Here is a 142,729-nt window from a genome sequence, read left to right as displayed (position 1 = left end):
TTGAGCTCATGTGGTCACGACCTCCACAGCTGGCATTGTGTGGAAAACTTCTTCCTCTGGTTTGTCTCAAACCTGCTCTCAGCTTCCCCTGACTGAGGCTGCCTTCTCCTGATGGTGCTGTACAGAAACCCCCTGGCTCACACATGTGTGGAGAGTGCTGCTTCAGACACCTCCTGCTCGTGATTTCATTGCAGTGCAGTCACAGCTGGCTTTGGCACAGCACAAGGAGGTGTCAGCTCACGAGCTTGCCTCATCATCACCATCATCGTGTTTTATGGTGGCAGAATTGCTGTGATGTAAGGATTTAAATCAAGAATGAGATGGATTTACAGGCGTTTATTAGAAGCAGCTTCCCACGAGGTGTAGTATGGTTTGGGAACCCATGGAAAAAGGAGTATGAAGCTTCTCAATTAAAATAAATAGCAGAGTTGCTGGCACTAGCAAAATAGAGACAGGAATTAACATGTGGAGAACATATTGATTATTTTACACAAGTATGGTACTTGCCTTAGGAACAGATGTCAGAACACACACGCTTGCCTCAGCTTCACCCAGGAAATTCAGTATCCTCATGCTCATTTGCCAGTGGGGAAGGTGGTGTGACCAAGGGATAAATACTCCAAATGAAATCACTGAAAGAGTCAGTGGCAGAGCTGGGGTTACAGTCCAGGAGCAATGCCTTTCAGTTATGTATTTAGTCTCGTGCCTGCATTTCTGGAAAAGTATTTCTGGTGGTCACAATATTTAATAGAGGTGTTAACTCAAATGAAGTTTGACAGTTTTGCTTGTATTTCTGCTTTCATCTTGAAAGTTTCAGGGCTCTCTTGTCTGTTCAACAAGTCCTGTCAAAGCTGCTTCAGAGAAAACTACAGAGCCTGGGATTATTGGTAGTTTTTTCTTGTTCATAGCTTTAGCTGCTGGCAGAGCTCTTTGATGATGGTCACGTGCAGGAACAGAAACATGCTGATAAAGTGCAACTTCAGTGTCTGTGGGTTTTACTAACCATACAGGAGTAGAATATGAATGATAAAGAGCATTGCCATGTGATGGACTGCATTTCATGTGCAGGTCTCAGCACCCCCTTCTCTCCCCTAGGAGAGCTCCCAGTCTGCCAGGATCCTGGAAGCTGGTTGCTGGTAAGGTAACTTGTCAAAGGGATGAGGTTGTTTCCCCTCTCTTTTTCTCTCTTTCTCTCTCTCTATTTTCCTTCCAAAGGCTTAGCATGTTTCAGATCAATGCTGGGCCAATGAAAACTTCTGCATTTAAATGTGGCATATGGTAAATGCAGTCTGATATCACAACACTGCAGATTTCTCCTGTTAGGAAGGAGTGATTCTGCTGAAAGCTCTCTGGTCTAACACAGAGATGTGCAGAGATGTCACGACATAGACTCAGAAAGCACCAAGCAAGAGCTTGACACCTTGACCTGATTTTGATTTTTTGAAGTGCACAAGTTCTTGTGGCATCCAGGAACTCTGTATCTCAGCATCTGTAAAGGCAATGGAAATTACTGAAAGATTCTGCAGACACCACCATGGAGGAGGGACTCTAATGATGGGCCACAGAGTGGAAACTAATGGGGGCAAGACTAACAGAGACCCTTGGAAAAGGGTGTGAAATTCTATCCATTTTGCTAACACATCCATTTCTACTTTTCTATTCCAATCAAGATGGGGATAAACAGAAGCATTAGCAAATTATGCTTATATATCCTGAAAATAGCAGCTGTACCTCTATATTGACAGCTCTGCATTTGTAGGAATGGGTAGCTCAGACAGACACAACTGAAACCTGAGTCAAATTTATTTATCTGAGGATCAAATTTCAAAGCTGCTTTGTCCCTTGAGAAAGCTGGTGGGGACACAATTCTTAAACTCATCCTCATTTTCCAGCTGCATTCACAGCTGAAGATCTTGGTATAGGGAGACTTGGCTAACCTTCATGCCCTGTTTATGGTTAGCTTAGGTTTGTGTGGGGGTTTAGTTTAATCTCAAGGAATCCACGCTTGGATTGTGAGATTTTTGATAATAAACATCATGGAATGGAAAATTTTTGTAGTTTGTCCTCTTAGTGAAAGTAGAAACTGGTTAGAGATGGACTTAGAAAAAAGAGAGTTTCCTAAAAGACTGTTTTAGCACCCCAGTTTGGTCTGGCTCCACTGATTGTGGAGGAGTTGTATTCATGTCAAAATACAGTGACAAGAGGATGAATTATGTTCTGGAATTTTTAATGCCGAAAATAAAATCGCAATTTAAGTTGGAGTAATTTATAGGTATGAACCTATTCCATCAGTGAAATTTGAAGAAATAAGGGTGTCCTCTTTCTAACAGCTTATGGGCCAAAACCAGAGAGCAGGGTGTCCAAGCAGTTTTTGAGAAACCTGGCTCAATACCCTATTTTTGGTGCTGCTTGACAACTAGACTTTGCTGATTGGTCATATTAATGTATAGTAAAACAGGAAAATGGCTGGGTTTTGCTTGGTAATTAATCCAAAAGTACCAGTGTCTCTAAAACCTTTACAAGATGTTATTCAGTACAGGTATTGCAGCAGGACATAACAAAGAATATTAGCATAACACCTCAAATGCACTCAAACTTTTCCCAAATACATCCATAGGTGGCTACCATGGGCTTGGGCGAGTGGAGGAAAAGCACCAGACTTGGCAAACCCCAGAATGCAAGTTTGGCCTCCAGCATCTGCAAAGCAGCTTTGGTCAGTGCCCAATTTGCAAGCCAGGCAATGTGCCTAGGCCCCAATATTTTGTTCTGCCCTCGTTCTGGGAACATGGCACGTCCCAGAAGCCAAGGCAAACATGGTGTTTGCTTTTGCAGGGTTATGTTTGGCTGACATTTCCTGAAGGAAAGAGTTCAGGAAAATAAATCCTAATTTTTATTGAGCATCATAATAAGAATAATAGCAGCTCATTAAAGAGAGCTGTTGCATTTACCTTACATCTGAGAGGCCAGTGGGAGAAACAGGCAGTGTGCATTATAGTGGAGAGCAGAGATTAAATCTTCATGGATCAGGCAGAAAGTAACAGTTTACACAAAACTGTTTTGGGAATTAAATTTACTTTTGTATCTAAAAGCTGGGCTAGGTACCCCAGACCTTGTATGTCTTTTACAGGAAAAAAACAACTTTCTGTTACTTATTCTGCTCTTAAGCCATTTGAAATGGCCACATCTTAGCATCTGTCTTACACAGGGAGCAAGTGCAAGCAGGGTCCTTTCCAGTACCCAGGGAAGTCGATAGAAGGACATAATTTGTTTTTGATTTGAACCTCAGAAAAATCAAATGAGGGACTACATTATGTGGCACTGTGGCATCTAGATTTCATGGTGATTTGTTTATTGTAAATACTGCAGAATAAAAATTAAAAAAAAAATGCCCGCGGGCAAATTTTGTAATAGCTGTAAATTCATCTCTTTCAACCACACAGATGCAATAGAACATCTGGAAAGAACAATGTGTTCCACAAACAAGAACTGCCTACCTAAATCAGAGGTGCAGTGTGAGTCAGCCTCCACGTTATCAGCTGAACTCTCAAGATCAGTTCAGTGGCTGGAATTATCTGCCTCTGCTCCTGGATGTAATCTCTGAGTTTGCTTTTGCAGTGCCACCTCTGCCATTTAGATGCCAGATTTTACTCAGAGCTGTTACCTCTCTGAGATTTTTTTTTTGTTCACTATATTGGGGACCCTGGATGCAAAACAAAACAAAAAAAACCCTGTTTTTTTGATAATTAAGGACTATTTGGGGATAATTATTGCTATTGTGGCTCTAGAAGGTTTGCCCAAAAAAGGGATCAGAAACCAAATCCAGTAAAATGTTCAAACACCTTTGCCTTGTGTAATTGTCTTTGTAGCTATTTAAATCCAGTAGCAACAGCTCCCTAAGGGACAAAAGTTAAGTATTTATTATTTCCTATGGGCTAACATAGGCAATTCTGCACTGCATGTTGGCTCATGAATTTCACTGTTGTACATGAACCCATCTAACTTCTAGCCAACAGTAAGCACTGCAGAGCTGGCCTCTGTTTTTGGGAAACAAAAGGTAAAATCTTCATGTTTAGCAAATGTACAAACAGGCAGGATAAGAGAATTGCATTGTGGCACTGTGTGCTATGAAAGGAATCACAAATTGATTAGGAAATCTGGATTTTTAAATTATTATTCAGTGAATCTGCCTTTAACAGTGTTATGCATTTATTCTTGAAAGGTTTGCCCTCTTAGGAGGTTCCAGGATGGACACACTGAAATTAAGCCCCACTCCCCTCAGCCATATATTGTGATTTTCAAATGAAATCTTGATGTATTTATAACTGGGAGAGGGGGAGCCCAAACCCAGCTGCAACAAATTGTTCATTCATGATACAAGGAAAGATAAACTTTTATTGGTTTAGGGGTTTGCTTCCCCCTTGTCACTTGGCTGCTTCTCAGGGTCATAATCAGTACCTTTTAACACCAGAATGAAGCAGATTTGGTCCATATGTTTAATTCTGAATATTGCTCCACTATCTGCTCGAGCTGTGCCCATAGCCCAGTGACTCCCACGTCAGTGCTGCAAGAGCCAGTAAACTGCAAGCTCTTGGCAACAGCAGCAACTATTCCCCCTGAAAATATTGCATTATATTCCCTGGCAGAGGAGAACATCTAATGGAGTACAGATGATGTGAATTAATTTTTGAATAAGCGTTTAATTTGTTGGCCAATATCTGATTGCCCTTTTTTTTTTTTTTGTAGTGTCCTCATAATGAACATAAAAAGATTACAAGATTTGTGAATGTAGTCAGTCCTCTGGAAGCTCTGGCAGCTGGCTAAGTTTTGACTTCTTTTTTTTCTTCTTTTAGTAATTAAAAACACTTCTACAAACTCAGAGCCTAACCATCATTAAGGGCACTTCCAGAGCAAGTTATAAGATTCATAACTAAATCACCTCAGATCCTGCTTGCCAGAGATGCTAAAGAAAAGTATCCTACTGAGAATTTGTTTGAAAAATGTATTTCTTGCACAGGTCATTAGAATTGAACAGGTTGGCTTGTCTACAAACATATGAATTAAAAGTATTGCTATAGCTGAGACACAGGACACTTAAATTAATCCTTCCTCTTGGGTAAACCCTGCTTTCATTAGGCTCAGCACAGAGCACGCTGCCATGGCCTAGAATCAGCCTCTCTCCCCAACCATCTCCAGAATGACGTGCAGGATAGTGAGAATAGATGCTAGTAATTACACAAAGGTTTGGTTAAAAATACTTGGGATAATATTTAAGTATTCACAAACTCATCCTCAGGGCAGAAGAGGAGGACCCTGTGGCTTTCTGTACAACAGAAAGCTCTTGCACCAGCAGTGCATTTCTGTCATGATGGGGAGCCTTAGGGAATAGAGGGAACAATGAGAGAGAGAAGCAGAAAATCCAAAAGGATTCTTTTGAACTGGATCCCAGAACCAATGGGATGTAGGCAATGCATTACAGGCAAGACTTGTCTTGTCTCAAAGGCTTACTGGTGAAATCAGAGGGCTGTGGGTGCTCCCTGTAGCAGTGGACCAGCCTCCATCCTGTTCCATGTGGGATCTCATATCCCTGGTGCAGTCTCCAAGGCTCTGATGGGGTGGGTCTGGCTCTCATCTCACCTTTCCATGTAGGGCAAGGGGGTGGAAAATGACACACTGCACCTGGTAGGGTCAGTGCCATGGGCAGCTGGGGAGGCTCCCTGGGAGAAGCAGAGTTTGCTCTTCCCCATGGCCAGGAGTGACCAAGGTCTGAAGGAACGGGGATGCAATCCAGATCTTGGCATTTAAAAAAGGAGGTGGTGACAGGAAGATTTGCAGGCAACAGATGTGGAAGGAGAAGGAGAGTTCAGGGACAAGGAAGATGGTGCAGTTGGTTCAGGTGCAAAAAGAAGGTGGCTGGAGACAGCGTGGTGGGATCTGGGGCACTTTTGAGAATGTCTTCTCAAAAGGCTGTAGATTCTTATATTTTTTTTCATTGTTAGTGCACGTGGCTAGTTGGCAGAGTTCAGAGCTTTGATTACAGCCCGAGGGCTCTTGTTTGCAGAGGAAGTTTCTCTTGAGCACATGTCTGCAGGACTTGTTTTAAGAGGTGAAAAAATATGGCCTTGGGCTAAAGCCAAGGACTGGAGCAAAGATAGCTGGGGTTTATATCTGATTCCAACACAAGTGTAAAGTTTGCAGGAGTAATTTAATCTTCTGTTTCCCTTAATGTAAAAGAGAATATCTAAAAGGACATTTTAATGCTAAATTCTTTAGTAAAGCACTGAGAGGTGGAAAGCTTTGAAAGCAGTGTTAACACACCCAGGAGTCCTGTCTTTGACTTTTAACTGTACCCCAAAGGACATCCACGTTTTGACATCCGTCCTCCTGTTTTACAATGTTTGTGCAAGTGTGTTTTCTGTTTTTGTTGGTGTCAAGGTCAGATAACTTCTTGTCTGATCCAGAAATGTCAGAGTGACTTTGACAGCAAACTGCAGCAGGGCCCAGCCATGGACATCAGGTGCCTTCTACAGATCTCCCCACTCTGCAGAGTGGTAGGTATGACACGGCTAGGTCTGGTTTTGAACAGTTTAGCTGACAATTGACGGAAAACACTGAGGCAGAGGAAAACTGAGCAACTCTTTCACAGCAGGTACCAGTGACAATTTACCTATTTCCCCTGTGAATCTCTTAGACCACAAAAATTCCCAGACCAGGCATGATTTTCAGGGATGCTGAGCACTCCTGTTTCCTTTTCCTTCCAACAGAGAATCAATACACAAATTTTTTTACTGATAGAATGATTTCTAGCAAGAGATCTCATCTGCAAAGATGAGAAATGCAATGGCACCATGACTTTCACATATTGACATGATGCAGGAAAATATTAAACCTTTTGAAGTCCTCTTGTTCTGTCAAAATTAGCAATTTTTGTGTTCACCAGAGTACAACCCAGTTTGCTTTATGCACTTTGCTTTGTGTACCTTGCATCCTTCAGATGTCTGTCCTCTACCAAACATGAAAATGGTTTCAGGTACTGACTGGACAGGGTTGTGTGTCAGGAGTGGTCAGTGTCCTGCTGGGCTGAAAACCTCAACAGACCAGAGAAGCAACCCGAGCCAGAACAGAGCACTTTTGTTCCTGGTGTATAAATGGGAGAATAAGGCCCCAAAATTATGCGACTGTCTTGGGATTGTGCTGGATGTGTGTGGCAGAGCTGCACTATAACCTTGACCACTGGGACACAGCATTTTAACTCAGCCACTGAACCACTCTTGGTCTCCCCTGAGGCCTCAGCAGCAGCTGGTACTTTAAATCTTTACTCAAACAGGTTGATTAAATTCTAGCTATCAGGATCTATTTGGCTATTAGTAGAGCTGCTAAGTGTTTCTGTGGGATTTCTCTCCTCTCTCCACTCCCCCTCCCTGAATTTGCTGTGTGCAGTTATGTATCCCTTAAGTTTTCCTTGAAAACTCTGATTCATTCAGTTCCATGAATGCACGATTCACAGAGGAGCTGACACATTTCATTAAGCTCAGCACATTGCGTAGAAGTTTGGCAAAGGGTCCCTGGGCTTTATTCAACCCAGACACACTGTGTGACCAGCTGTCACAGACTGGTTGTAAAATTAGAATAAAACCATAAAGCACAGTTGATGGAAAGGAAAAAATTGCCCCTCTCTGGGGACAGCACTTTGAGCTGTGACAAAAGATTCACAGAGCACATCAGACACAGACACACACAAAAGCTTTGTGCAGAACTCAGCTGGTTTCATTTTTCATGCTTGCACATTATACCATGAGTAGGTGCCATGGTGTAAAGGATTCACCTTGTTCCAGCTTCAGCACGAAGTTCTGCTTTTAGCTCAGCTGCCCAGAGCACATTCCATCTTTGGAGGAACACTGTTTCCTTTTAACCAGGCTGCAGGGCTCAAAACAAGTGGTAAAAACTTGCTGTGCTACATGAGAACGGCACAAGAATGGAGAGCTGTGCAGCACTTCTTCCATAAATGAGCTAAAATGTGTTTGCTCAGATCTGTGTGAGGCTGACACTCAACTGTCCCTGCTCTGCTGAGCTCTGTGCCCCATCCCAGGAGGCAGCACTGTGGGTGCCTCACCCCACAGATGCACCTGGGGATGTTCTTGCAGCTCCTCAGTGGCCCAACCCAAGCAAAGAGATGAGCCCTTGTTTTGTCTGCATGTGAGAAATGAGGCTGGGTGGCTGCAGCAGTGCATTTAATGCATGGGATGCTGCACCAGGAGAGAGGGAACTGCACTGCAGCTGTTCCAGGCATCTTTTGGGGAACATCAGGTAGGAATCAGCTGGTGCATGAGGCTTGTTGTAGCTGATTAAACAGCTAAGGAACCATTGCAGAATTGAATTGTAGGACTCTACTGCATTTGGGAGCTCACCTGGAGACAGTGAGAGATTGATTTGTAGAGTATCTATATTTTCTCGTGATAGAGGTCTTGATTGTCTGAAACAGGAATTCCCAGATTAGTGGAAATGAAGAAACTGTGGCCTGAGCTGGCCACAAACAGCAAGTGAGTAACAGAGCTGGGGAGAAATTTCCATTTCCTGACTTTCACTCTTGCAGTTTTACTACAAGGTGTGATTTTTATTGTCACTCTTAGGTAATTGGATGATGTATAAGTAGGTCATAACTTTGGCAAAGAAGTAATTGGAGACCTCAAGGCCCTGATAGGTGACTACTCTAGATGCTAACAAAATTAGTTAATCAACAGTGATAAAATTATATCATGATAGAGTAAGTGAAGCATGCAAACAGCATTCTGGAGCCTGTTCAACACCTGCTGTTTACCTTGATTCATGCCAATTTATAAAATGGGTTAAGCTATTTCCATTCCAGCATCCTGTTCTCCACATGGGAGAAATTTTGTCTAATAAAATCTGTTCAACAGAAAATTATTTTTGAGACTCTTTAATCTCTTTCCTCTATGATTAGGAGGTGCAGTTCTATGTCCACACTGAATTCTGACCCCTCTGGAGCAGAGAAGGTGGCAAAGCATACAATGTGGAAATTATTTTCTTATGTTTCTTTTTGGTTCATGGTAGGCCTAGTTCTGCTTTGGGATGGATGGATGGATGGATGGATGGATGGATGGATGGATGGATGGATGGATGGATGGATGGATGGATTTGAGCCTGGGAAAGGCCAGGCAGATCTATTTCAGCAGCTACCCTGCATTTTGCTCTTCCTAGGTATAGTAAGATGCTATGAATCTCATTTACAGCAGAATTTGTTAGGCTAATCCTGCATGGTTCACTCTGTGGGAACAGATGTGGCTTTTTGCAATATATAGACAGAGGTTTCACTTACAGCATTATTCTATTCATAAATGTATTTTAAAATCCCCACAAAAACAAACAAACAAACAAACAAACAAACTATTCATAAATGTATTTAAAAATCCCCACAAAAAAAACCAAACAAACAAAACAAAAAAAACAAAAACAAAACAAAACAAAACAAAACAAAAAAAACCAACAAAAAAAAACAAACCAAAACAACAACTACTTCTGATAATGGGAAGCAGTAGGCTGGTACCTGATTCCAAAGAGTTCATCTTGATTGTGAACATGGGGCTGATAATATGAGGAAACCTAAATTGTGATCCAGGGGTTTAAATTGCCTTATTCAGAAGGAGGTGATAATGTTCAGCATCTCACAGGATTTATTCCCGTGAGGGATATCTGGCATTTCTCAACATTTCTACTGTGCTTCTATAAATCCTCAACATAAGATTTTTTTAAATAAGACTTTTTCTTAGTTGTTTTTATAAGAACAAATGCCAGGTATAGACACACTGATGCACACAGAGACAATTTTCCCTGAGGAGATCTGGGATTCCATGGCCTCTTTTTTTTTTTCCTTTCCTTTTTCTTTTTTTTCCTTTTTTTTTTTTTTTTTTTTCTTTCCTTAGTCCAGCCAGGGATCTGAGGAACAAGGCTGTTTGTCAGGCAGGGTTTTTGTCTGAAGTGGAATGTGCCTGGCCTTCCCAATGAAAGGCTTTGAAATGGGCTGCCTGAGGGATCTCACAGCCAGCTCACCCTCTCTGCAAGAGCGAGTGGCTCTGCTGTGGCTGGCGTGGCAGGATGGATACACAGGAGTGCAGGCTTCTGGGGGAGTGCAGCCAGCTGGAGTGTCCTCTTGACTGAGCAAACCCTGAAGGGAGTCCTTATTCTGCTGGGAAGAAATGGTGGGACTGGCTTTACTCCCAGCCTCTGGCAGAGGGACCTGTTGGTGGCAGGGAGGGTTTTGTCCCCAGGCACTTGTGATGTGGCTTTGCTGTGTCTGGGGCAGAGCTGTGCTGCCCAGAAAGGGGCCAGGGGACACACTCCTGAAGTGAGAGTGGTCCTAAAATTCCTTCAGTGACAACATCAGTTCAACAGACCCCAAATCTGAGGAGTATGGATGTAACTTCATGATACTTGGGCTTCTCTCCTTTGCTTGTTCTCTGCTCCCTCAGCATTTCCAGAAATGTTTTCAGGCTTTATGTTTTACTGTCCATTTGCTGCTTTTTGTACTTGACAGCTGTTTGTACGGGTTCTGATATGATCAAATGTTTAGTGTCATTCCCAGTCCTGTTATAAGGCATTTTTAAGTGCATAAAACTGCCTGGCTGGCACATGCAGTATTGCATTGCCTGTAGATTCAGATGGGGTTTTTGCATCCTCTGAAGCATCTTCCCCAAGAAGGTAATAGATGCCTTTTTCCCTTTAAACAAATAATACCCCCAAGAAATAAAGGAAAATGCTAATGCTGTTCCTTTAGGGTTTTACATCCTGAAGGGCCCCTCACCAAAAAAACCACTGCCAGGCTGGGCAGGAGGGTTGGACTTCAGAAATGTGATGGCTTCGGGCTTTTAAATGCAAATCCATGTTTCTGGGATCCCATTTAACAGAAAGAGCTTGTGTGAAAGTACCACCTTTAAGTACGTGCAGTTTTTAAAATCTCTTCACTTGAAGAATAATTTAGCTTTGGCAATTTCCTGTTCATATGAAAATAAAATTTTCATGGTAATGGCTATATTCTTTAAGTTATAAAAAATCATATTTCTGTTAATCAGGGATACCACAGACTCAGTCTAGTGTATGTAAACTTGTTGATTTTTCAGAGACTTTAGCAAAGGACTGCTTTCTGAAGTGAGAATTAAAGAATACTTGAGATTAAATTCTGCTCTCAGCAAATTCAGGTCTTGAATGTAGAGAATGACAGACAGCATTTGACTTACTAATTGCTGTCTAAATAATAATCCAACTGGGCAAAATTCACAGGCACAAAATAATTTGTACAGGTCTGCAGTGAGGTATCCCCAGGTGTGCAAATTTCCCTAAGGCAAGAGCACAGATCAAGGCAGGGCAAACGCAGGGGAAGCCAGGAGCTACACCTTCATTCAGCTTTCAGTTTGTGACCTGGGAACAAGGAACTCTTAAAGCTCTTGTGAAACTGCATGGATGAGAATTTCTGGAGCGATTTGAGGTCCTCTCCAGTGGGGTGGTATATTATTAGGATCGGAAATGTGCCAGATATTGAGTTCATGCATGGGCCCTGGGGTCCATTGCTTGACTCAGATGCTGTAGGTAAATTTAAATCTGTGCCACAGTTGCTAGGTCTGCAGAGAATGGCTGTTTTCCTTTTAATCTGCTGCTCTTCAATGGGTTTCCAGCCCTTGCTAGCCTGTCTTTGTGAAATGAATTTTCACCATTCAAAAGCAGCAGTGTTTTATTTTTGTTTTAGCTGTGCTTGGGAATGCAGAGCAATTCAATCAAGAGGAAAATACACCATGAAAAGCTCTGAAAGCCCTGAGGTCAAGGATCTGAAGTTACCCACAATATTAATGACAAACCAGTGGCTGCACCATGGCAACGGACAGAAGAATACGTGGCGTGGAAACCATAAGTAGTTTGGGGCTTTGAAAGAGCACAAATGGGAGAAAAATGGAAATTACATCATGTTCTCTCTGTTCTGTGCTAGGACAGCCATGTACAGTCTAATTCCCAGTGCTGGTGAGTCCAAGATTTTCACGAGGGCCCCATAAGAGAAAGGCTTTGGAGCTAGAATTGGACCAGTGAAAAGTTTTGTTGAAAGGGGGAAAGGTTTGGATGGAAGCAAGTTAGATGAAGTTACTTGAAAAAGAAGGATGCTGATGCTATGGGATCTCCATTCTTGGGTTCTCCTCTGGGATTCCCTGCTGGGTCCAAGTGAGTCACTGAAAAATCAAACATTGGTGGTGAAGTTGATTACAAATATGAACCTCAGCTCCTTTGCCTGAGCTGGGAATTAGTGGCAATAGGTTGTGCTGTTGACTTCAGAGGGTGTTGTTTCCTGATTAAGAAGTGAAGGGATTGTTCCCAAAACCTCCTCTAGATAGGATAGCTTGTTTTTCTTTATTTTTAATAAAAGATTATGTTTCTGTGACCATCCCTGCTGCCTGATAGTACATGAGATAATACAGAGCAGAAGATATGGAGGCCTCAACTGTCCTGCTCTGGCATCTCATGGCAGTGCTATTGAGCAGGGATGGGGGAGAGAACTGGAAGGGTAAAAGTGAGAAAACTCCTGACCTGAGATAAAGATGATTTAGTAAGTAACCCAAAAGCTGTGCACACAAACAAGGCAGAACAAGGCACTCATCCATCCCTTCCTGTGGAAAGGCAGACGTTCAGCCAGCCCCAGGAAAGCAAGGCTCCATCGTGTGTGCGATGGTCACCGGGGAAGAGAAGCACCATCGCTCCCAGTGCCCCTGTTCCTCCTTCTTCCTGGAGCTCTGTGAGTAGAGCACGATGCCATGTGGTGTGGGACATCCCCTGGGTCACCTGGGGCCAGCTGTGCCCTCCCACATTCCTGTGTGCCCCCAGATGACTCTGCTGGGGTGGGGTGAGGCACGGAAAGGACTTGACTGGTGTGCAAACTCTGCTCAGCATTAATAAAACACCCCTGTATTATCCACACAGTTTCCAGCACAAATCCAAAACACAGCCCCATACCAGCTACTGTGAGGAAAATTAACCCTGTCACAGCCAAAACCAGCACACAGCGCTAGAACTGAGCTCTACAAACCAGCCATGATCCCCATTGCCTTCCTTGGCTACCCCAGTCTTGAGTTAAGTGTGGATTATTTTTGCTGTAGTGCAGCATGTGCTGAAGCTCTGCCCAACCCTCACGTGGCAAACATCAACATGATGGCTTGGACAATGCCGGCAGCTGCAGCTCTGCAAATTATTTTGCACAAATGCTTTTTTTTTCTCTCTTCCCTTCAGCTGTACGAGCACTTCAGCCATAGAACAATCCAGAGAGCTTTCTGTGTAATGAATGTGAATTTTTCTTTTTTAAAGTCAAGCTCCTACATTTTAGGATACCAGTGGTATAGACTCAAAACTGGGTTGTGGTAAACTGCATCACTGAAGAGCCCAGAGTTCCATAACATCTGTTGCTGCAGCATTTGTTGTGTGCACTTGCAACCAATGACCTAATTCTCTTTGTGTGAGCAGGGAGTGCACTTGGGCAGGGAGAGGGTGAGAACATCTTGAGGAGAGCCCTGTGCAGGAATCTGTCCATTCAGTCTGGCTGGGTAGATTGCAACAGCTCAGTTGCAACGACTGAGTGAGAAGAAAGGCATACAAGGCAGCGTGACTTTGTGGAAGAACATGAAACATCATGGAGGGAGTGGGCTAAAAAGCCATTGAACATCAGAACAGGAAGATTTTAAAATAAAAACCAAACCTCCCCTGATAAAGGCAAGAAAGGAACCAGTGAGCTTGTTGCAGTAAATGCTGCAAATGATCACTTAGTGCCCAAAATATACCCATAAGGCTCTTTTAATGGTATGAAAGAGCCAAATGGTATCAAATGTAACCCCTCTTGGCTACTGCTCAAGAGGGGTTAAATTTGAGACAGGAGGGCTGTGCAGGGCACTCTGGTGAAGAGTTTCCTTTGAAGCACTCTGATGACTTGGGAAAAGCTGGGATTAAATGACAGAAGGGGACAGAAAGTTCAGCTGCTGGGACATGAGGCTGAGAAATGTGACTGTGTTTCTCCTTTCTCTTGGTTGGCATTTCTTGAATACCTTTTAATTTCTTGCTCAGTGCATTGTTCAGTGTCTATCCAGATGACCTTGAGTGTTTTATTTGAGAACATGAGTTGCTTTTTTCCATATTTCTAATGCTTGTGGTGACATAGCCCCACAACAAAGAGAAATGAGATGAAACTGCATAGTCATGAGTACTCATTTCCTGAGACCATTCTGCTTTCCAAAATAATCCTAATTATACCAGTTTACCTCTTTTTTAACTGCCTTCTTTCCTGCTCACACTCGTTGAAATGCCTGACATGGTTGTGAGTAGATAGGAATGGAGATGAAGAGCAAGTGGAGGAGTGATGGTGAAACGTACATGTGAACAATCGGGGTGATCCAAACTTCAGTTTCTGTGGGATTGTTTTCCTGACTAGTGTCTCCAGGGCAGGGCCATGCTCTGGATTCCTGCTCCTTTTCTATGACTGGCCAGAACTGGCTGGCAGCAGAGTTTGGTCCCAGATCTACAGGAATTTGGCCTCTGCCTTAGAGGGAATGAGCTGGACAAGACTGATGGCCAGGTCTGGGGCAGAAAATAAATGTCTGTGCTGTCTGATGGTGAAGGAACCTGGGTGGGTTTTGGGCTTCTATTGTTTCCAAAATTTTTTAACAGAAGCATCTTCTCAGAGGGAGAAAGGTAAAAATAGTGGGTGCCCCATCTTAAATGACTCATTAGAAAGTTATAATAGGGAAATCTGGGAGGAGTTTTTGTAACATCCTTGCTCTCTTTTGCTTTCTCTGAGGTCTGTTTTGCTGGTCAAGCCAGATGTACTCCAAGCTACTCTCCCCTCAAAAATAGCCCAGATATTCCACTTGGACTAAGAACTTCAAATTTGCCTCTCTCTGGCTGTTCACTTGACTCCCCTCATTAAAGCCTTGATCTTTCTCAGGATGGTTGTGTGGCTCTGGAGCCACAGCTGCCAGAAGTACAACTCCTCACGCACTAACTGTGTCACATAACCACCAGTGGGGGTTTGCAGGGCTCTGGGGACTTCTCTGTGACTTCAGATCTCTCTGCAAGTCAGCCAGGAGGGGATAGCTATAGCTGAGCCTGCTATTGACAGCATGTCCAGCCTGGTGCCAGCACACATGAGAGCAGTGAGACCCCAGTGGAGCTGCTGTCCTTGCCTTCTGAGATATTCCCAGCCTTGCAGAATGTGTCTTGTGGGTGCTGGCTGTGCAAGACTCTCAGTATGGAAAGGAGGGCTGGCCACTGCTCCTCCAGCTGTTCCTAAAGTGTTCCATGTCAGTGGCAACCCTTCATATAATATCAGAAACAGCAGCTAGAGATGGAAAATCACCAAAGTGCAAGTCGTGCTGACATGCCCAACGCCTGACATCAGATTCCTCGGAAAGGATCCTGAGGAATCTGGGAACTGTGGCACATGATGGATTATTTCTGGTTTGGCCTGTCTCCCCTATGCAGCTTATTTCTGTCAGTCTCTGCTGCTCTTGACAGCTGGAGGGTTGTGGAAATGCAACTTGTCTCTCGCTGCCTTTACTATTCCAGCCCTGCTAACAGGCTGGCGTAAGTCTGAGTGTGACACACACGAATGGTGATCATATGTCCTGAGGTGACAAAGTCCTGGAGTACAGTCTGCTCTGTTCTTTCCAGCAAGGATGCAAAAATAATCGTGCCTGTTTGCTGGAAGCAAAAGACATGATAAAACTCCAGCCCCTGTGTCCCTTCACAGCTTGTAAGCAATTAAGCACCAGGGAAAAGAGCTTACATGGGTTATAGAGAAAAGGCAGATTTAAAGTGCACTGCTGTCTTCTGATCCCTGCCAGTAAAACCTTCAAGCTGCTCCCAGGCCTTTCTAGCTCATCGGGGGGCATGTTCCAAGCTCTCCCACCCCAGCTCTTTCCCTGACCTTGTTGCAGCAGTCAGATGTTAGCAGTCTGCCTGGGCAGCATTGGGCACAGCGTGCAAATTGTGGAGCACGATGTCCCCTGCCTGCCAAGCCCTCTGCAAGGCCCTGAGCTCTGTGCAAGCATGGGCAGAGACACAGGGAAAGATGTTCTATGTAAGCACAAGCTTAGGGCCTGTGAAAGGCTGAAAGCTCCCAGCTCCTCAGTGGTGCCACTGGGGTTCAGGATATTCAGTGCCTGGTGCATAGAATGGCTTGCTCAGATATAACAAGAATGGTTTTTATTTCAGGCTTGAGTGATCCTACTTTATCGTGGGAGATATGGCTTAGGCAGCTTCTTTTGTTCCAGCCTGTTTTGAAAAGACTCAAAGAACAGTACTACAAGTCTGTGAAGTTCTTGATAGTTCAGGTCTCACCCTCTAAGAGTGTCTAACAGCAGGAAAGAATCTGTCCAAATCTTACCCTGGAGCATGCAGATTAAAAAAAATTAGAGAACAAGCAATGCTGCCGATGATCCCACATCTGCAGTGGGTCTAAACCCAGGGCTGAAATCAAGTTTGCAATGGCATTTTCACTCCGGATGCAAGTTTTCTTTTAGAGTCATATGTTGATGTACTGTGAGTGTGGCTGGACTCACAAAATGTTACCAAGCAGCTATTTTGTGTAGTTAATGCTGGGGTCAATATTAAATGGTCAGTCCCTTTCAATAACATTGAATTTTCATTTCACTCTGCACAGGAATTTATCCCACAGCCTTGGGCTTAGTGAAGGGGTCAGCCTATCTTTGAGCTCATTCTCTACAGGGTGGAGCAGAGAATCTCTTCTAGCAGAGATCACAGGAAAATAATGGCACTTGTGGGAAGGGTGATCTCACCCCAAGGACTGTTTGAATGCCTCTCACACAGGTAGAAGGAGGGAGACTGCAGACACCAGTCTTTTCTGGGCACTGGGGCCAAATTTGATCTGTCAGCAAATACACTCTCGTAGCACATGACACCTTCTAGGCATGCAAAGGGGGCAAGATGAGCCAGAAGCTCCTGCAAGAGTTCCAAAAACAGAGTGAAGCTCCTCCAAGAGTTCCAAAAAAAGAGTGAAACTCCTGCACTGCTTGTCCATGGCCTCCCTGGAGTCAGCACAGAAGAAATTCAGAGCCATTCCTGCCATCTTGCTTCCCAGAGTACCTGGCAAAGAATGCCTGATGCAAAAAATAAACCATGGCAAATGCTCTGTTTCCATTACTGTATGGAATGACTGGCTTATGTAATGTGCAGTGTGAAGCCACTGCAGGGATCAAATATAAATATTGTCCTATTGTGGAATGTACTGGCGGCATAGCTGATTTTTTTGTGCCTGATGAAAAATCAAAGCTCATTATCACTCCTGAGGTTTGTGTGTGTTAGTGTGTGAGTCTGTCTGTTTCTGTGTATTAAAGGCTCTGGGTCAAATCCTGATAATTCTATTTTTACTTTGTCACTACTCAGGCAAAACTTTCATTGACACTAATTGGAAAGCTACCTAAGGAAGGGTGTTGAGGGAGTGGAGAAGCTGGCTGTAACTTGACTTGATTTTGCTTTCTGAAAATCCCTTTCTTGAGATTTACTTTATATAACATACATTTCTTAATAAAAGTTTAAAGTTGGTGCAAGTTTACACTGCACCACTGGAGCCATACATTTATTTATTTCAGCTGGGGTCTATTTTGCTCTGCATCTAGGACAGAGGTGTCCTGTGTGCCTGTGGATCTGCACTTTGTGGGACTTTCCCCAGGGAAGGGCTGAGGGAGGCTCTGTGTTTGAAGTCACCCACATGGCAGTGGAGCAATGCTGACTTTCACTGGCTGTAATTCTGGCATGCAGAGTATTTATCTTTTTTTGGATTTTTTCCCTGCTTTGTCACTGAAGGCATTTGGAGTTTGATGGAGGGATTCAAATAAATCCCCTTCAATCTCAAAGCTTTTCCTGCTCTTTTCCTTCCAACCTGCTGCTTCCAAGCTTGTTCTCTCTGAACTGCTGCCACTCCCTGACACAAAGGTGGCAATTTGTCACTTGGCATGGAAGACCCCACGTGAAACACCTGGGGAAGAACTGGCTTGTGGAGTGAAAGGCTCATCCAGCAGAAGAAACATGAGGTGCATACCCAGCAGATGAAACAATCCTCTGGCAATGAGCTGAAAATGTTTGCCAGGTGGGAACTCTGAGTGAGGGCAGTCAGAAAGATGTGTCTTCTCTTATCACTAGCCTGGTTTTTGATTTTGGACTCGCTCAAATTGTGTACTTGCTCCTCAGGAAGAACTTGGTTTGAGGAAAAACAGACAAATCCATTCTGGACAGATGGTGCTGCAAAAAAGGGTGGCAGAGAGGTGGCAGGAAAGCAAAGGGAGGAGTGGGTGTGGAAGGAGGATGGAGAGAGGGAGTGTGTCTGATACAGGCTCAAGCAAGTCTGTGGGAATGATGAGAGCCAGCCTTGGAGTGAGCCAGGGAGCTCGTGGTGTGTGAAAATCGTGTCAACAAGAAGAAACTTGTGTGAGTGCACAGGGGCTCTCTTTTCCCTTCAGTGGCACTAATGAGAGCTGTCAAGCTGCAGCTACGTACTGGACACAGTCACAGGCTTTGTTCTTGTCTTTCTCTCCACATCCTGAGCTTCTTTTTTTTGGTGCTACCACTCAAACTAGTTCCCAAACTCCCCTGGGAACTTGGGAACAACCATCCAATTCCTTTCTTACCACTCTTTCTTACCACCAGCCTATTGGGTTATTTTCTAACTATTCCTAGAGAGTGTGAACGAGACCATGCTTTGGGTCACAGTGGTGTCATGGAAAATAAGCATGGCAAGTATTCTGATTAATGTTATGTTGGTGGAAGAGCTGCCAAGAGCTCGTTGGTGTTCCTGCAGAGAAGAGGTTTCCAAGTGGACATTTAGTGGTACCCAAAGTCCTCTTTGCTGTTATCAGGCCCCTGAATCTCTCCAGAAAAGGAGTATATCCAGCCTGTGCTCCCACATCTACAGAAAGGTGCCATCCTGCCAGAGCAAACTCTGAGAAGAGATGGTGAATAGATCAGGAAATCCACAGGTTGGGTATTCTCAGTGGCACATGAAACTCTCTGGAGACAGCAGAAGGAGCATCTCTCCAAAAGAGAGATGCTTTTATGGATTTCTTGATCCACAGAACAAGAAATTTCTTCTTTGTCAATCAACTTTACCATCAGACTTCAGGTTTATTACTGTTGGTATGACAGCTATTGGCCCCGACTGCTGATTCAGCTGCAAGAAGGTAAATTAGGCTTCAGATGCAGCCCTGGACTTCTGGGGAAACCATGCTGCTTTTCCTGGGATATCTGTAGAAACAATAAAATATAGAAATCTCTTTTATTACAAGCCTTTTTCATGAGGTTGCTGACTGACTATTTGGAAAACAGAAAGGACTGTGTAATTTGGATAATTTTGCATATGAAGGCTCTCATGTTTCTCATCTTCATTCATTACTATACTTAATGTGTAATTACAGTCAGCTATTAGCCATTAGCAGTTAATTCCCTGTTACTGATGAAGATGGAATTGAGTTGCCACTTCCAAGTGTCTTATTTCATGCTTCTTAGTGTCTGAGCCTCCAGAGAAACATCTCTAAAATATCTCTGTAGAGCAGGCAAAGTATGACATTCCTAGAGCTGGGCTGGAGTTGTGTTGCAACCTAAACAATAAGTATTCAGGATTTTCATTCAGTTTTTAATTTCACAACATTTGAAAATATTTTGGAGACCTCCAGGAAGCTTCCAGGGTTAAATGAGCTCCCCAGGCAGGTGGTTTTCCTGGTGTGGGGATGGTCAGCATGACTTTCTCTGTTTAGAAACGTCTGTGTATGATTTCAGCTTCAAATCTAGATTTTCATCCCTCCTTCCCACTGACAGTGCAGGAAGACAGGGGGTGGGAGTTCTGGTCAGTTCACCACCCAAAGTTTTCTTCCAGTGCACAGGGAGAGGAGTTTTCCCCCTGTGACACTGTGGGGTCCCTCCCATAGAGACAATTCTCATTGAACTTCTCCAGCATGGTTCCAATCTCACCAGCAGCAGTGCTCCCACACCTGCTGCAATGTGAATTCCCCTCACGGTTAGACATTCCTCCCAAAACTGCTGCAGCATGGGGTTCTCTTCCCACGGGGTGCAGTCCTCCAAGGACAGGCTGCTCCAGCCTGGAAGGGCCCTCTCTCTCCACTGGGTCTCCCACTGGATCCCAGCCTCCTCCAGGCATCCACCTGCTCTGCCATGGACACCTCCCCCATGGGCTGTGGGTGGATCTCTGCATCCCCCAGGGATCCCCATGGGCTGTGGGTGGATCTCTGCATCCCCTGGATCCCCACAGGCTGCAGGTTTTTCCAGCCCACAGTGTGTATGTGATCCACAGGAGTGCACTGAAGAGTAAACACACAGCACAGCTCTCTGCACTGACTAAAATCCTAAGGGTGCTGTGCCCTGGAGTGACTCTGATCATTTTTAAACAGATATGTGACATGTTTAAGAGCAAAGAAAGGACTGCACATCAAACACTTTAGAGCCTGATCCTGCCATGGAATATATTCCTGCAAAATACTGGGAGACCTCCAGTCACTGATGAGGGTGAAAGCCAAAGCTTTTTAGCACATAGCAAGATCAGCTCCTTAATAAAAGTAGTGTGATATGGGTCAAGCAAAATTCCCCTTCCTGAGCCAAGAAGGAAAGGAAACATCTTCTCCAGGCATCTCTTGCACTCTGAGACACTCATTCTGTGTTTCTTTATGCACCTGCTTTGATCCTCTGGACAAGAAGTTTCCGTCTTAAAAATCCTGAGCCTCTGTTCCCAGTCTGGTTGCTTCCAAAATGCTCCTTCCTCTCAGGCTGCTCAGTGGAGTGGCTTTTCTGATCACTCACTCACTGGGATCGTGCCAGCCCTTTAAAGAGTTCACGTTCAATTACTCCTCTGTGCCACTTTCTGGCACCAAGGAAATGCCTCCAACCATCAAGGAGGCAGGGCAGCTGATGAGGAGGTTTCCAGCCAAATCCCTCAGCAGGAGGGTGAAAAGACACACAGGAGCTGCTCAGAAAGCCATGCTCAAAGTAAGAAGTGATCACTTTAGGAGTATCCATTCACAGCCCCCCTCCAGCTTGCCTCTAGATCATAACACACTTTAAAAAAATTATTGCTGCTACTGCGGTTTGGGGAATCTAGAAATAGGGGAAACTCTAGAGAAAAAATAAATCTAAATATACCTGTCAACCCCACAGGATATTTTCATATGTAACTTGTTGGCTGCAATAATTGATGGCATGGTTGATATTATGCCATTGATTATCTAGGCACTGACTGGACCATCCATCCCCCACTCTTTGAGGATGAAGTGTTGAATATTTTTGTTGTCATTATCATAATTCTGGCTTTCAGTTCCATGGACGAGGGCCAGAACTGGAACTCCAGCTCCAGCCACCCCAAACATGGGTGGTGTTAGGAAGCTGACCCACAACTGAGTTCCAAATTTAGCAAATCTTTATCATGGCAGAAAACCTCAGGTGTGACCAGCCTGGGGTCAGTTTCTGGTCTCACTTGAACTGGTGGGGTTTTGGCAGTGGAGACAGGAGATTTGGAGACAGGAGTGCTGGCTAGAGAATTTCAAGCCAGCATTGTATTTACAACTTGATCGTACCTTAAACTGGATACTTCAGTGTTCCTCAGTTTGTACCCTCTCCTAAGGACTTAGGTAGAAGCCAGCTAATTAAAAATGTTGTCATAAGTGTCTTGTTCTCAGTCATTGGGGAAAATGTTATAATCTTGTGCCCTATCTTCCACCCCTGTGGGATACACAACTCCATTATTAGATGTTCTCACTGAAAACGTTTTAGCAGGTTTGCCCATCATTTCTAGAAGCATGTAGTGAATTTTGTGCTCTGTAGGACATTTATCCCTTTAGCCATCAATGTCCCTCTGACAGCAGGCTTTCACTCATTGGGACATGAGTGAGGGAGGGTGGAAATCATTAATGGGAATGTGTTATGAGGACCTCTGCCAGAACCAGTGTTGTCTATAGCTGATTGTAGTCAATCTAATCTGACAACCTTGTCCTCCCCAGAGACAGCTCAGGTTTCTCTGTCTGAAGAAGACCCTCGTATTAAGTGATGACTTTATTCTATGTTTCAATACACAGAGGTTGGAGGTAGAAAGAAAAAGGAGCTGCTTCTTGCAACTACCTCTGTTCCTTTTGCACTGGCACTGTGGCCAAACTGGAGTGGCTGTCAGCCACCCACATGCCAAAACACAGAGTGGCTGTGCTTGGGAGTGTAGGGAGCCAGAGCCAGCCCTGCGCCAGCTGTGCAGCAGCTGCTGCCCTGGGGTGGGCTGTGTGACACTGCTCAGGGTGTGCCAGTGTGTGACACTGCTCAGTGTGTCCCTGCTGTGTGACACTGCTTGGGGTGTGACACTGCTCAGGGTGTGACAATGCTCACTGTGTGCCTGCTGTGTGACACTGCTTACTGTGTGCCCATGTGTGACACTGCTCAGTGTGTCCCTGCTGTGTGACACTGCTCAGTGTGTCCCTGCTGTGTGACACTGCTCAGTGTGTGACACTGCTCAGTGTGTCCCTGCTGTGTGACACTGCTCAGTGTGTGACACTGGCGCCAGCGTGTGTGCCGCTGCTGCGCTGGTGCGGGCTGTGTGACACTGCTCGGGGTGTGCCAGTGTGTGACACTGCTCAGTGTGTGACAATGCTCAGTGTGTGCCAGTGTGTGACACTGCTCCCTGTGTGCCAGTGTGTGACACTGCTCAGTATGTCCCTGCTGTGTGACACTGCTCAGTGTGTGCCTGCTGTGTGACACTGCTCAGGGTGTCCCTGCTGTGTGACACTGCTCAGTGTGTGCCTGCTGTGTGACACTGCTCAGTGTGTGACACTGTTCAGTGTGTGACACTGCTCAGTGTGTGACACTGCTCCCTGTGTGCCTGCTGTGTGACACTGCTCACTGTGTGCCTGTGTGTGACACTGCTCAGGATGTTCCTGCTGTGTGACACTGCTCACTGTGTGACACTGCTCAGGGTGTCCCTGCCATGTGGCACCGCTGGCTGTCACCACAGAGCAGGGCTCTGACACCCAGCCTGCTCTCTGCAACACTGAGCCACATTCCTCCGCCCCTTTCCAACTTTGCTCTCCATTTCCAAAGGTTTTAATCTTCTGATGAGTTTTGAGCTTGAGGATTAATTTCTTTGGGCGTAGGTGGAGGAGAAGAAACACACTGAAAACTGAGCATCTTATGAAAGTGTCTGTACTACTCGTGCAGAGGATGGATTGTCAGTAGGCAGAGGCAGACAGTGAACTTTCTACTACCTGGCACAGGGCAGGATATTGGGCAGATACTGGCAAGCAAAACAGCTGTGTGAAAAAGAAGAGTAAGTGATCTATATTTTACTCTGGGAAACTCTACCAGGCCATATCAGTATATCTCATCATGGGCTTTGCTTTTTCCTTGCTCTAAAAGGATCACATTGTCAGCATCAGGAAAGGAGTGCTAGACACTTATTCCAGTGTCTCCTTGCACAGAATCCATTGCCATGTGCAAAAGATGCAGCGAGCTGAGGCACTTAGTATGAACCTTGAGGATTAAGGCTGTAATGTGGAAAAATGTTGGGCAGGTTTCCCTTGAGAGGCTCTCACAGTGTTCTTGCAATGCAAACCTCCCTGCTTAGCTGCAGGGCTGAGATAAGCAGTTCTGCCAAGAGAGTAGTTAACTAGATGTGAAGAAATCCACCTCAGTCTACAGGCATGGAGCCTGAAGCCACTTGGATCTTGTGTTCACTGTAGTCTGAGCAAAAAGCCTTCCTCCTTGTGCTTGTTTAACCAAAACCAGCACATCCATGTACAAGCAGAGAGGTGGGCAGTGTTACTAGGCTTTGTTTACTGCTGAAGATTTCTTCCAAGACTCATGTTGTCTGTTTACTTTAAAATTCAGTGTTTAAGGCAGATTCCTTCTGTAGCCAGCAGAGAACAATGAACACTTTTACTGGGTCCCATCTGAAGAGATGTGTTTCAGATGGATTTGATGATTTGCCCCCTGGCTCTCCAGCCTTCCTAATGTTTAATGGGTATGATCCAGCCTCTTTCAATTTTGACATATTCAGTCAGGGGGTTTACGCTTTACTCGTCTGGGTTAACAGTGCTCACAACTTACATTTCCCCCCTTATCTGTGAAAAGCAAAGATTTATGCAGCTCAGCTGATGTGCAGTAGCTGAGCAAACCAGAGCAACTCAGTTGAGTGTCTGAGAATGAGACACACTTAGCTGCAATTTATAAAATACCAAAGGATGTACCTCTAGCTGCTTATACTTCATTACCTTCAGAAAGTGGGTAGTTGATGTTCATCATGGATAATTAACAAACTGTGGAGTGGGAAGGCAGCTCTAAAAGCCTTCTCATCCATCCTCCACTGCAGCTACCTGTGCATAGATGTTTATGCCTGTAAAGATGTCAATTACTGGAGGCTGCTGGCCCAATGCTTCATTATCTCAGTGGTCTGAAAGCTCTTCCTAAGCTGAAGCCCAGTTTACCATGTCTTAATTACCTATTTCAATATAGGTAATTAAGCTAATGTATTAATGAACAACCAAATAAAGCAAAAAATCCCAAAGGATGTTCAAGTGGACAAGGGAGGAGAAGGGAGGTTGCAGTGCATCTGCAGGCATAACTAGATTCTGACAGTGAGAAGATAGTCACTGTCTAATGTGCTAAAGAGAAAGTGCTCTTTTTATGGAAGGTTGGAACATTTACCTTTTTCAAAGTCACTTTCCTTGGGAAAACTGCAAGTGACTTTGAGGACTCTTCAAGTTATAGATTAGATATTTATTTATAGAGCAATTTGAAAAGTAAGGCAAGCTTCAGCAAGATCCTTTTTGCACCTGTACACAAGACTCTCCCTGGTACTTGTGACGTGGTATTTGTTGAGTTGGAGTGATAGTCCCTTGGTGTTATAAATGGGAAGGAAGTTGTTTTAAAGCTCGTTCCCAGGCAGAGTTTGCTGGAAGGGTGCAAATTCTTCAAAAGCTCATTAAATTATTACCTTCACCCTGGAGTACACACTGCAAAACTTTTATCCCTGGTTCTTAATGTCACCATCCATTCAGACTCATTATTACAGGGCAGGTCACGGGATGTAATGTACTACTGACAGCACTGCCACAGGCTCCACACACCCCACAAATATGGGAAGCTCAGGGCTCACATACTTATGGCTCCCATTACTCCAAACCACTTTGCTGCCAGGTCAGAGCTTCCAGGCAGGGCAAGGCAGTGTCCATTCACCAGAGTTTGTCTCTTGAGGCACAGCAGAACATTCAACACGTGGTGCTCAGCAGATTGGTTCTGCTTAGCAGCTTGGCTCTCCACACAGAGAAACCTGTTTGGCTGTCATTTCAAGGACTCTGGTTTTTTGCTTAGCACACAGATACATAAATAGATCTCATCTTAAGATATCAAAGCTGGTTTGGGTCCTATTTGTGGCAGAAGCTAACTGCTAATGGAATGAAAATCCATAAATGTTGTCGGCAGCTTTTATCACCCAAATCTTTAAGGAGGCTTTACCACAGACTGTGCTCAGTTGTTCACTGTAATTATCCTGGTAGCAGACATGAGAAGACTGAGAACACCAGAGTAAAATGCTGCTCAAACTAGCAGCACATGCAGATGTAAGTTTTGCTTTGCCTCCTCCAAAGCTGCTTTTTCAACAGCTGGGCTGTGCTGCCTCTGAAGTGCCCAGCACTGCCAGGATCCTTCAGAACCGTATCAAAGCTTTTGGTAAACAGATTGAAGAGCTACTTAGCATATATCATGTGCTATGGCTGCTCATTGTTTCTGACCCAGAAGGGCTCTGCATTTAATAGAAACCTCTCACTGCTGATACAGGCAAGCAATGGTTCTCCCTATGGCCAGGAGTGTGTAGGGGATTGAGTAATATTGTAGGTACAGGTTCTTGAGAAGCCAAGGCATGTGATGGCTGCTCTCAGCATGCTGCTGTGGGACCTGGAGGCAGCATGTGGGCTGTGCACCCTCTCTGACCATGCACTTCTTGCATTCAGGAACTGAGAATTTCCCTGCACCAAATAAGTGCACACAATAAGGCACACAAGTGAGAACATGAGGCCTTTTCCCTTTGTCTAGGCTGCAAATGAAAGGAAAAAAAAACCCCAAGATTTCTTAAAATTATGTTTTTCTCTGGTGATTACATACACACTTGCATGTAATCAGAATTCTAAGCTATTTTTACAGAGCATCTGGGCTTGCCATATCAGGATGAGATCTCTTTGCATGGTGGGGTATATGAACACTCCAGATTAGAGTCTGACTCTGGAAAGATGTTCCTCATTATTAGGGAGAAGAGGTTAGAGAATAATGAAATGTGATACAATCTAGAGGTTACAAAGTCTTTTTCTACTTGTTCTCCTACAGATACATCTGTAGCTTTGTGTGAGTTAATTAGAGCTCCTTGTGCCTCAGTTTCCTTAATGCACCACAAGAGAAATGCAGCCTAAGCTGGAAAGGGAGATCTGTGTGTGTGTTTTAGCCAAGTATCTCCAAAGTCTCTCACAAATAGACAGTCAGTTTCAAAACAAGCTCAGCTGGACAGGGTAGAATGAAAGGCACAGAAATAGTGTCTCCTGCTCCTGGAATGTGCCCGTGTCTGGGACTGAATGTTACAGCAGTGCTTTTTTCACAGCCTGGCACAGCAGTTCACAGCAGGGTAGAGGGATCATGCACTGCATACCTTTGAAGAAGAAGTGGTGATGCAAATTGGAAGAATGTAATCTGCCCATGCTGGAACTCAGAGATTATCTGCATAAGGAGCTTCTTTCCTTCAGTTTGCACCCATGTTTGACAGCCTTTCTCAAGTGTCTTTTGCCTTGGTGCTATGGTGGCAGGAGACTGACTGCAGAGAGCTGTGAGGTGGTGGCAGAGCAGCTCCAGAAGCATCTGTGGGTGAGTGTCTGCCTGCATCCAGCTGTTTTCTGCACGTGGGCACTGCAGCTACCTCACCACCCCACTGCACGGAGCTACTGAGAAATGCATGCTCACACTCCCTTTGAAGTGGGCATGCCCCCAGGAGTTCTTATGTAGTGCTTCTAAGCTTGCTGTTTAGGTGGGAGCATTCCCTTGAATTTGGCATCAAAAGACAGAAGTGATCTTACTACAAGACCACAGGACTGGGGCTCGTGTGGTACTGATGGCTGCAGCACAAAGCATCAAGTGTATTCAACAATTCTCTTTTTCAAGTACAAAATAAGAACTCAGAAAAACCTGGAAAATTACTGTCTTCCTTTCCTCTTGACTGTACAATTCTAAGTCTGGATCTTCTGACAGGTTGAGAATAAACTATCCCCTCTCTAAGCAGGAAACAATTATGCTATGGGACTCCACTCTGTGGAGGACTGGACCTGGAAATATAAGTATAGTAGCTAATGCTCAAATAGAACCAAACAAGTCCCCAGACCTAATACTACCAGGGTTAATCAGCTGGGAACACTTTCTATTTAATATAGAAACCACTTTTCCATCTCACAGTTATAAATAAATAACTTTTCCCTTTTTTCTTTTTTTCAGGAGAGCCTAGCACAGCCCCAGTGAGCCTGATCAGCCTCTGCTGTGGAGCTGAGTAAGAGGCAGCTGCAAACCTCCTAAAAACGTGAGCAGGCTGACATGCTGCAGCCCAGCTGCAGAGCAGGGACACAAGTTTTCCCCCTCATTTCTCTCTGCCTGTGGGTGACATGCTCTGAACAGGGCTGCAGTGGCTAAGGATGAGCAACATCCCTTTCTCCTGCCTGTGGAGAGCACATGGATGGGGAAAAGAAACTGGGACCTTTGCTTGGTGTTTGGGAGAAAAAGGAGAAAACTCATGATTGAAACAGAGCTGAAAGTGCTGAAAAAGTTGTTGCTGTTGGTTTTCAGTGAGGAGAGTTGTTAGATTAGGACTGGCACAAAAAAATGATACCGTGAGCAAGAATTGCAGGTGTGCAGGGCTACAGCCAGAGAAGCACCTGTGAGTGCATGGTAACTGATGGGGAGATACCCCAGTATTTGCACTTTGAAGGGGCCTGACTCTGGGTTCCATAATCTGCCCTTTTGTGTCTAATAACAGCAGCATCAGGACATTTATGTAACATTTATCAACTTTTCAGAATACTGCTTAACAAATAAATCTTCCTGAGGAAGCTCGTAAATTGCTCAAGGATCCTTGGAGGAAATATGAGTCTGTTATTTCCATGCTGCTAAAATGTCTTCCCTGCCACCCAGCCCACAGGCAGATCCTGCTCTTAGAAGGTGATCTGTGACATTTGTGTGTGTCTGTTCATGACAGTGGAAGGACACTGGGCCCCCAGGTGACCAAGGGCTGGCTGAGTGAAGAGCAGTCTGAGGGTTTGTCAGAGGTGTGAGCCCAGACCTTGGTGCCTCCCATGGTTTCCAAAAGTTTAAATGCTGGGAGTTTTGCATTGAGATGTTTGGGGATTAAAATACATTTGCATAATAATTTTGTGCAGTTTATATATTCATTTGGCAAGTCCTGTGACAGAGTACACAAAATGCACCTGCCTTGTTAGACAATTCCTTTGAAAAGGTGTCCCTGAAATCCTATAACTATGCTTTTTAAAGCCTATTTTTGGTAGTGAATATGTCCACGCTCAGACATCACAGTCCTCTTTAAGCCCTGAGTTTTCTGCTAAGACTGCCAAACTTGAGGCTGTTTCTTGTGGTGATCCTTGGGACACTTCAAGTGCATATTTTGTTTTGCTAAACAATATTGTTGGGACTTCCCAGATGCTTTCTCAAGAAAACTTCAGCTTTTCTGGAAAGAGTTCAGAAGGGAAAGTTTGTTGCTATTTGCAGCAGCAAACAGCTAAGAAATCAAAGGCAGCAATTCATAACACAAGACAGATCAGCAAAAGGTAAGAATGAAACTGTTTCCTGAGGAAATATTCTAACAAACCAGAATGACACTTCAAAATGATAATTTTTAAGTCACTTAATAATATTCATTTCAGTACAGCCATGCCCTAAGGAATAAGCGTCTATATTTAATTCCTCTTAAGCAAGAGGCATTTGTCTGTAGGGAAAGGTTGCTTTGTTCATCTTCCTTGGGGGCAGTGACACAGCTCCAAATATGTTCAATAGTATCCAAGTTTCTGCAAAACTGAGTGGTTTTGAAAGATGGTTTATTTTAAGAGCTATAAAAAAAAAATGAGTAGAAGGATCACTGGCTTACTTTGAGGTATTAGTTCCAGGCAGAAGTGAATGGAAGAAATTATGCTCTTGTTACCTACATTGGAGCTGCTGCATCCCAGCAGAAAGATTTCCTGCTGCCACCTCCATCATGCTCAAGCACCTATAAAACCTATTTTGAGGCTGTGTCCTGTACCAGGGCACTGCAAGTGTAAGTATTCTTGAGTGGTTCTGCAAGGTATCTTGAAGTGATCACTGCAAACTGGGAAACTGAGAAATACTGAGTACAGCTTTTACCTCATACTCTGGTGTGAGCTACTGGGAACTAATTGCAGGGCTTAGCATAAATACAGCCATCTTGTGTCTTAGCAAAGGTGCAGTTATGCTAAATTAAACATGCCGAGATGACTAAGAATAATTATTCATCATGATATCTTAGTGAATTTTCAGGGGTCAGGAAGATGACTCCCTTTTTAATATTAAAAATAGCATTAGCTGAACAGAGCATATTTGATCTAGTCATGAGTAAACTGGGGAGATGAAGCATACTGAGTAACTGCCTGTTGGTAACTAGAAAAAACTCTGCCCATGGCAAGGGGGTTGGAAATAGATGATCTTAATAATTCCTTCCAGCTCAAACCATTCTGTGATTCTGTGAAAACACTGATTTTTTTTTTTTCTCTCCCTCTTACTCAGTAGCCTGAGCTGTTGTTGGTGGTGAGAAATGTACCCTGCAGAGGCAGCAAAGCACAGGTATGTTCCAGGAGAATGGAAAAAGGCTGTGCTGTGTGTCACTGCTTGTGACAGAGTTATTAGTCAAAATAATGGAAGAGCTCAGAGGTGACTCATGAATGAAAATAACTGGGTAATTAACACCAGTGAACATTTATTTAGGGAAAAAATGGGTCCCTTCAAATTAATCCAGTTAGGCTGACAGGTTACAGGCAGAGATCTATTATTGATGGGCTGAAGAGACACTGTAGCACACTGAGAGTCTCCTGCTGCACAGGCAAACAACTTCAGGTATGAAAATCCATGGGCCAACGTGCCACTCTTTAAAAGTCTAGCAGGGCTGAAATGGTCACTGGTTTGACAAAAAAGTCTGCTGCCATAGGGCAGATAGTTTGGTTCTCTCTGGATTCAGCACTGCTGGCCAGTACTGGGCTCTGTTATTTTGCACACTATTTGGAAAGTTTGTTCAGTGGGAAATTCTGGGGAGACCCACACAAGGGAGTGAAAGCTAATCTGCCTGTCCTAATGTGAGGGACTCGAGGAGAATGACAAGAAGGGAAAGGGCAGCTTGGAGATGAGCTTATATAGTCATAAAGATGTAACTACTTTGAGGGGCTGGAAGCTAAAATGGGTAAAATTAAACCTCATAAAGACATAAGAACAGAATTTCTAACAGAAATGCTCCAGTTCAACCAGGAGTTAATCTGGAGACATATTGTCACACAGGACAGTGGTCCTCTCTTGCCTTGCAGGATATCAACCATAGATATGCTGAAACCACAGAGCTCCATTCAGGGATCTCAGCCTTGTAATCAGATTGGTGAGGTTTGGGTTAAATAAAATACAAAATGAATACAATATAATCTGTTTCCTCCCATTTTGCTTCAGGGGACTAACTGTGGGAAAATCACAAAGTGCTTGAATTCTTCCCAAGCTTGGGCAGTAGCCCACATCTCAGAGCAAGATGGCACATGAAACCATTCCTGTTCCCAAGCATTTCCTGTGAGGCCAAGGTGCCTCTTTCCTGTAAACTGTGCTGCTAATTCAGCACGGAGCTCAGTGAGGAAGGGCAGATTCCCTAATGCATTTCTGTGTTTTCCCTACTGTACTGCTCATGATACTTGAGAGAGCCCAGGGATGTAAACACGCCCAGATGTGTGAAACATGCCCTTGGCCTCTCTGCCCTGCTGCTCTGGGAGTGCTGTGGAGCATTTCCATTCTGGGTTACCAGTTTCCGTGGGAAGGGGGCTGTTTGGACAATAATACCCACGTGTGCAGCGGGCCTGCCTGCGTGTCCTTAAAAATAAAACAGCTGGATCCCATCCCTGGCTCACACTGGCATTTCTGTTGTGTGGTGGCACTGGCACCATGAAATGTCAGCTCTCAAAATGGAAATGGCTGGCATTGTTTAGGACTGGTTCCAGCAAATGCCTTTTGGATAGAAGCACTCTATTGCTGCCCCTTCTCTGTTACCCCGTGAGGAGAAGTATCTCAAATAGGTCATTGTTATGCACGGAGAGAACCCTGTTCCCTAAGCTCCCTTGGTTTCCAAGTAAACGAGCTTTGGAGGTAAGTTAGCAAAAGAGGCTGATTCATTAGCAGCAAGGGAAATCTGTGTGTTGGAGGGGAGCCCAGCTGCCCAGAGGGATTTAAGTAGTGACATGCTTCTCAAATCTTCATAGAACAAGCTGAGTGATACACACACAGGCTTGAACTGTACCACAATCACATGCTTGCTAGGCTCAGTTCTTATCTCATGGGTTTCTCTGGAGAGTATCAGTTGCTCCAGTCCTTCACAGGGCTTTAAAACTGTAAGGGAAGAAGTCACAGTGAGGTGTCCTTTAATGTGAGAAAATTCTGTATCTGTTTTCCTTTCCAAATTAGGTCACCTTGTAAGGCAGTTCTGGATGGAGTTGGTCCCTGCAGTTATAGAGGCTGTAAATAACATAGGTATTACAACATGTTTGACAGGATTTCATTGCGCCATCACTACTCTGTCCGAATATCATATCTCAAATTAATAACAAATTAATTTTATCTGCTGAAAGACCCCAACTGTCACCCTCCTGCCCGGGATGAGATAATTCTGGGCAGTTACTCTCTTGGAGGAGGAATGGGGCCAGCACATTCTTCTGGCATCATTACCGAGGGCAGCACAGGGATGAACGCTCCCCTTTGTCCAATCACACAGAACTCAGGGAGGAGAATTCATCTCTTTGGAGCATCTTCTGCCTCTTTGTTGGTGGGTCGAGGACTGGTGCCAATTAGTGCCAGCGATGAGAAGGGCACTCCTCCGCAAGATCAGAAGCAGAAATGCACAAACTGCTCTCACAGCTGCCGGATTATAAAGATCTCTGGCCCCTCCTGACCCGGGCCAGATTTGAACCATTGACCTAGAAGCGAAAAGCTTGAAATCCCTGCACAAGCCTCAGGTTAAGCAGGATTTACAGAGCCTCATTCGCATTCAGTTGCTGCCATCTAATGGCAGATGGAGAACGGAAAGGCTTCAAGCAATAGAAAACAACACAAATACCACCCTTGGGACTCTGGTAGGTGGTAAAACCTGCACAGATGGTTCTCATCAGAGTGCTGGGGAAGCGAGGGGATTTAGGCCAGTTTTATTCCTCTGAAGAATAGTTTGACAAAGGACTGCTGTGCTGCAACTCAACACAGAAGAGTCTCTCTACAAACACCAGGTCTTCACACTGCTTTTCCTCTTCTCTGCTGGGTTGTTTCCATACAGGAAACCTGAGGGAGAGTCTGTTATTGTAGCCTGGCTTAACAACTGCCCAAGGGCAAAGGCAACTGAGTGTTGAGTGCCTATAACAAGGGGAGGTGATGAGAAAAAGAGGGCAGGAGATGGCACTTTTAATTTTTCTTAGTAACACTGGTGCACACAAAACATCTGGGCTTTCCAGAACTTTGTATCAGAAAGAGAAGGAGGTAGAGATTAGAACAAAATTACACAACTATCTAAAATATATTTGGCCTGGCCTAGCAAACAATAAAGCTCTCTTTCCCTCAAAGATTACATAAAGGAAAACCAAAGAGAGGAGATGTCTCCTCCTCCCCCTTTAGCAGCTCCAGGAAGTTCCTGCTGTTTCCTGCCTCTAAACCCTCAGATTTATAATGTAAAAAGTATTGATCATGTATCAGTTTTGCACTGCCTGTGTCTGTCTATGCACATATCTCCAAATAATTCTTTAAGCCATGCCAGCTAATACTGTCTCACAGAGGAGAAAGGCTAGAGAATGCATATTTCTTTATGCATCCAGAGCTGCAGCAGGTGGGTATCCAGAGGCATGTCCCATGATGGGAATGCAGCCTGATGAGCCATGCAGCAGTCTCCAGCAGCCTTAACACAGCCCCAGTGGTGACATGGGAGCTTGCAAGGCCCAGGAGTCCAACTAAGTCCATGACCAGGGCTAACTGAAGCCATAAATGAAGATTTATATTTGACAAATATCTCCAGTAGTCCCTAGTCACCCAAGAAATGCCATTTTATAGGACAAAACTTGGAAGGAAATAAAAAAAATCACAACTTCAGACAGAATACTGAAGAAAGCTGTAAAATTCCACTCTTCTTGGCTGAGGGAATAATTGCTGGAGAGAAAGTCCAGTTGTGAAGCAACATGGAGGTGGCAAAGGGAATACCAATCTTAGTAAATTTTTTCCCTGCTGAAGGAAATAGTCTTCAAAAGCACTGCAGGGAGAAACAGAAATGAGGTATTGAGCCCTCACCTTGTGACTGTTGGTGCTGCCTGCACCTCTGTGAGAGAGCAGAGGAAAGCAGCACGTGTCAGGTGTAACTCAGGGGGGAGATAAAACATTTTAGCATGAGGCTGCTCAGCTTTGTGCCAGCAGGCACTTCCCAGGCTGCAAGGGGCAGCTGAGCTATCCTACCTAAAGGGTCACTGCAGCTCTGTTTGCAATCAAGGTCCAGCCACTGTTCCCTTGCGTCAAAGCCAGGGTCTATCCAAACAGTGCTGCTGCCCTTCCCAGAAAGTGCAGCTTTGTGCCCCTGGGGATGCTCCAGGGGCTGCAGCCTGGCTCAGCAGCTCAGGGCACATGGGCACACAGCTCTGCCAGGGCTGGGGGCTCCTGTGGCTGCGGCTCAGCCCCAGGTGTGAGATCCCTGTAGAACAGCTGCATTCCTGAGCTGGAAATGTTACTGAAATGCCCTTGTCAATCAAGTTCCCCGGGAGACTTTGTGCTTGCTCTGTAGATATTTTACTTTGAAGCTCATTGGTAAAATGATAGGAGAATACACTTAACAGGTCTAAAACTGTCTTGGCAACGTTGTTACTTTTTGAAACCGCGCTCCTTCCCCTCTCGTTTCTCACACCAAGACGCCGGCTTCTGACCACTCTCAGGGAAGCATCAGTTGCAAAGTAAAGACGTAAAATTACACCAAGTGAGTTGAAATTTAAAGCCTTGCCCTTATAGAGTGACGTTCAACAGCCACCGTGCACCCTGGACACGCAGCAGCTGCAGGGTTTCGTTACTGCCACTTACCAAAACCTTCAAGTCCTTTTGGTGTGCCCTGCTCTGAGCCAGGGGCACCGCTTTATCTGTAAGAGCCCTTTAGCATAGCATGACATCTGAGAGACTTCAGCAGGATATAAGTTTGCTCTGGTACTGAGGTATGATTTAATATCCTCAATTGTTCTGGAAATTTGAGCTGCATGATTCAGGAGACTTGCATGAGTATGGGTTACCCCAGTGCTTAGCGAGATTTATGTGCTTAAAAGTGATGGGCGCTGTAATCACATTTCTAACGCGCTGATGCAGGACGGGAGGGGAAGAAAAGCCGTATGAACGGGAGCTGTGCTCTGCCGGTGGCGGAGGCAGGCTCCTGCGCAGGAAGCTCGCAACACGAGCTCCCGAAAATGCCGAAACGAGGAGGGAAAAAAAAAAAAAAAAAAAAAGAAAAAAAAAGAAAATCCACCCCGACGAACCCAAACAGAGGAAACGTCTTTCCGCAGCTCTTAATTGCAGCCTCCTGTTTCCCGAGCGACACCGGTCCCTGCTGGGAGCGTCCCGCTGCTGCCGGGGGTACCGGGAGGGGCCCGGGGGTGCTGCCGGCGGGGCGGCGCGGGCACGGCGCCGGGGCAGGACCGGCGGCTGCCACTCACGGCGCCGCCTCCGCAATTAAGGCCTTCTTAACATTTTTGCCGCCGCGCCCAGATGTGGCGGGAGCCGCCCGCGCTCGCATCGCCCCGGCCCCGCGGGGACAGCCCCGGCCCGGGCAGCGCACGGAGCCGGTAAGCGCCGCGCACGCACGGACGGGGCCGCGCGTCCTCCGCCCGCAGAGCGGGAGTTTCCTCCCCACATTTTCCTCCTCTTTCTGCCCATCTTTCCTTCCTCCCTCCGCTCCCCCCCTCCCCAAGCCGGCATTGGGGCCTCCCAGCTGTTTCCGCCGCTCTCCAGATGTTGGGGGAAGAAGAGGGATGGTCCTGCCTAGGGTAGCGCGGGGCCTCGGGGTGTTCCGTCCTGGAAGTGAGAGCATCAGGGAACATCTGGCAGAGGTTGATCCCGATGGGGGCTGGCAGGAGGTGATGGGTTAAGGACTTGGGGCACTGCCTGGGCCAGCAGTATGAGTGGCAGTTCCATCAAGAAATGAGATTTGAAGGCAGAAAAAGGGCTGGTTACAATGTTGCATGTTTATTTTTTCTTGTAAGATGCTGTGGGGTCATGGCAATTTCTCTGTAGACAGATGAGTCATATAGTGCATGTGTGTCAACTAAGGCACGAAAGGAAGGAAAAGTATCCAGATTAGCACGAAGATCAAAGTAATGTCCTGTTATAGAGGAGTGGTGGGCAGCTATGCTAGGTAGTAAGCACAGTACACACCTGGATGCTGGTCCATTGCTGAGCTGTGGGATGCCAGGATATAAGGAAGTCAGCTGCTCCCATTTCTTGGCTAGGAGTCAGGTCCTGAAGAGGTTTGGATTCTGCTGCTCATAAGTTCTTTGTGACTCCCAGTGTAAGAGCTGGTGGGTCAAGAGTTCAGGCCATGTGCAGCACTATTCTTCTGGGGTTCTCAGGGGAACAGCCAGGATGCACAGCAAGCACTGCAGCGTGAGCACAGGCCTAGGAAGAGATGCAACTACAGAAAGAGAGATTGGTTCCACTCTACACAAAGTTGAAGGTAAATTAATTACTAATATTGGGGCCAGCAGAGTATCTTGGGCTTGGGGAGTAAGCGGTAGTTTGCCTTCAGGTTAATGGAGTGCCTGTCTCTCACCTACCTGATACTTCCTGTCTCTCTTCTTTTTGTTATCTCATTGTTTCTGACTTTGTTTTTCAGAAAAACTGTGATTCAAGAAAGGCACCATGAAAGGTGAGGAAGTTCGGCAGAGGAGAAAAGAGGGCAGGTCTAGGAATGGAGAGCGAGCCCGGCACAAAGGAAAGAGCAAGGGTAAACACAGAGAGAGCCGACTTGGCAGCCAGGAGGCAGAGGATGTCTCTCTGCATGCACAGCAGAAGCTGCTGGCTGAGGAGAAAGCAGCCATGGCAAAGTCACAGGAAGAGTCAGCAATCTCAATTTGCCTGCAAGTGCTCCTGCCATACCTCCTAGCTGGGCTTGGCATGGTCTTGGCAGGCATGGTTTTGGATTATGTTCAGGTAAGGGGAAGAAACTCATCTGACACACCTGCTGTGGGATAAGTGGGGGACTTTTCTTCACAGGCAGGGGATTTGCTCTGGGAATGGCACAGTAAGGGAGGATTTGCAGCAGTTTCCTATGCCAGCATGTCCCTCAAAATCAGCTATTATGTACTGTGCAGCTCTCAAGAGACACGTGGTGCTTTTCTGGTTGCCTTTCCTCTGGATAAAAAAGAGAACACGGTACTAAGGAGTACATGAAGGCTGATTGGGGATGTGGACTCCTAATTGATTAGTGATTAGGAATATGCAGAGATCTCCTCTTGGTCCTGGGAAGAGGGTGGGTGAGTGCAGCCTGGGGTGGCACGGTGCTTTCCTGCAGCAGACAAAGGGGTGACATCACTCATGGATGTAGCTCTGGACAGTCCTGCACCCTCTTCTTCCTTGCACAAGGCATCAGCCAGCCCAGCACTGTTCACATTTCATACAACAGCTCAGCCCTGCCTGTGCACCACGTCCTTTCCTAAGGCCTCACAGCAGAGGACTTGAATTCCTCAAGTCCCATTTCTGACTCTGTAGGGATCAGGGTAAGACCTTTCCTCCTATGGTACAGCAATACAGACCTCTAAGGCAATGATCAGCACCTAATTTTAGACAGTTTAAAGCTGATTATAAATTACCATGCCTCTGCACTCTGGGTTCCTCTCACAGCATGCCTTTTTGTTAACCTTTTTATTTGACTAACTAGCTGTGAGGTCAAGCTACCCTGACCTATCTGATACAGGGACACAGAAGCTGCAGTGCTTACATTGACAACTTTCACAAATGTGGGGCTGTGCTCCTCTGTCATTAACCCAGGGCTGATGTCCCTGAACTAGAAGAGCTATAAAGGCTTAGGAGTGACACAGTATCCTTAACTGACCTTAGCATGTACTTGATACCCAGCAGAATGCCTAGTCAGATCACAGAACACCAGGCAAATGCAGAACCCAGTGTCAAACTACTTTTTGTCTCCTTAGACATTATTCCCAAGAGCCTTGAACACTGAGCAGCTACTTCAGTTTTTATTTTTTAGACTTTCTAGAGCTGCCTGTTCCTATGGATCTCTGACATTAAATATATGTTTCTTCCTACTGTGGGTTATTAAAGTGCGAAATGCATTGCAGATGGGTTTGTGATGTTGGAGGAGGACTTTTCCTTCAATGTTTCTTCCCTGAGAGTTTTTTTTTTCTTTTTCTAGAGGGAACTAAGCCACTAATATGAACAGAATGTGAGGCAGACCTCATTCTCCTCTGAAACTGCAAAAATCTGTTTTCTGTTTTTGCAAATACAGAGCTCACTAACAGCCATCATAGTAGTGCTTAAAGTATGGGAAGTCAACTCATGCAACATCTCATAGGAAATGTGGCTCTTGGCAATGAGCACAGTGGCTGTTTGTGCATGACCATGGACTGCTTGAGCACATCTCAGCAAGGACTTGCTGCTGCCCTGCCCTCCTGAGCCAGTCCTGGCCTTTGCCTGGCTGCTGCTGCTGTTTCTGTGGGACAGCAGTGGCTCCCTGAGAGTCCCTGGGCCCCAGGCACTCTCCATCTGCCCGCTTCCATCTCTCCCCTAAAGCTCTCTTCTCTGCCCTTTCCTAAAGTGAGGAGGGGAAGAGCAAGGTTAGAAACAAAAATTCCCTGCTTGGTGTAACAGAAAGCTGCCAGAGTCAGGAGTGCAGAGCTCCAGCAGCTGGGATGTGCAGTCCCTGGAGAGCATCACTCTCCTGGGAGCCCGCGGTGCTGGGGTCCTGCTGCCTGCTGCCAGCACTGCCACCTTCTGAGAGCTCCTGCCATTTCTGTGTCTTTGCAGGGATGACAAGGTAGGCGTGAAACTGTGCTCTCAGCCACTTGCTGTCTTTCTGTTCTGTTTTTTGTACTGTGCCAGTGGAGGGGGGATGTAGATCAGGGTCAGGGCTCACCCAAGAGGCTGTTTGTGCTTTGACTCCTCCAGGACAGTGCTACTTGTTGACTAGCTGGCAACATGAGGATGTACCTGTGTGCAGAGAAGGGCAGCAGTGCACCTCTCCAGGTTTCACCATCTTGAGTGGCGCAGCCGTGAGTTGTTGTGGGTTTTTTTTTTAGTTTTTTCCATAGCTAGTTACAATCCTTTTCCCACTGTTGAGCAATGCTTTCTTTCTTCTCAAACCTAATATACGTTTTCTGGACAAATAAGGTATATTTCTTTGCCAGGAAAATGTGGTGCATCTCTCTACTGATAAATATGGTGTGGCTCTTTATCAGAGGCTCCTTAAATGCATAGTAAAATGGCCCAGTGTACACACACGGGTCACCTGCACCAATTACCTCCCTGCATACTGATTTATCGGTTGAGGGCTTTTTATGGTGCTTGCTTAGAAGGAGAGAGATGGAGCGTGATAAACTCATAAACCCCGTCAGGCTGGTGCTTTAGTACAGGATGTGTTGCTGCTGTGTTTCTTAATGTCATTTGAGTCATTCAGTCTCATTGATATTTCCTTTACATTAATGCTTCTGCCTGTCATCAATTCAGTTAGCTGATACAGTGGCATATGGGACTAGGTAGGCACATTATTAGAGCTGGAAAACCTATGTTTTTGTCCAGAAATTTTGTCCAGAAATAGTCTTTTATTTCCTTGAAGCCTCTGTAAATGACTAACTAGAACTGGGCCTTCATACTGACATTTCTCTCTTCCCAGCTGGTATAAAGAGGTTGGGTCATGTGTAGTTATTACAGAATTTTTATTAACCTGCCTCTTCCAGATTTTGTGGGACTTTTTTTCCAGTTAGATTAGCTGAAATGTGCTCTCCTGTTAGCTTTCAGCTAACTGGACCATTGTTAGGTGGTGGAGTCACTGTACACACCAAGGCAGCTGGGAGGGGAGAAGGTTTTAGGGGCTGTACCAAAATACCAGCCTAGAAAGCAGCGAAGGACAGAGCCTCTGCAGCTTGCATTTGTTTCCACTCTGTCTTGCTTGCAGGGAGATCTGCTCTGTCACCTCGGTTGTGTGAACTCAGACCAAAGGAACACTGTCTAAACGGCCGAGAGCTTCCTCAGTTCCCAATTTAGCTGCAAGCATGTCATGTTGTCTCCAACTCCCCCACAGTGCTGGGGACCCTGTCACAAGGACAGAGTCCACAAGCCATTAGCCTTTTCCTCTCTGCAGGGAATGTGAGAGAAAGAGTAGATCCATCCTAAAAGGTGGTTTTTAAAGCTGTTTGACCCTCTGATTCAATTAGTTTGCCCAAAATAATTATTAGAAAGGAGCCCAGGCATAATACCGTGACTCTTTTCCCTACATGCCTGACTTTGAGCTGAAGCCTTTACAGAGCAGGATACAAATTTTTTTGGCTGTATGTAGCCAGGGTGCAGCTCTGATTTTTGACCTTGTGTAAACTCCTTAACCATGAAGCCTCTGGGGTGAGACCCTCCTCTCAAAGACAGTACTTCCCAGGAGCGTGCAGGAGCAGCATGTTTCACTTTAGAACAGGAAGAGTGACCAGCTCACAGCGTGCCCTTTCCCTCTGTGCAGAGAGGTTATGGAGCTACCTTAAATGAGCTCCAGCTAGGACTCTTATCTTGGCCTTTGCAAACTAGCAGAAAGTTGAAGTGATGACAGCAGATAAGGCTGCTCGCTTTTGAAGCTTATTGGCCGGTTCTCTGAACTTTTTTTCCTCCCGAGAGCCAGTCATTCAGAGGTGCAGCTGGCACAGCCTGATTGTTCTGCCCCACCATGGAGCGGACACGAGGGGCCGGGGTCTAAAAGGGCAGATCTTGTGTCACCAGCCGGCTCAGCCATGTCACCTGCCTGGGGACAGACCTGCGTAACGCCGTCAGCTGAGAGAAGCGTGGGCTCCTGCTTGCCTTGACCTTTCTTCACCTTGGAGAAGTGCAGAATGGATCCTGGTTGGTAGCTCCCCACCTCCTCGGCCTCGGGACAGTGAGGAAAGTTCGGCAGTGCTTGTGGTGGGAGCGAGGGAGCTGGGCTGGTTGGCAGCAGGCTCACACATTAAACCGTCGTATCAAACGCGCGCCGCGCTCTGACGAGAAATGTAACCCGAGGAGAAAGGACACCAGTGTGTTTGAGCACGCTGAGGGATTCTTGTATGACTTGTTACTCTTTCAGTGCTGTAGCCTGAGCAGGTCTTACTGGTTTTTACTGAAGTGGTGGGAGCTGAATGGGGTGTGGGCTCGCTTCTATTCGTCCACAAGCATCTCTACAATCTTCTCTTCTCTTTTTTAATTCCCCCCTGGATATAAATCAGAGAAATTGTGTCCACCGAGTTTGCTGCCACCTGGGCTCAACCCAGCTGAACCAATTTTGGAGAAAACCCTTGCTGCAATCGTCTGGACGTGCTCCTAGGAGGAGAAGAAACTAAAGGAATTTGGCATCGTTGCTGTAGTTTGAGGAAAAACATTCCTTCTGGCTTTGGAGAGAGCTACAGAGAGGATCTGTGTCATGCCCTGATCTCCCTCCATTTTCCTGCTGAGCATGGGGTAACAGTGTGTGACCATGGTGGTCACCCAGTTGCAGCTGGAACTGTGCTTCCACGGCAAGAAGCTGAGAGGTTTCACCTGCAAGTTGACCAGGTCAGCCAGTGGATTTCTCCCAGAGACTTCATTCTCCATTGCCTCCCAGATTTTTTTGCCATTCCTTCTGGCTGGCTTGGGAATGGTAGCTGCTGGCCTCTTGATGGATGTTGTTCAAGTAGGTACCTGTGATTAGGCAACTTGTAGTGAGAGGGTGGGCTAAGGCTCTGACCTTGAGTATTTGAGCTTGTTTGTTTTTAATGAGCATGGTCCTAGCAGCCAGTCAGCAGTATGGCTGTAGGCTTTTCCTGTGCTGGAGGCACACCATACATCTCCTTTAGATCAGTAGCTGGGTTCCTTGTGATGTGGGATACTGATTTTCAGATGGCTGCCTAGCACTGTCTGAGTGTGTTAGACTGGGTGCTCCCTTTTCTCTGTAGAGCTGAACACTTTGGTAAAGACTCCTGTGAAGCAACTGGATCAGGCTGCAGCATATTCCCCTGTTGCATGATATCATTTCTTTCCTTCAAAAATTGCTGATAAGGAGATCTAGGTCAGGGCTGTTATTATCTACCTGTTTTACTTGGAGGCAAGTTCATGCTTTCATTTCTTTGCAAACAACCTAATATAATCTTTGGTCTAGAAAGCATTTAGATACCTTGATGAGAGGCATGCCACCATAAAATGATTAGCCTTGCCTACAAACTATGTGCTTCTTGGGCAGCTCCTGAGGTGGGTATAAATTCAGAATAACTTCCCCTGGCTGCCAGGGAGTGCTGCAGCATTTACACCATTGTGCCCCCAAGCAGGATCTATCCCATCCGTGTTTCCTTTGTACTGGTGGCACAAATAGAAATGCAAAATTTGATCTTGTTTGGGCATCTAATGCTGGTGGATTTACAAATCAAAAGGCTGGCAGAGTTTCTCAAGGATATATCCTACACTCTGAGCTCACTGGAGTACATTGGACTCTCTGGCATTAATACCACAGGAGGAGCTAAATATGGATACTTGAATGTTTGGAAAGACAATACCTTGCTTGTTTTTTTCTTGCACTGGAAGAAACAAAGAAGGCAGAGAAGTTGAACTAAAGGAAGCACAAGGAATATCAAAGAAGGGTTAACTGGAGTGGCACAGGCAGTTGCTGGGCTGTGTTTGTCATCCCCACCTTGTGCTGTGCTTAGGCACAGACCTGTCTTGCAGCATTACAGAAGTTCTCAAACTACCCAAGATGTTATGTTGATAGTTAGCATTTGTCTCAAAGAAGGAGAAAGACATAGCACATACCCACTCTGTACCTTGGAGTGAATAGCTGTTTGTCTAGAAGAAATCAATTCACTTGCTAAGAACTGAGCTGTGTTCAAAAACGTAACTGTATCCAAACTGAGGGGAAACACAGGCCACATATGTGTTACATTGCACCTGTCCTTTAAATAACAATGAGCAATCTAGTTTGGGTATTTTCTCACTTGACTCATAGAAATGGGGTCAGGTGTAAACCACAACCACAGGAAGTGTATATTTTGGTGAAGTATGTTGAAATGGAAATGGTCAGTCCATGAGTTCAGCTCCCAGAGGAGGGAGCCCAGTGCACTTAGAGCCACAAATGGCACAGGAGAGATGTCAGTGAGGTGAGCTGCCATGGTATCCACAACCCCACAGCTAAAAACAAAACTAGTAGCTGGGAAAATGCAGAGATCTTAGCCTTTAAAGGTTTGGGATATTGTTCTGTGCTTCTTTATCTTTGAGCTGTTTATTTTGCTGCAAGTGTGAGAGACACAAACTCACAATCCTGTCCAACTAAAACCTGACACTAAGTTTGTTTGCTGGAGGCCAGGTACCATAAGACTCATATTGCCAGGCATGAGGGCTCACATACTCAAACTACAGGTTTTTCAAGTCCAGGAGTCTGTTCTCTGGTTTGCCCATTTTCTAGTGGTTCTTCTGTCCAAGGAATGTTTTGCCCTATTTGTAGTTGCTGCAAAACATTCTTAGGAAACTCTGTGTCTGCCTTGGACAGGGAGATATATGGGCAAGCTTAAGGATGGTATCTACAGCATAGATAATACTGAGTTTAATCCTGCTGCCCTTCTTTTATTACATACAAAATATCTTGAAATAGCTTGGTTCTGTGTTGAGTCTAGCTGATGCTGTCTTTTGCAGGGCTCATATGGCTGTAAAGAGAGCAGAGTGTAAATTGCTCATTTGTATCCCATCAAACCTCTCAGGACTTTAGCAGTTTCTGATCTGCTCTGGGATGAAATCAAAAACTGTTTGTATTACTGTTTAAGAGAAAAATCAACAGAAGAGATTTATCTAGCCCAGTTGGCTCTAAGGCACAGAGCTGGGTCTCCCATGCTGTAGGAAAAGGATGCCCAAAGAAGATGTTTGCCATTTTCTCTTCCTGTGTGTGCAGGGGATGCAGTCTCTCTGCCGGGCTGATAGCACAGCACAGGTTTTTTCCTTCTGGACATTTCTGCCTCTGTCCAGTGGTCCTTGGCTGCTGGTCCGTCTGGATTCTGGGCTGGCTGGCATTGCTGGAGACCTTGCAGGGCCCTGCCAGTGTTTGGCCCAGTTTTTGACAGTAAGGTGAAGAATCATATTGAAGTTGGCTGATCAGATTTCAAACCAGAGAATTCAGGAGGAAAGCTTCCCTTTCATTTTCCCTCTCCATGCCACTGGAGTGGGACACAGTCCAAATAAAAGTCACAGATATAAGATAACTCTGTCCTTTGTTGACAAAAGCCATGAGATGATTAGCTTTGAAAAGGATTTTTAATTGGCTTGCATTTTGTAGTCTGGGATATTTTGATCTTTCTGTTGACTTGTTCAGAGCAATGAAAAACCTCTGAGGCTTCTGAGCTGCTGCCATGGGAGATGGATGGGGAAGGAACAGGACAGGTTGAGTCTGTGAGGACAGTGTGAGGAGTTCCAGCAGGGCTGCACTGGGGCTGGGGGCTGCACTGGGGCTGGGGGCTGCACTGGGGCTGGGGGCTGCACTGGGGCTGGGGCCTGGCTCAATGCATCCATGATCACCTCTCTTCCTCTAAGGGACCCCACCAGCAGATCCAGCTGCTGTGGGTAGAACATAGAATTACTAACCAAGCTTCTTCAGAGCTGAGTTTTAGGGCTGATTTTCCATTATGAAGATGTGAGGTGGGAAAGAGTCTCTTTCTGGCTCTGTATCTGCCTGTGTGGGTTTGCAATGCTGCATGGAACGTTTTTGTTCTTTCTAGACCAGTTTTCGTCTCGAGGGACAGAGACATTTCCTAGGCTTTGTCCAGGTGTCTTCATTCAGGTAATTCCTTACCTGCATGGCTCCAAAGTGCCCCACAGCCACTCCTCCAGCTGATAGTCCTGCAAGCTGATGGCACAGGCATCATCTGTTTATTCTGTATTTTTACAGTACTAACACAATGAAGTCCTGGCTGTTGTGGTATAAATCATTAAGAATCTTTCCTTAGGCTCTCAGTGAGTCACTAATGAGACTCAAATAGAGGCAATTAAGTCAGCTTTTATTTTTTTTTATTAGTACAGTTGTGTGATTATTAATTGTTCAGAGCTTTCAGGTGTAATTATATGTAAGGCAGAGTCCCAAAAAATCATACCTCATATGCTGAAACTTCTGTTCTGATGGCCTGAGACCTGCAAAATCTATTATGTCACAAGGATTGGAGCTTACTTAGATATACCAAAGTCATCTTTCCCAAAGATGGTATGCATGGAAAATACAAACAGTTGAGTTTTTCTGTTGCTTTCTATTTATGTCTTTTTATGTGCAAAATATGCAAGGTCTTAAGTATGAATTTCTGCATGCCTCTGTGCTTTAAATGGTTGGGAGTTTTACATTGTGACTGTGAAGTCTGTGTTTTCTCCTCTTTCTTTTGAAGGCGTCAAAGATGTGTTTGGGTCTTTATTCTTAATTACAGAGAGAGGAGAGAGGGGGACATGAATCTTTAAAAGAGATGTCCACCCCTGGCTTTTCTCAGGTATTTAAGTTCCATGTGAACATATTTAAACAAAACTGTAGTGTGTCAAATAATTTTTGTGTTGTTGGCTGTTTATGCAGCAGGAACGTACCTTGCACATTTTGAATCGTGCCTTTCCACCACTGCCAGGAAAAGTGCCTTTTTTATATTGATAATAACGTTTTGCCTGTTATCTGCACTTCTGAGGTGCCTCGCACCACATGCTCAGGACTGGCTCAGCCCCAGTTTCATTCATCCTGACTGAGAGGAAGCTGTGAGGTCTTCCCAGCAGACAGACAGCACCACCTTCCCACAGCCTCCCATGGCCCAGCCAGAGAAAACACCGAGCTGTTCCACCCTGTGTGTATTTCCTAACAGGCTGGCAGCTGAATGTCTCACCATTTGTTGAGTCTGTCCAGCCACCTGGATATTCAGGTTTATAGACTCCCAGTGGATGTGGAATCCCAGGGTGGGTAGGGATGTGCTGGTTTGTTTTGTCCTCTAGTGACAGAATTCGGGACCACCATGGGTACTAGCCAGTGACAAGTTGGAAGGAGTGAACAAATTGATCCTTCATGTGATGTGCAGCTAAACTATGGAAATCTGTGCCACAGGATGGCACATTGCTTGGAGGGGGGAGTTTGGATGAGGACCTGAAAGAGAAAGCCTTTCAACACTGGGAAGTGTGCAGAAACCCCCACCAGCTCAGTACCCTGTGGCAGGTAGTCAGAGTCTGGAAAATGCACAGGAGAGGTATCCCATTCACTTGTTTTTGTAGATTCTTGTTTTATACACCCATATTGGATTGTTGGCAGAGCTAAGGATGGGTTAGATGGACCTCTGATCATTGCAGCCACCCTTTTTTGATCTTAGATGTTGGGCTCATTACTTTTCCTTCATGCTGAGTGGCCCCATTCTGTGATTTCATCCTGATTTAAACCTCTCTGCCTACAGCAGGACTTTGCCAACACCCTTGAATGCACAGAGGAGGGATGAATTCTATTCCAAGGCACTCTATGGTACAAAAATTAGAGAACCTGTTGACCTGTCAGTCAACAGTTTCTTACGTTTTCAGATTGTCTCTGGTGTTGCAGCTGGTTCAAGAGCTTTGTACAGTTCAGCTTCAGAGGAACAACAACAGCCAAGATATTGGCCCAGTAGTTTGGCTTATGAGATATCTTAATTCAAAACCTTTTCCAGCTATACCAAGAATGTGCTTGGCAACAGGAAGACTTAGGAACTGCCTGTAGAGAAGAGATGCAAAAATCTCATTCCCTCCCCCCACCAGTCTTAGATGCTTGACTAGAAGTTTGGTAAGAAAAGACACACACAACTTCTTGTGCAAGATCATTTTCCAGATCTTTGGTTTTGTTCCTTTGACTAGAAGTTTGGTAAGAAAAGACAGACACAACTTCTTGTTGTGAGATCATTTTCCAGATCTTTGGTTTTGTTCCTGTGAGTTTGGTTAGCAGCAGAGGTACCTAGGTTCTCATCACAGAGGTTCTAGTGTTAGTACAAAGGATGGAGAACATATTTAATTTGGCTTGTGAACCTTAATTCCTTTTAATGTTGGTCTTGGCCGATGCTAAAGGCAGGTTTTAATTTGTGGGTTTCCAAAATCTTCAGTGCAAGGGATGGAGAACATTCTCTATTTAATTTGGCTTGTGAACCTTAATGACATTTAATGTTGGTCTTGGCTGATGCTAAAGGCAGGTTTTAATTTGTGGGTTTCCAAAATCTTCTGTTGCCCCTAGAAGGAAAGATCCTTCCCCATTAGTGCAGTGCTTTGTTGTGCATGAGATGAGGGAGAATACTGCAAGCTGAAAATTCCTTCCTTCCCTCCCAAAATGCAAAACATAAAATGCATCAGGGCAGCATCTGCCCCTGTGTGCACAGCACACCTGGAGGTGCTGAGAGGACGTGGCAGCAGCACAAGCTGAGGTCACTTTGTTTTCTTCCAGCACTGGGACGTGTTCCGGACAATCACAGAAGTGTTTATCCTGGTTCCTGCCTTGGTTGGCCTGAAGGGAAATCTGGAGATGACCCTGGCATCCAGGCTCTCCACTGCTGTGAGTGTTAACAAGCTGGTGGGGAGTGTTGGGAGGGGGGTGATTAGCAGGAGACATCAGGAGATTCTTCATTTATATAATCACACCGTGTATGAGAGATGCCCTTTTCTGCTAACTAGAAACTAGTGGGGTGTGAGCATTAAAATAATGTGTTTGCCCTCATTTTGTAACTGGAACAGAGAATTTCCATCTGCACTTTGAAGGTGAATTAATCCCTGGGTGGCCACTTGCTGGTATTTGGGGCCCTGTGACACATGAAGGAGACAAAGGCAGGGCTCCACAGCTGTCAGCTTCAGTGCTGGATTGCTTTTCTGTGGGTATTGATCCTTGAGGGCTTCCCAGAAATCCTACCTTGGGGGGAGCAGACTGAGGCTTCTTGGAACCTGCAGCAGCTTTTGCTGCTCTGTATTTGATCTCTTCTGTCTCCCTAAGCAATTTTTTTTTTACTTTGGTCTTTTTTTATTATGCCTCAGGAGAAATTATAGCTTACCAGAGCAATTTAGGGGGAACAAAGGGCAAAAAATGGTTTAATTTGTTCAGTTTTTTGTCTGTGTGAGATGTGATGGATATGCCCACTTCACTTTTAGCTGGGTGCCCTGCAACACCTCTGCACCTGCAGTGTGAGTCTCTGATGCCCCTGGGACACTGGGATGGTGGGAAAGTGTCAAGAAGGAAATGCAGGGAAGGTTGGGAGATGGTGACCTGCATTTGCCTCTTTCTGAGAGCCCCTTTCCCCCAGGGACCAGGTGAAACTGCCTTCAGCAGCCACCTGTACCACAGAAACAGCTTTTCAGAGTGTCTCTCTTGACTCCTAGGCTAACACTGGACAGATGGATGATGCCCAGAAGCAATGGAAAATGGCCACCTGCAATTTAGCCCTTATCCAGGTGAGTCACTTCAGCTGGGAGATGCAAAAGTCCCTTTTCTCTTGCTGTGTTGCAGACCAGCAGCAGCTGTTCCAGCAGTGCTGAATGCACAGCTGGTGATTTGGGGCAGGTATCCTCAACACAGCCAAGCAGAGCCAGGACTTGACCTCCAGTAAAGCTCTGTGTGGCCCCAGAGCTTGTAGTTTAGCTGTAAAACACATCTAGACATTCACTGCCTTTGTGGACAGACTGAACTAATAAAACTCCTTTTGCAGCAGGAGCTGTGGCACAATCCCTGTTTCACAGCAGCCCCTGGATAAAGCCTGTCATTTACTGGCACTGTTTGGGAATCAGCCTTGGGCAGGAGGGGAGAGATGGGAGAAATTGCCTCTTGTAAAGGCAATTCTTCTGCTTGTTAAAATCCAGGAGCCAGCCTAGAGTCTGCACATGGCAAGACCTCAGGGCTGGCAGCATGTGCCTGTGTGCTTTCCCTTATCTCCCTGCTCCAAGCCTCTGGAGTGCAGAGCTGATGGGGAGCCCATTTTTGTCTTGACCAGGGCTATTCCTTTGCTGGTGGACTCAGTGTCCTTTGCTGAAGTGTTATCTGCCCTTTGCAGGCCCCCAGAGATTTTCTGCAAACTTTGTCAGGATTTCTTTTTTGATCTAGTGGAGCCTTGCAGGGATGCTGTTTAAATACTCAAACAATCAGCATCTGTGCCAGGCTTTGCCCTCCAGGCTGTGGCAGTGCTGCAGTCGTGTGGAGCCAGGGCTGCCAGCAGCAGATGTGGGTGAGTGCTCACCAGCTGTGCTTTGGTCCCCAGGTCCAGGCCACTGTGGTGGGACTGCTGGCTGCTGTCGCTGCTGTGATCCTGGGAGCCATCTCCAAGGGCTCTGTGGAGCTGAGCCAGGCTGCTGTGCTGTGTGCCAGCAGCGTGACCACGGCCTTCATAGCTGCACTTTCCCTTGGTGAGTGGCTCTGCTTCCTCAGATCAAACATGCAGCACTCAGGTGGGGAATGAACTGTCCCTGTTCCTGCAGGGAGGCCCAGCTGGCATCCCTCTGCTCTGGCAGAGGGAGGAGGGATGCAGGGAGCTGTGTCTGCTGCTTTCATCCTCTCTGCATCCTGCCTTTGCTTCTCTTCCCCCGTGGTCTCTTGCTCACAGCATCCACAGGCAGAATCAAAATGTGCTTCACCTGACACATGAAAAGTGCCCCAAGCTGTGCATGGCTGTACAAACACCCCCACTCCGTGTCTCTTGGGTGTCACATGAGCCATCTACACTGTCCCTTTCCCAGGGGAGGGTGAAATAATGTCACCCAGGGAATGGAGGGTCTGTTAGCTGACAAATCCAGACCACGCTCGAGATGGATTTGGGTGTCCCCACGCCCTGCAGTTTGCCTGCTGTGAGCTGGGAGCCAGGCAGTTCTCTCCCCTGGGCTTTCCTCTTCCAGGGGAATGTGATGGGCTGGACAGCAGGAGCTGTTCTGAGAGGACTGAAGATCTCCAGTTCGTGGGTCTGCCATACGAGGGCAGCATGATACCCTGAATAGAGCAGCTGGCACAAAGGATGCTGCAAGCTTTCTAAATGAAAGGGACGAGTTAGAACAACTGCATATCCCGAAGCTGGAGTCAAAGGCTGACTGTGGATGCCTTTGATGAAAAACGTTGGATGAGGCAGTTGTTAAAAACCAGCAGCTCAGCTTTCATTGCTCTTCCTACAATCTCCCTGCTTGGTGTGCTCAGAGAGGCTTTGCTGCTGTGCTGTCTCGGGTTTGACATCAGTTTTTTCCCTGGACATGCCACAGGCAGCCTGTGTGTGGGTGTGCACGATGGGAAGCTGCTGTTTTTATGGCCAGGGAGGGGAGCAGCATGAACTGTGCTGAGGGGAGGGGAGTGTGGGTGTCTGGGAGGGCTGCTGTGGAAATGTCACGCTGTGTGAGGATGTGTTTTTGTGTAAGGGATGCTGTATAAGGGAGGATGCATATGTAGCATTTCTTGGGGTAGAACTGAAGCTCCTGTGCATGCTCAGCTTTGGAGGGGCTGGCAGAGAGGTTGTGAGCTGGGGGGAATCACCATTTCTTGGGCTTCCTTTGGTGCAGCCTGTCAGCCACAGAAGGACTTTGAAGGGGTGTCATGTCTTGTCTCAGGGCTGCCTTTGCTAGTTAGCAATGCAGCCTGGCCAGGGCTTATTCCAGGTGCTTCTTCCACAGGCCTGTGAGAGATCTGATGGCTGAGGGATTCCCACATGTTCACCAGAGTCTGGAGTTTGTGCTCCTAAACTTACTTGGGCAGGCAAAACCTCTCTTCTCCCCAGCAATGCTGAAAAGCAGCTCAGTATTCCAGGTGCCCCTCAGAGGCCACCACCATAAGCCCTTGACTCTGGAGCTGCTCACAGCATCAATATCCACCCAGAGCAAATTAAAGCAGCCCCAAAGGCTCTGGGACATGAGGGCTCAGTCTGATGGCTGGGCTGAAAGGCTAATGCAGGCCACTGTAAGGCTCCTTGGTGATTCAAACTTTGAGAAATTGCTCCTTGGTGATTCAAACTTTGAGAAATTGCTCCTTGGTGATTCAAACTTTGAGAAATTTCAGTCTAATATGGAAAATAACTTTGTGCTGTGGAATCCAGAGGAGGGGATGGCACCAAGAGGCTGCTGCATGCCTGCTGTGTGCTTATCTATGAGTGTGCTTCGTGCCTGGTCCTGCTTCAAGGCAACAAAGATTAGGCTGCTCAGGAGGGGAGCTTCTACATTTGGGCTGCCTGCTGGTATCTGCTTTGATCCCTGGAATTTGCTTGTGTGCCTCTGGGCCCTTGGTGCAGTTTATAAGGACAGAGTCATGCACTTCAGGTTGGTGAAAACAAAAGGACAAATTCCTGGGGGGGTCCAATCTCCAGCTGCATGGTGCTGTTGTGGGTAACGTGCTTCTTGCTTCTCCTAGACCCCCACATCCCTGCAGCTCTGGGGTAAAACACAGCCAAATGCTCTCTCTGATGCCTGCTCTGTGTCTTCTCTAGGTCTGGTGATGATTGGTGTGATCATTGGAGCAAGGAAAGTTGGGATCAATCCAGACAATGTCGCCACACCCATAGCAGCGAGCCTGGGAGATTTGATAACCCTTTCCCTCCTGGCAGGAATCAGCAGCACACTCTTCAAATACATAGGTACAGTGTTCAGCAGGGAGCTGCAGCTCAGCAAGGGAGCTCACAAATCCTTGTGAAATTACTGCAGGCTGCCTCAGCATTTCTGGCATGATTCAGAATGGAGGCTGCCGTGCCACTGGGGTAGATAAATGACCAAAGAGGCTTTTTCCAGGCTGTCTTTTAGTAACAAACTGGAAGGCAGAGCCTGGTAAACACAAAGGGATTTGTCAAAGAAATGACCAACATGTATTGTGCAGCTTTGGAACAGGAGGCTGACATATGTGACACTGACTCTGTTCCTCGATCTGTCACTAGCCAAGCAAAACTACCTCATGTGCATGGGTAATAGCAGGTCCTTCTTCACAAGGCAGTTTCAGGGGTTTGGCACTAGTAAAATATTCTTTTATGCTCTCACATGGAGAGTCATGGATGAACAGGATTTTCAGTTGGAGGGAAGTAGTCTGCAGTGTTTTTTGCCTGCAGGATTCTTGAGTAGATGCTGTGGTCTGGGGTTAGCTGTGCTGCTGGTTGCCAAAGGCTTGGGCACCTGATGACCCTCAGAAGTTCAAAACATTGGTGATATATGTCTGCTGCTTTTAAAGTGTTAGGCTATTTACTGTGAGCCTAAGCTAGAACAGAAATGGGAAAATAAAAGGATCCAGGAAACTCAATTGCATTTGAAACCCAAACTGTTGCTTCAGACTGAGCAGAAGCAGTGAGGCAGCTGTTCTCAGTTTGCATAACTCATTCCATGTGCAAGCACAAGTGAGGGAGTGAAGGAGCACACACTGCAGGGAGAGGCCTATGAATCGCTTCCATCCTGTCCTCCTTGAGCTTCAGAGGTGCTTTTTTTAAATAGGATTTTTCCATGATGCCATTGCACCTGCTTCTGTAAAGCTAATCTCTCTTTCACTTGCTGTGCCTCAGATAATATCTCCCAGGGAGCACAGGGCAGAACAACACGATAACCTCTATGGCTGTGACCAGAGAGCATTTCTGGGGTTGCCAGAGTAGTTTAAAGAGCCTCTTGAGATGGAAAATAGTCAGCACAAAGACACCAAATCATTGGGAGCATGAAATGAAGCAGGTAGAAGGATGGCACTGCTGATGGTGCTTGAACAAATCCATTTCCCTGCCCAGTGTGTAAGAAGGTGCAGGTCACACTCTAAAAACTTCTGGGTCTTACCAAAATGTGTATGTATCCTGAAAAATACTGATGAGCCTGTAAAGTCTGAAGTATTCTGTACCACCTGATACAGTACCTTCTCCTTCTGCAGAATATCCCCTTGCCAGAGATATTTTTTTCTCAATTTTTTTTTAATTGCCTCTGGTCCTTCTCAGTCCTGCATAAAGGAGATACAAACTGTGCCAGAGGGTTTCAGCTTCCTTATGGGCTGCTGTGAGAGAATGTAGCAGAACTGGAATGTGGAGCCTGAAGACCATTCATCCTACCAGGAGTCTTTCTGTGGGCTCTGATAAGGTTTGATCAACTCCAGTGCTGTGCCTGCGTTATTTAAGAAGGAATTAATTGCTCAAAACAACATGTGGTGTGGGTAAGAGACCCAGTACAGCAGCTAGATCTGTCATACAACCCACCTGTCCTAGATGACTCCAGAGGGCAAAGAGCATTGACAAAACTCTTAACTCCCAGCAGGAGCTGCATTTCAGTGCCCACTGAAGCCTCTCAGGAAGAGTTGCACCTCTTTGTGTAAGAGCCTTTCTCTCACAGCAGATGCCATCACGTCAGTGCTGTCGCATCCAGGTAGCCCAAGGCCCTGGCAATGGTGTTTTTAAAAATGCACACTTTGAGCTGCTTCATCTCCCAGATTACCTGCAAAGCCAGCATTACATCCCACTGCCTTTGGCCCCAGCTCAGAGACCAGATGGAGAGCTTTGTTGAAGAAGCATTTTTGTATCAAAAGGGTTGGCATCAGCCCCATTGCTCGAAGGTGTTTCTCATGCTTCTGAGTCATGTTTATTTTCTTTTAGTGCTGCACATCTTATTTTTTAATTTCTTTGCTTCTAAATATCACTGCAAGTCTATGCCTCTGCTGAATGGAAAAAGCACCTAATGGAAACACATGCAAGCTAGCACAAAAGAAACCCCAGATCTGAACTGGCTTATAGGTGCCAGAGAACATTTGTTCCTATAGAGCAGACCAGCTGCTCAGCAATTCTGCTAGCTTGCCTCCTAAAGTATTTCTTACCTCTTGTTTTAGGTGAAGGTATGAGGTGTCTGCCCTAAGTGGGATACAGCTTCCACCCAGGATCTTCCCCATTGCCCTGCTGTTTGATTTGTACCCTGAAGCCAGAAATTTTGTAACTTTTCTTCTTTCTTAGTTGGAGATGGAATTGGAGAGTTGTTCGTCTTCAAATATAACTTTCTTTGAATCCTGCTGATTTTCAAACAGCATCCTCCAGCAGTGAATTTCAGGGATTAATTATGGATTTCTGTGGTGGAATGAGGTGGTTTTGTGGGGACTATCATGTTTCATGTGATTTTTCCTGTAACATAACTCGGCTGGAGCAAGAGTCCTGCTGCATTTCTTCCCATCTTTGTGCATTATGATTTTGGCAACCAGTGAAGCTAAAGGGAATTTAATTCGAGATTTCTTTCCCTTGCCAGATGTGAAGTACCTTTCTCCTCTGATCTGTGCTGTGTTCATTGTCATGATCCCTCTCTGGGTTGCTATTGCCAAGCAAAGTCCTTCCCTGGCTGAAGTCCTGAAGTCTGGGTGGCAGCCAGTTATTGTTGCCATGAGCATCAGCAGGTAAACTGAGGCACGGCTCCCAGCCCTGTGTGCACACTGCAGAGACACCCTGGGCTCACTTAGAGGGCCACCAAAGGTGACACTGGCAGGGACAGCAGCAGGGTATTTGCCCAGAGCTTCTCAGCCATTGGTGGCTCTCCAGCAGACTCTCTTACAGTCTGTAAAGTTTGAAGTACTGTGTGCCACCTGATGCAGCACCTTCTCCTGCTGCAGAATATCCTCTTGCCAGACAAGATTCTCAGTTTTGTTTTTTTTTAATTGCCTCTGGTTCTTCTCAGTCCTGCATAAAGGAGATACAAACTGTGCCAAAGGGTTTCAGTCTGTCTTATTTGTGAGACAGCTGATAAGGAGCCCCCAAAGGACTGGAAAAAGCAAATCATTCTGTCTCACTCGCACATCCAGGCACCACATGGGTGAAAGCCAGGAAACTGAAAGCACAGATGATGATCATCACAAATTGTCAGGCTTTGATCATCACAGATTGTCAGGCTTCAACCTCATTCTTATCCAGCTGTAAAGAGAAAATGCTGGTAAATGGAGAGCCAGGTAGTTCCTTCTTCCTGTGCTACATCTTTCAGCTGAGATCTGGAAGAGAATTTTTAAAAACTGCTAAGTGTGATATAGAAGTGTAACAAAACTTTGTGGGAGGATGATAATGCTTTCCTAACCACTACTAGTTTTGCTTGGGGGTGTGCAAGGAGGTTCTTCTGAACTCATTATGCCATTAAAAAATCTGTAATGCATTCTGTAGGTGGAAGCTGAGCTGTAAAAGCAGTATATGGTGAACAGTCCAGCCCTGGCACTGGGGAGGATGCAGTAACCCATGGCACTGTGCTGTTTTCAGTGTAGGAATTGCCCTGGGAAAAGATTGGTCCAACTTCATTTGCTGTCCTTTTCTTAACAGCATTGGTGGGCTCATCCTGGACAAAACTGTAACTGACCCAAACTTTGAAGGCATGGCAGTTTTCACACCTGTGATTAATGGTAGGTTGGGTATGGGGGTTCTATGCATCCTTTATTTATGCCTCCGTTCCTCCCAAGGCTTCTGGCATCCACCATTGCCCCTACATTGAGATCAGTGTTCAATTCCCTGCTCCCATCATGGGTGGAAGTGAAGCTACTGGTCATCATCATGTTCCTGCTTATGTTTGGAAGTGTCTCTGGAGCAAAATAGCAGTGAGGACAGAGCTGTGCAAAAAGGTTAACAGCATCTCTGAGAGCTGCATTGACACTTTTCAGAAAATCAGACCTACGGGGATGTCACAATAAATCAATTTTCCCTTGTTTCCTTCCCTCCACTCAGTGATTTGTGCAGTGCAATCATCCCCTATAAGAATGTTGATAACTATTAATATAATTAGATTATACATGTGTATGTATCTGAGAGATTATATGCATGGATTTGATATAATTTGATTTATATATATATATAAACACATTTTGTATATATTTATATCTATATCTATATTTATATAATTATATATTATATTTACATTTTATAATCTATATTTATTTATATTTATATTTATGCATGAGATAAATATCTATATTTTTATATATATAAAGATTATATGCATGGATTGGATATAATTTGATTTTTATATATATATCTCAACATATTTTGTGCATATATTGATATTATATTTATATTTATATTTATATTTATATTTATATTTATATTTATATTTATATTTATATTTATATTTATATTTATATTTATATTTATATTTATATTTATATTTATATTTATATTTATATTTATATTTATATTTATATTTATATTTATATTTATATTCATTCACAGTACTTTTATGCACTCACCTATCAGTACAAACTGCTGGGGATCCTGGTATCACTGAAGATCCACTAGCTTATTTTTCTGCTATTACAACATTCTCGTAGGACAGGCCCATTCCAGGGAAACCCAGGTTCCCAGGGCCTTGTGCCACCCTCAGAGCGTGGTGTCCTGTTGCAGTGACAGAGGGAGTCACCCAGCTGCCACCTTCCTGCACCTGCATGAGGACTCCGACCTTGCTGACCAACCCTTTCCAGCACAGCTAGTGAAGGAGCCAGCCTGGGAAAGTCAGCAGGAATTTGGCTGAGCAGTGCCAGCCCCAGAGCTGGCTCTGTGGGGACAGGTGACCCGTGTGGCAGAGCTGCTGGCAGAGGTGTGCAGTGCTCTGTGTCTCTGCACAGGCAGCTCTTCACTCTGCCCGTGCAAAGCGTGGCAGGGCACGGCTCAGGTCCCACCTTCAGCTGCAATCAGACAGCCTGAGTATTTTCACTTTGATTCCCATCTGGAAAATATCACATTTAATGATGATTTCTTCTCCAAGGAAGGAAAAACATGAGAAGCCTGTAGCATCTGGCTCACCGTTATCTTTTCTGTGGCATTTCCACCCTGAAAATACTTAGGGTGGTGGAAGTTTGCTCCACAGATCATTATCCCTCTATAGCTGCTTTTTCATGTTTACCGCAATTAATCAGTCTGGAATGAATTAATTTACTTTAATTAGCTAACATTTTTGGGTTCTAATTCGTTCTCATGATTCCTTCTCATTTAACAAGTGTGTTAGGTACCTTCAGACAGACATATAATCATTCTCTGTGACTTTTTGTTTTCTTTCAAACATAATGTTTCTCTGAGTGAGTAAATCCAAGAAGTGGCCATGAGCAGCATCTGCATTGCTTTCCCCAGGTATTGCTCACTGTGTCCAACCAGGTGCAATTAAATAATCTTCAGAGGCCACGTGGCATTTACATCCAGTGCTGGGGAGAAAGGGAAAATGTTTTCAGCCAGCAGTCAGAAGAACACAATTACTGGAGCCTTCCTGATTTTTAGGAGCTGTTCCTGCAAAGTGAAGAGTGCAGCACCCCTAGGGATGCAGGGATCAGGTTTTCTCTTTCTCTCACTGCTGCTCTCAGTGAATGCAGATTGCCTCTCATTAGGCTGGGTTTTGGACTGCTATTTCCTGCTGTTTTCTGCTGTGGTGAAGGTGGTTTACAGGTTTTCTGTGTTTTGCCCTCACAGGTGTTGGAGGGAATCTGGTTGCCATCCAAGCCAGCCGAATTTCTACATTCCTGCACTTCTGGAGCATGCCTGGTGTTTTGCCATACAAGATGAGGCAGAATTGGCCCAACCCATGCACCACATTCTTCTCATCAGGTAGACCCTGAACCCTTGGTGTCCATGTCTCTCTGTCATCACAGATAGCTCCTTTCCCAAGCCTGGCTGGTGGAGGATCAGCTGGGTTTCAATGACAGAACTTTCCCCTTCCTCAGTATTCACTCAAAGAGGAAGCATCCTTGCAGTGGGCAGCATGAAAAAAAGGCTTAACGCATATTTGCTCACTGGCATGCAAAGAAAGTGGCCTTCAGGGAGCACTAAAGAAAGTAATTGAAAAAGAATCTTAGATTTGATCTAACAGAAAGTCATTTTAATGGGCGGCCTACAGCCATCACCTGTGGACAGAGCAGTGAATAGACCACAATCTTGCTGAAAATCAGCAATTCCTCCATCTTCAGCACTGGAAATACTTAAGAATCAGCAAAAGTCAGTTTGGGGTCTGTTGTCTTTATAGAGTTCCTCTTGAATTTCTCTGTTAAGTTGAGAGTTGGTGCTAGATCCAACTATAAACTGGGAAAATCTGTTGCAGTAAGGCACAGCAGAAGTTGTGGGAGGCAGAAAGAAGCTGAGAGGAGTTTCTGCAAAAATCAGAGTGGATCAGCACGAAGCACAAAGCCTTTGGCATGCAGTTTCAGTGCTAGACAAAGCTGCTGGGCTGATCCTGCAGATGCTTGCTGTGTTTGTGTGATCTAGAGAAGGCATTAGCAATGAGGTTGGTGGGAGGGGGCAGCCCCAGGTTTATGCACTAAAATATGAACTGTGTCCTGTCCTCCCCTCACCCTTCCCAACTCCTCTTACCCCGTTTCTGTCTCTGCTCTGCAGGGGTGAATTCCAAGTCAGCCCGGGTCCTGTTCCTCCTGGTTATCCCAGGGCACCTCGTGTTCCTCTACACCATCCATCTGCTGCAGGGGGGCCACACGTCCCTGTCCTTCACCTTTGTGATGTTCTATCTGGCTGCTGCTTTGCTGCAGGTAAACCCCAGACTCTCATCCAAAAGGCATCTATCAGATAACATAAAACCAGCATTCTCCAGGTTAAAAAGGAGTCACAGTAAAACGTTCAGCAGCAGCCTCTGTTTCCTGTCATTTCAGGTGTGCTTCTGCCAGGAATCATGTACATTTTGTAGCTCCAGTAATACCTCACCCAAATTGCCAGGCTCTAGTTTCCCACATGAGCACAACTGTGCTTTGGGGCAAGTGAGGGATCGGGTGTGAGAGGAGGAAAAACTTCTCGGCATCCACTGAGCTGCAGTAAGTGTGCAGAGACACACTTAGCAAGAAGCACCTTGTTTGAAAATGTTCCCTCCTTGGGTCTCTAAGCTCCAAGTATTTCCAGGCTGCCAATAGTTACCCCAGCAAGGTGAGAAGCAGTGAACTGCAGCCAGCAGGTTTCCCCACCCATTTTGTAAACCACTGTCACATTTTATAGTGAAGACCTAAGGAATCCCTCTGGGCAGGGCCTTGTGGGCAAAAAACAGAGAGAAAGCCCTGAGCAGTTCATCTTCAAAAGTAAAAGCTCCTGGTAGGCAATGAGCAGATCATCTGGTTTGTTCTGCTTGTTCCCTTTTGCTGCTTTTCCTGCCCTGTAAACTTTATTTTTCTCACTCAGAAATGCATGTGGCTGTTGCCTGAACTCACAGAGCTCTGACTTCACTTGCCCTTTAAAATGAGTGATTCATTGATTTGCATGATGAGGTGGCTGACTCTCACTTTGCCTTACAAGCAGCCTTGTGTCTGAGGGTGAATTCCTTGTGTGTGTAAACAATCAGTTTTTCTCGACCTTTGCACAGCCCTAAGCCCAGAAGCACAGCCACAGTTTAAAGGAAAATATTTATTCTTCTCTTTATGCATCGAGGTAACTCCTCAACCAAAGCCAAGCATGCAAATTCAAGAATAAATGACAGCAGAAAGAGCAGCATCCCAGCAACACCACTGACCCCAAAAGATTCCTGTGGACGCCAGTGGAGGAGGGTACACTCAGCCTGGCCCTTTTTTCCCCTCTGTTATACTTTATAAAGAAAGACAGAAAGAAAAAGGGGGAAGTTTGGGTCAGTTGGAGGAAGCCCAAGATCAGAGCCCAGAAAATGTGACCTCAGAGGAGTGATTGAATGGACTGGGGTTAACTATTCCAAAGTAGAGAGACTTGGGAAAAGTCTGGTTAACAGCCTTTAAATTGCCATATTTCTGTAGGAAGGGACAGAATAACATTTGCTATGTGGTCATTAGGGGAGGAAACATGAAGTCATGGGTTTCAAATAGAAAAAGGCAGATTTATGTTGGGAAAAACAAAAATGGGGGAAAAAAAGCTCAGGGGCTGATTGCTTAGAGTGTGGCATCTCCAACTATGAGGGTTGTTTAGCACAAGTTAAACAAATTTTCCATCAGGAAAGACGTGGTTGTATTTGATCCTGAATTGAGGAAGACAAATGATCTATGTAAAACTCGCAAGTTTCCAGCCAGCTTTAGTTTCTGTGATTCTGTTATTTAATTTACTTCCCCATCTCTCTTCCTCCCTTTCTCCCAACCCAGCTTGCAGTTTTCACCTTTAGAAATGCTGCCTCAGGCTTTGGTTCCTGATGTGCTGTGGTCTCCCATGGAGGGACCACAGATGTGGGGTGCAAATTCTCTCTTCCTTCTTAATTCAATTAACTAGACAGTCTTTAATCTTTAACCGAAGTATTTTTTTCTGCCATCTGTTTATCAGAATTGGGAATGAAATAAGAATTAAAAGAAATCACAACAAAGATTTTTAAACTGTTGAGATAAAAAAAAAAGATTTATTTTTTTTTAACATGTCAGTTCTGCTTGGGATAGCTTTGATGTAAAAACTGCCTCAAACTCCAGTTGTCCACTGAGACTTTTAGGAAAAACAAAGTAGACGTGATCTGAATTTCTAATGGAAAAAGGAGGATGAAGAGAAAAAAGTCTGTCTACGAACTTGTCCTTTGGGGTTGCCTGCATATTCACAGAAACCCTTCAGCTGGTGGAGTGAGTGGAGCACTCCCATTCAAGGCACAGGGGTAGGAACTGCACCTTTGGGAGATGCTTTTGGTGTGGCCAGGCAGGGCTGGTGAGCAGTTCAAGCAGGGTTCCACACTTGTGGCTGGCAGCAGAGGGCTGTGGCACTGTGGGTTATGTGATGCCAAAAGGTAGGAGCCAGCTACAGCCATCCCATCCCATCCCATCCCATCCCATCCCATCCCATCCCATCCCATCCCATCCCATCCCAGTGAGGAACCTCAGCTCTCTGGGGCAGGTGTGAGTGCTCAGGGACCCCTGTTAGCTCTGGCTCCCTGGCCATGGCCACCTCACCTTGGCTTTGAGCCCAGGGTTTGTCTGTGACCTTGTCTCTGCCCTCCTGTCTCTCTCTCCCAGGTGGGGATCCTGCTCTACGTGGCTGACCTGATTGTGCGCCTGATGTGGAGGAAGGCTCTGGACCCAGATAATTTCTCCATCCCCTACCTCACTGCCCTGGGGGACCTCCTGGGCACTGGATTCCTGGCCATCTGTTTCCGCCTGGTTTGGCTCATCCACGGCACAGACATGAACCTGGGCAACTGAGAGTCCCTGTGCTGCTCTCGTCCCCGGTGTGACACGGTGCTTCCCTCCGGGCCACCGGGGTACCTGGCACTCAGAGCTGGCTCACCTGGCTGGGCTGGGCTCCCCTGGCACCCCAACACCCACCTGCCCTGCCCTCTGTGCCTTACAGCCCGCCCACCCCAAGGGATCAGCACCCACAAACTCCTGTCCTTGCAAGGGAGCAAAGCGGATTTAAGGAGCTCCCCCTGCTCACACCTGGCAAACAAGGCAACAAGGAGCATTTGGGCCACTGGGGAGGAAGGAATGAAGGAAGGAAGGAGCATCTGGGCCGTGGTCTCCATCCCCAGCACTGTCACAGCCCTGAGGCTGCTCCACAGCCTGCCAAGGTCACTGCGTCTGATCCTGCAAGTGGATGTTGCAGCCCCTCCATCAGACTCTGACTTTCCACCAAGGGAAATTCTTTATTCACCCCACTTTTCTCCTGCTCCTGGAGTGGCAGAGCAACCAGGTCTTTAAACTTGTCCTGTCTCTATCGCTCAGAGGCTCAGGATCTGAGGCTTGAGGCTGCTGGCTCATTCCCAGTGGAGGTTATCTAGGGATACCACCTACCTGCCCTGGCAGCATTGCTGGTGTCTGACCAAAAAGCTGGTTAGATTGCATTTTGGGGGCAGGAAGGTTTGTTTTTACGGTTTATGAAATGTCCAGTAGTTAAAATGTTTATAGAAACATAAATAAAGTGGGTAAAAAAAAAAAAAGAGTAATGCTGTGGATTTGCAGGTTGCTTTTTTCTTGCCATGACTCTGCCTGGTATTAGTTCTAATTTGTCAGGTAGAATTTCTTGCTTTTTTCTCATCCATTGAGGATTGGACAACACAATTTTAATAGGGCTTCAGGAAAATCAGTGTTTCCTAACGAAGAATGTTTTGACACCCACGTGTTTCAGGTCAGAATTAAAGCCTTTCCCACAGTCACCATCCACTCATTAACAATTGCTCTGCAATGAGTCCAGGAGCTGCCTGTGTTGGTCTGGTGGTGATCAGGCACAAGGCTGTGGCCAGTGACTCCTCAGGTCCTTGCTCCAGGGTGACAATCTGGTGCTACCAAGGACATGTCAGGGATGCTTTTGGGGCTAGAAGCAGCCAATTCTCACTGAAATTGAAGAAGCAATAGAGTCCTCCAGATGATAAGATGCTGAAGAGTCAGGAGCTGAGGACATGGATCAAACCTTTGAAAAATGTCACTAGGCCTCACCTTTATTAATTATCTGCCTTCTTCTTGGAGAAGGGAGAAGGGGAGGTCAAGTCCCCCATGATGCCTTTTTCAAGGACCTGGCCAGCTCTAAAACACTTGAACCTCAGCTGTGTTGAGTGCCTGCTGGCCTTGGGTGTTTCATTGCTCCCAGTTCTGCTCTGGTGTCCCAGTGCCATTGCAAAGGTCCCTGACAGTGAGAGCTGAGCAGCTCTGGGCTGCCAGGCATGGGGAAAAGCACTCCCTGAAAAAAAAAAAAAGAAAAAAAAAAAAAAAAAAAAAAAAAAAAAAAAAAAAAAAAAGAAGAAAAAAAAGAGCTGTAGCCTCCCCTTTCCCCAAGTTTCCTCTTCCTTTTTTGTCATGAAGGACAAATTGCCTGGTGAGCTGGAGGGGCTGTGCACAGCAGCTCCCTGGCTGGGAGGTTTCAGCACATCCTGCCCTGCCTTGGGTCACTGCCTCATCCCCTGCTGCAGCCTGTGGGGAAAGCAAAGCATCTGACTGCCAGTCCCAGTTTGAGGGGCACCTTAGAGGATGTTTATGTATATATTTTAATAACTTCAGCTTGGTGCTTTGCTTTGTGAAGCTTTAATAGCTCAAATTTGGCACGGGCTTGAGCAGGTCTGGCAAGTAACTCCTCCTGCCTCAACACCATGTTCCCCCTCCTTGCTGCATCGTCCCCACCACCTCAGAGAGGTCCTCTCTGGAGCTTGGTGCTTGTGAATCAGGTAAGGTTAGTGCTAAAGCCAAGCTGCTGGGGACACCCCAGCCCTCTACAGGCTCCTGAACATGTGAAACTCATTCTGCTTTTCTCTTAATAACGCAGATTTGCCCCTGCTTCCTCCAACCCTGCCAAAGACCTAGACTGGAGCCAGTGACTGGTGCAAGGGACCCCAGTCACACTCCTCCAGCATCAAATCCCAGTGCCCAATGCACAGCTGCTTCTCTGCTGTGTGCCTCCAGCAAAGCCCTGGCACTGGCATGCCCCTTCACTGGGGGACTTCTGGGCAGAACTCAGCTTAATCTGGTTGTCACTGTTGACAGAGGACAGGGATGGGAACACGTAATGGATGCCATCTGTGTCCTACTTGTGGGACTCAGCTGTGCCAAGGTGACCCATGCTGCACCTTGGTCGTGCTGGGCTTGGGGGTTCCCCCCTTGCAGGAGGCACTGGGGCTCAGGGCTGGCGTGGGGACAGGACAGAGGGCACTGCAAGAGGTGCTGCTCACCTTGGTGGGCAGCCAAGCACCAGCCTTGTGCCTGTGGACTTAGTACAGGGAATGCACTTAAGACTTAAAATTGCTTCCAGCCTCAAGAGAAATGATATAACCAAAGGAAATGGTTTCAATAAAAGGGGATCTTTTTCCTTTTTTTTTTTTTTAAGGGCAGTGAGAGGCTAGTTATTTGGCTGCTCAGCCTGTTTACTCTTTCCTCTTTTTTTCTTGTCTGTGCAAATGAGAAAGGGTCTTTGCTAACAAGGCTGATATGTAACCCCAGAGCACAGCTTGGATCAGCATTCCTGTAACTCTGTCTGAACTTGCTCCTCTAAGAAAGCAGCCCCAGTCCTCCCAGTGAGCGGGCAGCACTGCTCTGTCCCCTGGCCCCAGTTTCCCAGCCATCCCAGCAGAGCCAGAAGCCCCTGATCTGTCCAGGCCTCCTTCCCCTTCCCTTCCCTTCCCTTAAAATCAGAAATTTGATGCTTAAATACCTGCAGGCTCCTCAGCTTCTAAGAATTTTCAGTACCTCACAGCAGGCCCTACCTGGTTTTATGCTCCCTGTGGTGCTGTGTTGGAGCAATTTGGCCAGGGAGGAGATTTGGAGATGGGGTTGTTTGACTCCCTTTTCCTCCACAAATTTCAGTTTCAGAGCAGACTTGTGTGGGCAGCAGAGCCCAGACAGGGTGGGGACATTTCACAGGGATTTCTGTCTAACCCAGGAGGGAAATCACTGCCAGCCTGGCTTCTCTGCTGCTGTGTCTGTGTCATTACTGTGCCCAGCTTGTCATTGGGCTGCACCCACCCTGCCAGAGACACCAGCACCTCAGCTTCAGCCAACAGTGACTTTTATTTGTGTTTAGTCCTCACAGCTCCCAAATAAGCAATAGCCTTAAAAAAGGAGGAGGTGGAAGAAGAGAGCTTCTTTCTTGCTGCTCTTTAGTCCTTGGCTGCTGACCTGCCCCTTTGGGCTCAGTGTGGGCCCTGGACTGAGAAACCCATCCAGTGCTGTGAGAGGCTTGTGGAAGGCTTACCTTGCTGTAATCTTTAGAGGGAATAAAGGAAAATGTGGAGTGTTGGCAGAGAATGAGATTGGCTGGTTTTGAACCCTGTGCAGCCATCAGGCAGCCAAGCTAGACTCTAGTAGTGGGCAGTGAAACAATACATATTTTTTTAGTGTCCCATGGTTTTAATTCCCACTGGATTAGCAGTGCAGGTAGGCTCAGTCCTGATATCAGCCACTAGCTGTGCCCAATACACTAAATCTCAGGTTGATGTCAGTGTTGTGGGCTGGGGCTGAGGAAGAGTGCTGGAGTTTGGGAGGGGGTGGGTGCCCTGGAGCACCACGTTTGTTGGAGTGCTGGGACCTTGGGGAGATCCCAGATGAACCAGGGAGGAAGGGCAGTCAGGGGTTCCCCCATTCCTGGGTGCATAAGGATTTTTCTTTGCAGGCAAAGGGTCTGTCACCATCTGTAGATGCAGATGGGAACAGGGGTTTGTTTTCAGGGATAGCCAAATAATTTGTTTTTCTCCCCCCACTGCTTCCACTCACTGCCTCCATCCTAACACAGTAATTTTCCAGAAACTCTCTGTGAGATGGAGCTTCCTTACCAGGGACAAGCGGAGTGCCAGCCAGCAAACACAGTAAGTCTGAAAAGCCTCCTTCAAGGGAGACACTGCTTCCAAGACATACTCGAACACACTTTTATTTTCTGCTCTTCAATGACAGTCTATTTAATCCTCCAGCTGGTAAACAACCCAATCTGTGGTGCACAGGAAAGTCTGGAAGGAAACCTCCTGATGATCACTGAAGCTCCATTTTGTTCCGCTGGAAGGAGAAACTCAACAGCTCCACATGGGCCATGAGGGATGGGGCCAGGAGCTCCATAGCACAGCAAACCCACAGCACTGGCAGAGTGCTCAGAAGGCTGGAGCTGCTGGAGGCACTGGGAGGAAGGGGCTGGCTGTTCATTAACTCCTGAGCCACGCTGGGCTGTGGCAAAGCTCAACAGTGCAGCAAGAGAAGGTACTCTCTTTTATGCTGGGGAGTATATGAGTATTTATATAACAAATGGCATGGTGTACAGACCACATATGTAGACAAACATAAGCCAAATGTCTATTAAGTATTATAACCATATACAAATGTAATCTCTCAATTTATAATACATAGATTGAGCCAGCAATAAGTCTATTATACATTATAATATAATCTTTATTTTCATTGTATATTTGTGAACGTATCAAAGTAAGGCTGTTCTTGTTTCTTGTGTCCCTGGTGCTCCCCAGTAACTCCCAAGTCTAGTGCAAGACTCCAGGACCAACCTGACTCATTTAGAGTCTCTTGTCCCCAAGCTCTGCAGCCTGAGGCCAGCACGGGAACCTTTCAGGGGGCTGGGGGGACATTACCACCATGGTCCCCTGTTCAGCGAGGCCAGGAGCGGCACCTTCTGCTGCTCACACTCCCTGCTCAGAGAGGGCCGGGGGGTGATGCCCTGCCTTGCTCCTGGGGGCAGACCCCGGGCATCCCCTTGCAGGTCACGCCCTGGCTGCACATCAGCCGCTGCCACGTCCCCTCTTCCAAGGGGAGGAGAAAACCAAAGCCAGTTACACTTTAGAGAAGGACTCCTTGATGCTTTCTCCTATAAAAAGAAAAAGGGACGCAGTGAAACAGATTGAAAAGCCCAGCCAACCAGGAGCCCCGAGAGAAATTTTTCCCAGCGCCCACACAGGGAATTCACCGCCTGTAGTTGGGATCGCTGGACACACGGGGTCCTCCTAGCTCCGTCCTGCTCCGTCCTCCGTCCTGCTCTCGTCGTCCAGCGCTTTCCTTCGGACCGGGAAGGGTCGGACCGTGCCTGCGGCGAGGGCGGCGGCTGCCGGCCCCACAGCGTCCTGACCCCACAGCGTCCTGATCCCAAAGCATCCCGGCCCCATAGCATCCTGATCCCGCAGCGTCCTGACCCCACAGCATCCTGACCTCACTGCATTGACCCCACAGCATCCCGATCCCACAGCATCCCGGCCCCACAGCATCCTGATCCCACAGCGTCCTGACCCCATGGCGTTGACCCTACAGCATTCTGACCCCACAGCATCCCGACTGCACAGCATCCTGACCCCACGGCATTAACCCCACAGCATCCCGACTGCACAGCATCCTGACCCTACGGCATTGACCCCACAGCATCCCGACTGCACAGCATCCTGACCCCACGGCATTAACCCCACAGCATTCTGACCCCACAGCATCCCGGCCCAGCAGAATCCCGGCCCCGCAGCATCCCGGTACCACAGCATCTTGACCCCACGGCATTGACCCCACGGCATTGACCCCACAGCATCCTGACCCTACAGCATCCCGACCCCGCAGCATCCCGACCCCACAGCATAGCATCCTGACCCTACAGCATCCCGACCCTACAGCATCCCGACCCCACAGCATCCTGACCCCGCAGCATCCCGACCCCGCAGCATCCCGACCCCATCCCACAGCATCCCAATCTCAGAGCTGGCCCTGCAACATCCCGGTCCCAGCAATCTGGCTTTGGCATGGGCTGAGCGATTCCCGTCCCAAAAAGCTCCGGCCAAGGCTGAAAGTGTTTGCTTCAGAAATACAAAGTGCCCCTTTTCTGTTTGCATGGTTAGGTTTTCCTTTGGAGAGCTTTGGGTTTAGGCAGAGAGGAAGCCAAGGGTATGACCTAAATAGTTTGGATTCTGGATGCTGTCTGTTGGGATTTAAGGGAAACAGCCCAAAGGTGGGTGTTTCTAAAGGTCCAATTTCTAAATGGCCCAAACCACTCCTTTACAGGTCCTGCTTTCAGAAGCTCACTGCCAAGGCTGCAGGGCTGCATTTGGTCCATTGGTGTGTGGCTGGGCCATTGGGTCCATGGTCAGGTCTGATGGGATCCATCAGCCAGGACAGGCTGCCAGTCAAGCAGACATTCACAGCTGGGACCACCTCCCCACTGCTGCAGCAAAGATTAGAAACCACCTGGCTGAAGAACAAAGCCCAGAGGGTTCTGTTCCCTCACTTTCACACCAAAGAAAGCCCAAAGCAGCTCCCAGCCAGCCACATATTGTCTAAACACCCACAGACAGCACAGCTGGGAGTGAGTGGTTCTGTCCTTGCCACTCATTGTGCCATCAGCTCTTTAGAGGTACTGACAGGGAATAGTATTTAGGAAAAATAAAAACAAAAAAACATCCAAAAATCCATCCATTTATGACCCTGCATCTGACCCCAAATTCTGACTCATGACCAAAAGCGATGAAAAGCTCTTGCAGTGATTTGAACAATGATTTTTCCAAGCAGAGGCAGCTCTAAGCAGGGAGCACAAGACTCCTGAGAAAGCAGGAGGATTGCAATCCAAGCCTGAAAGCTGCAGATGAAATTTGTTGCATCATATAATCTGTTTTTGTGCTTTGTGTTTCAGCTAGACAGGGGGATACCAAGATAGCATGAGGAAGGCCATTTCTTCAAGATCTCCAGTGCAGATTGGGAGAAATCAGTCACACTGCCAGGATCACCAGCAGCTTCATTTACTTTTCTTTTTCATTGCTTTGCTAAAGCCCATCTCCAATGGAGCAAGCAAGGAGGGAGTGTCAGCATAGAGATGCCAGTCAGAGGCAGAGAGGAAAAAGGTTAAGCTACAACAGCTGAAAATTGTTAGATGGAAACACCATTTTTTTTACAGATACTGAGAGCACTGTGGTTTTATAAAACCTCCCATTGTATTGCACTAATAAGTCAAGTGTTTGCAGCCAAGCCAGCAGACAAACTCTACAGCATCTATTACCAGTGTGTTTATTTACAAAGGCAGCCAGCAAGCCAAAGCCAAACAGAAAAGAGGAAAGACTAAAATATGGACTGGCTTTAATTTAAAATCCTAGGGCTCGGTTTGTCATTTTATTTTTTATGTTTCACTCCCTCCTCCCTGTTTTTTCTTCAAGGAATGATTATCCAAAGGCAACCAGGAAAAGGACTGTTTCCCTCTAGGTGTCTCTCTCCCCGTTTTTATCCTCAATTTTTCTTCTCTCTCTCACACACACACAAACATACACACACAGACTTTTCTGGTCTCCCAGTCCAACATTACCTCTCCATTACCACAGCAATCTCCCACATCCCAGCCCAGTGTTCCCCCAAACACTTTATAACTTTTATAAAGGGGCTGCACACAGGAGCAGCCCATGCTGTCATGGGAAGAGATGCCAGCACTGCCAGCAGGGATTTAATGGATTTGACCAGAAATCCAGAGACGTGCACACATAGGCACTCAGCACTCTGCTGTGGAGTTCAGGGGAAAGCACTGAGGACCTGCTGCAAGCTTTTCCTCTCTATCTTTGGAGAATTTTGCACCCCGACTGAGAACATGTGGAAGGAGAGGAACAAAAAAAAACCTGCAGGGATAAAAATGTGGTCAGAGTAACACACCTCTGTGTGTTATATCCCCCTCGGTAGGGGATGGCACAAAGGACAGAGGGGAACAAGACGAAAAGGTGGGAGCAATTTTAAATAAAAGGAAAAAGTTATATTAAATTATTGCTTTATTTCTGGTTCTATGCAAGTCTCTGATACACTCCACTCTGACCCCTGAGACTCCATGTCTGCCCCCAAACAGCTCAGTAAGAAGGAGAAAGACCTGAAGGGATCCTGCCCGAAAAAGGAGCCTTCCCAAGATTTGGATCTACAGAGGAGTCTCTTAGTTACAAGAAAGTCCCCAACCAAGGCAAGAAGTGTCCAGTCCCACCACCATTCCCTGTAGATATTGAAGGGTGGGAGGGAAAGGGAAGGAAAAGCTCCAGCCCCAGTGTATTGAGAAGTGTTCTTCCTCCAGAGCATGCATGAACAAGGCATCAGGAGATGGAGCAGACCCTCACAAAAGGGCACAGGGAAGAAGTCAACCAAGAGATGAGCTCAAGGCAGCAGGAGAGGAATTGTGGCGAGGTGAGAGTTATCCAGCTCTCCCTCACCTCTTCCCCCGCATCCCCTGCCTCACCGGATGCGGAGGTACGAGGGGATGGAGTAATTGAATAGCAAGTAGTCCATTTTGTATAAATTAAAGAGTCTCCTTTGGTAGAAGGGGCTAATGTCCTGGAAGAACTGGGCTGTCATGTCATCTGTCGTCCTGGTGGTCTTGGATGAAGCCGGGAACTTGACGCTCGTGTCGGCCCCCACCAGCTGCAGGATGTAGTTGGCATCTTCGGCCAAGGTCTCGTACTTGCCCACCACGTCGTAGTGGATGATGCAGGGGTGGCAGAGCGAGTGCACCCGCTCCCAGTGCTCGTTGAAAGGCTCCTCCTGCTGCGTGCGCGGATCCAGCAGGTAGTACACGAACTCCTCAAAACGCACGTCGTCGCCACGCTCCAGGGCGCGCTCGCTGGGCTCCTGCCGGTGCCGCCGGATGATCTTGGTGCCGTAGCGCTTGTGGAAGGCCGTGTTGTAGCTGAGAGTGAACTTGTTGCGATAGGCCGAGACCAGGCGCTCGAAGGGCTCCCGCACGAAGACGAACTTGAGGTAGCTGCGCAGGCGGGAGTTGATCTCGGGGACGCTGTACTCGGACAGGGTGCGCAGGTTGGAGGCCACGTGGGCCTCGTGGGCGGGGATCTCCAGGGGGTCCTGGTACTTGCCTTGCCCCGTCAGGACCATCATCACCCGCTTCCAGTTAGTGCAGGCCACCTTGGGCACGTAGCAGTAGAGCAGGCCGTGCGCGTCGTCCACCACCAAGTGCCGCAAGTCGTCCGGCCGCAGGAGCCGCCGCTTGCGGGTGTAACGGCTGCAGATGTTGCTCAACATCTCCCGTCTCTGCTGGTGAACTGCCTGCAGGGACGACTGCTCAAACTGGGGAGAAAAAACCCAACACAGGTCATCACCAGCTTGCTCAAGCTAATTGTGGCCTACACGCAACACTTGGCCCACAACTGTCCCCACTGCCTCCCTTTTAGTGGGTGGGTCAGTCACACGTGGAATTTTGGAGACAGCACTCACTTTGAACACATCTTGATTTGGGGCACTTAATCCTTGGACATCAAAAGAAAGGATAAAACATGATGAGGAGCTGGATGAGGAGAAAATCAAAGGGGGTGAGGGAAGAAGGGGTGGTGCAGAGAGGGTCAATATCAGAGCATTTTTTTAAAAGCAGACTCACACACTGGGTTAACTGCTCTCCCTCACAGCAGTCAGGGGAACGCATGGCCCCAGGAATAGAAAGCACAGCCTGTTTGCTGGCACAGGGCCCTGCACACCTCCTGCTGCTGTGGGGCATTGCTGCCTCACACTGACACCCACACACATGTGCTTGCTGTGAACACCCAGCCAGGGGCAGAAATGTGGCAGAAAATTTGGGCACGCTGGATGGAAATGGCCTGGGTGTTCTGCCAAGGAAAGGCAAATGGAAATGGTCTCTAATGCTGATGATCAAACCCTGGTGAGCAGGAGGGGAGCTGGAGATGAGGTGGGGTGGCAGGTATGATGGAGAGGACCAAGGGGCTGAGTTGGTAGTGCTGGGGCCCTTCCTGAAGCTTTGCGCTCCTTCTCCTGAGGGACTTCTTCCACACAGGCCAGTCCACTGCCTCAGCGCTGGTCACAGTTTCCTTTGACAGCAGGGATGAGGAAGCAACACATGGTCCTTTAACCCTTCTGACCCTCACATCAAGAGCTGGCAGCTGCTGCACTGGCTTACCAGAAGCCCAGAGTCCCTTTACCCCTGACCCAGCTAAAACCCCCTTACAGATCTGGGGACATGACCTCTCCTGTCACGGTTTTTTTCAGAAATCCCAAAATGTCATTAGAACATCTGGGGTAGGAAACCATTTCCAGGAAGTTAGAAGGGGAAGATCCCCTCCTCCTCCTGCCCACTCTGTCCCCGTTTTACTCACAAGGGTTGGGAAATTCTGTGTTCCTCATTGCTGGGAACATCCAACAGCCTTGTCTGGGAACAGCAGTACCAAGCACCCGCTAACCTGGGGCAGCTCTGACCCCACAGGGCTGCGGCTCTCATGCCACCTCCCAACATCAGAGTGGCTCCCACTTTGGGCTTGTAAAGCTCCTGCCAGGAGCTGGGACAGTAAGACAAACTGTCCGTCCTGTGGGTGATCCAGACATCTCCAGAGAGACACTAACATCTGGGCAAACAGCTCCTTCTGCAAGGGAGGAACCACACTCAGACTCTTTTGGAGCTTATTTCCACAAAGGAAAGAACCTTGTCCAGGCCACCTTAGTGACCACTTTCTCCAGGAACCTGTATGGGCAGTAATCTGAGACAGGGACAGGAGAAAGCATCCCATCCTTAATCCTTCCAGCAGGGACATGATAAGGGAAAATGCCAAAATGAAGGCAATTCAGGTGAACAGATGCCAACTGCCAGCAAGGTATGACTCTGACATTGTTGGCTACTAGCCTACAAAGAAAATACAGCACCTAGGGAGGTGAGAACCACAGCTAAAGAAGCATTCTCATGCTGCCTTGCAACACAGCCAAACCTTTCAGTAGAAACTTCTTTTTGTTTGGAGCTTCCCTGTCAGCTTTTACAATTGGAAAACTTTTTTGCAAGGGCTAAGAAAAAGAGGTATTTTAATAATGTCATTTTTTTTTCAGGTGTTTTTCCCTGCACTTGCATAATTCAAAACTATTGGACCAGAGAGACAGACAGACAGACACTGTCTGCAGGCATGGCAACAAATAAATGTGACTACTTTTCAGCAGCCGCCCACTGGAATAAATGCATGTCTTGCAGTTATTTCAGAGCAAAATTGCTCCCTTCATTTCCTTCTCTTTAAAACCCAGGGAAATTAAGCATCACTTTTAAGGAAATAGCACCACGACATTCCAGCAGCGCCAGGGCTTGCTGGCATCATGGCCAAGGGAGTCCATATTTGTAATTTTTCAGAGAGCAAACGTGCTTTGGCTGCTTACAGATGTAAGAGCATCAACCTAGACAGTGACACAAAGCAACAGCTATGGGAAAAGCTGGCTCTGGCTGCTGCCCACGGGCACTGGGGAGGCAGCAGGGGTGGCAGCCCACTGAGGGGCCACCAGCACTGCCCTCTGCTCTTGGGGGCTGCAGCAGGTGACAGCCCCATGGACATGGGGAGATGCAGGGGACATTTCATGGGGGCACGTGGCATGGCACCCGTTGGAGGGTGGTTTCCCACAGGGCTTCCTGCAGGGAAGTTGTGGGTGAAGATCCTTCTGCAAAGGGAAGTGTGGCTGAATTAGGGGAAAACTGCCTGCCCAGGGGGAAATGCAGCAGAAAGAAACAAACACTTTTTATAGCTCTGACTACAGGCCCCACTGTGAGGGGCAAGCAGGACACCTTCCCTGATTCCTGCACAGGGAGGGACCCACTAAGCCCACCTGGAGGGGAGTGATCCTTTGCCCAGGCTGTGCCTGGCTGCTCGTTTCTCAGCAGATATAGCTGGGCACAGCTCAGAGTGATGGAGAGGCCTGAGAGGTTCCAGGATTATAAATCCCCCATGACTGAGTCCAGCTATATCTATGTAAACATATATAAGTGCAGATTCCTATGTCTATGCATGTATATATAGCAGCTAACACAGAAACATCTGTCAATTATTAGCTCAGGAAGGACAGCAGTGAAGCTCTTGCCCAGCTATGATGGCACAGAGTTGGCTTTGAAATGTTCAGATGGCAAAGTCTCCCAGGTTTGCCCAGCTATGGCTCATCCCACTGGTAATTAAAACATTTACCCAAGTACCAGCAAGGGCCAGAAGCAGTGTTTATCAAGTTACTCCCTCAAGCAGTGTGGTCTGGTCTTTTAGACACAGCCAGAGGTCCAGCTGCAAGGACCCTGGGGGTGGCTGGACCTGGCACAGTGCCCCACACACCAGAGGAGTAGAAAAAAGGGTCAGCACTTAGTGCTCCACTTGATCTTCAGCCCACCACTTCTGTGTCCCTGTCCCCTTACCTGGTCACTCTCGTACAGGGCCTGGAGAGGGCTGCGACCAGCCTTGCCTTGCCAGGTGGATCTCATCTCTTCAGAGGCTGAAAAAGGAGACAGGAAAATCAGAGGGGTTGGAAGGGTCTGCTTCCCTTGCCTCTCTTGAGATGCCCAAGCTGGGATAAGGCAACCTCTCCCAAGCAGAGACAAACTCATTTTGCTCTGGAAGGGATGCTCAAGCAATGCTCTTCCATCCCCCTTACTTTGTAACAAAATCTGCAGTTAGGATTCAAAAGGTCCAGACGTATTTTTCATCAAATAAAACACCATAAATAAAGGTAACAATTACAATTTTAAGAACAATTAGGAAAAGTTTGATCCATATGTTTTTGGGAAATGCCACTTTGTCCAGGCTTGTATGTTTGAGGGATGACCCAGAGGAGACAGGACCCTGCCAGCATTGCCACAGCCCTGTGAGGGGTGGGATTGCCTCTGTCCTTGGCAGAGATGGAGGGCAGATCCAACACTGGCAGCTCTGTGCTGGGCCCCCACAGGCTCAGAGTTTGCACTTCCAGGCTCAGAGACGCAAACAAGAGCATACAAATTGGTCAGGTGCTTTGTCTGACCAGTAAATCTACTGAAGTTCTTATTTGCTATTTATATTTTTTCCATCCCTTCTAAACCAGCAGCATCTCCTCTGGTGTTTGAAGCTGAAGACAGTCACCCAGGCTGCCCCTGCCCCATCCCTGCCCTGCAGATCAGTTGTTTCATTTTGGAGGTCCATTTGCAGCAGCTCCAAACCCAAGGCTGGATGTGGCCAGCCCTAAGTGCAGCACCAAAACCCAGTCAGTGACAGCTGCTCAAGTTCTCCTGCTCATAAATTATTTAGGGATGCAACCACCTTCCAGGCTAGGAAGCATCTGCTTTAGCTCAGCCTCTGAGATCCCCTCAGGGACCTGTTTCCAGCAGAGTGGGGGCAGAACCATGTGGCCTGGATATCCCAAACCCAGCACATGGAGCCAGCCATGGCAGGGGCACAGGCTCTCACTTGCAGCAACACTTTCAAGCAGCTCTCCCCCCACTCACCCACCCTCTGCTGCTTGGCTCTGACTCTCTCCACTGGCAGAGGATGCCACCACAATTTCCACATGACAAGGTTTGTAACCATGGGGGCTGTGCAGTCCTGGAGTTGGCTTCCACAGAAGGAATCACACCATGAGTTTTAAAATGGAGAATTCTGTTTTTTCTGAAGGGGAAGATAGGACACATTGTTCAGGAGACTGTGGCCTGGGAGGCTCTTCCAGTCCTCCAAGTTCCTGGAAAAAGCATCTGCCACAAGACATTTCTGGCAACATGAAGGTTTCTAACAGAAGCTTTTTGCATGACAGTTTGGGGCCCTGGATCTTTTCATTCACTGACCATCACCAAACAACCCCACATTTGTTACACAAGTCCCAGATGGCATCTGTACAACCAAAATAACCAGAAGGAAAAATCCAGATCCTGTGTTCATTTTGACATGCTTGTATTTTGCTTAAACGAAAACTGCACCAAAGCACAAAGTCACCAGGGTCTCAGCTAAACATTATTCATTCCTGGAGCTGTAATTAGGAGGAAATGACTGCCTGACCTCACAAAATTTCATCAGCAGTGCCTGTACGCTTGCGCGTCCGTGGGAAATGACACTTCCTGCAGCGCTGGATTGATCAAGATGTGACTCAACGAGAAGGTACAGTTTCTTCCTCAATCCTCTGTATCAGTTACCCCACAGGAGGCTGAAATAGCATCTGTGCCAGTGGGAGATAAGCACTGAATCCAACGTACAGTGCTCGGCTGAGATGCTCATCCCAGAGGAGCCCCAGTTCACATTTCCAGGCTCAGCCCTCTGCAAATGACAGGGAAGAGATCGACCTTGAAAACTCCTCTCACTGCAGCTCACATCTGCAGAGAGCACTGAACTTGAGCCCCTTTCCCCTCTGGCTGATAAACTCCTGTTGGATGTGGGACTGTGACCCTGCTGAGGGCTGCCAGCAGTGCCTTGCAGCAGACACTGCTCCTATATTTAGTAAAAACAATGTGGAGGCGTTTGTTTTTGAGATTAACACGTGCATCAGTCAGAGCCTTTCTCACGGGGACAGAAGCAGACCCCGGGTGGTTCAGGCTGACTTAAGGCTGTTAGAAATGCAAATAGCTCATGCTGGTGCTGCACAGGGCAGCATGGAAACATCCCAGGGAAAGGCTTCAGTGCCTGCTGCAGCATCAGGTCACAGCCCCAGAGGAGCACTGGCTTGGCAGGAGGCTCTTTGGGCTCAACAAAAGGCAAATCTGCAGCAAAGAGAGGAGGGAGCAGAGGTCAGACAGGTCGCAGCCATGCTCTGACCTCTTCAGTCCTCTTTTTATCAGAGGGACCAGCCTGGCCAGTGGCTGTGCACTTTGCAGGGCTCTTGCCAACAATCCCAGCAGAAATGTTGCAGAATGGATTTCTTCCAGCCCTTCCCCAGAGCAAGATCTGGCAGAGAACAAGGCATCTTCTCTGGATAGCAGCAAACCCCCTGGGATCCCTGCTATGCTTTTGCTGTACAGGGTTCCAGAAAAAAAAAAAAAGAGGAAGACATAAAAAAAAAAAAAAAAAGAGGAAGAGATTAAAAAAAAAAAGGAAAAAAAAATCCCTGCCAGGCTGCTCCCGTGCAGCTGGAGGAGGCTGGGAGTGCTGAGCTGGCAGGGGAAGACACCGGCACTCAGCACTGGCTGCATCCTGAGGCTGTGAGCTCCAAAGTGGTGACACCATCCCTGCCCAGCACTGCCAAACCCTCCAGAGCAAGGCCTGGCCTGGCAGCAGGTTGTGGGTTTTTACAGGGCTCCACTGCAGGAAGTCTCCTCGCTCAGAAACTGTCTGCTCACACTACACACAGCATCCTGAGGAGAAAAGCAGCTGGGATCCTGGCTGGGCCATGATGGTGGCTTTGGAGCAGGGTTAAGCCCCAGGGCAGATGCAGCATGAGGGGGACAGCATCTGCAGTGTCCCATGGGATGGAGTGTCCATTCTCCACAAGGCTGGGTCAGAGCAGCTAAAGGTGTGTGAACAGAGACAAGCCCAGGCTGTCTGAGCCCAAAGCATCCCCAAAACATCTGGGATCACACTGGTAGGCATGCCAGGGCTGTTGCAACCCTCTTGTGCCAGCAGCAGGCTGGACACAGTGATTTAATGGAGTCCACCCCACTAAGATCAGCCTTTGACACCCAACACAGCCTTGCCCCATGACCCCAAGTTGTGGCCACCCCCTGCCCACCAGCCCCAGCACCTGCAGCATCCCTGCTCACACACCCCTGTCCCAGCCCTCCCTGCTGCCAGATGCTGGCTGGAATTTGCACATCCCTCCTATTCCACTCATTCATGCTGAGAGCAAGTCAGGCATCTTGTACCACTGGTTTATCAATCTCTGGAATGCCCCTGGGACTCCCAAAAAGTTTGGGAAGGCCAAGGAATACTGAAATAAATTACACTGTTGAGGAGGGAGTAGCATGTGAGTGAGTTAATGGTTTCTGTTGCATTTTGGCACCATGACCCTGAGTACAGCAGGATATTCCATCGTGGAGGAGCTGCCAAGATCTTCGCATCTTGGATCTTCTCCTGACTTTATAGCTTGTTACTGAGGTTCCCAGATTCCACCACATGCAGTGGTAACCCTTGGAAATTTAGCATTGCCACAATTGCATCTGAGAGCAGGGACATCACTTAGCCAAGGGATATCAACTTTCTTAAGGGGAAAAATCATCAACCCTTGGCAACTGCAGGATCACTATTTGGGTGAGAAGTATCAACACATCGCATGTCTGTGATCCAAATCTGAAGTGGTTTTCACTGACACAGTCAGAAGGAAGTATCACATTTGTCCTTTGAATCTTCAAATGATGAGGCAAGGGAATATGAGTGATGTGGAGCAGGAGACCAAAACCTCCATGCTAAGGCAGAGACAGCGACCAGAAATCTATGAGGAAGATGAGTCTGAAAGGAAACTCAGGCACATTTTTGAGTCTCCTGTGCTACAAGGGCTTTCAGACTTTCTTTTGGAGTTTAAAAATATATCACAGTTCCTCCTTCCTTTCCTCCTGTACCCCATATTTCAGTGCTGTCCCACCACAGCTGAAGCTACTCTCCCGCAATGTGACATCAACACCACAGCAGGATCGGGGGCTTCAATGTCTTGCCAGCTGTCCTTGGAAAAGGGAATAGATTTTAAAGCTGTGAATATTTAGGTGTACTAGCTGATTGCAAAGACAGCCAGACATGTGTGAGGTGAGGGAAAGACTGGATCATGCCTATTCCAGACTTCTGGATGCAGCAGTGAAAGAATATGCTGTTTTGGCTGCACAGACCCTTAAAAAGGGAGGGAGGTTCTCTTCAACCACAACAGCAAATCCAGTGTGTGAACTGAAGAGTTTGGCTTGGAGACAAGACTCAGGCAGCAACAAGCCTGCTAGGCTGACATCAGCATTACCCAGGCTTTAGAAAACAGTCTGAAGAAAAGAAAGCAATTAAAACATGTGGGTGCAACTGGATAATAAATAACTTAGAAGGAGAATCAACATGGCACTAACCAGACACAGCTCATACCCATGCAAACTTCTCTGTAAATAAAATAAGCTGTTTGTGTAGATCAAGCCTATGTGGTTGATTCTCACCCAGATACACACAGTGCATGAGAGACAACACTCCACAGGAAACAAGGATTTCATCCTCTTCAGTCAGAGAGGATGAAGTTTAGAAGGTAAACTGGAAAGATCACAAGCAACAAGAAAGCAGGTGGCACTTAAATGAGAAATACTGGGCAGGCGGCAGATTTCTAGAAAAATACCCCCCAGATTAGGTTTGGGATTAATACTTTGAGAAGGAGTTGACATAAAAACAGAAAGATACTGATGATGGACAAAGACTTGAGAAAGGCTGCTGTGGCAGGGAAAGACAAACACCAACAGGGAAACTGAAGTTCATCCTGGATGAGGGGAGTGGAAACTTAATCGATTTAATTTCACAACGTTGGAATTCAGCAGTTTCTGCTGCTTTGTTGCTGGAAGTGGCAGGAGGTCCCAGATGCATTAGTTCTGGGCCATCAGCTGCCAGTGTGACAGTCACAAAAAAAGGCAACTGAAGCCCTGAAACAAATCAGGTGAGATATTTGCCACCACAGCAAAAAAAGCATTATCCATATGCTATTATCTATAGCATTGGTGACCCTCAGCTGCAGCACTGACAGCTCTGCTCTCCTGGGCCCAGGCAGGTCCAGAGGTGCTGAGAAGGGCTGCCAGGGGACCCCAGGACTCGCTGTGCTGTGGGAGCTGCACGGGCTGGATGTGTGTACGAGCAGAGTTGGGATGCCATCACCCCCTGGGAACAGGCCAGCAGAGAGGATGGCACGGGTTCCACATGCAGGACATCAGCACTCCCACTTGCTCAGGTGCCAGACTGGAAGAGGTTTGGGAACTCCAGATCAGTGGGAGTGGGTGGCTGGGATGCAACAGGAGGAATCCCAACTCACTTTGGGCTTGAGCATGAAGCTTTCAGTTAATTTCCAGGCTGGACCCTGAGGCCACAAGAAGCCAAAAACTCCACATGTGGTCTCCAGCATGAAACACTGGAGAGGGCTAACACCTGGAGAAGATCAGTGGTCTCCAGACAAGGGAAGTGAAGAGTCAGCACATGCACTTGCACATGAGCAGACACCCCAGAGGCCCTGAGGAGCTAATCCTGACCCCACCACTGCCTCCCCGCTGCTGTCTCACAGCCCCAGCCTTGCTTCCTGTTGTGTCTGTGAAAAACCTAAAAAAAGAGAAAAAAATAATTGCGGTGCCTGAAATGATCAGTGTAAATTACAGCCTGCAAATGCCAGCAGGGCAGTGGGAGAGGTGCTTCTTTGTTCTGTAGGAAGAGTCAGTTCTCAGGGGAGAACTGAATTCCCTCTTGGAAGGGAATGCTCTCTCCCACACCAAAGAAAAAGTTCTGAAATTGAAGATGATATTTTCAATGTATTCTGAATTGAGCAAAGGAAAAAGGACTGATGACAGGAGCTGTCTGCTTGGCACATACGGCATGTGAGCAGCTGAACTGCATTCAGGGGAGAAGGAAGAGTGTACAGAGGGAAACAAATAACTGTATTACCAGAAGGGTTAACAATGCCCAGAGCTCTACAGTGTACAGAGATCAGCACTTGGTTTAAGTCATCGCTGGAAGAGCCAGAAATTAGGACCTGGATCTCTTTGTGGGGACAGCAGTGAGCTTCTCCAGACCTTGCTGACTCCTCTCCAGGACCTGCCAGGAGCAATGAGTGAGTGCTTCAGCCTCAGCAGTGACAGCTCACTCACCCCTGACCACAAAGACAGGCTCCTCACTGCTGAAATAATGCACCCAGAAGGATCCTGCCACAGAACTTCTGAGAGGATACTGTGACTGCACTAGTCAAAGCCAAACCCTAGCTGCAGCCACTGACTGCTAAATCTGTACATTTTCAATTTTAACATCCAAGCAGTACAAAAAAAAAAAAAAAGAAAAAAAAAAAAAAAAAAAAGAAAATAGAAAAAGAAAATAGCGCTTGGCAGCAACAGTGATGGATCCAGACAGTTATTGCAGTCAGAGCTCAGTTTTCCCTCCTGGTTTGATAACAAAGACTGAGACATGCAGCTAGACACACAGACTGTATGAGGATGGTCCAGGACATGGAGGCCAAGAAATCCCACTGGAAGCACCAGCTGAACCCCTGGGCAGTGTTCAGTGGTCCACGTGAGAGCCCTGCCTGGAAGGATCAGAGCTATAGGGTCAAACAGTGTTGTCTCCAGAAAGCAGTTTAATTCTAGGAAGCTCTAGCTTTTATGTTTGAGCTCCTATTGGTGGAGAAGGCATTTCCTTAATTTCTGCCCAAACACAAAGGCTGATTGTTGTTTGTTGTTTTGGATTTTTTTAAAAGACAGTATTTTTCAAAACTATGAAGATGTGAGAAACCAACACCAGAATCCCACAGAGAACTCCAGACTCATTTCCTTAATGTTGTGGAAGGCAGTGACCTCTCTTTGATGGACAAGATGACCAAATAAGTGACTGTTTGCTTTCTCACATCACACTTCTGGCTGTGAAGTGTGTGGCAATTCTAGTGTTCACAGAGCTAAGGGGGGACATTTGGGAATTATTCCTATTTTAATTCTTACTGAAAGGTTTAGACTGGGAATAGGAATTTTTTGGTTCCAAAAGCAAATCAAATTTTTGGCTTCAAAGAGGCAATCAAATCTCCTTAGATTCTTGTGACTGCTCATTTTTACTGCATCTAGAAAGTCAAGGATATAGACAACAGAGGCTTAATTTAAAAGCTTAGGAAAATAAATCGAATAGACCCACAAAACTGATTTGCTTAAATGCATCCTTCATATTTGTGAATTCAGACACAACAACCTCTGCTGGGGAGCTGCAAGAGTAAGGAGGTGTAAGTGGCTGGGCTCATCCAGGTGTCTGCACCCAGAACACCCAGAGAGAGTGGGCAGCATCCATGCCCCACTCTGGGAGGTTACTGGCAGCAGAGCACATGCACAAGAAACAATTTTGGGGAGAGAGAACATGTCACAGCAATATTCAGACAAGCACAAGCAATGGCAAAAAGCAGCCAGACCTTTGGAGAACAACCAGAAGAGATGATTTCTGGTCTTTTCCCTGGGTTTCTCCCAGGCACAGCACAAGTCCCCAAGCAGAGGAGAGCTCAGATATCAACCCACGAGAGCCTGTACCTTGCACAGCTTCCAGGTGGCAGTGAACAGATCCCTGTGGAGCAAACACTGTACTTGACCTCTTTTGTTCCTCCTGGGGCTGTGCCAGCAAGTGGTGAGCAGGAGTGACGGAGGGGAGCTGGCATCAACTCGCAACCTCTGCAACTCTGATATTTACAATACAAACATCCATTTCTTGTTCCAGACCAACATCCTCTGTAGCTCAGGAAATGCCTGTGTGGCCCTTCCCACCACTGCTTCTCTTTCCAAGGTGCTTTTCATCCCAGTTATGCCTTGTTCAGCCTGTTCTGCCCCAAGACAGTGTCCTCTTGCAGAAGCTCAATGCTGACACAGGTAACAGGCTGCCACCTAACACAGCCCACGCAGAGTGGGCACAGGCAGACCCACCACTGGCCTCCCCCAGTGTTTTCTTTGCTGATGAAAAAGCCAGCAGTGTATAACCCAAGCTATTCCTGACAGCCTGCCCTTGGCTGTGTGGGCCAAGCCTAGGGAAGGGCTGGCTGCTCTGCATGTCTCTCTGCTGAGGTGCAGGAGGGGACTCTGTTGGAGATGTCTGTCTCAGCTCACTCGCTAGGGAACAGGAATGATTCTCCATCAGACCTTCCCCTGCCAGCTCCCCTCCTGCTCCCTACAGACAGCTGACAATCTGGAGCACCCTGGGGAGCAGCAGAGCCTTCCCCATGCTTGCTCCAGAGCATTTTCAGACACGAGAGCAGAGCCAAGGGCCTGGATGGCTGCACCCCTGCAGGGGTCCTGGAGCAGGTCCTTCCCAGATAACCCAGCCAGGCTAATGTAGCGTATCAGAAGGGCAGGACCTTTGTGATTCTGCCTCCCTGAGCACATCAGCAGGCAGGCACATCCCTGTGCCCTGCAAAGCCATCTCATGATTCATTCCTCCATGTCACCAGTTGAGCCACAAGCCACTGGCATGGCACCAGGAAGCTCAAGTGTCCCTCTGAAACCACTGCACCCTAACTCAGGCTCAGAAATTGCCTCAAGTAGCTTGGTTTTGGGCCATATAATTCTATTTTGAAGCATAGCCAGTGCCTGGGTGTTGTCAGCCTGGTTATCCCCAGGGCAAAGGGGCTCCATTTGGTGGCTCCTGACTTAAAAGATATTTAATTTAGCAGAAATTAAACCGAGTGACTTCAACTTGGCTGGATCAGACAGAACTGAGTCCCAGCAACACAGGGGTGCTTGAAAGCTTAGCTCAGGCTTTTTTTTCCCAGAGCTGCACATTTTCTCCCATCCCCCCTAGTTCTCTTGAAACAGCCAAACCAAGTAATTAAACCCCCCCACCTCCCCTCACACCCAGCACTTGGAAACAGAGATACAATGGGAGGAGGTTACCCACAACACTAAGGGAAAAACCACAAGGAAAGCAGCTCAGGGCCAACCTGAGCAGGGCAAGACAGGACGTGCACATGAGTAGGTTTGCACAGAGAACAGCCCACGAGCAGTGAGCTGCAGCAGGGGATGACAAAGCTGCTCTCCCATCAGCCTGGATGGGTGAACCCACTCCTGTTTGCTTATGGGGCAGGGGGGTTTTGCATCTCCACAGGCACTGGGCTCACACAGAAGTGATGTTTTAGCCACAGTGAAAAAGTACCATTTCAGGGCAAGACGAGGGGTAGGGTGCAGCAGAGGGATGAAGGCTGCACAATGGTCCATCATCTTCCTCTTCTCCAGTACCTGGCTACATCACTTTCCTGTGGAGCCAACGGGGGGATCCTACCAGTCTCTATCACACAGACCTTCCTCCCCAGAAATCTCCCCTTTTTGCACAAATCACTCTCTTGTTTTCCTGGGAAGCTACTTAAGGCCAACTCCAAGCAGTCACAGATGGCTCCTGAAGGGTGATGGGGCACCCCATCCCCAGAACTCATTTTCATCCCATATCTCTGCTGCTGAAGCACCCCAGTAACCCTTTCCCAGCCACAGCCCTCAGAGGAGGCTCCACAGGCACTGAACTGAGGTGACACAGCTCACTTCTGAGGAGGCACAGAGGTACAAACCTCTTAGACAAGAGAGAGAGGAGCATTTTCCAAACTCCTTCCACCAACTGCATATGCTCCACAGCTACCATCCCCTGGGACAAACCCTTCTGCAGCATTTTCCACCCCAAACCACACAGTTCCTACACACACATAGATGTGAAGGCATTGGGGATCCCTGGACCTCACCATAACCAGGTGTACATAGACAAGATGTCCAAGATTGCTTCCTTTGGGAAGGAGATGAAAGGAGGTGTCACCCCCTAGAAAGAATACCCTTGTTTTCAGCAATCCCCCCTTGCAGCTTCTGCAGAGTGCCAGGGCTGTGTGGCACAACTGGGTGGTAATGGCAGCCAGGCTCTCTGGCACTGACAACATCCTTCCTCCAGCCAAGAAACTCTCTCCAAAGAGGGGACAATAAATCACTGTTTTACATGGGATCACTCAATGGACTGCACTGCCTTTAGGAGGAAAAGTCATTCACTCCTCCAGGGATGTGGCTGCCGGCTGCAAGGCAGCAGCCCACGGGCAAGAGAGGGACAAGGGGTGTGCTGCCTTCAGCAAGTGTTAATGAGGGCGTGGAAGAAGGTTCTGAGCTATTTTCTCTGGGAAGTGATGGATGGGAAGAGCCATGCAGAGGGGTGAGTACATGTCCTGCTCTCATTCCAGCCAGACAGAACAGCCAGGCCTGCCAGAAGCAGCAGTGGTTGTGCTGAATGTCTGAGGGTGGAAACACACAGCCTCAGGGAACTGAAGTGGGACCAAAAATCCAAGCACACCTGCCTCCACTTGTGCCCAAGATCCCTGATATCTGTGCACAGTCATCTGCAGGCAGCATCCCTGCAAATGGGACTCACGGGACTGGAATGCCTCTGGTATGCTGCACTGGGGGATGGAGAGGCAGCAGAGCTGCATCACCTCTCTGTCTGATATTGGGGCACTGGTCCCAGCCACACAGTGCAGATCACTCACAGCACAGACTCACACACAGAAATCTGAGGGCTGACAGGGATAGGGACAGCACAGAAGCCCCAGGCACATTAAATTAAACAAAAAACTCACATGCTTTCTGCAGGAGGCAGATGGATTCTCCCTGCTTTCTCAGTCTGGGGTTGCAGTGACCCATGCTCATGACTGTCACCTACCCACAACCACTTCCACACTCAGTGACTCATGCCAGATGCAATAAATCCACAGACAGCAAACACGGGGCAGGGGCAAGAGACATAAGGTGCCCTTGGCACCAAGCGCCACCAGACTTCAGGTTTCTCCATCTGGATCCAGTTCAAGACAGACACGTTGGCTTTCATCAGAAAATGCCTCAGCCCAGCCTCTCAAGTGCTGTGGCAACCTTTGTGGGGCAGGCAGTGCCCCCGAGCCAAGAATGACGCAGACGCCTCCTGAGCAGGCGCTGCAGGACCTGACCCCTCCCAGCCACGGGCTCCTCACCGCTGTCCCCCTGGCCACCAAAGTGCAGGATCTTCTCTTTTAGCTTAGGCATGTCCCAGCCATGTGAGTCACACCTGCACAGAGCCTTCTGACAGGTCACACATGGGGCTGGCACTGCCATCACTGCAGAAACGTGATAACTAAACCTTATTTCACATCACCACTCCTTCCTCCACTGAGAGGATCCAGGAACTGCCTCTCCAAGGGGCAATTTCTCCATTCCCACTCCCCAGGATCTGCTGTGCCTTTGGCATAGTTCATGGCTGGAAACAGGATGCCGGGTGAGATCAGCCCCTGCCACACCACAGCCTGCGTGTCCCACTCAGCACCACGTGGGATGTGGGATGGGAGGCAGGGAGGGAGGCAGCAGTCCAACGTTCAGAGCTATTTGGGTTTTGCTCCAAACCACTAAAAAAGAGAGATCTCTGCTGAAAGTGCTCCAAAGAAACACCAACTCCAAAGCAAGCACTGCTGACAGTATAATCTCCACTGTCCATTTCTATTAATGCTCTTACAGGTTCAGCAGAAGCGGGAAAGCTTGGAGCTGACTTTTCACTGCTCAAGGCATGCAAGAGCTCCCAATGAGCAAAGCCAGTGTGACCCTGCGTGCAGCCCCCATCAGTGCCCTTTGGAGGGGCATTTCCCTGGCAAAAGAGACAATGGACTTGTGTGTGTTTTTCTCCTCGTGCCTGGCTGACAAACCCAGCCCAGAGAGCTTCACATTTGCCGTGCACACTCAGCACTCTGCGGCTAAGCCAGGCTGAGGGACGATCCAGCACGGAGGGGTTTGCAGCCAGCTCTGTCCCTCTGCCTCCCATCTGCTGTACAAAAGCTCAGGCAGCAGCCACAGAGGTGGCTCTGGGGGTTGAAGGGGTGTCATCTGATGGATGTTTTTTTAAGCTGCTACAAAAAGAACATTAAACTCCTGACGTGAGATGGGGTCAGAACATCCTGCACTAGTTTAGATTTCTACTGCATGTCACACACATTGGGCAGGAAAATAATCATCTTTCTAACTTTACTTTTTTTCCTTTCCCTTTTTATTTTTTTCTTCCCTAAGAGGAGGCTGCTCAGCTTTTAGCTGCCTGGAAGAGACCTCTGAAATCTGAAATCCCTGGTCTGTCCAGGCTTCAGCCAGATGCCTACTGTTAAGGGAGTGCTGGCTGTACCCAAGCCAGTGCAGGGACTGGCTGCCACTCATTCCAGAAGTGACTGTGATTCAGAAATCTGGCTTCTGGACATGCTTTAAAACCACTTGTGCATTACTCTTGATGTTCAAGATCCTGGAAAGTTTACTTAGGAAGAAGTTATTGCCATTGCCATTAGGAAGATATTAAAATTACGTGAAGAGCCTCGTTGTTTTCTATAAAGCTTCATGAAAGCTCTTTCCTCTTTTGGCTCCCAATTTCTTGCACAGCTTACTTTGCCTTTATGTTTCTTAACATAATTTTTCCTCATTTCTGACTGATGACACCTCTTGGACTACCACAGTGCCACCAGCCATACCCAGGGTCAGGGTCTGGCACAGCTGGACCCTGGCTGTGTGGCTCCCTCCTCCCCAGAGGTGGGGATGGCTCAGGCTCTGTTTTTCAAAAAAGGCCCTCTTATTCCCATTTAGCCAAGCTGAGTCAAGGATCAGCCAGGGAAACTCTAATCAAGTGATGGAAAATGGTGACAGTTATAGGGTTAGCTCACAATAAATCATGCAGAAAGGGAAAGAAGGAATCCAGCTGCTTCAAGGAGCTTGCCAAATGCCCCAGCATCGTCTGTGGGGATCATATTAGGAACAGAGCCAATGGCAGCTGGTCTGGACACTCTGCCCTGTTCAGTGAAGGGGTTCTTCCCAAACCTTCATGTCTCCTGAGCAGCAGGAGGCTCTGGTCACCTGGTACCAGCCCGAGGCAGATGCCAGGAAGGTTTTATAGAAAGATCACAGGCGCTGTAGCTGGAGGGATGTATTTTGCTGGGGCAGGGTCCCTAGGTCTCTACTGTCACAAGGACTGCAATTAAGATCTTTATAGGAAACAGAAAATTAACAATATCCAGCAGGAACACGGCCTCTGTGAGCAAATAAAGTATTTGTGTGTAAGTACCATGCAATCTTCTGTTTCCAAATGGTTAACTGCTCCTATAAGCCAAACTAGAAGCCTTCCAAGAGCAATTTCTCTTCCCCATTACGCCTGTCATTCTCCTGGCCCCAGTTGGCTGCTTGCATTTATAATTCAAGCCCGAACTGCCAGCATTTCCATTCCTTGTCAATAAACTCCTCCTTTGCAGCCTGCTGCCTGAAGGAACTGCAGAAGAAGGGCTTGCACCGGCAAACAAGCCTTTGTCAGGATGGGCAGGGGCTGATTTTCCCTGGGCAAGGCTGCACCAGAGATCCACCTCTCCCTAACGCCCCGCTGGTGTGGTGTCCATACCCCTGCAGGGCCCTTCTCTGGGCAGGCTCGGGCAGCCCGCAGCTGCTCACACAGCCCCACGGGGCTGCCAAGCCAAGAGACCATCTGCCTCCTGCTCAGCTGCTGAGGCCAGCCAGGCCAGCGTGCAGGGCACCAGGCTGGGCTTGCTCAGAACCTGCCCAGGCACAGCAAACAGGAGTCTCTCTAACGTCAGATGGCTCAACGTGCCTGCTGAACATGTCTCAAGCCATCTTCTCTGCTCTGTGCATCTGGGATTGATGAAAGCCTCAAAAGCTGATCTGAGAAAAAATGCCCACTCAGCAAACTCTTCCCAGTGCAGCACCATCTCCCTCCTGGCTCTCTTCATCTTCTCTTCTCTCATCCCTTCACGGCTCTCATCCCTCTGCTCCCATCCTGCCTTTCTAAATGGTACAGGTCATCAGCTGGTGAGACTCTCTGCCTCAAGATACACAACCAGAGGCTTTACAAAGAGTTAAAGAGATGCACGAGCTCACAGAGAAGGAGAGGAGTGAATTACAGCCTGCTGGAGACTTGGGAGGTCCATCTCTGAGAACCATCTCCAGCACATACGGTCCCACCACATGCCCCCTCCTGCCTGCTTCTGCTGCATTTAGTAATGACCACTGCTGAGGCCACCAAAGAGCCCTGAATCCCCAGCCAGCATGCTCAGCAGAGGACACAAACACCTCCAGTGCCATCACAGCTCTGGGGCACAACAGATCACTGCTAGCTGCTTGTCTGAGTGGCTGTTGGATTTAACCCTTCCTGAGAGTGGCTGCTGGCTCTGGGGACATCCCTTTCCTTTTCACAGGGAGTGAGCAAGCTGTGATGGGGACCTCAGGAAGAAGGGCACTGGGAGGTTTGTGTCTACACCACGCAGCAGCAGCAGCTGTGGGCTACTGAAGCAAAACTCCACAAGCATCAATTCAGCCTCGTTTGGGTCTCACAGTGCCTGTGTCTGCTGATCTTATTAAGCTAAAGGGAAATCAATCTCCCTGATACTGCCAGGAGTAAACTTGGAAGGGACCCAGCTGTGAATATGCTACCCCTGCACCCTTGCCAAAAGGAAGGGCCTGGCTCTGTAGATATGTGCAGGACTGAACTCGCTGCCTTCCCCTGCCATGGGGAAATCTGCCCGTGCACAGACGCTCCCGTGGCAGGCAGAGCAGCACAGAACACACGGGGTGGGGAGCTGCTGAGAAGCTTCTGACCTCCAACTAGTTTGTGCTGATTTCTCTGGTCCCTGCTTTGAAGAAAGCCCTCCAGAACAGGCAAGGCAGCCCCAGGGACACCCACACCCGGCAGCTCCGAACAAACATCACCTTTGAACCCCATGTCGATATTACCCATCCTCCTGCGAGGTCAGTGAAGCAACATCTGGCCAGAGAGCAGGCTTGGGTTGGGTTCCATATTAGCAGTGAGGCTGCAAACTCACAAGGAGAGAGAGCACTCACTGCAAGGGGTGGCTCCAGCCTGCTGCTGCTCCCTCCCTGGAAGAGCTGGGAAAGCAGCCAGGAGATGGAGGGCCATAAATCAAGTGGCATTTACATGGAAAAGGAGAAGCTGTGAGCACGTTGTGACTGGAGGCCAGGACTCATGGCCTCAGCATCCCCCTGTACCACAGGTGACAAGCTGAGGGGAAGGGACCTACCTGTGCACTACTGTGAAGATCTGAAACTTTGATGGCACATCTCCTTGTACCATGTAGAAGTACCATGGGTAGAGATGCCATGGCCAGGCTAGAGGTTTCCTCATCTGTCACTGCAGAGGCAGCAACACCTTCAGAGACATTCTCTGGGGAGGAAACAGCTTCAAGTCCAGTTGGATGCTGCTCTGAGGGAGTCTATGAAAATTAAGTCCAGTTGTGAAAAAGCTGGGTCTCACCAGCATCAGGTGCTTCCTCAGCACAGCAGGTCTCACTGCTGTGCTCAGCACGGTTTGTGTACACGGCCCTGTAACAGACTCACACCACCACACACAGCCCGGGGCACTGTGGTTTGCAGCAGCTCACAGCTGCCAAAACAGCTTCACAGTGTGACAGCAGCCCGAGGGTTCAGTGGCCAGGGCAGCAGCCCTGCTGGGAGCACTGAACAGCTTTGCCATTCCTGGCTCCAGCGTACCAGGATCACTGGTCAGGTGAAGGGGAGGGGGGACATGCAATATACAGGGAAGCAAGCAGGACCCCAAAGAGCCAGGCCAGGGCTGTTGGCAGGGCTGGGGATGGCTGGGGCTAGGGGAGCCCTGCTGTAGGTGACAAAGCTCTCATCACAGCACAGGGAAGGACCTCAGGTGGCACGGGACAGCATGTTCAACCGGGACAGAAAAATCAGAGAAAAATGTGCTGAATCCATACACACTCACACCCTCAAAACCAGGTTCTCAACCATTTTCAACACCCAACGGTGATTCTCCTCTCAGCAGAGCTGCCAGAGGATGTGGCTTATGTGGCCAGGCTTTCCTGCTCTGGTAGACAGTGACGAGCCACCTCAGCTGAGGATGTAGCTGCAGAACCCAGGGGTGATGGAACTGCTGCAGTCCTTACCAGAGAGGAGAAACCCTGCTTCCTTCTCCCAGGAAAGGCCAGCTCCAAGCCATTCCCAGCCAAATTCCCATCAGTCTGCCAGCCCAAATTTACAACTATTTATTTAGTCAAAGCTCATCCAAATATTAAGAGCTCAGGGGCACTGTGGGAAAACAGGAGCAGGCAGAGCAGGCAGCCTGCTCCTCCAGCAGGCTGCAGGAATTCCCCACTGGCTGGTTCAAGGCTGGACACCTCCATGCCCTGAAGCTAAATGTGTACAGTGCCAGCAAGCTAAAGGGAATGGACTTGTGCAAGGATCTCTGAGGCAAGGATCACCAAGTCTAGGAACAAACCAGAGGGAGATCTTTGCCTCTGACACTTCCAAAGGTGGAAGGTGGAAAAGGTTACAAGGCAGGGACCTTCAAAAAGCCTACAGACTCCAGACACCCCAGTAAGGGCTGCTGCAAAGGGTCTGGGAAAAAATGAAACTTGCTCAATAGGATTAAAAAGAAATGCTGGAAGAGAGCTCAGCTTCTCTCCCACTTTCCCTCTCCCTGTCCAGCAGAAGCCAGCTTAAACATGTCCCCACATCAACAACTGGCAGGTCAGAAGGACAGCACCAGGTCCAAGGTGGAGCTGCAGAGGCATGGCTGTGGCCCTGATCCCACGAGGTGCCCTCACACAGCCTTTCATCAGCTTTTCAGACTGGAAACCCACACCTGAGGCAGCTGCCCAGGGCGAGTCACAGCAATGTGTGGGGCAGATGCAGAGCCCAGTCTGCCAGCGGTGGGGCAGCGTGTGTGCACCGCGCACTGTGTGTGTGTGTGTGTGTTTGCTTTTTGCAATCACTGTCCCAAGGGGCTCAGGATGAAAACTCACTCAGGGCACTGCTGAGCTCTGACAGATTCAGCCCACCAAGAGGGGAGCAGAGATTTGTGGGCTGTGCAGTTCAGGATGTCAGCCACTGCAGGTTCCTCTGGCTGCTGGGTGTCCTGGGCTTGCTCAGCTCCCTGCAGAGGGGAACTGGCACTGGTGGCTGCTGGAACCACCCCTGCTGCCTCCTGCAGAGGTGCCAGTGCCTGGCTGGGGCTGCTGCAGCCCCCGTGGTGAGCAGCCAGCACACCCCAGCTCCTGACAGCATGAGTCTGGCAGTGGCAATGCTGGTATCACTTGTGGACAGGATCCAAGGCACACAGAGCCATTTCTCTGTGTCCTCTGGCTTCCCTTCCCTTCCCTGTCCCCAAGGACACTAGCTGTCCCTCAGAGCATCATGCTCTCCTTCCAACACAATGAAGGAAGCATCACCTCTGCTCCCCAGCTCACTGAACTGTAACACAAACAAAACCAGCCCCATGGCCCAGGGCTACCTCCTGCACTGGGTGATCTCCTGTGAAGGACCTGCAGGAGGACTTTACCCAAGCAGTGGCCACCCAGCTCCTGGGGATTCAGAGAAACTCTTTCTTCTCACCTTTGCCCATGCAGGCCTTTGACTTAGACTGAAACTTTGGCTTCCCAGTGGAAGCCACAGGCAAATAGAAAATGGAGAATAGAGCAAGAAGAGACCTTTGGGGGGTTGAATCTGATTTATCAGAATTATAACTGACTTAAATGGGTAATTTACTAGAATGACATGGGGTACAAACCTGCAACAGCAAAAACTGGCATAGCTGGAATAAATCATAACAGCCAGCCATGAAGCAAGGATCCCAGCATCTGGAAATGAGCATCAGAGATGGGAGATAACCTCAGGGCAGCAGCATATACAGGGGGCATTTAGCAATATCTCCCACCATCCAGCCTTGCTGGGAGGTTTTTACTGTCAAGGAGGGAGTTCCATTTGAAGAAGGGAATAATTAAAATATCTATGTGAATCAGTGGGGATATTTCAGAGAGCTTGTGGTTGAATACAGACCCGTCCCACAGCTGCAGATCCAGACAGAAGACAGACAGGGTGTCCCAGTTGACAGCACTGCAAGCTCTGCAGGTATAGGTACATGTATGGGAGAGAACAGACTGGTCTAAACTGGGCAGCAGAGCCTGGGAATGTGAGGTTCAACTTCCCATTGACATCAGTCACTCCCCTCCATCCATGACAAATTTTACTGGGGGGAAAAAAAGTACCTTCAGCTCCACTTGTCCCTGTTTTCACTCCCAGTGCAAACTGTGCCATGCAGGCAGGACCAAGGCACAATGGTGTTAAATCCAGGACTTACAGGCCACCAGAGCCTCCCAGTGAGATGTTTCCCCCTTGACTGACTGCTAGTAGTCCTTAGCTGCCTTTGAACAAGGAAAGATTTGGGCTTTTGCCCAGCTGTGCCTCAAAGGTTCAGAGTGAAACATCCCCCCTTGGCCCCTCAGAAGTATTTGGGGAGTTAAGCTCTTCTTTGGGTACTCAGCTCCAAGGGGCAGTGCTGGGAGTTAAGTGCCTAATGCCTTTGCAGTTTCTTTTGGCTTCTGATTCAGAGTTCTGGGAAAGACAGCTGTGTTTGCACTGGAATTAAGATGGAGGGTTTGTCATGCAGGAACCAAGGACCAAGAAATAAACCCAGCACATAAAAAATCCCAACACCCTCAGGAGAGCCCTGACCACTGCACCAGCACTCATCTCCCAGCCCTGGACCCCACTGCCCTGCTCCAACACAGGCAAAGCCCTGCTGGTGCTGTTTTTGTGGAGTTCTCACTGCAGCACATTGGAGTTTTGTGTGTGGGGACAAAATGCAGGTGCATTGTGCTGCCAGAGAGAAAGAGCCAGGCTGAGATGCCAGAGGAATGTGGGGCAGGAGAGGCTGGATGCAGCCAGCAGAGCCACCAGGACACGAATTTCTCCTGCAGGGACAGAGTTAACTCTGGGTGTGCTAAGCCCACTCCTTTCCCCTCTGCAACCTCTTGCATGTATCAGAGATTCTCAGGAAACTGTATAAAGCCAAAAGGACTAGAGAAAGCATTCCTCATGAACAGCCTGGCCCTCAGGAGCAGATGGGCTTCATTACTGCCCCGCTCTCAGCACTGCACTGCGTGGATTCTTCTAGCCTGACAGGTCATGGATGGAGTGCTTCACGTCTTCTCCAAAAACAGCAGATCTGAGGGTGTCCAGCCTGTGTTTGCCAACATCTTGGCTGACAAATGTTACTGTACTTCGAGTACTGGCTCCTCAAAAGGAAGGGGCTGCATGCTGGGCATCACAACACCATGACTGGGAAAAAGAGCTGGGCAAAACTGCCCCATGAAGAAACAAAATTGAAATGAAATGAAATGAAATGAAATGAAGAAAGGAAGAGGAGCGGAGAGGAGAGGAGAGGAGAGGAGAAAAGAAAAGAAAAGAAAAGAAAGGAAAAGAAAAGAAAAGAAAAGAAAAGAAAGGAAAAGAAAAGAAAAGAAAAGAAAAGAAAGGAAAAGAAAAGAAAAGAAAAGAAAAGAAAGGAAAAGAAAAGAAAAGAAAAGAAAAGAAAGGAAAAGAAAAGAAAAGAAAAGAAAAGAAAGGAAAAGAAAAGAAAAGAAAAGAAAAGAAAGGAAAAGAAAAGAAAAGAAAAGAAAAGAAAGGAAAAGAAAAGAAAAGAAAAGAAAAGAAAGGAAAAGAAAAGAAAAGAAAAGAAAAGAAAGGAAAAGAAAAGAAAAGAAAAGAAAAGAAAGGAAAAGAAAAGAAAAGAAAAGAATCAACACCATCGGAGGGTGGCTTGATTTGTCATCCCTGCTGGTGCTTGCAGCCTTGGCCAGGGTAAAAGCAGCATCTCCCTCCTTATCTGGAAGGCTGAGGACATGTGTCAGCCAGCTGCAGGCACGACCCAGGCTCGGAGCATTCGCTGGCCGAGCCCCGCGCACGTCCCAAGGCAGCGGCTGAATTTCAGCCTCCAAATACCTTTAAACAATGGGGAGGAACTGAGGACTAAAATAGGCTCTTTCCTGTTCTGAAAAAAAATATATCCTGGGTTTTCAAAGGTCTGCTTATGTTTAAGTGTGTATTTATCTCCATTCACGCCAGGTCTAGGTGCAGTTGTAGAGCTCTGTGGGTCAAATCACTTATCAACGCTATAATCTCTGTAATAATTTGTATCCCTCTGAAGGGACCAATCTTTAGGCACAGAGATGGAGCTGACTGAGATCAATAAATCTGGAACAATGAGAAGCAAGAGTTTCTCCAAGATCTGCTGGTCCTGAGGGGTGTTGGGCTGGGCAATTGAAACCACCTGAGAACTGGCAGAGAGTGGTGGCACTGGTGTCTTCCATATCCACCTTGACATCAGAGGGCTAACAAACACACAAAGATGGTGAGGCAGTTTCCTACCTTGATATCTGCTACTTGTGTTGATGTGGCATCCTCCTGCAGCACCCCAACCCTTCTGTCTCAGGGCTGGTGAAGGGGTTGGAGAAGGCTTTGCTCAATCAAAGCTCAGAGGAGATCCCACTGGTTGATACAGAAGCAGATAACGATGGAGAGAGGGCTCTCGCTGCTTTCTCACTTGGAAAGCTTTCTGGAATAGGATCACAACCCTGGCACTTCTGGTATCTCTCGTTGTGAAAGAGTCAGACCAAAGGCTGAGTACATCTCGCCTGCAAGGCCCCGTGAGGTCCAACAGCTCGTGCTGACAGCAGGTTGTGAAACAACATGGGGAGTGCAGAAGCCAGCATTGAGCAAGTGCTGCTAAAAAGACTCCAGAAACAACAGCTAGATGCTGCAAATGGACAGAACCAGAGCAGAAATAAAGCAGCACTTTGAGATTGAGAGCTTTTCTCTTTCTTATTGGAGAAAATCTGCCAGCCCTCCAAATGTCTGTACAGTTTGCCTACTCACAGTTGCCCCAAAGACATACCATTGGGGTGGCCTCACAGCACTGCCCTGCAGAAACCGCAGACCAGATGAACACAAGGCCTTAGGACGTGCCACTCACCTCCCTCTACCTCCTTCACATGTTTCCCCTTCCCTCTATCTGTACTACCAGAGCCATCCCACCTCCCCCACCGTTGCTAAAATCAGTGTGGTCCCTCTGAGAACAGCAGTGACCAAAGCTCTGCTGCACACAAGGAATGGCAGCCTCCAGTATATCCTGCTGTGCCAGCCTAGATGTGCTGCCAGCAGAGCGAGCTGAAATACCAGCCTGGGAGCCCTGCTGTGTACTCTCACCCCCGTGCAGAAAATGTACAGCGTGCACAAGTCAGCACAGCTAACAGTGTGCTGCTCCTGCTGGGAACAGCAGAGGAACATCAACCCAGACGATGGATAACAGCCATGCCAAGGCCAGACAGGATCTCCTGGATGGCTGTGGGGTGACACCAGTACAGCCAAGGACTCCTGGTGGCCCTCATCGCTCCCTGAGCCCAGCTGGGATGGCCTGAGGCTTGCCTGGGAGCTGAGCACACGCCACCAGCCCAGGTGCAGGAGGTGCTGCAAGGTGACTGCTCCAGGTAAACCCCAGAACCACCCACTGTGGCATGGTGGGGAAGGTCCAGGGCCAGTGGGCTCAGCACCACCACCACACCTTCCTGCAATGCAGACATCCTCCCCTTGGCCATGTACCTGTGAGCCTGGAGCCACAGCTGATGGCCAGCAGGACAGACAGGTCACCACCGGCTTGAAGCAAGCAGGGGACAGTCCATGGCACAGCTCCACGCCAGGGCCAGGGGAGTGCTGGGCCTACAGACCCCGTGTCTGCTCACCAGTACAGGAAGGAAAGGCAACAAAACCCACCAGGGCCACGAAGGCAGGGCACACTCAAGCCCTGTGGAGCACCAAGAGCTGTCCCACCCCTGTGGCAAACACACTGAGCCCCTTCCTGCCTCCAGGAGGTACAACAGGGAATTCTGCCACTGCCTGCAGTACAGACTAATTCAGCCCACCACCAAAATAACCAACTCAGCAGCATTTCGGGGCAGAGTTATTTCAGCACAGGCTGGTGTGTGGGTGTTCCTGAGGCAGAACAAGAAAGCCTTATTCCAGCCCAGCCACGGAGCTCAGCACAAACCACTCCGTGCACAACTGCCCAGATGGGCAAGGCAACCAGAGTGGTTAATTCCTGCCCCTGAGCTGAGTGAGCCCTCAGCACTCTCAAGGCAACCAGAGTGGTTAATTCCTGCCCCTGAGCTGAGTGAGCCCTCAGCACTCTCAAGCTTTAAGATTTGTATCATCATTCTCCCCATTCCTTGTCCTGGTCACAGGAAGGTTTGGTCTCAATGTACCATTAGCAAGGATTAATTCAGCATGTTCCATGTAATGGACTGTGGGTGGCCCAGGGAAGGCAACCTGCTCAATCCTGCTAATGATGGAGAAAGGATCTGACTGCTCCTGGGGGAAACTCATAGCTTTGCTTCTTTTTTTTTCCTAGCATTTTTCTTCATTATTATATAAAAACCAAATGACACCAGACAACTAGAACTCCAAATAACCCCCAGGCAGGCATCACTTTAAAGATGACATTTTCATTTGCAAATTGTTTACCTGTTATTGTAACTTATAAGTTCTAAAATTCAAGCAATTTGCCTCAGTTTGTTTTCCTTTGGGATAAAAATGAAGCAATCTTTAGCTTGCTTCTTTTCTGTATATGGTAATGACCTTTCCTCTGCTAGTGTTTCTCACTGATCGGAAGAGGAAAGGAAAAACTGTAAACTGAAAAATAATAAGGGAAAGAAACGGCACAAAAATGAAGGCTGGACCCAGGGAGACAACTGTGTGGCTAGAAAATAAGCTGGTGTTAGAGAATATGAATATTGCTTTAACTCACCTCCTTATTGAACCTAAAGGGGCAAATCTGCAGAGGGCATGCACATCCTCAAAAATGGGTTCCCATGGAGTGACAAACATCACTTCGTTCCAGCAGCTGGAGATCCCTACCTCAGACCTATCAGCATCTATGGGAACTTTGAAAAATGACATTTGCCCCGCGTGAAATAATAGATTTGTGGGACATTGCATTAGCATTCCAGACCCAAATTCCCTCCAGTACCTTGTGAGACACCACCACCATTACCATCACCTGGTTTGCTCTGACCTCAGGGGAACTCTGTGTGAACCTGGGTTGAGATCAGGTAAGGAATTAAAGCCAGCTAAGCACAGAAAGTTCTGCTGACTCAGACCAGCAGAATCTCTTTTCTGAAAACCAGAGCCCTGAAAAGAGACATGTTTTCCAGTCAGATGCTAGAAAGCATATACAGTGTAAAAACACAATCATCTCTTCATTAGCACCCCTGGAGATTAAAGCTGATTCAGTGCCGCACTTTTTTTTTTACTGAGCAGTCCCAATATTAAAATAAGATGCATAAATCATTTCTTTAAGAAAAGAAAAAGTTACTAAGGAATACAGTACTGATTATGGTCTTCTGGGATTTCTGAATTCATCTGACAAGCTTCACATGCTCATCTAAAAATAACAAATGTTTGCTCGAAACCCAACTCCTTTTCAATCTTACTCAGCCAACAAGTTATGCCTTTTTTATTTTGAGGAAAAAAACACATTAAAGTGATGGAGCAGCCCCTATAAAAGGAAAATCACATTTCATTTAGTCTACACTGATAAAATTCCATTAACGTTTCAGTCAAGTCAGTCTTCTGAATTTTAAGATGTGACTCCAAAGGCCCCATTGATGGATTGCTGCTGTACTCAGAAAACATTAGTACATTGTTAAAACGGCAGGAATTACCCAAAAACATATAATAGGAAAGACGAACTAATTTCCCCAAAAGAGCAGAAAAGGCAGGGAAATAAATTATCCGCCAGAACAAAACGGTTCAGATTTTAGTTCAGAATTATTTCCCAACTTGGAAGAAATTTCTAAGAGCACACATAGAGAAGTCCCTCGAGTCATTCAGACTCCCAGGAATTTTAGCGACCGCGGGAATGAAGCGGCACTTGCGGGGCAGAGCAGCGCCCCTCTCCCGTCCCGAGCCAGGGCTGCGCTCAGCTCCGCGATGGCACAGCGCTCAGCACGGCTGGGTGCCCGCGGGGACAGCGAACGGGACAGCCACCCGCGAGAAGGCTCCTTTGGGGAGCACAGCCGGCTGTCACCGCGGAGCCGGGACGGCAGCGCCGCTCTCACCGCGCCCAAGTTCCCCGGGCTCAGCGCAGCGATGGGCAACCCCCGGCGGACACGACCTCAGCACCCCAGGGCTGCAGGGGCAGGGAAGGGGCTGTGCCCGCCGTGCCCCGCTCCCGCCGGGGAACCCTCCCGGAGCGCGGCGGACCCACCTGGGCTGAGGCTGCTCTGGAAGTAGAAGAGGACGAGCAGGAGCGAGCCGAGGCCGGCGGCCAGCGCCAGCCGCGGCGCCCGGCTCCGCCGCATCGTCGGCCGCGGCTGGCCGGCGGGGTTTCCTCGGCCGGTGCCGCGTCCGCGCCCTGCCCAGGGCGCGCCTCCCTGCCCAGCTCCCGTCACGGCTCCGGGGCTGCCCGGGGGGAAACGGAGTCGCTGCTGTGGTGGCAGGGTCGGGAGTTTCCTGATGACTTTCCTCTGCACGGTCAGTACTTCGGAAGCATCACAAAGTTGCGTGGCCTTAAAATACACAATACACGTGGCCTTAAAATACACCTCTTTTTTTTTTTTTTTTTTTTTTTTTTTTTTTTTTTTTTTATATTCTTTTGGCTACCCCCAGCCCCACAGTCTCTTACTGAAAGCAATAATGCTTCTGACTAATTCCACCTCAAGCAATACATAAATTTCTGTAGAAGGAGGACACAATTTTCTGTGATTCTCGGCATGCTTTTGGAAAGTGGGAGCACAAAGTTCTCTTACTGCATCCTCTATCCCCCAGGCTCCGCAATCACAGGCAGAACCAGCCCAGAGCTTTTGTTGCCCCAGTTTTGAAATAGCGGCAATGCTTTTCACCCAGCTCTGTAAAACACTCGAGATCTACTCAAAGGCCACCTGCCAAATTAGCCAGACCGAGTGCTGGATTCTACTGACAGCACCCATTCACTGCTTCTCTTCAGCCCCAGCACTCTTAGTTTTAAGAAAAAAGAGCACAGCTCAAGGAGGAGACACAGGGAATGACAAAACCTGAGTATGTGCACATGCTGGGCTTCATTCTGCCCTCATTTAGGGCAGAGGAAACCAGGAGGAGAATCTCATTGTAGTGAAGGAAGCTGGAATGAAGTAAGAACACACACAGCGTCTTGCAGGCTGTGCTGGGCTATGACCTGGAATTAAGCAGCTCTTTGATGTCCCTGTTGGAGGGTCTAGAGAGGGGCAACAGAAATGAGACCACAAGTGGGCCCCTAAGACCCCTCCTTCCAAGGGCACCCCAGTGTGAGCAGTAACCAGCTGGAAGGAGCCTCGGCAGCAGAGCCCTGTGCCTGTTTGGTCCCTGCAGAGGGAACTGTGACCCCAGGCTCCAGGGAGCAGGAGACAGTGCTCGGGAGCGCTGCTGGTGCCGATGGCTCTGCACATGCAGCCTGATCTCTGTTGCAAATGGTGCAGTAATTTTGGCCCCTTGATGAGCGTGGAAAGACTTGGGTTTGGCTCACATGTAAAGATGGGCTGGGAGACCTCAGGGGTGGCAAAAGGGATGTCTGGTACTGCTGTCCTTGGGGCCAGAGAGAGTTCAATGACTGAAGACATATCCAGCCTGTGGAGCAGGAACCCCATTGGAGTAGCTTTTCAGGAGCTGGAATGTGTACTCAAGATTGTTGGTGAATTTTTCAATATTTGCATCTTGCAGTACTGAAACAACAAAAAATCTAGCCCAAGCCTCCCAGAGGAGCTAGGGAAAATAATAATCTCCTTAGCTCAGCTTCCCTAGGTTCAGCAGGAGGAATAAAGCAGTAGAAATAAGCAAACTTCACTCAGTTGAAAATTCCCATTAAAGAAAATACAGTAAAGCATCCCAGTAGAAACTCATGCACTGAGCAGGACCTGTTGAGTCCTGGTGCCTGCTGTCTGTATTTCATCCCCGGGGGCAGGGCCAGGGCCATCTGTGAGCACATCACATATGCGAGGCTGGTCCTCAGCAGCCTGAGGTGAACGTGCTGCTCAGATCCACGGGGCTGAAAATGGAAGCACATCATGACCATTTCATAGGATTCCTATGTGGACTCAGCTGCAAATGCTCCCCTTTTCAAAGGACAAACCTCCTTCAGAAGGAGAAAACCCCTTTTAGAAGGACAAACCCATTTTCCAGGGGGAAGATGTACATTTTGATAAGAGCTGACTGCTGGCAATGGCACCAGCTGCTGGGAGGTCAGGCCTTTGCTGTTGCCTGTTCTGAGTGAGTGACAGACCTCCCTGGTCACACATGCTGCTCTCTTGTACCATCCCCCTTCCCCTGCAGCCCCACAATTCCAAAAAGAGCAACCCCAGCCCATTAAGGCAGACAGTGACCAGTGCTTGCTTGAGAAGATCACTGCGGATACACAGAAGGGCACGAGATGAAGCTGTCAGAGTCTCAGATTATGATCCCAAGACTGTTTCTAATGGAATCATCAGATTCAGTCTGCTTTGGAGAAGCCCTTCCCTCCCTCCCCAGGTCCCACTGGTGGCTAGGGAACAGCAGGTGCCCAAAGCACACATGAAAATACAATTGCTCAGCAGCACACGTGAAATGAATGTGGCAAGCACTGATGCCTGGTGTCTTAGTCTGTTGCTTTGCCAGGTCAATTGGAAGAACTGAGAAATGAGTATCTGCAGTAGAATGGCAATGGTTCCTTCCTTGACAGGCTGTGAGCTCCTTGTGGAAGGGCCACCCTGCTCCCTGTCTCCACAGTGCCTCCCACTGTGGGGTTCAGAGCATGGCTGGAGCTATTTATGACTATTAAAACAATACTGGTAACCAAAAATAATGATCAAAAGGTGCTAAAAACATGCTGTGGAGGGAAATTATTTATTACTGCCAAGGTCTGAACTGCATCTGGCTTGTAGGTGAAGAGGAAATGCTGTTTGCCTGCAGAATGATGCTGTGCCTTTGATGCAGTGCATGCTTGATTCCCTCCCTGCTCATTAGCAGTGCTCATTACTGTCTTCTCAGCAGGTTTCTGCCACATGCTTTGCTTTTTCCCAGGACCTTGGTGCCACTGAGTGAGATTAACCCCGAGCTTTGGTCTGATGACCATGCTGAATAGAAATTAAACAGCGTCTAGTTTCTGCTGGAAACTGAGGAATCTGTTCTACTCCTCCCTGAGGCCCCGTTGTCCAGCCACTGTGAAAAAGCCTTTCTAGAGGATATTTTGACTTTGCACCCAGTTGTTTAATTCTGGAGCCGCTATAAGCAGTTTTCCCTGGCCTCCTGCCGGTGAGACTCCCATCTGCTGGTGGCCCTGGTGCACTGCCAGTGCTGCTGGTGGCCCTGGTGCACTGCCACTGCTGCCGCTGCCCCGGGTGTCACCGAGGGAAGGCTTGGGCAGAGCTGTGGGGAATGACACTGGTGCAGCACAGGCTTTCCTCAGCAGCTCAGAGATGCTCCAGGCATGACCATGGGTCATCTCCTCTCTGTTTCTTAAGAACTGCACTAGACATCACCCTGCCTCTGGGGTTTCCATGGACTCCTGATACTCAGTGCTGTGTTTTAAATTTTGTGGCATCACTGTAACATGCTGCCTGAGAGGAACCTTGCACAGCCTCAGTCTGTCCCTGCTTGAGCTTGTTCTGCAAGTTTTCCCAAGATGGACTCCAGAGATCTTGCCAAGCAATCCTTTCCAGATGGACAAACTTTCTAAAATGTTTTCTAACACCTTATCTGAACCATCTTTATCAAAACAGGGACCCGTGACATTTTGTCCTGAAAGATAAGCAGAGTGCCTCGTTCTGTCACTCTTTTGTATTAGAAGGAAAAGTCACTGCTGATGAGAGCACCAAGCTGGAATACTTGCTTTCTCAAGCAGTGCAGTGATTTTCCATCATTTTCTGTAGCCCTTTGTGCCTGCAGAATGTGGTTTTTCAAATGTTATTTCATAAATGCACTATTGTTTATGCTCACTTTGCACTGGTATACAAGAGCTTTACTTCACAGCAGCAGAGAACATGCTGGGGTGCACTATTCACCCCTGAGTGCTGGACTAAATGTTGGCAAGGTCAGTATACAAAAGACACAGGTTGGATAAAAGGTAAAAATGACATTAAATACCTCTGGAGAGGTAACTGGAAGATTGCTATTTACATAGAATATAACAAGATGCTTTGTGCGTCTTTTTAAAATCTGCAGCCAGATTTTGCCACTTGTTCCCACAAAGTAGCACTGATGCCTTGAGAAATCTCCTTGGTCTCAGAAGGACAAGGCAGGGAAACAACAGCAGTCAATCCCAAAGATATTCCACCCCCTGAGGAATCCCACTGATGTGGGGGGTATGAGAGTGTACATTGCCTAAAGTTAATCAGGTTCTTATGCCTCATCAGAAGAAAACTGCTAAGGGTTAGAGCAGTGCACATAGCAGCTGATTCTGAGTACTCAATATTGTAACCTGGCTAAATTCCACAGCTTGTCAACCTTTCTGTTACCCCCTCACCAGGTAAAAAAGAAAAAGCTTATGGCTTCCCAGGGACTCTTTTACAATTATCTCCTGATCTCCTCAGAAATCTTCCTAAAGACCAAGGAACTAAAAACAGAGCTGTCTCTTCTTATTTTGACATACTGGCCTCTGTCAAAATATATTTCAAGGAACCATTCCTTTAACTTTATTTCTGCCACAATTTAAAAATAAAATGAAGAAAAAGAAGCAGTTTTGTTCCTTTAAAAGCACCAGTGGTGATGGAAGCAAACCAAATTACAGGCTCTAAGGACAACCTTCTGCCTGCATCTACTGGAAATGCTGTTGGTAGGATGGAAACTCCCATCAAACTTTTTATTTAGTTGTGTCACCTAGGGACTGTATTGTCTTTTGTACCAGGCATTTATATTTTATTAGTTTATATACTGTTTCCAGCTGGGAGCTTGCTTTCTGCTGATGTCTGATTGAGGGGCTCTCCTGAGGAAGGGATGTGATTTACAGACACACACTGCAAAGCCAACTGACCTTGGCACAACGATGGTTCTGGTGCAGTTCCCTGTACAGCAAACCTGTCAGGCCTCCCATGAGGAGGATGGTCAGGGTTTGCCTCCTGCTCTGCTGTTTCTTGCACACCCAGGGGAGAAGGCCACAGCTCTTCTCCCTGCTGCCCAAAGCAACTGGTTCCCTATGCCCTGCACCTCTGTTCCAGCTGTGGTCAGGGTTGTACAAAGGGAAGGTGGTGGATGAGATGATGGCTGGTTTTCCCAAGAAAACCCAGTAAATCTCTGCAGCAAAACCCCAGCAGGGTCGTGCCCATCGTGGGGCAGAGCACAGCAGCTCAATGCACAGCTGCTCTGGCTTGCAGGGGAGCCCAGCTTGGAGGAGATGGAGGGAAGGAATTCTTCTGCTGTGCCACACAGATCTCCTGTGAGCGAGGCTTTGCACAGAGCAGGGACTCTCACATTCAGTGCTTGTTCTTACAGCCTGATTGTGGTGCCTGGGAATGAGGAATTAGAGCCTTTCAAGCACAAAAACTCATGCATTTCAAGTGTCCTCTGGAGGTGGGAATTTTTCCCTCTTTTTCCTTAAGCTGTTGGTCCCTCCAAGGAAGAACTGTATCTGCCATATCACAAGGGCTCTGATGCAAAGGGTAAAATCTTCTGGAACAAGACCCATAGAATTTTGCCTGGCTCACAAACACCCAGTTCAGACCAGGTACATGGTCAGACTTTTAATAGGAACCAAATTATCTTCTCTTGCAGGCTTCTCAGTATTTGTGGTCACTGAGTATTCACTATTTCATTAAAATATCTTCTGTCCTGTTCATACCTTGTACTGCAAATCTCAACAAATAACACCAAATCCTGTCTTGGGGGAAAAAAATATCCCTATAGTTATATACCCAAATTCCTCAGGGCAGGACGGTCTCTGAAGGACCCAATCCTATAATTTTTGAATCAATGGAAAATCCTGACTGCATCCTATGCTTTGCTGCTTCACCTCACAGTGTGACACAGCAGTATTTAAATCCCTGGGGGGATTATGAGAGCTGCACTACTGCTGAAATTTGGGGTTAAAACCAGGTCATGGCCAATCTTCTGACCAGTCAAATGTTTCATTTGACTACTCTCTACATCTGAGGGGAACAAACTGCAGGGTCTGCAATACTGGGTAGCCCTAAACCCCACAGAAATTCACCATGACCTGGTTAGGGGCTTTGGGAATCCAGTGCTGGCAGCTCTGTTAAGCCTCTGTGTGCATTCAGGCAATCTTGGAGCTCCCCAGCAGAGCCAGGTGAGATGGGCACAACTTCTGCACCACCACATGCTGACCTTGCTACCACAGTTCCAGCATGTCAGAACAAGAAATTCTCTCCTTGGAGGCACAGTTTTCATTCAAAATATTCCCAAAATGGGGAAAGAGAGGCTTGGAGATGCCATCAAAGAACCTCTCCATATTTCAGGGCAATTTTTTGCTTTCAACCATTTGTCTAAAGTTGGTTGGGAAAGCAAAAGGCAGAGCTTGCCCACGCAGACACAGTGCCTTTGTGATGGATTTGGAACCCAGAATTGTTAGATTGAAGCCTGTAATGGAAAGGCCAGATCTTTGGATGCTCTAAGCATTTGCTCAGAGACTGTATTAATTTTTATTCCAGATGAGGGACCATGTCCAGGATACATGCATTTGATAGAAATAAATTGATTAACAGCGTGCTTTTATACTTTCACAAAAGGTATAAACCAGATTATTCTAAACTGGGCTTTATTTGCTTGAAAGCACATAACTCAGCAGCACAGACAAGCCTGGTATCTCAGGAGCAGAGCAGGTAGCAAAGACTGCTCAGAAATCTCTCTGGAAAGTTCTGTTTCCTGGACTTCTATTGATTTACATTGATTGTTCATGACCAGAATCCTGTGACCAAGAATCTGCTCTTGGGATTTTCTGCATCCAACCAGCCATGGCCAAGAAACAGCATGAGAGAGACCTTAGTTTTGGTATCTCGTTTGGAGAGTCCCCTTCTGAGCACAGCAGCACTGAGCACAAGACTGTGACCTGGGGTGTTGCATTCTGTAACTCCCCAGGTCTGAGCAAAGGCAGATTTATCCCTTGGAGTGGAGTGAGGGGATGTTTTGTGGGGATAAATGCTTGTGGCTAAGGGAAGCATCTTCCCTGCCTGGTGGGGCACTGCCAGCACTCACATTGCTGCTACAATGCACACATCCATCTGAAATGGCTCCAAAGGGAAGGGGAAAAAACCCACACTGTAAATAAGAAGTGTCAATTGCCATCAGTGCTCAGAACAGCACTATAGAAATTTCCTCAACCACAAAATGAACACGCTGAGAAACTTCTCTTTGTCCTTAAAACCCTGTGTTGTAGGCAGGGACAGAGGTCCCATTCATTCTTGTCCCTCTCACATTAGGGAAGCTTGAGCAGGTCTGTCCTTTCTTCTGTCAGAACACCTTGTCCTGAGAGCATAACCAGACCATCCTGAAATACTGACATTGGTGACTCTTTCTACATGAAGCAGGCTGACCCTGGGGAAAGAGAAAAATGAACAAAGATATCAGTATGGAATGACGTTTTCAAAGAAACCTGTGTCATTTAGGTAGTGTCCTCACTGACCATGCCTAGTTGAGGTTTTAGGTTCCTAAACCCCTTTAGTACTGCTGATACATTCCCTCATAACTAAAAACAGATCTTGTTTACTGAAGGAGGTGCAGTTAAAATAATCATCATCATCAACTAAATACCATTAGTGAATGCATACTGCCACAAAGTCAAACTCAGATTTGTTACTGCAATTTTAAGCATAGAGAAGTAATTGCATATGTCTGAACATGACAGGGCTGGTCAAATCCAACTCAAACAGCTTCTATTTCATGGAAACCCTGGCTGAAAAGGTATATAAATATTCTTAGTCCAGCTCTTGTTCATGACACTCTGTGTTTTCACTATTCTAGGAAGCCTGAGATACTATTTTTATTTAGACTAAAAATAATAAAGACTTTTCTCCAATCTTCTGGGTGCCCTATTTGAATTACGTCTGCATTAGAAAATTCCAGCACTGCTAAAATCAGACAGCCACTGACCCATAATGTCTAGGAGGGCTATCAAGGAAGCATGGTGTCTGCCTCCACCAGAAACTATATCCAGAGGTGTCTTGTGAAAGAAGTTTAGTCCTGGAGAGGCACCAAATCAGCTGAGTGTGGTGGGGAGAAAGCCCATTCCAAGTCTCTGAGCCTCTGCAAAGAAAACCAAGCCAGCTGGCTTCTCTCTTTCCTAAAGAAATCTTCCAAAAAAGCACCTCATCCCAGTGTCCACAGACAGAAGGGAACAGGGATTTGCAGCTGGAGCTTTTATTACTGCCACAGTCAATCCAGGAGAAGCAGCCCAAGGAGTCCTGCAGATTGCAGACCAAGCCCCTCAGATCAAAGGTTTTCAGCGAGTGCCTTGGGCTCTTCTTGCAGATTGGCCATGGAAGGATGATTCATGAGCTTGTGTGTCATGGGCTTCCAGAAGCTCAAAGTGTGAGTCCCAGCTCTCAGTGCAGCCTGTGCCCCACTTTGAGCCCCCCTGGAGGAGGCTCCAGCATCCAACAGAGTGTGGCTGCTGGAGCTGCTGCTGCTCTGCACTGCCCAGGGCATGGCCAGAGCTCCTCCCAGAGCACCTGGCTTGTTGTGGTGGCACTGCTGGCAGTGTTGGACAGTCTGGCTGCTACCAAATCTATACATTGATGGCAGCTAAGTCATGTATTTTTAAAGAAAATGCTGTATTTTCAGCTGGTTGCAGTGAGACAGGCTCTACAATAATCCACACAAACACCCATGAGCCTGACCTGCTCTGAAGTCTGCCATCAGTGAGAGAAGAGAAAAAGCTACTTCATTTCTACAGATGTTCTCAGCAATAGAGTGATTTCAGCAAAGCCAGAGAGAATTCCAATTCCTCTCTCAGCTGAGGAAGACAGCACAGTCAGATGCCTTGCCCAAACTCTCTTTCCAATGAACAGTGCAACCAGTGTCATTGGAAAAAAAAAAAAAAAAAAGAAGGAAAAAAGTGAAGTAAGTAGAGTGTTGGTTTTTTTTGGCTGGTATTTTGTGGTTACAGCTACAGCTAAAAGCAGCAGTAGCAGGTTACAGCAGAAACTGAATATGCTACTGTGCAGAGGTTCAGTTCAGTGAACTGGGCAGATATAAATGGGCTTTTAAACTTCAGAAATTATTTTAAACAAAACACGATTATCTCTTTCAATGAGGGCATGTGCAGAAAGCACCAGCTGGACACAGTACAAGGTACCTCAGGCATATCTTGCAGTGTTTAAAACCTGAAGCAATGAGAACTGCACTGAAGCTTGCTCTATTTCCATTTGGCATCCTGTAGTTAATGGAGTGAAGGAGCTTGAACAAAGTGCCTCAGTCAGCCTCTCTGTGGCTTATGCCCTGAGATGCCCCTGGCTAACCATTCCATCCTGCAGTCCTCCAGAGGGCTCTCCCAAATGCAGGATGGGGGACTACAGCCTCCCCCAACCTCCTGGCTTGATCAAAGCAAGACAAGGAATACCTAATAATTAGTAAGGGATTAAAAGCTCACTGCTCAAATTGCAGGGGTGGCAGAGAGGCACATGCTCTGAATGAACTATGAATCCACACTGTACTGCAACATGGATCTCATCCAGGCTTGCATGGAGTGTGCAGGCTGAGGCTCCCTGTGCAGAGCTCCTCGGTGCACCACGAGGCTGGGGCGAGCCAGGGGCTGCTGCTGTGCCTCAGCCTGCTGCTGAAGGGGGGCCAAACCCCTCTGGGCTGAAAGCACCAGGCTCATGTCACGTTTTAATGATGTCCACAGACCATGTGGAAAAGCTTCATGCTGCCCAGCAAAGCAGCTGAAACTGAGCTGTAAGATAATCAGCGAGAGGGAATCATGGTTAAACATTATCTAGAAATAGGGCTGGCCCAGACTATAAACTCTGGCTCTGTGCTAGAAAAAGATTAGGAATTAGGGGAAAAAATGTGGTAAAGGTCTGATGTTCTGACAGTTACCATCCACACTGCAGTGCAGTATATATATATGCACTATATATATATATATGCTATATATATATATATACTGCTGTCCTGTACTTTTTGTCCCCAGTTCTCTCCCAGTCATGTGTGTGTGTGTGTCTCTGAGAGTCTGTCAGGCAGCTGTGTGATGTTTCACTGCCTGCTGGGTTAAACCATGACCACTGTCTTCTATTCTGCTCCTGTAGCTGTACTTTCTCTGGGCTTTGGTTTGTAGCCAGCCAAACTATTCCTGCAGAGCCCAGCAGAGGCTCATGGTATTAAACCAGCCAAGCATGCAGTCAAGGGAAATGCTAACTTTCCAGAGTCTCCTCTCAGGGTGTCCAGAGCTGGACAAAGTGGGCATGACTCCATGGATCTCGTGAGCCCCTGTCTGGGCACACAGGAATTTATAGCTAAGTGCTTGCTACAGCTTCAGCTGAAGAAAAGATATATTTAACCAATTGTTTTCCAATTAAATCTTTGTTGAGCAATGCAGAAGATGAGCAAGGAAAGCCATTCTCAGCTGAAGTCTCTTAAATGTATTCTTCAGTCAGTCAGGACTGCAGAGGGAAACTTAATCCTAGATCCCACGCTTTGTGACCACTGTTAGGAGTAGCAGTGAATGACACAAAGCAAAAAATCTCCTCCTTTTTATTGCAGTGCCACAAACACCTGCCCTGGGTTCGAAGAAGTCTGATCTATGACTGCATGTTGCTGTTTGTGAGTGTGGCAATGAAACTTAGAAAATTGCTGTGAGAAGACGATAAAGGAAAAGGTATCAATCAACAGCAGCATGGAACCTCTTCATGTCCTTCCTTAATATGTTAAATAATGATTGAATAAAGTAAAAAATCTGTAACAGCTGAATGAAATATTAGACTGCACAGAAACACATGGCATTGCTCAAAATATCAGCTTTTCCTGCATGGAGAATTAGTGCTAGCTCTATATGGACTTAGCCATCACAACTTTCCATCCACTCCAGCTTTTGAAACAATTAATCTCATGGAAGCCAGAGCAGGAAATCCTGCTGGGGAACCAAATGCCTTTGGTGAGTGATCCAACAGCAATGAAAACAAATGCACCTGACTTTCTGGGCTGTGCTCAGAGAAAGTCCCTGTTAGTTACAGTGGCAGATGTGACTATTTCTGTTTTCTTGCAGCAAGTCTTTCTTGCCAACTTTAAATCATATTAAGAGATATTAAGTAATTATCATATTAACTAAGTGGGGGCAGGAGGAATCTTTTCTTAACTAGCTTCAGGTATCTGGTTTTCTCCTTGTCCAAAAAACCTCTCCAACCCACCTGCCCATAAGAATATTGGCTGTAAAATCAATCCACTATCAAAGAAACCAGAAGAAACTCACGTAACACAAGCATTTCCCAGATGTTCAGTGTCCATACCCTCTCCAGACACAGAAAGTGCAGAGAGGTTTTATCAAGTGGGAAATGTTCACAATGTCCAGACTCATACAACTAACTAAAATCAGCCTATTTGCTGACTTCAGGAAGGGCAAAAATGTACATCTGAGCACTGGGAGAGATTTGTGAGGAGTGAGGGGAAGGAGGCCTGAAACCCCAAGTGTATTTGATTGAAAGAGGGGGCAGCAGAAAGCTACTCAGCTTGGATGGTGGGATTGAGGACAGGAGCAGGGAAAGCAAGATTTCCAGGAGACAGACTGCAACAGGAGGCAGTGAAATGGGCTGTGATTTTACCATTTGTTTCATAGAGGCTCTCAGGACAACTCTTGCCTAACACCACAAATCCCAATCAAGAAATGACAAGCTTGGAATACAACAAATGTGGGTGCTAGGATTTCTTTGATGGAAGGGATGAAAACCTCCACCATAACCAAAGTAGTGAGAGCAACAGCCACTATTTAATTTCTTTAACCTTGGCCAAAGAACAGCTGAACCATTTTTGCTGATATTTAAAGCAAATTAATCAGTATGAAGCAGACATTCTCTGCTTAGGAAGTTTCAGCCCAAATAGTTGCAATTTGGCAAAACTATGAGCAGCTGAAATGAATTATTGTTGCTGGAAGTGCTGGTCCATTTTAGCAATAGGTGGTGTACCTGCATCACTTGCCATATGCACAAAATTCAGTGTTGCAAAGACAGAAATGAAGGCTGACACTGTTAATCACTAACACTTAAAACTTTGTAAGGAAATCGGGGAAATCAGCTTTTTCCTTGGAGTTAAGAGGTGGTAATTTCACCTTCTCTTGCAGAGAAAACATTGGTTGCTGAATTTAAATTTTCACAGGTCAAAAAAAAATATTAAAAAGCCCTCCAGGTGGTTTCTAGTCCATGTAGTTAACTGAGCCTGTGAATTTGGACACCCCCTCAGATAGAGATCTTATTTTCCAAAGCCTTTTGGAAAGCTTAATAAAGATGAAATGAGAGGCATTTTATGATCCATTCTGACACAGAGGCCAGGAATGGGAACAACAGGGGACACTGCTGGACCCAGGGCCATAGGTGCTGTGTCTTCTCCACAGTAGAAGCCCAGGGGTGAAAATGGGGGCACAGTTTATATAAGATATGGACCAAGCTGTGTAGGAGAGTGAGGATGAAGAGGGAGGTGATGGTAAGAGGAGCAGAAGCAGCACACAGTGGGTCACCAGTTGCATAAGAAAAGATCAGTATAATGACAGAATGCTGGGTCTTGAATATAAATCCTTCAACCAGGTCCTAGGGGAATATTTTTGCTATTAGCTGAGCAAGACAGGTGAATTGTCACAGTAAGTTCAAACACAAAGAACCCCAAAGACTCACTAGGATGAATGTTTGCTGGGCAACACCCTTTAGGATCAGAATTGTACTAAAGCACATAAAAAATGTGCAAAAGAGCACAAGTGTGTCATTAAATCGTCCTCAAAAGCCACACCCAAAGACAAGCCCTGTTCCCGGTTTACCACCCTGCATGTGTCCTGTGTAAAAGCAATGGGAAGCAGCTGGGGAATGCAGAGCTCTGCTCACACACTCTGCAGAACTCCCCAAAGCTGGCACAGATAGAAGGAAAGTCCACAGGCCCAGGGTGTCAGCAGTTTCCCCCCCACATTTCTGCTCTGGAAAGGGGATGCTCAATGATTCACAGCAAGCTGCAGCACTGTTTGTGTGGTGCCACTATAGAAATACTTGGCCCAGAAGAGGCTGTGTTGCCAGACAAGTGGATGCCATGGGGAGCATGACACTTTTATAGCTCTTTGTGGCAAAAAGCAGGCAGCCAAGAATACAATGAATCTTGAATCTTTGTAGGAGCCCTATAATAGTTTTTGTGGGCTTATGGGGTGAGAACATGGAGCTCTATTGCCCTACCAACCACGGGTTCCTTTCCATTTAACTCACTCTTTAACCAGTTACACCTTCACTACAATTTAAAACCATCTGTTGCATGTTTGGCCCTTTAACAAGGACTTCTAATCCATACTGCCCTCTTCTAAACTTTACAGTCATATCTCCAGATCAACTGACCATGGACAAAGCAGAAAGTGATCACAGCCATTACCAGAAAAGCATGGAACAGACTTCCCCTGGACACATGTTCCCACAATCTTTGTATCAAGATGAAGTGACTTGCCTATGATGGAAGAACAAGTCAATAGCAGAGCAAAACAGAATGGAGGTAACTCGATTCATAGTATTTTAATCAAAAAAATTAATCCCTCCTAATGCACGTCTTAAGGAGTTTCTGTGAGGGACATCCAGGTTTGTTACACACCACCCTCCCTGTCCTGCCTCTGTGCAGGCTGGTGGCACAGCAAGCTCAGTGCTGAAGGTGTCTGAGGAAGAGTAGGTATCACTTCTTGAGAGAGTTAAGTGTTGTCAGGTGATACTTGCCTGTCCTGCACTGCTGGGGCACCAGTGGGCAGCTGCTGCAGGAAGTCAAAATGTTTCAAACATGTGTACAAAAGCAACCCATGTTGTGACAGAGGACCCTCCCAAAATGGAAGCCAAAGGGAGATCCCCATGGCACAAACTGGAATGCTGCCATCAAAAGGAAAGGGCTCTTGGCTTGCACTGAACACCCACACCATGTGAGTATCAGGGACCTTGAGGGGTTTTCTGGCTGTTTTGCTGACCTTTCACTAATAATCCAATGTTTTCTTTGTTCAAGTTCTTTTACTTCCACAGTCAGAGTATAAGTTCACTTTCAGTTCACTTCCACGGTAAGGGGTAAACCTGTCACTTTGCTCCAGCTTGCCCCAGGAATTGTTATATTATCAGCCCAGCAGCTGTGCCCCTGGCACACGGAGCTGCCAGGGCTGCTCACATCCACAAAGGCCCCACTGCTGGGGGAGCAGCCCCTGCACGTGGCTCTGATTCTCTCTGAATTCACCCTTGAACCCTGGGGGCTCCCCCTGCCACCCCTCCACGGGGCTGTGCAGACAAATCCCTCTTCATTGCATTCAGGGCAGGGAATACAGAAATAAAAGCTGCAGTACAGAGGAGCACAGAGGCCTGGCTGTGCATGGGGAGCATCTGCTGGAGAGGAGCCAAGTGGCTACTGAGCCCTTGAAGTAAAAACAACAACCGGTTTTCATAAAGAATTACAAATCAAGACTGGAAGAGATTTGAATGAAATGAAATTCCAAAGAGAAGCAGCACAGCTCAGCAAAGCCTCCAGTCCTTGGGAGGGAGAGGGCTTCTCCCCATCAGTGCAGCTCTGCCAAGAGCCTCTCCCAGCCTCATGAGCAACCATCAGTGTCCTGGTGCCTTGTGCCAGGCTCAATGCCAGCCAGCTCAGAGGAGCCACATCCAGGGATGTGCAGCTGAAACCAGCCAGCAGTAAAAATCATCCATGGGGATTGTTCCCTGGGGCTCATCAGTCCCTGGGTTACAGAGCCTGTGACTGTCAGCCACGCTGGGGAGGCCAGCCTGGCTCTTGCAGGGAGCTTCCCCTCAGCTTTTGACCTGGCCAAGCATTCACACAACAAAAACAATTTTGGTATTTATTTCCCAATGCTCTCTTGGGTATTTGAAAGTGTCCAGTGTGCCTGTTTGGGTAATCTCCTTGCTGCTGCCACTGCAGAGGAAAGGCTGGCTCCCCTGGCAGTGGCCAACGTGGTATCCAGATCCTCTTCCAGCTTGGGCAGCCCTCACGGGCAGCCCATGGATTTCTCAGCAATATCTCTTATTCACCAGGCCTTACACAGAAACTGGTGTCTCTTGGCTCATTCTGATTCCCATCCCCTGTGCATGTCATGGACATGAAGGGGTTTTCTTTCTCTTCTGCTGTCCTGCAAAAGAGCCTGGAGAGGGTGAGGAGTCCTCCTGCAGCACAATGCAAGGATGGAAAGGGCTGCAAGCCTGCCTGGAGCAGCCAAGCAGGCTGCTCTTGTTGTTCCTGGTTGTTTTCAGAAGACAGCAGGTGTTGCTGTGAAGCAAAAGAAGAGAAAGAGGCACACAGAAGTCAGGTGTCTGACTGAACTTACACAGGTACACAGGCACGTGAGGGTAACACTGATCTCCATGTCTCTGAGGGGAATGGAAAACATTCAGCCTTCTACTAAATTCTCTTTACTTGCAGATTTGTTTTATTTATTGAGGGTCTCTCACAGTTCAGGAGTATAAAGAAGAGTTTATTTAATTTACTGTCAAGTGCCACACTATGGTATGAAGTGTTTCATGCACAGGCAGGATTAAAAGGTTTCGCTGAACTGAAAAGCAGAGTTGCATTTGATCACCTTCAAAGAGGCCAAAAAATAAGAGAATGGGAGGAAAATAATTTTCCATAGGTTGAAAGGAGATGGAAGTTAATGATCCCTCAAGGTTAACTTACAGCCTCCTATTCGTTCTGGGTGTTAATGTTAAGTCAGCTTCACTCCTGCCAATTTATCTCCTGCAAGACACCTTTAACAACTAATCCAATGTTTTCTTTGTTCCTTTCAAGTTCTTTTACTTTCACAGTCAGAGTATAAGTTCACTTTCAGTTCACTTCCACGGTAAGGGGTAAACCTGTCACTTTGCTCCAGCTTGCCCCAGGAATTGTTATATTATCAGTGCAGCCAAACACCAGCTGGGGATATAGCCTGGGTTGTTATCATTTCAGCAGGCTCTCCCTTGTGCACATGCACAATTCAGTCCAAACAAGCTCTCACAGGGATTTAGTTCCCCACTGCAGCACACGGGCCAGCCTCTCTGGATGGGATTTGGGCATCCCAAATGCAATGTGGCTCAGAAACTGGCAGGATTTCAGCAGATGAGGCATTTCTCCCAGGGGGCTACACCTTCACCAGGAGAGCTGGAGCATTTTGAAGAGGTGCACTGAGCTTTCTCCCCATCCTGGGAACACTCCAAGCCCAAAAGGCACCTTTTCTCTGGGGTGCCCACTGCAGCAGGGGCCAAGCTGGGTGCAGATCAAGGCCAGGCTGTTCAGCCTGAGTGTTTATACCCAAACCTGCTCAGGATGCTGCAGAAGGACAGAGGGAATAATGCCACTCCCAGTGCAAAGGCAGCCTCTCTCTGCAGAGAGATTTTGCTGCTGTTCCAAGGCAGCCAAGGGCAGAGAGTGCTGTGCAGTGCCCAGCCCAGGAGCAGCAGGAGCCTGTCCCAGGGAGTGCCTTGTGCCTGTGGAGGGGCTGAGCCCAGCAGCTGTGCCCGTGGCACATGGAGCTGCCAGGGCTGCTCACATCCACAAAGGCCCCACTGCTGGGGGAGCAGCCCCTGCACGTGGCTCTGATTCTCTCTGAATCCACCCTTGAACCCTGGGGGCTCCCCCTGCCACCCCTCCACGGGGCTGTGCAGACAAACCCCTCTTCATTGCATTCAGGGCAGGGAATACAGAAATAAAAGCTGCAGTACAGAGGAGCACAGAGGCCTGGCTGTGCATGGGGAGCATCTGCTGGAGAGGAGCCAAGTGGCTACTGGGCTTTTGAAGTAAAAACAACAACCAGTTTTCATAAAGAATTATAAATCAAGACTGGAAGAAATTTGAATGAAATAAAATTCCAAAGAGAAGCAGCACAGCTCAGCAAAGCCTCCAGTCCTTGGGAGGAAGAGGGCTTCTCCCCAGCAGTGCTGCTCTGCCAGGAGCCTCTCTCATCTTCCCCTTGGCTTTTTGACCTGTCTGAGCATTCATACAACCTAAATATTTATAGTATTTATTTCCCAGTGCTCTCTTGGATCTCTGGAAATGTGCAGTGTCTCTTGTTTGGGTCATCTCCTCAGTGCTGCTTCCGCTGCAGAGGAAGGGCTGGCTTTCCTCGGCAGAGATCAATATGGTATCCAGGTCCTCCCTTCCAGCTTGAGCAATCCTGGTGGGCAGCCTATGGATTTCTCAAGTCTATCCCTTGCACTTTCTGACAGAATTTTTGTTTTCAACTTTTTTCCCATCTCTGGACATGTTAGCAGAAGTCACTGCCAGAGCAGGCTATTGTACAGCCTTTGGACTGTCACTGTCCCTGTAAGACCATCAGACCCTTTTGTTCTGAGCCCTGTAAGAGGAGGAATAATGGCACAGCCTTGACATAAAGGTGCTTTTTCTTTTGGGGTTTTTTTTTGGGTTTTTTTTTTTTTTTCATCTTGCAAACACCAAATCTTCTGGACCAGACAGGCCTTGCTCAGGGCAGTGTTCCTAGAAGCAAGACTGGTTTATCTTTAACCTCCAGCTGCACCCTGAGCAGGAACAGGCTGTGGGTGCAGATGGACAGAAATTCCTCTGGCTCAGTTTTTTGCTGGCCAGATGCAGGTGGCTCCTAGCCAGGCGCCGTGGGGCTGCAGGAGCGATGCCCTGAGCCTGGCACGGGGAGCAGAGCCCCCTACACTCAAACCCAGGGGTAGCACTGACTCCCCACTGTCCATCCCAGACTCTCTGGGCAGGGCAGGGCAGGGTGCCAACATCTGGCTGGGGTTTGTCTGCTTGGCACAGCTGCTTCTGACACAGGCAGGAGCCTCATGCCTGCCTGGGGACGCAGAGCTATGCATTTTTATACTTCTTTTTTTTCCTTTTAAGTTGAATCTCTTGCAATTTTACTTGCAAACCCTTGGTGACCAAGTGAATTGTGATTTACAGTGAGTTACTTGCAACAGCATCCGATCAGGGGAAAACCCCTCCAAAAAAAGAAATCAGCAGAATTTGTGGCATCTCTTGTAGCATCTGCCACATGACCCCAGCTGGGGAGGAGGTGGCTCACTCCTTTATCACCCTGCCTGGATGCCAGGGAAGAACAGGGCAGCTGAGAAACTCCAAACACTCTGTGAAGCAGGGTTTCATTAAAATAAAATACACCCAGCACATTGCATTGTATTGATTTGTAATTCTCACCAGTGGTTGCTTTCACAAAGTAATTGCAGATGCTCACTCTTGTTGCTTGCAAAGAGAGCAGTCAAAATTTTTGTCTTGCTTAACAGTCTCTGCATCAAAGACCTCATGAGACGCTTGGACACTTTAAAAGGATCAGCAATTATTTGTGGTGCTGGCTTTGAATTTAGTTTCCTTGCATATTCATGCCAGTGATATTTTAACATGCACATAACAGGAGGAAGCAAAGACTGACAGTAGGGGATCCAGCTGAAGCGAAGCAGATGTCTTTTAAATTCAGAACACATACAGCACAGAAACACTGAGTGATCGAACACAAACTAGAAACGAAACCAGAAAAAACAGATTTTTTACTTAAAACTGAGCACTGCAGAAAGAACAAAGAGCCTGAGTGGTGCAAAACAAACTTATATTAAAAAACTCTTCACTCTGAACACTCTACTGCATTGCCAAGGAGCACAGGTTAGGAATTTCAATAAACTTAGTTTTATGTTGACTGTGTCCCTTTAATTATTACTTTTTGGCACAGCATGTAGGACACCTCCAGGCCAAAACACAAGTGATGTTGAAAGTGCAACTGTTCCTTCCCTTTGGGAATGAAAGTTTTCTGATTATTATATAAAAATATTTGGGTGTATTTTTTAGAGATTCACCCTATTAGCAGCTATATTATTAGCAGTGAGTCAGAGAACGTTTTGCTGATGTTTTAAAACATGTAACTTAAGGTCAGAACTTAACTACACCAAGCAAGCAGGCCTGGTGTGAAACAGCCTTATTCTCTCCAGTGGGATTGCTCTAATGAGCAAGGGTTGGCAGCATGTGATCTTAGACTGTGAACTCTACAGAGCAACTTCGTTTTAATTGCAAGGCACTGGGCACATCCAGGCAGGAGCAAAACGAAAGGATAAAAGAGCAAGTGTAGAGAAAGAGCAGGTAATTATAAAATGAAAAAAGAACCAAGGGTGGAGGGTTTCTCTTTTTGCTGGTTAATCTGGGAAACTTATTCAACTGTGGCAACAACCAGTGGTCATTAGAGGAGCACTGTGACACCAGGCAGTAAAAAAAGCTCAAATCTAGGCTTTTCCAACAATCACAGGCCTGAAGACCAACATTCAGCTTCCCTCTTCTAAAAGCAGACCTGAAATGTAACCCACATGCCTGAGGCTATCTTTGGTGCAGAAGCCCTCCTGGATAAACCGATGTGATGAGCCCTTGGCAGTGGAGCAGGGTTACTTACAGCTCTGATTTGGCTTTTGCACAGCACAGGGAGGCCATGGGGAGATGCTGGCAGGCTGGGGAGGCTCAGCTGCTTTGTTTTGCTGATACTCACTTAAGATTTTATGAAATTTTGATCCATACAGTTTAGACAACTGCCTCCCCTCCCAACTTTAATTTCACTTGGGTTTCAGGGAAAGTTAAAATAAAAAAAAAATAAAACTCAGCTTAAAACACAGCTTCTGTTTTGGGCATGTGCCCACTGGCTTAAGTCACACTAGAGGGTTGGCTTCCCCCAGTATGAAGAACATTCCAAAAGACTTTTCCCAAAAACCTTGTGTTTCCCTGGGCCCTTGCACAGCCACAGGCTGGCTGCGAGGCAGAACCACACAGCATTCACTGTTTTGCCTTTTGCCTGGGTATGTTTCTATTAAATCTTTCCTGCCAGAACCACAAAGGACGAGGTGAAGAGGAAAAAAACGCCAAGGCTGTCAGTGAAACCCTTCCCAAATAAGGTGACATAAGCCTTGCATACAGAAGATTAAGCTTAATTTCTGAAAGGGGACAGCAGAAAGGCTGGTAGACTTCAAAATGAGCTACAACAGCTGTGTTTTGGTTGGCCAACAACAGCTCCTGCATTGGCTGGTCTGGCTCAGCTCTGTGAACAAGTCAGATTATTAAAATACAGCGTTCAGCAATCCCATCCTTGGAGCACTTGACAGCGCTGCCTTCTCCTTTGTGTGTCGCTGCTTTGACTGAACGTGGTAACAAAGCAAAGTGGAGTAATAATGTGAGGTGCCCATGACAACAGAGTCAGTGATAATCCTATGGTGCTGTCCTTAGTTCAAAGCAAAAGATACAATTTACTGGCTAAAAGCGCTGTCTTTTTGTTTCAAAAGTACCTTTTGGGTAGGGAAATGCATGTCTTTGTCTGGCTTAACTGCTGGGCTTAATTGGCCTTATTTTAGAGCATAATAGATAAATCAGCAAGACATGGCAGAATTCAGAATAAATCAAGCTAAAAAGCTTTTCATAACTCACCACAGAAGGAGAGAAACTGCCCATTTTCTACAGTAATAAGCTATGCTACCAACCTGAACAGCAGTTTAAAATAATTAACAATACCAAAAAAGAAAGGGTGTGTATATGAGTGGTTCTGCAGAGCCACTCCACCCAGTACAATGGAAAAAAATTAACTGGGTGGACCTGCATTCCCGTGCCAGTTCAGAATGACTGCACTTTATATTTCTGTGCCTGGAGATATACATTTCTTGCACGTGATCACAAGCATTGAGGCAAAAGGAGAGCTTGAAAAGCAAAGCAGGACAAAAAAAGCACACTCAAGAAAAGAAATGGAAACAATTTCTACAACGAGATAAAAAACTCACAGTGAATTTTCAAGAGTGCTTGTTTCCTTCTTCACAGTAATTATGTCATTTATAAGGCAATGTTTCCTGTATGATATTTAGAATTATTGTGGGAGGATGCCATAACGTCTATGTTTATTAGATAACTTTGGGGACCTTGCTGTGGGAGACAATAGGAGAAAAGAATGAGTGATAAATTGTCTAAGAAAGATCGAGTGCTCTGTTTGAATGCAAAGGGCACCACAGACTTAATGGAGATGGGAAACAACCGTGCCGTGCCCTTTCTCCTGCAGATGTAAAATGTCTGGTATTCAGCTTTAACCTGGTATTTAGGACATCTCTCATGTTGACAATAATCAGGGAAAAAAGGATGCCAGTTCTGGCTGGGAAGGAAGGAGTCCAAAGGAGAAGTGGATGTGCAGAAAGGCTGGGAGGTCTGGAACAGAAGACTGAAGGAAGGATCCTTGGAGTGACAAAAAAAGCCTGTGCCATGAACCAAAAAAGCCCAGAGAGCAGCTAAGTGTGCTTTTTACAGAGGCAATGCTCAAAAGGGCTTTCACTGCCAGAGAAGAGCTTCAGGATGGTTCTACTCTGAGGCCTGGACACTTGAGGTTGATCAATAACTCTGCTGTTGATGCAGCCTGGGGACCTCAGAGGTCTGTGCCACCACTTTGGGACAGGGCTGGACAGCAGGTCAGACAGAAAGGTGGGCTGGGCTCTGACATAGCTTCAAACAATGTTTGTTATGAGAGCTGTGTTGGTCTGGATCTGGTCACCATCACCTCTTTGTTGATAAGTTTGTTTCCTCAGGAGAGTCCAAGAATGGAAGCCAGCACCATTCACTCCACCTTCGTGACAAATATGCTGGACTAACACTTACTTTAAAAAAAGAAAAAAAGATGGAAGTATAGTTTTTGTTTGGAAAAACAAAAGTCATTGCATCAGTTGTACACAGAGAAATATTCAAAGTATTCAGGTTTTGTCTCTGGAGTCAAAACAACTTGATTTCCTCTCCTTCAATAGGATGTCCCTTTGGTATTTGACATATTTTGTTTTTTGAAATTCCAATTTTATTGTTGTTAGTGAAATAGATTTTAAGGATCCTCCCAGAGTTCACTCATGAATAAATGTTGATTTATTAATATCCTAAAATCCATCATCTTGGCTGTTTAATCTTACTTGAGGTGACACTACTGCAGGTTTGTGTGGGTGTCCCTCCAGGTGTGCTCTCAACCAGCACCTCTGTGGAGAACTGAAGATATTGCTGCTGTCAGCTCTGCCAGCAGATCTCAAACATCAGCATCACTGATCACTTGGCAGAAGCAGAATCTGCTTGGCAAACCTCAGGGAGGAGGACGAGGGGAGTTACATCTAAGCACCACAAGGAATGGAGGTGCCAATCTCATCTGATGCCAGGAGCCTGAGCATTTTCATCTCTTGCTCCACTCTGCTCTTTCTTGTCCCTGTTGTGTCAGACTCAAGCAGAGGGAGCTTGGTGAGAAGAGCACAGAGCCCAGGCACTCCTGTCCTCTGGCAGCTGAGCAGGTCAGACAGTGGGAGCAGGGGGCAGGATGCATCAGAGCACTTGGGCTGCTCGGGAGCATAAAAGCTGCACACAACTGTGTCTTTTATGTGCAATTGCTCTTCTCAGCCACGTCCAGTTTATGGAGCTGGGAAGCTTTTTCCTTGTTTTAAAAGTAAGCTTTATGGATCAGCAGCAAAATGGAAAGGTGAGTCTTCACTGTAAAGTTTTTATTTACAATGATGGAGCACAGAAAGAAAAACTTGGGGTTTAGCTCTTCAGAGTTTGGAGTGACTTCAGTTAGAAATATCGCCCTTTGACTTGTAGAAAGAGCACATTTGATCGGGGAATTGCTCAGACAAAGAAAATCAATATGGACTGGTATAATTTGTTTTTGACAAAAAGTTGTTCTACTCTTGACTGCTAAAGGCTTTACATCATTTAGTAACAGACATTTTTCAAATAGATGGCACTGAAGACTCTAAAACCCACACACAGCTCTTCTCTTGGCTGCTGGTTGAAGTTTTAGGCTCAAGTAGGATGTAAAGCAGCTGAGAAGATGAGGCAGAGCTCTGCAGAGGAAAGGCTGAGTATGGGCACTGTTGACATTAGCTCCTAGTTGGGAAAAGCTTTAAACTCCACATGAAGGTCCGTGCATATCTGCCAGACTCTTCTGTCCGGGTGGGTTTCTCCATAGCAGCACCGTGTCCTGTCCCAGAGAGCAGCACACAGCAAAAGAGAATAGTGCCAGGCTCTGCTCTGCAGCAGCATTTTAAAGCTGAAGGGAACCAGCAAAACCATCCAGCTTTGTCCTTTCAGGGATAAGAAATTGCTCTTTTCAAATTCTGAATTTGTTCTGCACTGCTGCTAAGCTGGGAGTTCTGCCTTTTTTTAAATTTTGTCATCTGATGAAATCTATATCTAGAGGAAAATAGCAAATTCATCTCACAAGATGAGTGCAAATGTAAACAGACATCTAAGTAAGCTCTGCCTTAATGCACAATTTGATTATTTCCTTTTCTCCATCTGCTGTCTGCATGGAGCTACTCTGGCATTTCCATTGTGCCCAATTAACACTTTCTGCTGGAGTAATGCCTTCTGTCTTATCACCATGTTGTCCCCATCATGTCAGCAAGGGTGGCATCGCAGTAGTGCAGCCACATAACCACTGGCTCTTTCACTGGGGATCTCTGAAACTGCAGGAGTCATTTGGTTTCTGATGTTTCAATTTTCAGATGGAGAATTGCACATGTGGATCTGGAGTCTTTGGGAACAACACTTCTGTAATTAAAAAAAAAAAAAACCAAAACAGGTGGTGGCAGATGAGTTCTTAAAAATTCTTTTGTCAAAATTAAACTCTTCCCCTTGGCCTAAAAAAATACCATTTCTCTGTTTGTAATGTACATCTGATATTTTGCTTTTTGGTTAAATATCTCTGCTTTCTTAGAGAGACTGCTGTTGTTACTCAATTTCATAAATGTGGCACACTGAGGTAGGGAGGGACTTGTTCACTTCTCTGTTCCCTCAGACTCTATTTAGGACCTGCAAAAATTGACCTATGAGTGAGTCTTATAGTGCAGCTGCTTTATATGTGCTGTGCCACCTCATCTGTAAATAATGTTTTTCATTAAAACAAGTCTGTTAATGTCCATCAGTTCAGTCACTTTCACGGCCTTGGCAAGCCAATGTCCTCCTTGATAACAACTTTCCTGTTTGTTTTCAGCTGCTTTCTCATGTACTCCTCTAAGTGACCCCAAACAGTGCAACATGGGAATGATCATCACTCAAACAAGCACACCAAGTTTCCTTTTGGGTAAGAAAGCCTGAGCAGCATCCTTTGTAGAAGAAACCTTACCTTGGTGGATGGATAGGACGAACTGTACTTGCACCAAAATTGTCTTCCTGAGTCACTTCCTTCACCACCCACCCCAGGGCACATTTCCCTGGGGGATTCCCCACAGCCCGGAGGTGATTCCATATGCAGCAGCCCACCCTCACCTTCTGACCTTACCCTGCACAATATTCAAGCAGCGTTGAGCAACCAACTGTGTCAGGGATGCCAGAGCTGGGAGCTGTGCAGAGTTACAGGGGAAACTGGAGATACAGCAGGGATGAGGGATTAGTTACAAAATTAAGATGGAAAGGAGTGATTTGGAAACTTTACTCCTTCCCATAAGTAGTGATTCAGTGAAGCGTTCTTATTCTGCGCTGCAGTCATAGCCAGCAGCATATACAGAATAAGGATTGAAATATTTTGAAGTGCTGTCACAGTGTGAATGATTTTCTTTAGAGCATAAAATCAGACTGCAAAGTTATTTTCTCTCTGCAGCAACCCAAGAAGAATATGAATGTCATCATCTCTGGCCCTGGGCACACAGGAATGCAGAACTGGCCTTAAACAGATGCTCTTTTTCGTTTTGAGTCCTTCTAAGAAATGTAAAATCCAAAACAAATTCTGAATCTGGCTAGATGTCTCATAAGAGGAACAGGATTTCTGCATAGCTGAAACAGCATGACTTTGATTATTTGAAAACGCATGATTTAATCATTTCATTATGCATACCTCTTCTCAGCAGGCACCACAGCCTAAAACAGACAGGGACAAGCATTAGATAAAACAACATGCTTTGCAGCTGAAGAGATTGGAATCAAAGAGCTTAATCTTGCAAGGTACTGGTATCCTCAGTGCCTTTGGACTTGGCTGCAGACAGCAGGAGTGCTGCACACAGCTGAATTGAGCCCTTGCAGAGGTCCCTGCTCAGAAGAAACATCCTGGAGCATGACTTTGATGTCTCCTTTCCCCAGTGCAATCTGCCCGTGTCCCACACTCCTCCCCTCATTGCTCACCTCAGGGTGAGGAGGTGCTCTCAGCATCCCGACACCCACCACCAGCTCAGGCTGCTCTGACCGCCCCCAGCTCCCTGCCCTGCACCCATGCAGATCTGTCCTGCCTGGGAAATCATCACGGGAGAGACCTGGATCCCAGATCTGTCTCTGGAGGACCCTTTTGCACCATATAGTCACTGTGCTCAGTGTCCTTGTTGCACGTCACAGGGAGCTGCTCACTCAGAGTGCGCACACCACACTCCAGGTAGCTGATAAGTCCATCATGCAGGGATAGAGTGCAGACAGCCTATTTTCCCCACTCAGAATACCTGGTGTGCCCCTCGCTACAGTGCCAGATCCTTTTTCTCTAAGAGAGTGGAAACAACAGGGCCAATGCTCTGCCCGATCCCAGAGGAAGGGCATTTCACACTGCCCTTCCCTGCCTCCCCAAACACCAAAGAGGAAAGACATGGATTGCACAAAATAAAGTTTCTGCACAAAAGCAGGTTTTAGCTCTTTAGAGCATCCCAGACAGAGAGCCACAACTCCTGACACAGCCAAGCACAAGTCCCTGGGACCTCCTAAATGGCATGGGATGGGACCAGAGGCCATTCCCCACGGCTGGGGCTGGCTGAGGGTCCCTGAGAGGCAGAACAAGTTGATTATGACTGGGGAAATCATAATCAACCATTAGGATTTCCACCCATCCATTATCACTGTCTGGGTCAGTGGGGGCTGCTGCCTTCAACAGGGGCTGGGCCAAGGGGTCATGGTGGGCAGAGGGAGCAGTGCTGGCCTTCCCCAGGCCCACACCTGGTCCCAGGGCTCTGACAACTGGCTTTGGGGGTCCCCATCAGGGGATGGGACCATGCATGAGTAGGTGGGCTGAGCAGGGTGAGAGCAGGAGCCATCACCAAGTGCTGCCTCCCTGCCACACACTCATCATTTCACCTTGGGCCTGCTGCATCTGCTCCTCTCTGCTCCCCAGGGAATGGCGCTCTGAGTGTTTTGGGATGAGCCTTGTAAGCTCAGGAAGGCCAGCCAAACCTGCTGGAATCTCTGCAGAGGGCACCAGGGGCGTCCCCACCCAGCAGTCCGTGCTGATGTGACTCAGCCAAGGTGCAGAACCCCACCAGGGAGAGCAGGGCTGCAGGCTGGGCAGGGGAGGGAGCACACGGCCCTGTCCCCGCTAGAAAGGAGGCTGGGAACACCAACCACTGTCCTGCACTCCTAAACTGGATTCACCCAGTGACCCAAGGAGGCAAAGCTCAGTCCCAGGCCCTAGAATGTGGTCTCATGGCCAATTAAATGCTGTTCAAAGGGCAGCAGAGCATCAGGGAGCGCTTTGATCTCAGAGATGCCAGCCAGATGTGTAATATCTGCTCAGGTGTTTGCCAGGTATCAGTTTACAGTCCATGCACATCAGACAGACAGGTTTCTTCCTGGCTTTGCTAACAGAAGCAGCAGTTCTCAGAAATCACAGAGAACAGAAATAATCCCTACCTTTTTAAACATCAAAAACTGTAAAGCTTCACAGCTGCACAGCTCTGAAATTGAATGGAATGACTTGACTTGCCAAAACCAGAGATCAGAGTTCTAGGTCTTTCATGCCCCAGCTAAAAGCTTCAATAGCACTCAAAGGAGGGCACAGAGCTGCCTTTCAAATACCAATTGTGACTTTAGAAGCATAATTTGGTCTCACCCTTCAAACACAGTAACCTCAGTTCAAAATGGAGGTGGGAATGAAAAAACTGATTTTTAACATGAGCATTTTATTATTTGAAGAACAGGTTTTCATTTTTTTTTTCCTGAATTTATAGATAAATTAGCCAAGGAATCTAAATTTTGAATAGGTTTTGAATTTAAAGTAAAAATATTTGAATCCATGTTTACATAGGAGGGCAGCAATGTGTTTTCTCTGCAAGCAGTGCAACAATTCAAAAGCAATACTGATGGAAGCCCAGACTTGATCCCACAGCGATCCAGAGAAAAAGACTTGTGGGATGAAGCATTCAATTCCCAGAAATTACTTTTCCCACTGATCCATAAGAATTCCAGGTCTGTTGACTTCTCCTCATGCTGTAGGACCTCATTGCTCAGCCTGAATATCTTTCTGCTTAGCTACAAATCCCTTGCCTTCATATATTGTCCTAGCACCTGAAATACCAGCACAGCTCAGTGTAAATAATGTATTTATCCTCCTAATGCCCCTTTGAGTTCTGGCACTGCTGCTACCTACATTTTGTAGCAGGGAATACCAAGGCAAAGGGAATCTAAATATCTGGTCACCAGCAGGGGTTTTGACTCATTGGTCACTGCATTATTCACTTAGGTTATTATAGAGAAAAAAATGTTATTAACAAATGAACAACCAATTCCAGCATTAAAACCAGAACTATTTTCCTTGCAAACACACAGAAGGGGATCAGCCATTGTTTTACTCACCACAATATCTCTTTTGGTATTCTAAGGGAGGCATGAGGAGAAAACAGTCATCATCATCTGGGGAAATCACCTGTGGGGGCTCGGACAGACAAACACTAAGTTTATACATATACACGTGTACATATTTATATAAACCATACCTATATGGTTTATCATACTTTATATTTGCAAATCTTCTATGCATATATAAACTTATATTTAGGTACGTAATTGGCAGAAAGATGTAAAAATGTAACATCCATAACTGCTGTAAAATTAATTATCTTCAAACAAAACGTCCTGAAACCCCTGAAAACCTATTTTCTCTGACAAATCCTTTCTCTTTTTTCTCTGTTTAGCACATCCCTAAGCTGCAAAACCCAGAACCACTTTCTGTCATGGCAGAGAAAAGAAAATAAGTCAGTAAAAGATTTAAAGTCAATGAGACATTTTAAAGCTACCTTTGCTAATGCTACCATCACTTTCTTGGTGAACATTGGTGTGCGTGCTCCACCTAAAGCTCACCTAAAAAGCAGTGCTGATAATGCAAAACTCAGGCCCTGCTTAAAATGCTGAGTGGGGCATCTACAGAAGGGCATGAGCTGGTTATGCTGACACTGAACAAGAAGAAGCATCCCAGAGCTCTGAGCTGTGAGCTTCTGTAACCAAAGCTTTGTATCAATTTTGCTGATGCCTGGACCTTGTGTTTATAATGCCCCAGGTGTGAAGCTGCATCTGAGCTTCCCTGCACCTTTGCAGTGTTTGAAGAGTAGGATCCAAATTTTGCATCTTTAGACCTTTTGTGGACAGTGAAAGGTTTAAAAATAAACAAAAAGAAACCCCCTAAACCTGCTGCATATTTTACATTCTCAAGCTTTGAATCCATACAAACGTTAGGAACAAGTCAGACAACAGATGCATCAGGAAATTAGCTCATCTCTTCCAAGAACACACATTAAAATGAAGAAAGAGATGAAGATCAGGGGACCTGATACCCTTCAGGACCTGCTGTTGGAAGCTTTGCCTCTAGGTGACAAAGGGGGAGATGGTTAATCCAAGGCAGACCGAGGAAGATAACATTTCTGTACTTGTACAATTCTGTACAACATTAGTCCAGACAGGAGTCTATTAACAGTGTCTGATGGAAGCAATTGTATTATTTATTAAACTGACAAGATCAATTGGCTGCTTTGTACCCATAAAAAGAGAACTATTGTACTTTCATGTCCTTTTAAACACAGAGAATAAAGCACTCCCCAGGGTGCTTTCATGGGCTGCCTTCGATTAAGAGTTCTGAGAACATCTGATATTGTCAGAGATGGCTCTCCAGATCCCAACTGGATTCACAGTCCTCACAAAGAAGGAAGATGGTAGCAATTATAATTATCAGTGCACTGAGAAGGAAGGACCTTACCTGACTTAGAGAAGTGTTTTTACTCAGTCTTCCCAAAGATTAGGCTCTCAAAGCTGAGGGAGACTGACCTGCTTTGATAGCACCTGCAGCAAAGTCAGGACTAGTGCCATGGCACAGATAACTGTACATGGGATGTTCATTCTCTTCTTCACCAGAAAAATGAGAGGAGTGAAGGAAGATACAGTTTCTACGGCATGAATAATTTTTAATAGGACGTAATTATGGCAAGCAAAAGTGTTGTGTAAGTTATCAGCAGGTTATGAGCTGTGCAATATATTTATATTAACACCATGTAGCACTACAGGCTTGGGAAAGAGTGTCTGGAATCCTGCCTGGTGGCAAAGGACCTGGGGATATTGGTTGACAGCAGCTGAATGTGAGCCCCGGTGTGTCCAGGTGGCCAAGAAGGCCAGTGGCATCCTGGCTGTGTCGCTGCCTGGTGGCAAAGGACCTGGGGATGTTTGTTGACAGCAGCTGAACATGAGCCCAGGTGTGTCCAGGTGGCCAAGAAGGCCAGTGGCATCCTGGCTGTGTCAGCAATGCTGTGGCCAGCAGGACCAGGGCAGGGATTGTGCCCCTGTACTGGGCACTGCTGAGGCCACAGCTCCAATGCTGGGTTCAGTTTTGGGCCCCTCCCTACACAAAGACTTTGGGGTGCTGGAGTGTGTCCAGAGAAGGGCAGGGGAGCTGGGCAAGGGCTGGAGCACAAGTACCTTGGGACTAGCTGGGGGTGTTCAGCCTGGAGAAAAGGAGGCTCAGAGGGGATGTTGTTGCTCCTACAAGTCCCTGGGAGGAGGTTGTAGCCAGGTGGGGGTCAAGTTCTTCCTCTGGGGAAGAGCCCAAGTCCATTGTTATTTAGGACATGGTACTAACAGCACGTGTTAACACACACCTTTACCTGCAGAGTGGTTTGAGGAGCACATACAGAGGATGCAACTCTATAAACTACAAGATAAATACTTTCAGTCCATCCAGAGTGGATAAATATGCTTGATAAATTAATAGCAATGCAGTCTCAGAGCAGCTGTTTCTGGGCAGTTATGGAATTTTCCAAACATGTGAATGCACCTTTTACTATGTGCTCCTAAACAGGGATGTGCACTGACTGCTCCAAAGCTGGAAGCAGCTTCGGGAAGGAAAAAACTCTTTGTGGGTATCAATGCAGTGTTGATCTGAGTTTAATTGAATCACAATTATGTGCTTATCAACCTAGAACTAAAAACTCCTGCATGCTGCCAAGTACTGCTGTGACTCCTGTATGTGATGAAGCTCAGGCTGAGTTTCTCACAGCTTGTCCAGAGACTGGAGATGTCTCTGCTCACAATTACAGCAGAATAAACTCCTAACAACCCTGCTAGAGAACTTCTGTGGGTTTGGTCTAAATTTACCTTCATGTAAATGAACAAGTTTTGCCTTATATTCAAACCCAGCTTCTATATTGGATTTTGCCTGGTCCTTGCTGCGAACATAGAAAATACATCTATTTTAAGCTGTACAGTCAGTGTTCTCAGTTAATTACTGCCCCAAAGAGTTTCAGAAACAGCGGCAAATAGAGTTACGTCATAGTTCCCTTAGTTCAATTCCCCACTCTTACATTTTTTCCTGTTCTCTACCTCTGCCACCTGGATTTGACAACATTTTCAGCAATGCTAAGAGACCTCATGGCCAACCAGCTTCAGTTTTGAGAGTGGTATTAAAAATTCTCACTTTCTACTATTTCGCTTATGCAATTTTAATCGGCAGTCTGTTGCTACTTTATCTCTTCTGAACCTCACAAGCCTCAAGATTGGTGTTCAGGCTCGGTCCTGTCACCATCACCAGCAGGAAGCAGCAAAGCCCGTGCCCCACCTCCCGGCTGCTGGGCAGCACTGCGGGGATCCAGCTGCAGAGCCCCTGCAAAAATCGGGACCTCAGCTGCAGAGTCCCAGATGCCCTGACTTTACACAGCACTGACATGTCTTGGGTGAGGAAGTACAAAGTGGCTAAAGAGAATATATGTTTATGCATCTAAATATAAAAAATACATAATATATTTATTTATATAATCTATAACATACAAATAAAATCCTATGTACATAAAATATAGAAATCAATATAAATAATCACAATAATATAAGCAAAATATAATAATTATATTATACAATTTATATATTATATATTATATCTATGATATATTTATGTTGTTGTTAATATAATTATATTATATTATTAAATATAATTATCAAGAATTAGTATAAATAATATTAATATAAGATATTAAAATATATATGCACATGCACACACTGAGATATATATCTATATCTGTATCTATATCTATATCTATAGAGATATATATAGATATATATACACATATATACACAACAGCATCTTCTGCAAAGGTCAGTATTGCAGGAATTTTTTTTCTTGTTCCAAAATTTAACAAATCTGCAGCACTATTTATTTCTTCATTTTATTTGTAAGCTGGTTTTCAAGGTACCTCAGCCCTCAAAATGATGCTGTCATCAGAAAGTGTCACAAGTGGAGATGAAGCTCAAATTCTCCTGGTGTGGGGTACCTGCTCCTCTCAGCACGAGGTGACATTGGGAAAGAGCTCAGTACAGAAACTGGCAGAGAGTGGAAGGAGATGGCAAAGAACCACCCATGGAAAGGAAAGGAAGGAAGGATAAGGTATTCATGGTAGGGAAGGAGGACAAGGAACACGAGTGATGTAACACACAAGCAAATATTCAGGCTTGCCCATCACACAACACCAGCCAGTGCCCATCTTCCCAGGTCTAAAACTTTCCTAGATTTTAGGGCCTTTAGTGTAGACAGGCTCATAGCGAGTTAATTGCAAAAGTTTTCTTGTTCACATTTAAAACATCTAACAAGAGATGATTCATTAATTTTCTCCCAAATTGCAATGAGAAAATGAATCCTTAACTCTACTAATTTGTGTGTAAATTTGACAAAGACAGCTGACCTTGCCTGCAGGAACAGCTAAATGTGCTCACAAGAGAGCCTTGGTGCCTCAAACCATCCTGTGATCCCAGCCTGTACTCACAGAAAAATAAACATATTTCGAGGAAACAATTGTGTGAGCACACAGCATAATTTATCCTGCTATGGGTCATTAGAGTCCCAGCACAGTGACTAATGTGTCATTCCCTGTAAGTTATACTGAGTGAGTAACAATTGTGGAAAGTGCCTATCCTAGGATAGAATAGTCCGTCTGGATCACAGGAACCTTCTTCTTATCCAAGCATTTCTCAGGAATTTCCTATTTTCTGTAATCTCTCAGTATGGATAATTTCCGGATGTCTGTAGAACTTGTTTTTAACATTAAAAAACCAAGCCCACAACACACAAAAACTCCCAAAACATACACACACACCATTTTTTTCATGAGCTATAAAATCAAAGCTCTCAAAGTCCTTTCCAGTGTGACTTCATTCCCAGAGACACTTCCTAGGAAGGGAGCAGCTTAAGATGAGTTTCTGTTTCATCATCATTCAGGAGTTTTCTTCAGCAATAACATTCTTTCATTGTCCAGCTGTGGCCTGAGGGCATCAGGGGCTTTTTCACATCCTACACAAGAGCAAACAGAGAGCACTGCTGTGGAAAACACCTTCAGCCACAGCAGTGAGTGCCTGGTGTCTGCCATTTGTGTTTTTCTGGAATCTGGTTTAGCAAACTACCCTGAAATAATCTTCTAAGCCATAATTAAAAGACAAGTTTAAGCATTTATTGTATAAGTGACATTGTGAACACAGCAACATCTGGCTTAACATCCAGGAATACAGCTCTAGAGTACACATTTAGAAAATCATATCTGACTTACTCACTGTTATAAAAGAGGCCAAGCAGAATCTGAGAGGTTTTTACATCTGTGGGGTCTCAAAAATCCAAATCTGTGCTGATTTTTATGTCTGCTCATTGCAAAGTCTTCAGTCAACTACTTTGATGTCAGCTTTTATTGTATAATGAAGTGACATTGTGAACACAGCAACATCCGGCTTAACATCCAGGAATACAGCTCTAGAGTACACATTTAGAAAATCATATCTGACTTACTCACTGTTATAAAAGAGGCCAAGCAGAATCTGAGAGGTTTTTACATCCTGTGGGGTCTCAAAAATCCAAATCTGTGCTGATTTTTATGTCTGCTCATTGCAAAGTCTTCAGTCAACTACTTTGATGTCAGCAGTAAAATGCTTTCCCTTCCTCAAGGATCTCTAAACCACTGACTGAGCCATTCAGTAACCTGAGGAAGTTTACATGGGAAAGAGGAGAAATAGACAAGCAGAGCACTTAACTCTGGTAAAGCCAAATCAGTTGCAGGAAAATGAAGGGAATTCAACCCCCCAAAGAGAAACCACTGCAGTTACAGTTCATTTTGCTTCTGAATTCATGGGCCAAAGTAAACATATTTACACTAATAATGTGGACAGGGATATCACTTTAAATCCCAATTTCTATTTTTTTTATGAACTCTGTGCCTTTTCCAAATGGAATTTTCTGTCTGCCAAAAGGGCTTTAAAAATCCCCAAAAATCTGTTTTGGCTCTTTCTTCACTTCTAATTTCTTATTCTTTGCTCAATGTATTCTGAAGGTGTCTCTAACAGGGGATTAATTTTCAGTGTCAGTAAGCTAAAGAAAAAAACCATATAAGACAAGCCACTAGCAGAAAGAAAAGCCTGCTTTACACTTGTTTCCTAAACCAACAGCCTGTGACATGCCAGGGCCAGAAAGCATTGATTATAAACAAAAAGGTGCCATCTCAGATTCCCAAAGTGAACCTGGCTTTCAGAATCCTCTGACAGTGTGACACTTCCTACCAACAGCTCCTTTGTATAGGGAGAGCAGAACAAGCAAACTAAACAAAACCACAGAAAAGCCTTGGAGGCAGCGACAGCATAATCCCATTTATTCATAGCTCAGCTGAAGTGCTGCCTGTAAAACCCTCTGCAGTGATTTATTTTGCTCTCATTTCAATATTGCCAAGAACCCTGCCTTCCTGCCGCAAATCTGCCTCCCTTTGCCCGCAGAACAACCCAAACAAACACAGGAACGTTTACACTAATAAATCCTGCGTTGGATTTAGGTGCCTGTGTTAAACTTGGTGTATATTTCCAAGCTCCCTCCTGGAAACACAGAGCTCATTCTGCCAGTAGATGTCACCCGGAGCAGGGAAATGTCTGTGGCAGTCCTGGAGAATCCCGGTTATTCCACCTGTGTGTCAAAAGGCTCCCAGCTCCCACCTGGGGTTTGGGAAGGAACCCCAGGAGAAGGTGGCCAAAGCACACAGGGTCCATCAGCATTTCTGCCTTCTGCCCCAGTGGCACAGGGCTGGGGGGACACGGTGACACAGGGTGACAGTGACACAGGGTGACAGTGACACACAGTGACGCTTAGTGACACATGGTGGCAGTGACACACAGTGACACAGGGTGACACTCAGTGACACTCATGGTGGCAGTGACACAGGGGGACACTCAGTGACACAGGGGGACACTCAGTGACACAGGGGGACACTCAGTGACACAGGGGGACACTCAGTGACACAGGGGGACACTCAGTGACACAGGGGGACACTCAGTGACACAGGGGGACACTCAGTGACACAGGGGGACACTCAGTGACACAGGGGGACACTCAGTGACACAGGGGGACACTCAGTGACACAGGGGGACACTCAGTGACACAGGGGGACACTCAGTGACACAGGGGGACACTCAGTGACACAGTGACACTCAGTGACACACAGTGACGCTCAGTGACACATGGTGGCAGTGACACACAGTGACATAGGGTGACATTCAGTGACACTCATGGTGGCAGTGACTCACGGTGACACTCAGTGACACACGTGGTGGCAGTGACACACGGGGCACTCTGTGCAGCCATCTCGATGGTTTCATGCAAACCTGTTCCTCAGGCTGCGGCTCCAAGCTGAGCCTGCCAGGGAAGAGCGCAGGGAGATTCCAAAGGAAGGAGTTCCCTGCAGCCCTTGGGTGATTATTCAAATTCCCTGTCACAATCACTCCTTTGGATAAGGAAGGGTAATCCCCGACTCCTTGCTGCTGTGAGCTGAGCCCAGGATCACCATGGTTGTTGTTTCTGACAAGGCACTGATCTGGCTGTGCAGTGGCAATATGTAGTTTCAGGATGATTAAAAATCAACATTCCTACAAGAATGGTGGCTATAAAACAATTCTAAATGCCTCTGAAACCCACCCCCACCTGCACCCAGAAAGATGAGAATCCAGCCCACACACCTTCACCTCTGTGGTGCACATACCAAAAACCAGTTCATGGCAGCAGAAATCCCACTGGAAAAATATATTTGCTCCACCAGTGAATAAAATGCAAATATGAAGTTTAGGTGAAATATAAATGCTACACAAGAAAGATCATCAGCTGTACCAAATAGTCTAATGAATATGTTATGTTATGCCTCTACATCAGAACAAGAAAAAAAAATCAAACTAAAAATGCAAAGGTAAATCTCCAGGCTTTCAAGATCCCTGCCTTGACAGAGAGATGCATATTTCATCTTGAGTACTGCTTTCACCCAAAGCATCCTTCTGAAAAAGTATTCTGAGTCATTTACTTTGCTAGATCTTGGTTATTTGTATTTGGTACTATGTAAGGTTTTCCTCCTGTAATTCTTGGAGGCAAAAAAAAAGAGGCCATGATAAGTAAGTGAAACCTCAAAGATATAATTGATCAAAGGTATTTGCTTCCACAAAAATGTCTCTTTAATATCTTCATCAAAATTTAAGCTTCAATGAACAACTTCAAATATGGATTCCTTTTTAAAAATGGAAGAGCTACAACAAATACAGAAACAAGCAGAGAACTTTCACAAAAGCACCAACAAATTTAGTTTTGTGTGTTTAGTGAGTGGAATGTAGAAGGAGCAGAGTGCCAGGGAAATAGCTGGAAGGAGAATGGGGGAGAAATAGGTAAGTGCTAGTGTGTCTAGTCTTTGTAACAAAATTCTTTTCAGAAACCCAGCCTGTATCACATAAAGAAGCCCCCTATTCAAAAGCCAGTTTGTTTGCACAGTCTAATTTGATGGAAAAATTTTGTGTGCCTTTTCATTATGAAAGGTTTTCTTTTTTTCAATGGGCAGCAATCTCTGCTTTGGTAGCAACGCCTGACTAAAGCAGGATGGGAAATCTTCCAGGTTTTGGCTAGAAAAATAGCAGTTTTGCAGGACTTGTGCCCTGGCTCTGGATTTCACAAAAGGTTCCTTTCTTCCTTCCTTTCACTCCCAACAATGCACCTCCAGAGATCTGCCACAAAGGGTTGTTCTGAAGTATATTTAGCACATGGTGGCAGGCTTGGCTGCTGGGATCAGTTCTTCTTCACTCTGAACTGATTCTTACATTTCTGAATGCAGCAGCTCATTCAGAATTCAATTCCTCGTTTTTCACAGCAGTGCAAGTTCAACTAAATTTTTTACAGGTTCAAAAATCAATCAGGCAAACCCAAGACAGAAAAATCCATGAGGTGTCCCAGTTAAAGCTCAAGTAGCAGCAATTCTACAGTGATGCTGTGAAGATGTACTGGAGGGCTGCCATGGGATGTTTTCCTGGTCTTTTAATTTCCTTTATACTGGGCTCTGTAGACCTCTGGTCTGGCTCATTATGGCTGCTCATACTTTACATTCTCATCAAGAAACCATCCAGGTGGGAATCGATGGCAGTGACCCCAGGAACAGCAGCTTTTTCTCCCTTCCGGTGTTTAAAGATGGATTTTCAAAGATGGATGAATGTGGTAAGGATATAAAAAGAACAATATTTTATGAACATAATAAAACTGGACATCATTAAGTTTAAAACCTCATTTATCTATATATGAATATGCTTGCAGAGTTCCAAATCAAGGTTCCCCACTAGGAACCCTATCCCATTCCTGCTTAGTTTTTCCTCCAAATGATGCTGTTATTTTCTTTTTTCAGCAGCTCATACAATGCAGAGGTCACAGGAGTGTGATTTATTCTGGGTTCTCCACACTAAATAGCCCAGTGCTATTGTGTATGGACAGCGAGCACTTCAGAGAAGTAAAACCTTTTTTTTTTTTCCTAAATAAAACATATATATATATATGTATATATATATAAGAATTAGAAGACCTTCTTTCCAGCACAGGTTTGGATGTAAATTATGAGCCCTACTTTTTTGCCTTTTACACGGAATTGACCATGCATATTTATATTTTTGGGGGGGGGGCACTTATTCCAATTCACAGGGCACTGTGAAATGGCCAAAATTAAGGGATTCAAAAATCCAAAAAGCCAAAATTTTGGATCTTGTTGAAATTGAGGTTGCCCAAATTTCCTTCAAGCAGTACATTTTGTTCCAGATCTGCTTTCTGATGGAAAAGTGGAGCTTATTTTGCAGGTGATGGAAATAGACAAAAAAATAGCTGAAGAAAAGGGAAGATCCATGAGGTTAAGCATTTTTTTTACACATTCCCCCTTTCTAGCAGTTACCAATATCCAATAAACATCTGTACATACCCGTGAGAAACTTAGAGCATTAACTGCACAGCAAGATATAAAGATCATTTTTAAAAGCTTCTAAGATACCTTCAAAAGCAGTGAGGAGGCAGCACTGGAGTGTTATCAAGAAGGCTCTCAGACAGCAAATTCTGCTAAATATCCTGGAGCTTTATTGAACAGCTTGCACTGGAAGATAAAGGAATCAAGACCATCTATGAAACAATCTTAAAACTGATTTAGTAATTGCCTGTGAATACAACTCAGCCCAGGCTAGATGAGGCTCAGGGGACCTGAGACCCATCAGCTCCCCAAAACAGGCCATGAACAGAGCTTTAAGTGATGCAGACCCTGCGTGGGGATTCCTCTCTGGGGAATAATTTTTTGCCACGTTGCCACAGGAAGAATCCATCACCTGCTAATTTTGTTCCATTTGTGAGGCACTGAGCAACTTCAGCAGGCAAAAACGAAATTAACCTTAGAAAAGCAAAGCCCATCTCAGTTGAGATGAGGCAGGATTTCACCATGGGGACCTAAACACGTGCACAGCCAGCTGAGCCTACTGACAGACACCAGTGAGGGCATCCTGAGCCAGCACAAGCCTGCCTGAAACATCACAGCCTGGGCTCTGACTCTCTGGAAATGCTGAACTTGAGCTGATTTCTTACCATTTCAGCAGAAGGTGTGGTCATTTTAACACTTAGAATCCTGTATCAACACCTCCCAGACTGCTGCTTTCTGGGCCAAAGCCAGAAGTGTACAAATAGACTTTTTACCTCCTTACTCAGTGGCCTTGTCCCAGAAAGGCTCCAGTTTCCCCATTTGCTACTGCAGATATTTCTGAATTCTTCTGTTTCTTTTGATCTGCTCCTCTCTGGGTTTCCATTGCCAAGTATTTTCTCTTCATCTCTATGTTCAAAGCCCAGAGCTGCAAATGCAGAAATTAATCACTTTGAGGTTTCTCTGTGTGGATGAGCACGGCCTGTGAGGACAAGCAGTCTGTGGTTCATTTCAGCACCATGGGCAGGCTAATCTGCTGAGCTGTGAGCAGGGAAACTGGGAGCCAGCCCTCCACAAAGTGCCTGGAGCACCTGCCAGAGGCACAGAGCATTCCCTGGTGCCAGGGGTGCATCTCCAGCTGCAGCACAGTCCCAAACCTGTGACCAAGGGGCAGGAAAAAAAGAATGCACTGCACAGAAATCTAACCAGCACACTCACAGATCTCACTGCTTTGACTGCCTGGCAGAACTGACAGAGTCCATCTGATGTGGAGCCTTACTCCCAGCCTCCTGACAGACATTTTTAGAACTGTGCTTGCTGATTAGGGACAAAAAATGTTGTGAGACCAAAATCACCTGCGGTTTGCATGGGCTGAACACCTTCTGGTGAGGTCATGAAGCAAGAGGCTTGAAGGACAAACTGGCATCTACATGGCACAGTCTAACCCTAGTAACAGTATCCCAAAGTACTAGATCTGCAGAAAAAAAAAGCAGAAAATAAAACTTTTCTCAATTCTGGGTATGTTTTATAATGATTTTTTACCAAATATCTTTTTTTTTTTTCTTTTTAAGTAGATTTTAACACTCTTAAAGTCAAGATCCACACCTTCTTATCTACTAGCTGCACTGCTGTGAATCTGCCAGCACAGCCAGGCCAGGGAGGCAAGGGACACACATCATCCATACAGAAGAGGCAGAGCCTTGTTTTGGGAGTATTCCCCAAATCCCCAAATCTGTGACGTAGCATTACTCCTCTAAAAACCCACAATACGCTTGAGATTGGATCAAGATCGAACAAACCAGCATGTTAGAACGTATTTTGGAGGTAAGAGAGGAAGGGAAATGAGCATTGTTTAAGGAGTTGCCTTCCATCCCCTTTCCAGATAAAGCTGGAACGCTGACTGGCCCAGCCCACGTAATTGTGTCTAAACCACGACATGCACACTCCCTTCACACATTTCTCAGGAAAACACAAAACAAACAGAAACCCCAACCTTCCAAAACAGAAAGGGAAACCTGGGGGTTTACCAAACACTAAACACCAGAGCATTGCTATGATTTCAACTGAATTATTCATCAGAATATTCATTCACTTTTAAATGCAAGAGAACCAAGCAAGAAGACCTCAGCAAAGGTCAAATATTTGCTGATACACCTTGTATGTAACACAGCTCTGACCATGGAAAATTGAATCTAATCAGTGATATTGGTTAAACTACATGTGGGTGGATTTTAGGTGGGATGTAAGCAACTACAGAAATCAGATTAAGCCTGGGAGAAATTGCAGCATGTGATTATCATGTAATAATTACTCAACATTTTGACAGAGCTCAGGACTGGGCTCAGCCCAGCCCTTGACAACGAGAAGGCAGCATAAACATCAAGGTATGAAACTCCATCACTTCTGTTAGTCTGCCAGCATTTCCTCTGTGGGAAGTCCATGAGCTTCTGATGAAAGCCCAGGGCTGCAAATCCAAGAGAACCCCTGGGGTTCAGAGACAAGGTCCAGACCCCTGGAGAAGTCAGCTGCAGTAGAAATCTGTGAGGGTAACCTTTTGGAATTGGGTCACCACCAACTGTCCGTGTGCGTGGAGCTCTTAGAGAAACCCATCTGGTCCTGGCATCCATCTGATCTGCTCTTCATGCTGTTACCACAGCAACTGACACTTAAACGAAAAATCTTTGAGCAAGCTGGATCTATAGACAGCCCCACCAAATCACAAGGCAGCAAAAGTGGATGCTTGAGGCGGGTCTGGGAGGCATTTAGCTGTGTATTCACCAAAAGAGGTTTCAGCCTTGTTTTCTGTTTGTGCTTTATCATTTGACAGAATAAGCATCAGCACACCAATTTTTCTTTATCAACAAGTCCTCTGTAGGTCAGTCACAGCAGTGATATCTTTCCATTTGGCCTGCTTTGCAGTCTAAATAGATCTAAAATATTTTGATTTCTTCATTGTTTCCATGTCACACACAAATGGAACATTTTTTTTTGCTGTAAACACAACTGTTGAGAGAAGTAATAATAGCCATGTGCTTTTTCAGAATTAAAAGATGCCTTACAAAAGTATAAATTCTAACTAGATCTTCCCAATAGCATTTATATTTATCCTGTTGGATTTGACCCAAATTTCTTTACTACTTTAGGGACATGGACCTGACATTCAAGTTCTTTGCAGGATATTTTAGTGTTTGGCAATACAGATGTTAAAACTCATTTTCAGGGAGGGAAAGTCTGTGTTTGTAGTAGAGGATATTACATGGATTGAACTAACCAATCTTAATATTCTGCCAGCTAACTCTGAAATATGCTTTATTTCTGTCTCTGGCATAACAGAAATCTGAGAACTGAACTTAAGCTCTGAGTCTTCTCAGCAGGACAAACGAGGGAAGGTTTTGCCCTGCTCCATGAGCCAGATTTAGGCTCCAAAAGCAACGCCCACACAGGTGACATTGACACAGAGCACGAAGGGAAGTGGGAGCTGGTGACTGAGGACAGGGGAGGTGACACTGGGACTGGCACTGCCTCACACAACCCACACCCTGAGCCTTTCAAACCAGCGCTGAACATTGCCAGTGGAAGGCGAACAGAGGAAAGTAACACCATTCAAATTCTTTTTCTTTGAATGCATCTTTGAAATTTCTTCTCTTATTACTCAAAGTCTACAAGTGAGTGGAACTATTTTACATGTAAAACGTTCTGGTTTAGAGGTATTATGTCTTTCAAAGTCCAGGAGGGAGGAGAGAAAGAGGCAAGGAAAGAAACTGAAGGACACCACTGAGAGGAGTGAGAAGCATCTAAGATCCCTGAACCTGAAATGAAGAAGCATATTTCCATAAAGCTTCACTATTACACATTTTGCTCCCTAATTTCTTTCAATTAAAAGAAATGAAAAAAACTTCCTTGCACAAAACCCCTCTCAAATGCTGTTTTGCCACTGCAATATTTTTCTTAAAAAAATCCCAAATTACTTGCATATTAATAACTCATGAGTCAAATCTCTTTCAGCTGGCTATTTAAAATTGTCAACAAAATTCATGTTATGCAGAGTTCTTGTTGGGGAAAATAATTGTCTGAATGTTTCCAACCTTTCTCTCACCTGGCCCTTTCCTGCTCTGTCATTGGTATCAAATTTGAAAAGAGGAAGAAAGTCAGAGCAGCCACCATGATTTACTCAATCAGGAGCAGAACAGCGACCCATAAAAATTTCTGGCACAAACCTTCCTGTGAACACATTTGCATGTTTATTAGTTAAACTTTGCCGTCTGCGAGCACTCTTGTGAAAAAACAACAAACCATTAGTACAAGAAATGGTAGAAAACACATTTTTAAAGGCCAAAAAATCTAAAGTAAACTGAACATTTATTGCTGGAAATGTTTGAGAATTGGCCTGTCCTTCAGAAAGTCTAAAGAGTCCCAAGGTACAAATTCCATCAAAAAACAAGTTTGAGTCTGTCTTCTGAATTTGGACTAAATTTTGAAAATCCCAATTTGCAAATATAATATAGATTTTCTCTGTCAAGTGTGGAAATATTCCAAGTAGGAGAAACAACCCAGCAGAAAGATATGGTGTACAGAATATTGAAATAAGCACAAATTCTTAAATAAAGTTGAGACATTTCATGATTTTGGATGAAACAACCCTAGGAAGACAAACTTTTTACTGTCCTCAGCAAGGTAAAAGCTGTTGACATAACTACGAAGGAAACTAAGTAATTAAGGAAGAAAACACCAAACCTTAATTTGACCCTTTACCTTCAGTGATTAATTTAATAATACTTGTACAATAATATTGAAAATCTGGTTTGGAGAAGCAGTATTCCATGCCATGCCCAGACTGCCTCTCTTCCTCTGCAGTAAATCACTACCCACCACTTTCAGGCTGTGAGGGCAGAGGACGATTATTCATATTCAACACCCTGTTAACAAGTGTTTGTTCTTGTCCCTCCGCAGTGACTTCACAGAGCTTTAATTGACAGCACAGATGTCACAGCTCCTGTCTCCGGCCCAAGCAATTGTTTGAAAAGCTTCTGAGTTATTTAACTGCTGGTGTTGACAGGAAGCCGGACATTTCTGCTCTGATGAGGGCTTTGTTTTAAGGTCTCTCAGTCCATCTTACTTTCTGTTTCTTCCTATCTTACATGCCTAAAATACTGCTAATGGCCGTGCACAAAAGGCTTCCCATTTCAACACCACATGTGGGTTTTGCAGCAAGACTCTCAGGAATTTTTGAGATTGTCCCAGATTAGAGAGAGACCAAATCCATCACATGGCAATCAATTTTAATAGAGGCAAGATCACAGTCTCAACTTCTCCCTGTGTGTTCCCACTAAGATCACAGTGCCTTCTGTTCTCCCAAAGTCAGCTGTTAATGCAAATTATATGCAGAAAAAAAGGGATCCCACCAGCAGTGTGCTGGACATTTGTATTCCCAACAAGATCCTGTTAAAGGCTGTTAACAAACCTGGTGGATGCCAGTCTTACTTCACATATTGATCTGGTGGAGCAAGTACAAGGCACGTAGACTTCTGGTCTGTATTAATTTGTACTATAACTCTTGGCACAGGATCAGCTGGCAGTGGTCTCCCCCACGTTTTAAATAAATTACCTGAAGTAGTAATTGTTTGTTATCAGTAAGGGGGATTTAATAAACAAATATACTTGATAAATCAATGTACAGACAAACCCAGACATCCACATATAAATTAGTTTATTTTACCTTACTAAAATGAGGCTGCTGGAATGATGATGTTTCAATACACCAAAATAACATTGCCAGTTTGTGTAAGCTGACATGTTAAATACATCTCTGTCCATTCTTTGATCTTTAGAGCTTTGCTTCTAGTGACAATAGTCAGTATCATAAGGAGGGGCTAGGCTGGAAAGCCCAGATTATTGTGATTTTTTCCTATTGTCTTAACAGAATCAGTGAAATAAAATGATGAATTATGTTGTTATATCAACTGAGCAGCTTATATAATGCACCTCTGTTCCCACCAAATTGAAATTTAGTGCTTTAACAATGGGCTTTACTCTTCCACTCACCTGTAAATGAGCACTACTGGAGCAGCACTGAGCCCAGTTCTGCCCTTCTCACCAGCTAAATCTGTTTCCTCTTCTGTGAAATCACTGCTGCTTTACATCATTATGAATTAGGTCAGAAACAAACCCAGTGACTGCTCATTCCAGCTAGTGAAACATATGAAGAGTGGCTGCAATGACAGATCTGTAATAATGCTTCTCATCTGCAGTCAATTAAATTTAGACCACGCAGAACTATAAGAGGTACACAGTGGAAATTTTTGGCAGGGTGACTGGCAAGCTGTAGCACATCTAACAAACTTGAAGACTTTTAAATTCATCTTCCCTCTGAACTTCAATCAAAGGCTATAAAAAAAAAAATCCAGCTGAATACAATAAAAATTTAAACAGCGAAAATCATTAGAGCAGACACCTCTCGTTACCTCACGGTGACTTGCAGAAAAACCTTGTCAACGTCAGCTGCTCATCCCTGGTGTTATAATCATAATTCACCTTGCTGGAACAAACAGCACGGGAATGTCTGCATCTGCTAAACTTGTGTACCACAGGCAGATGTGAGAGGAGGCCAAACATGTTTTTAGAAGTTACAAAAGAGAATGATTACTTCTACTGGAGGGGTAGGAGCTTTTGGAATGTGCTTTTGGACATAGGAGTGTCTTTTGAGAACTACTGAATATATCTTCAAATGAAAACTATAAATTAAGTGTAATTATTTCTGACGGCTTGCATGAGAAAAATAAAGCATTTATCCTGTCATTGAGATCCCTGTCTCAGTGCACTCTCAGGACTTTGGAATCATCCTTGTGCCATGTCCACACTGTCCGTAGCAAGACTTCCTTTGGCTTTTTCTCCACCACAATTGTGGTTTTTTAACAAAAGTACGTGATCTTCCTTCAAAAATTTGTGGCTAAAATATTTGTCTGTCCTTTGGCTGTTTTGATTTTTGACAAATTTTCCAGCAAACCTCATCCCACAGCTCCCCCTCAGTCCGTACCCAGCAACAATCACACCCACATCGCTCTCCCCTCCTCACAAACCCCAGGCCTTTGTGCCTCTGCCCTCCCTGTGTACCTTTTATTTCATTTATCCTCATGCTCTGCCCCAGAATTTCTCAGAATTCATCTGTTCCCCCCTTTGCATTTGTCAGTCCAGCCTTAGCTCTGGTTTTGCCTTTATCAAGTGCATCCCCATCCCCCTGCCTTTTATTCAATCAGCCCCACAAGGCAGATCCTTTCCATACAGGGCAGGAACGATTCCTCTGCAAGATCTGCCTCACTAATTATACACTTAACATACATTTATCTGTTCCTACAGCAGGTTCCAGAGAGCAGGGCCTTTTCTTCTGTGCCTTGTCATTTAGAGCAGTGCCACTATCAGCCACTTCACAGTGACATGGGCAGCACTGTGCTGCAATTAGAAGGGAGATTTGCCAGCAGATGGGGTTTAAACTCTTCTTGACAAAGAAAACAGCATTAAAACAATCGAAACAATTGGCTGGGTCCCTGTTTACAGAACCCTAAGGGGTATCTGGGAACCCCAGGTGAAAAGTGGATTGTCTGTAGATGTGGAACGGATGGTTTAGTTTGGACAACAACCGGTGACAGGGAAATGGGCTGGTGTAGGCTGCAAATTGTTCTCCTTGTGGAACAAAGTGCATGGCCTGAATGTGGAGGCAGGTTGTTTTTAGAGAGATGGCACTTAAAAAAAAATAAATTCTTGAAAATGTTCTTAAATATTACATCTGAAACATAGTGACATATATTACCCTATTTTGCTCCAAAAATAAATAAAAAATTCTAAGGATGATATAAAAAGCTGACAATACAAAATCTTTACTATCCCACATTCCTGCAGTGTTGTTGCTATGAGATCAGTCTGTCAGATTGCACTAAATCTAATATAACATGTTTATAATCCAGTAAATACATTTTTCAGGAGCAGGTTTCCACAAAACAGCCATTTTCCAAGACAGAATGGACTCACTCTCACCCAGCTCAGCCCAGCAGGAAAGAACCAAGGAGGAGAGAGAGTTGTCCAAGGAGAAGCTGGAGTTGTTCAGTGTAAAGGAATTTCTGTGTTGTCCCTTGTCAGTGGAATAACTGAAATAAATAGGAAGTAGAGCCCAAAACCTGAGTCTATAAGAGGCCAGAGCACTTTCTTCCAGTGCAATATTTC

The 142,729-nt window shown here is 46.5% G+C and overlaps 2 protein-coding genes and 2 long non-coding RNA genes across 10 annotated transcripts in view; 2 read left to right on the top strand and 2 right to left on the bottom strand.

The window, feature by feature from the left end:
* LOC120495738 overlaps nt 1-5,733 on the bottom strand; it is a 6,702-nt gene extending 969 nt beyond the window's left edge. The window contains exons 1-2 of the long non-coding RNA XR_005626136.1: nt 5,506-5,733; nt 1-1,489 (exon numbers count right to left, since the gene is read on the bottom strand). The exon at nt 1-1,489 is cut by the window's left edge and continues 969 nt beyond it. This is a non-coding gene — a long non-coding RNA (uncharacterized LOC120495738). The remainder of the gene's footprint in view (nt 1,490-5,505) is intronic.
* A 20,961-nt stretch (nt 5,734-26,694) lies between these two features.
* LOC120514045 lies at nt 26,695-30,783 on the top strand. Its single transcript, XR_005630406.1, has 5 exons — nt 26,695-26,937; nt 27,559-27,640; nt 29,229-29,383; nt 29,869-29,925; nt 30,657-30,783. It is a non-coding gene; the product is annotated as an uncharacterized LOC120514045 (long non-coding RNA).
* A 3,597-nt stretch (nt 30,784-34,380) lies between these two features.
* On the top strand, nt 34,381-61,296 carry SLC41A3 (solute carrier family 41 member 3). Of its 6 annotated transcripts, none has more exons than XM_039734115.1 (11): nt 34,381-34,547; nt 36,215-36,531; nt 46,988-47,095; nt 47,911-47,982; nt 48,783-48,927; nt 50,979-51,125; nt 53,731-53,875; nt 54,780-54,859; nt 56,907-57,041; nt 57,825-57,973; nt 60,377-61,296. In XM_039734115.1, exons 2-11 carry the CDS (start codon nt 36,241-36,243, stop codon nt 60,560-60,562), a joined length of 1,458 nt encoding a protein of 485 aa, XP_039590049.1. In that variant the 5' UTR covers nt 34,381-34,547; nt 36,215-36,240; the 3' UTR covers nt 60,563-61,296. The 6 variants fall into 6 exon arrangements, with proteins under 6 accessions (XP_039590049.1, XP_039590050.1, XP_039590051.1 ...); XM_039734116.1 differs by lacking the exon at nt 34,381-34,547 and adding an exon at nt 35,080-35,168; XM_039734117.1 differs by lacking the exon at nt 34,381-34,547 and adding an exon at nt 35,750-36,055.
* Nucleotides 61,297-68,285: 6,989 nt separating this feature from the next.
* On the bottom strand, nt 68,286-97,337 carry CHST13 (carbohydrate sulfotransferase 13). Of its 2 annotated transcripts, none has more exons than XM_039695458.1 (3): nt 97,228-97,337; nt 72,930-73,006; nt 68,286-69,844 (listed from the first exon to the last, which is right to left on the bottom strand). In XM_039695458.1, the coding sequence occupies exons 1-3, from the start codon at nt 97,319-97,321 to the stop codon at nt 68,999-69,001; spliced, it is 1,017 nt and encodes a 338-aa protein (XP_039551392.1). In that variant the 5' UTR covers nt 97,322-97,337; the 3' UTR covers nt 68,286-68,998. The 2 variants fall into 2 exon arrangements, with proteins under 2 accessions (XP_039551392.1, XP_039551393.1); XM_039695459.1 differs by lacking the exon at nt 97,228-97,337 and adding an exon at nt 74,533-74,849 and having other exon boundaries at nt 68,290-69,844.
* Nucleotides 97,338-142,729: the final 45,392 nt, after the last annotated feature.

This window comes from Passer montanus, unplaced genomic scaffold (assembly GCF_014805655.1).
Source record: "Passer montanus isolate IOZ18808 unplaced genomic scaffold, ASM1480565v1 scaffold9, whole genome shotgun sequence".
NCBI lineage: Eukaryota > Metazoa > Chordata > Aves > Passeriformes > Passeridae > Passer > Passer montanus.
This window is presented reverse-complemented; position numbering and strand designations above follow the sequence as displayed.

Coding starts and splice junctions, on each gene's coding strand:
- CHST13 (XM_039695458.1), bottom strand. CDS start 97,321: ATGCGGCGGAGCCGGGCGCCGCGGCTGGCGCTGGCCGCCGGCCTCGGC. Junction 73,007..97,227: donor CCAGAGCAGCCTCAGCCCAG/GTGGGTCCGCCG, acceptor CTCCTTTTTCAG/CCTCTGAAGAGATGAGATCC. Junction 69,845..72,929: donor CCCTGTACGAGAGTGACCAG/GTAAGGGGACAG, acceptor TTTTCTCCCCAG/TTTGAGCAGTCGTCCCTGCA.
- SLC41A3 (XM_039734115.1), top strand. CDS start 36,241: ATGAAAGGTGAGGAAGTTCGGCAGAGGAGAAAAGAGGGCAGGTCTAGG. Junction 47,983..48,782: donor GCAATTTAGCCCTTATCCAG/GTGAGTCACTTC, acceptor TTTGGTCCCCAG/GTCCAGGCCACTGTGGTGGG. Junction 54,860..56,906: donor TTTCACACCTGTGATTAATG/GTAGGTTGGGTA, acceptor TTGCCCTCACAG/GTGTTGGAGGGAATCTGGTT.